The 110,582-nt window shown below is 38.5% G+C and overlaps 11 protein-coding genes and 1 pseudogene across 16 annotated transcripts; 7 read left to right on the top strand and 5 right to left on the bottom strand.

Annotated features, from left to right (window-relative positions):
- Nucleotides 1-3,056: 3,056 nt before the first annotated feature.
- On the top strand, nt 3,057-8,360 carry LOC104415573 (putative protease Do-like 14). Its single transcript, XM_039299345.1, has 11 exons — nt 3,057-3,126; nt 3,298-3,349; nt 4,221-4,312; nt 4,407-4,589; nt 4,707-4,819; nt 5,420-5,637; nt 5,782-5,860; nt 6,331-6,479; nt 6,906-7,026; nt 7,558-7,650; nt 8,054-8,360. Exons 5-11 carry the CDS (start codon nt 4,796-4,798, stop codon nt 8,165-8,167), a joined length of 798 nt encoding a protein of 265 aa, XP_039155279.1. The 5' UTR covers nt 3,057-3,126; nt 3,298-3,349; nt 4,221-4,312; nt 4,407-4,589; nt 4,707-4,795; the 3' UTR covers nt 8,168-8,360.
- A 765-nt stretch (nt 8,361-9,125) lies between these two features.
- LOC104429273 (serine protease HTRA2, mitochondrial-like) lies at nt 9,126-11,174 on the top strand. The gene is made up of 4 exons (XM_039299310.1): nt 9,126-9,191; nt 9,588-9,708; nt 10,353-10,445; nt 10,911-11,174. The coding sequence occupies exons 2-4, from the start codon at nt 9,589-9,591 to the stop codon at nt 11,049-11,051; spliced, it is 354 nt and encodes a 117-aa protein (XP_039155244.1). The 5' UTR covers nt 9,126-9,191; nt 9,588; the 3' UTR covers nt 11,052-11,174.
- A 3,652-nt stretch (nt 11,175-14,826) lies between these two features.
- On the top strand, nt 14,827-18,987 carry LOC104417702 (putative protease Do-like 14). Its single transcript, XM_039300223.1, has 9 exons — nt 14,827-14,913; nt 15,012-15,200; nt 15,349-15,461; nt 16,099-16,307; nt 16,455-16,536; nt 17,003-17,151; nt 17,558-17,681; nt 18,304-18,396; nt 18,847-18,987. The coding sequence occupies exons 3-9, from the start codon at nt 15,363-15,365 to the stop codon at nt 18,985-18,987; spliced, it is 897 nt and encodes a 298-aa protein (XP_039156157.1). The 5' UTR covers nt 14,827-14,913; nt 15,012-15,200; nt 15,349-15,362.
- A 1,357-nt stretch (nt 18,988-20,344) lies between these two features.
- Nucleotides 20,345-27,278, top strand: LOC104415571 (putative protease Do-like 14). Of its 4 annotated transcripts, none has more exons than XM_039299313.1 (11): nt 20,345-20,809; nt 21,432-21,574; nt 21,678-21,770; nt 21,869-22,021; nt 22,103-22,188; nt 22,724-22,941; nt 23,144-23,225; nt 24,189-24,328; nt 25,475-25,583; nt 26,550-26,645; nt 26,973-27,278. In XM_039299313.1, the coding sequence occupies exons 3-11, from the start codon at nt 21,716-21,718 to the stop codon at nt 27,114-27,116; spliced, it is 1,083 nt and encodes a 360-aa protein (XP_039155247.1). In that variant the 5' UTR covers nt 20,345-20,809; nt 21,432-21,574; nt 21,678-21,715; the 3' UTR covers nt 27,117-27,278. The 4 variants fall into 4 exon arrangements, with proteins under 4 accessions (XP_039155247.1, XP_039155246.1, XP_010025204.2 ...); XM_039299312.1 differs by having other exon boundaries at nt 21,233-21,574; nt 21,687-21,770; XM_010026902.3 differs by having other exon boundaries at nt 21,233-21,574.
- A 1,757-nt stretch (nt 27,279-29,035) lies between these two features.
- LOC104415570 (probable histone H2A.5) lies at nt 29,036-29,864 on the top strand. Its single transcript, XM_010026899.3, has 2 exons — nt 29,036-29,346; nt 29,435-29,864. The coding sequence occupies exons 1-2, from the start codon at nt 29,158-29,160 to the stop codon at nt 29,660-29,662; spliced, it is 417 nt and encodes a 138-aa protein (XP_010025201.2). The 5' UTR covers nt 29,036-29,157; the 3' UTR covers nt 29,663-29,864.
- Nucleotides 29,865-30,213: 349 nt separating this feature from the next.
- LOC104415569 (putative protease Do-like 14) lies at nt 30,214-36,417 on the top strand. Its single transcript, XM_010026898.3, has 11 exons — nt 30,214-30,386; nt 30,543-30,645; nt 30,966-31,085; nt 31,200-31,379; nt 31,473-31,600; nt 32,221-32,432; nt 32,645-32,726; nt 33,231-33,373; nt 34,235-34,355; nt 35,165-35,257; nt 35,662-36,417. The coding sequence occupies exons 1-11, from the start codon at nt 30,372-30,374 to the stop codon at nt 35,776-35,778; spliced, it is 1,314 nt and encodes a 437-aa protein (XP_010025200.2). The 5' UTR covers nt 30,214-30,371; the 3' UTR covers nt 35,779-36,417.
- A 3,622-nt stretch (nt 36,418-40,039) lies between these two features.
- Nucleotides 40,040-45,174, bottom strand: LOC104415567. Its single transcript, XM_010026897.3, has 2 exons — nt 43,639-45,174; nt 40,040-42,687 (listed from the first exon to the last, which is right to left on the bottom strand). The coding sequence occupies exons 1-2, from the start codon at nt 44,891-44,893 to the stop codon at nt 40,469-40,471; spliced, it is 3,474 nt and encodes a 1,157-aa protein (XP_010025199.2). The 5' UTR covers nt 44,894-45,174; the 3' UTR covers nt 40,040-40,468.
- Nucleotides 45,175-53,287: 8,113 nt separating this feature from the next.
- Nucleotides 53,288-54,105, top strand: LOC104415566 (nuclear transcription factor Y subunit B-5). The gene has a single exon (XM_010026896.3). It carries the CDS (start codon nt 53,361-53,363, stop codon nt 53,868-53,870), a length of 510 nt encoding a protein of 169 aa, XP_010025198.1. The 5' UTR covers nt 53,288-53,360; the 3' UTR covers nt 53,871-54,105.
- A 3,520-nt stretch (nt 54,106-57,625) lies between these two features.
- LOC104415565 lies at nt 57,626-59,793 on the bottom strand. 2 transcript variants are annotated; one of them, XM_010026895.3, is made up of 3 exons: nt 59,606-59,781; nt 58,815-58,872; nt 57,626-57,967 (listed from the first exon to the last, which is right to left on the bottom strand). In XM_010026895.3, the coding sequence occupies exons 1-3, from the start codon at nt 59,669-59,671 to the stop codon at nt 57,744-57,746; spliced, it is 348 nt and encodes a 115-aa protein (XP_010025197.2). In that variant the 5' UTR covers nt 59,672-59,781; the 3' UTR covers nt 57,626-57,743. The 2 variants fall into 2 exon arrangements, with proteins under 2 accessions (XP_010025197.2, XP_018716516.2); XM_018860971.2 differs by lacking the exon at nt 58,815-58,872 and having other exon boundaries at nt 59,606-59,793.
- A 1,901-nt stretch (nt 59,794-61,694) lies between these two features.
- Nucleotides 61,695-67,475, bottom strand: LOC104415560 (probable linoleate 9S-lipoxygenase 5). 2 transcript variants are annotated; one of them, XM_039299447.1, is made up of 10 exons: nt 67,198-67,475; nt 66,825-67,109; nt 65,267-65,556; nt 64,759-64,999; nt 64,200-64,541; nt 64,011-64,096; nt 63,685-63,777; nt 63,255-63,559; nt 62,897-63,160; nt 61,695-62,685 (listed from the first exon to the last, which is right to left on the bottom strand). In XM_039299447.1, exons 2-10 carry the CDS (start codon nt 67,081-67,083, stop codon nt 61,932-61,934), a joined length of 2,634 nt encoding a protein of 877 aa, XP_039155381.1. In that variant the 5' UTR covers nt 67,084-67,109; nt 67,198-67,475; the 3' UTR covers nt 61,695-61,931. The 2 variants fall into 2 exon arrangements, with proteins under 2 accessions (XP_039155381.1, XP_039155380.1); XM_039299446.1 differs by having other exon boundaries at nt 66,825-67,475.
- Nucleotides 67,476-70,077: 2,602 nt separating this feature from the next.
- LOC104430665 lies at nt 70,078-72,877 on the bottom strand (annotated as a pseudogene).
- Nucleotides 72,878-85,428: 12,551 nt separating this feature from the next.
- LOC104415561 (probable linoleate 9S-lipoxygenase 5) lies at nt 85,429-92,615 on the bottom strand. Its single transcript, XM_010026891.3, has 9 exons — nt 92,238-92,615; nt 88,953-89,242; nt 88,268-88,508; nt 87,805-88,146; nt 87,635-87,720; nt 87,409-87,516; nt 86,991-87,295; nt 86,632-86,895; nt 85,429-86,411 (listed from the first exon to the last, which is right to left on the bottom strand). The coding sequence occupies exons 1-9, from the start codon at nt 92,461-92,463 to the stop codon at nt 85,658-85,660; spliced, it is 2,616 nt and encodes an 871-aa protein (XP_010025193.2). The 5' UTR covers nt 92,464-92,615; the 3' UTR covers nt 85,429-85,657.
- Between the last annotated feature and the right edge of the window lie 17,967 nt (nt 92,616-110,582).

The following is a 110,582-nucleotide window of genomic DNA, read 5'->3' as shown; positions in this document are numbered from 1 at the left end:
ACAAGCTACATCATTCAGTAACTATTTCCCAAGCATGCTATATAGGCCGCTTGATACTTCAATGCCGGCCATAGAGGTCATGTTGTTCAATTACTATTTTGCAAGCCAATCGCATCGACCGCTTGCTCCTTCATATGACTTGGTTATGATTATGCTCCTTACATATTATCATGTGATTATCATATTTAAAATCGACATCTTTGAAATGCTGACGTAGGATTATAAAGATTGTAGTTTGTGAAAAACCTGAGCTGACATATCAACTCTTGTTTCCAACTTGACTTGAAACTTGACTCTTCTGTTCAACATTTCACTCACTTTATAACCATTATCCAGTCCATGAAAAAAAGAAAGAATTTCATTCATGTTCATTAATCGACTTTGAAAGTCACATAGAAGGCAAGCTGGCATTGCGATTGAAGCTTCAACGGCACGGTTTTAGCCTTTTGGAGAGTGGTTTGAGTCTTTCGCCCTTTGCTAATGGATCTTGTCGGATCTTGAGTCTTTCTTCAAGCACATGACAGAGAAAGAACTATACTATTTTGAGGAATAGATGACGACTTGGTAACAACTAATATATTTTAAAGCCAACTAATCATCCCTTTTTTTTGTTGTTTAGTGGTGACTAATCCAATGTGATTATCATAGAGGCTTGTGATATGTGATTTTCTGGTTTAAACCAAAAAAAAAAATTAAAAATATATAAGAACTGTTGAAGAGCACCGCCTTTCTCTCCTCTTTCCCACACATTTTCTAGATTTTTCTAGCAATTGCTGCAAGACTTTAGGCAGTTTGTGATAGCTAGAACTTTGTGGCTATAGATTTGTCCGAACATGAAAAATAGAAGCAAAAAATCCCACTTGTGCCAGAGATCATATGTTAGATAATCGGTGTATAAAGGTTAGAAATAGCCTAGCCTCCTCCACTTGTGTATATGCCCAAAAAACAAAAGCATAGAGGACCTGAGTAGGTCCTTAAACTGCTCCCCCAAACCCGTGCGGGGTTAACCACCGGGTATGGAAGTTTATCCTAGGGATCTTCCCTCAAAACCCAAGGAACAAGCCAGTGTTGTAGTGGGTGGCTTGCGAGCGTAGTAAGTGTCATTGAGTGTTAGCGTGAGTGGTGAGAAGAGTTACAAATAAAATATTGCGAAGTAGGTGTGGAGAGTTTACTTGCTTCTATAATATTATTAATAAAGAAGTGTCTATTTCTCTTGGGCAATCATTCGCTTCTCTACACGTGGTATTAGAGTAGCTATGAAATTCCAAAAAACGGAAGTTGCCAAACAACATGAAATTGCATCTGGTGCGGTGCAATGGCACCATAGTACCCTCTTGCTGCCTCCCTCTCTAGTCTTCATGAAGTGTAATGAATGACAATCTTTAATTTATTGTGAGAATAACAATTTATTTTGCATCACAAAATATTAAATAACAAATAATTATGAATTATTATGGGACTCACTTTTATAAGAATTTGTAATTCGTAATAGAATGTTATCCTTGTAATAGCTTAAAGATTATTATATCACTAAAATCCGTACATTTAAATATATTTTTAAAAGATTAGTATCTTGTAGGAAACACCAAAAAGTGAAACATACTCTCAAAGGGACCTATTGACCTAGTCTTCTTAAATTCCTTAAATTCCGAGAAGGGAATTGATCTGCTGTCCTGCTATTGCTCAGAAATGGTTATCTGCTTCCTGACGGTCACGTGTGCTTCTTATCATTGGTAGGGAAAGAATATAACGTGCACATGCTTGCTCTGTCACTATTTAACCAGTGCGCATCGTCTCATTGCTACATAAATGCAACTTCTTTTCTAAGCAACGGTGAATCACACACTTCGTGGAAACTATCTTCTTCTTTTTTGTAGTTTATGCATGAAAATCCAAGACTCCCAAACGTTGCAAGACCTTGTACGTGCTCTGTCACTAATGGCCTGTTTGTTAATGTTTTTGTTTCTGTTTATGAATGAAATTTCTGTTTTTTTGTTCCAGAAAACAAAAAAATAATAAACGCGTTTGTTTGCGTTTTTATTTCAAATCTATTTTTTTTTGTTCCCAAGAACACATTTGAAATAGAAACAAGAAACAAGAAAAATGTGTTTCTTGTTTTGGAACAATTTTTAAGAACAATTTTTCTCTTTCCTCTCTTTTCTTCTCTTTTTCTTCTCTTTTTTTTTCTTCTTTTCTTTTTCTTTTCTTTGGCCGATCGCCGGCCTCGGCTATGGCCAGCGGCGGCCGTCAAGGGCCGGAGACCTCGCCGGAGCATTATTGGGCGGCGATGCTTGGCCTTGCCTTGGCCGGGCGAGCTCGGGCTCGCCGAATCTAGGCGAGCCCAAGCTCGCCCCGGCCAAGGCGAGGCCGAGCTTCGCCGGCACGGGCAAGGCTGGGCGAGCTCGGGCTCACCGGATCCGGGTGAGCCCGAGCTCGCCCACCAAGGTGAGGCCGAGCCTCGCCTAACCACGACGAGGCTCGGCGGCCGGGGGCCGGCGAGCCTCGCCGTGGTTGGGGGAGGCCGCCGGCCCTTGTCGGCCGGTCGCCGGCCCTCGTCGACCGTCGCCGACCATGGCCGAGGTCGGCGACCGGCCAAAAGAAGAAAAAAAAAAAAGAAAAAGAAAGAAAATAAAATAAAAATATTAAAAATTAAAAGAAACAAAAAAAAGAACACAAATTTACTAAATGTGTTTATGTTCATTTTTATTTCCAGAACAAGTTTACCAAACACGTTTTTTTATTCAAAAATTGTTCCCCAGAACAGAAACACTTTTTTTCTATTTTTATTCCCTGGAATAATTTTTAAACAGAAATGTTACTAAACACGCCATAATTAACCACCAAGCTTCAATTTTTTAGGACAAGCGGGTGGCAGCCGGGCAATTTGATTCGGGAACGCGAAATTCATTTGCAAACGAAACCTGGGAGTTATTTTCTTTATTTACGTACGAAAACCCCCACAAATAACTAGCATTTAATCAAGGACTTTGACTTAGTAGTCAATTAAGTTTTTTTTTTTTTTTTTTTTTGGTAGGATCAGAAGCTGTATTTAGGTGTGAATTCATTCGATGGAGACGCCAACAGAATCTGGGTATCACTTGATCTCTGCTCTGGAGCTTCCTACAGGTAATTTTGCTTCTGCTTCTCCTGTCCGCACATAGCTCTCTTCCCAAGCGTGCCAGCAAAAATTTTTACTGCTGAGGGGAAGCTTAGAGCAATTTTGGATTTCAAGTATCAATAGCAGAGACAATTTTCCGTTCTTTCTTCTTTTTGACTGCGTAAATTTTGATGCTACAGATGGCGGGAACCGCTGTTGCTCGCTCTGGTCTGTTTCATGCAAATGCTAGCAGTAAGTACCTTGGTCTATTTCATGCCAGTGCTTCTGTTATATGTTGGTGAATCTATGCTTAATATGATGCCATTCGGCCTGTTTGCCTAGAAACAGGAAGTGTTCTAATGTTTGCGGTTTAGAGCGTCTTTTGCGTATAGTTGCATTAAGGACAAGCTCAAGAGTTCGTCGGATATGGTGTGCCCTTTAGAGTGCTTGCAGGCCATAGCCGACGAACCCTGAGGTGACTGCTCTAGAGATGTTAGTGTTTCTACATGCATCCGGTGAACATAGGTTGAATAGTTCCATATCCTAAGGCTAGGTGAATCTCACGAGACACCCGTTATATCTAATGGCCGAAACGTATTTTCTTGCCTACATTGGATTCGTAGTAAGGATTTTGGGGTAGGTAGCAGATTGCTAATCAATTGAGCTAATTTCCTAAAATAAATTCAAACTTTAGTTCTTGTTCCAATTCTATCCTCAACTTTTTTTCTTTATCTAAATAATATCACAAACTTTCACTTAATTCAAAATCTGCTCCACGTCAAAATATTGCCATGGATATATTCGAAATTATTAGTATCAAGAGACCACTATTGTTCCATATGAAAATAAGGTTGTTGGTGAAAACATATATTATGATAATGAGCCTCAAACTAGCCTTGATGCCGATAATTTTAAAGAAATTTGTGGAATTTTTGGACATGGGGCAGATTTGAGACTAGAGTGAAATTTTGTAATTTTTTTCAGACAAAAATTTTTTTGGGAGAAAATTGGAGTTTGACCTAAAGTTGGGTTAAGGAATCAAGCCCCGGTAAATTTAAAGTTTTCATATAGTTGTAGTTGAGACCCTTTCTAATTGAACTACCTTGTTTGATTTGAACAACAGAATCAAACCCATTAGCCGCAAATACTGCCCAATTGCGTAAGGAATTCACGCCACCTCCCCGGCATTTATTTCCTTGAATCAGCGGCGACACGGTTTGTCTCCTTTCTAATTTTATCAAAACCAATGTGTAACACCACTATTTTCCTCTGTCGTCATATGTTCGTTTATTATTTTTGCAACCTGCAGAAGTACTTCCGTCCCAGTCTCTTCAAACTAGTTGGATTAGGTGTTACGATACAAGTAAGGCAGCTTCAGCTAAATCTGAAGAAAATGCAAAACTGGCGTATTTTGGCAGAGATACAATTGCCCATGCTGCTGCTAAGACCGCTCCTGCTGTCGCTAGTCTATGTGCTCGAAATCGAGGGCAAAGTACGCCATGTGATCCTTCTCTTATTGAGTTGTCCTGGCTGAAAATCTTTTGTTACTTTTTCTTCTTCTTCTTTTTTGGCACTAGTCTGAGAAGTCTTTTGTTATCTTGCTGGTCAGATGTTGACGGGGAGATAGGTTCTGGAACTGCAATTCATAAGGATGGCTACATTTTAACATGTGCTCATGTTGTCTTCGACAAAACGAACATGGTATATTCAGCCGATGGGCAGGTTGGTGTTTGAGGGTGTACTTTGCTGTCCAAACTCAGTGGCCCAAGTTCAAGCTTTTCACTTTGTTTTTATCTCTACCACATGATCTTATTATAATGATATCATCTTGAACTTGATGACGTCTAACCTGCACATATGGTTAAGGATCGGAAAGAATTTTGTCAGATTAGTTAGCCTTCGACTGTGCTCACTATATTCTCATTCTATTTCTCTGCACACAAGCATGTAACTGAAGGCACGGAACATATTGCTCTGCCAGTATCTGCATGATCGGTGGAGATTTGCATGCCCATATTGCTTCCTCGAATGTAACTCTGAAGTGCCATAATTTTCATTTTCTTTTACCAGTATTATTTCTCAGACCCCTTTCTGTGACTTGGGTTATATTCTGTTTTTTTCTCGAATATAACTATGCTGAAAAATAAAAAAATTAGTTGTGCTAGAAAGTCCAAAACCAGAGGCTTAAACTATTAAATGGACGGTGACTATTTTTATATAAGGCTCCGACAAAGATTGTGAACGCTTCTGTTTTCTAGACAAAACTCGTGGATTTAAACATGAATAGTCATGGGCTCTCGGCTTACAGAAAGAATGTCGCAGGTTCTCGTACGTTTGCAAGAAGCCAAGAAAGATGTTGTAGGCCAAGTTGTTGATGCTTACGTGGATCTTGATATTGCCATTGTAAAGACTGAAAAACCAACTTCTCCCCTTTCAACAGCAAAAGTTGGCTCATCTAGTAAGCTTCGTCCTGGAGACTGGGCAATAGCCATGGGCTGTCCACTTTCCCTTCAACACACTGTAACGCTTGGGATTATCAGGTCATTCAATTTGTACTTATGATGTGACCAAGCAATTAATTTTTGTCGAAATCTTTGTTTTCCTTAGTTGATTGTATTTGCACAACAGCGTGGATGTATAAGTACAAAGTGACAGTTCCTTTTCTCTTCTTTTGCTTGATATAGCTGTGTTCATCGCGCGGGCAATGAGTTGGGACTTGAAGGAATGATGGAGTATCTACAAACAGATTGTGCAATCAATCCAGTAAGATGGAACAATGCCTGTGTTTTTCTGCCTGTCTGAGATTGGTTTTTGTTTCCTTTTGCTGTTGCATTCACATATGCAGCGTTAATAATACTAGACCAGACTCTGTGCATTAACTGCTAGACTGAGATAGAGCTGTGTTACATCAATGTGGGAAGAGCAGGAACTATAAAGGTAATTAGTTATATGGGTAAAGTCTAGCTAACCGAGAGGTGTGATGCTACAGGAGACTTTCTAGAAGCTTGAGAAATGAAAAAGGGGGATTGGATATCTCGTCATTAGTGGGCCACCTATATTTATGATACAGAATTGTAGACCGTACATAGCACAGTCTAATCAAATAGAGGTCTGTGACGGCATTGATGGTAAACTAACGTGCATGCATTTCTCTGTCCAACTTACTCTTTTGGCATAACTATGGTATGCTCCTTAACTTGACACTAGTTGCCACTGTTTCTTCATTCGTGAAGGGAAACTCTGGGGGTCCTCTTTGCAATGTTGATGGAGAAGTAATTGGTGTCAATGTTGAGAATGTGAAACCGGACATAGCATCTGGAGTGAGCTTTGCTGTACCGGTTGATCTTATTTCAGCTATCATAAAGCCCTTCCAGAATTTTCAGTAAGTTCTATTTTTGCTGCCTCAAACCTGCTTGATATGTAAACTATTGTGATTAACTTTTCTATTGGTATAAGAATCAATTGTCTCCTATCCTCCTTTTTTAATAAAACGGGTGATTCATTTTAAAGCAAGTGTTTCATTATATTCTAATGTGCCTTATGTTCTTGAGCAATCAGATTATTCTATTGCTTTCTTTGCGATTACTCCTGGTGTTGGGCGGAAAAGAAATAGTCTGACCTAGTTTAAGCTTACACAGTTACTTTCTTATCATTGATCAGTAACTAAAATGGTCATGTCAAAGTCTTCTACATTATTGTTTCTCCAAACTTATTTCCTTATATGAATTATTTGAGTATGTGTGCAAAGAATTTGTGATATTTCAAGCATATAATCTCGTCCCGGGTAACAGATAGTAACTTGTGGCAGGAGGCTTGTACGGCCGGATTTCGGATGGATTGTGCGGAACATCAGTGGGGAGAACTTCGAAGCACTTAAACAAAGTTACCCCACATTTCCTAATGCTAAAGATGGCGTCTTTCTACAAAAGGTGCATTTGGTTTATTCCTCCGGCAAATCTGGAAATGTTTTCCTTCTCTTCCCTTTTATACACAGCTAAGGTCACTCTTTTGTTTGTTTAGCTCGTCATCCTTACTCTTTTGTCCTCTCTATTTCTCATGAAACGTGCTATTTGAACTTATACACGGAAAAACCTTGTGTGGAGATAAAGTTCCATACAATAAACCAACATCACTTGTCGACTGTGCCATGATGAGTATCATACTGTATATGCGACATTAATGCCATGCCGGTGCCACCAGTTCCTTGTGAAAGTACCCCAAAGAAAGCTTTCTGTACTTATGTTGCATGCTTTCAAGTATCATTGCACTAGTAAAGTGTCGATCCAAAATAATTGATCCGCACCTTTTGTGACAATGAACTTTTATTTTGTGTACACATGGAAATCCGTAGTCTAATGTCACTGTATTTTCGTAATGCTGTTCAAGCTAGCCTTTTTAGACCATGCATTCTCCTTATTTGTCAAAATTGCCGGTTCCTTACATATTCTTATTTTCGTCAGGTATTTAAAGGATCCCCTGCTGATCATGCGGGCATTCGAACCGGTGATGTTATTGTGGGATTTAACGGAAAACAAGTTCGGAACATCAAAGAGGTAAAAGTTTTCTTGATCTAACAAGCATCAATTTTGATTTCGAAGTTGTTTACTAAGAGAAAATCAGCAAATAATAAACGGAACTCTGGAATTTTTATCAAAGATCTTAAGAAGTGCATAGCGCATTCGTTGGAATGAATTGCTTTGAAGGCCTGTCACTCTCTGCATGAACTGGGGTCAACAATAGTTCCAAGATGAGGAATTTTGGATGGTAAATAATGAAAGAAAAGAAGATAAATTACAGATTATCTATAAATGCAGGACAAACAAACAAAGCTGTTCACTATAAACTCAAGCTTTTACAGTTTGCGATGGCAGTTCAACTTCAGCTCTCTGACGTATGCAGTTAGTTATCCTTATCGAAAACGAGAACTAAAGCGCTTGATTCATCAATTTGTTGCAGATGATGGATGCTAGAGGGGAGAGATATGGGGAACCTGTCATAGTAAATGTGAAGAGAGCCAGGGATGCTCCGGTTCCTCTGGCCATAACTTTCAAGGAGAAAGATGTCGCTTAGATGTGTGGGAAATCCGACGCCTCCACTTTGATCAAAGCACAGTTGTTTGCAGTACAATAAAAGTCCAAGTGATCTGTTACCTTGGATCCTTTATTTCATGAGAGGACCGTAATGTGTATATATCATGTCATGAACAACCTCGATCTCCTGGTAGAGTAAAATGTGAATATTTTGTTTGCAAGTGATCCAGCACTATGTCAATGTGTTGTAGCTTTACAATTCAAGCCTCAGCTACAGTGTGCTGAATATGGAACCGACATTCACTCGATAAGAATCTCGTGCAGCTACTTCAAACATGTTCGAACCGCATTCGAAACACATCAACATGAAACCCAAGATGATTCGAAAACTTGTTTTATGCATCGGTCTTGCCAAATGAGACTGAAATCAGTCGAGGTAGCACCGAGGTAAAGGAAATCCTGACTTAAACGCAACATTCACAAAACGAGTCATTTCCAAAATCTTCGATCCTGTATGTTTGCATCTCCCGCCAATTCTACTTTGTGTGTTTTAAGGAGGTTTTAGCATGTTGCTAATAATTAATTTTCCTTCATATGACCTGTTCATGATTTCGTTCCTTACATATTATCATGTGATTATTATAACTAAAATCGGCATCTATGAAATGTTGACTTGGAACTTCGATATTGAACAGAGATTATAGTTCGTGAATCACCTGAGCTGGCATGTCAACTATTACTTCGAACTTGACCTGAAACTGAATGTTTTGCTCAACATTTCACTCATCTAATAACCATTATCTACTACATTCAGTCCCAGTCCACGAAAAAAAAAAAAAAGAATTTCACTCATTTTTTATGTTTTCTTTCACCCAATTTCAGTTTTGTCATATACCTTGTCCAACACTCCAAAAGTCCAAACACCAACGCCATTGCAGCTCACACCTGGAAGCGAGGACACTAGCTTAAGAGGCGAGGAGGACGGTTCCATGAGCATCTGGACTGAGCTTTGCTGTACCGGTTGATCTTTTTTCAGCAATCTTAAGGCCCTTCCAGAGTTGTCAGTACGTTCTATTTTGGTGCCTCATACCTGCTTGATATGTAAACTTTGTCGTGAACTTTTCCATCAGTATAATGATCAATCGTCTCCTATCCTCCTTTATATAATAAAAGAGGTGACTGATTTTAAAGCAAGTTTTTTATTGATATTCTGATGTGCATTGAGCAGTCGTGGTCATTTCTATTGCATTTCTCGGCGAGAACTCCAGGTGTTAAGTGGAAAGAAATAGTTCGATGACCTCTGTAGTTTAAACTTAAACAATTTCTTTCCTTATTGATCAGTTACTATAATGGCCTTGTAGAAGTCTTCTGCAGTATTCAATCTCGGAACTTCCCCAGTACAACTATGATATTTCAAGCATATTATCTTCACCTAGGTAACAGAAGGTAACTTGTCGCAGGATGCCTGTACAACCATATTTTGGATGGGTTATGTGGAACGTCAGCAAGGAGAACTACAAAACACTTAAACAACGTTACCCCACATTCCCTAAAGCTGAAGAAGGTGTCTTTGTACAGAAGGTATGTCTTTCTTATTGTCTTCTTCGGCAAATCTGGAAATGCTCTCATTTTATTCCCTTTTCAATGATGTCATCAGTGTGCAAGAAGAGCGCCCCCAATTCTGTGCATGAATTTGTGGTTTTGGGAGGAGGGCGCTGTATGGTGCATGGCCAAAATTTGCTACTGTTGGATACTATATTGCTAAGGTCCCTCTTAAGTTTGTTTAACTTGTCGTCTTGCTTTTTCTTTTGTCCTCTCTATTTCTCATGAAACATGCTATTTGAAATTATTCATGGAAAAACCTCGCCTGGAGAAAATGTTCCATCAGATAAAACAACATCAGTCGTCAATTGTGCTATGATAAGAATCATACTGTATATGTGACATTGAAGCCCCGCTGGTGCTGCCATTTCTCTGTGAAAGTACCCTGAAGAAAGCTCTCTCCAGGGGACAACTTATGCTGCATGCTTTTTGAGTACAATTGGACTAGTAAATTGTCGATCCACACTTCTTTTGACAATGAAGTTGGAATTTTGGGTAATCATGAAAATCCGGAATCTAATGTTATTATATTCCTGTAATGGCGTCAAGCTAGCCTTTTTAGACGATGCATTCTTCTTACTTGCCAAAATTGCCGGTTCCTTACGTATTCTTATCTTCGCCAGGTAATAATAGGATTCCCTGCATATCGTGCTGGCGTTCAAGATGGTGATGTCATCGTGGATTTTAATGGAAAAAAAGTTCGCCATATGAATGACGTAAGAGTTTTCTTGATCTAACAGGCATCAATTTTGATTCAGAAGTTGTTTACTTGGCGAATTGAGCAAATAATAAATGGAACCCTGGAATCGTTATCAAAGGTCTCAAGAAGTGTATAACGCAATCCATTCATTGGAATGAATTGCTCTCGAATTTGGTCTATCCTTGATGGGAAATGAGAAAGTCTTCAAAGGCCTGTGACTCTCTACATGAACTGGGATCAACAGTAGTTTCAAGATGAGGAATCTTGGATAAAATGTAAAATGATAGAAAGAGGAGATAAAGTACGGATTATAGATGGATGCAGAACGAACGTAGAAGGTTGTTGGCTACAAAGTCGTTCGCTACAAACTTAAGTGTCTACAGTTTGTGATGGCAGCTCAACTTCAGCTCTCTGACTTATTCAGTTCGTTATCGCCATTGAAAACGAGAACTAAAACGCTTGATTTACCAATTTGTTGCAGATGATGAAGGTAATGGGAAAGAAATCCGTGGCAGCTGTTGATGTAATTGTGAAGAGATTCAGGCCTGGCAAGGATCGTGTGGTTCCTCTGACCATAAGTTTCGAGCAGAAAGATGTTGCCGCTCCGAGGTCTCGACTTTGATCTCAACTTTGATCGAAAGGTAGTTATTTGCAGCACGATAAAAGTCCAGGCGATCCGTTACCTTGGATCCTTTATTTCATACGATAACGTGACATGTATCATGTCATGAAAGAACATCGATCTCGCGAGTGAAATAAAATGTGTTTCTTTTTTATGTTGCAAATGTTTTGGTACCATGTCATTGTGTTGGAAGTTTGACAATCCAAGGCTCAGCTACTATCTCCACCGAAAACGGAATCAATATTTGATGTGCGAAAATCTTGTACTGCTACTCATTACCCACTATGGAAGTAAACATATTAGCAATAAAACCTTCTTAAAAAAAAAAAAAAAATTAAAGGGTAAACTACATAATATATATATATAGATTATCTTCTCCAACCAATGTAACGAGTGAAGCGCATTCTAATAACTATATACTTGAAGCCCAAGGTGATTTGCAAACTCATTTTAATCTTCTTATCTAGGCCTTGCCAAATGAGCACGAACCACGAAGTGCATTCTAATAATTGTAAACTTGAAACCCAAGGTTATTTGCAAACTCATTTTACTCTTCTTATATAGGCCTTGCCAAATGAGCACGAAATCACTTGTGATAGTGCTGAAAATGAAAATCCTAACTCAACTCAATCGCAAAATCTGCATACGGGAGTCATTTCTATGTGTATTTATTTGAATGAAAAAAAAATTCGAGAACTAATTTTGCGGATCTTCACACATTTGGTTTACTTAAAATGATCGGTCAATGAATAACCATTTATGGACAAAAAATATGTATGCTTAGAGTTAGGAAAATGAATTTCCCAATCTGAAAAGGGGAAAACTTATCCTGAAAAATGACTTCCCATTAAACATTAAACATTTTCCTTTTTCATTAATTTTTCCCCGAGACAAACACACGTAAATCTTAAAATCCTAAGCTTGTAGGGAAGAACAGCATTTCCTGCCATTTTTTAGTGCGTCGCTATTAATTCATAAAATCCTAAGCTTGTAGGGAAGAACAGCATTTCCTGCCATTTTTTAGTGTGTCGCTAGTAATTCATTTCCCTCGTCCGAATTACTTATGATTTTGTTACTTATCTATAATCCTATCATTATTGTAATTTATTTATCACCAAAATGAGCATTCTTGAAATGCTGCTGTAAAATTTTGTTATTGAGGATATGTTTACTTGAGTGAAAGAATTTTTTTTGCAAATTAATTTTCTGAATTTTCGTGCATTTGCTTGGCTAATAATGATAAGTCAACATAAAAGGTATTTGCGGTCAAAGGAAATCTACATGCTTAAAGTTAGGAAATGATTTAAAAAAAAAAAAATTTCTTTTGTCATGAAATATTTTTAAAAGAAATACGTTCATAAAAAACATAGAAAGAGAGAAGAGTTCCACTCTTTTTTTTTTTTTTTTGGAATAAATGCATAAGAAGTCTTAAAATTTGTTACGAATGTCTAACTGAGTCATAAAACTTGCAAACGTATAATTGAATTCTAAAATTTATTATGAAAGTACAATTGATTCATAAAAATTTAAAAATATGTAATTAAATCTTAAAACGTATCAAATCAGTCTAATCAAATCATTTTATTGATTTCATTTATTCAAAATTTTAATATTTGATTACACTTTTATGACAAGTTATGGAACTTATTATATTTCTTATAAAGTTTTTAAAACTCAATTATATTTTTGCACAAATTTGAAAATTTGATTATATTTTTGAAAGTTTTAAAATTCAATTGCACTTTCTTCATAAATTTCATGATTTCTTGCACTTCCTTTTATTCTTTACACACACACACACACACACACACACACACACATATATATATATATATATATATATATTTTTTTTTTTTTCTTTCACCCAATTTTTTTTTTTTTTTATTACATGACTTGTCCAACACTCCCATTGTCCCCAAGCGCCAACTCCATTGCAGCAAACGGCTGCTTACCTACCAATGGCAACGACGGGACGTGAGGAAGCGAGGCCACTAGATTACTCAGTGACGAAGAAGCTTCCACGGCGGTTCGCGCGGCAGGGATCAAGGAAGAAGATGAGTGGACCTGCAGGTCTTTCCTGTTTGTTCCCTCGTTTTCTTCATTTCCACTGTCCGGGTGATCGAACCTGCCGAGTGACATACTAACCCAGCGTTTACTAATCGACTTCGAAAGTCAATAGATGGCATGCTGGCATGGCCATTGAAAAAGCTTCAATGGTCCGGATTCTAGTCATGCTGGAGTGTGGTTCGAGTCGTTGACCCTTTCCTTATGGACCGTGCCCTAGGTTCCCAGCGACCTTCTGAGCACGTGGTAGAGAAAGGGAAAGAACTACGAGACGACTTGGGTCTTTGTTTATTGAGAATTACTGATATAAGTAAGAAATTTCCATATCTTCAAAAGAAACTGAAGTTGAATGATGGGTGATAATCACCACATTAGAAGAAAACCAAACATGATTAAAACATCTAATTATATTTCCAAAGCATGATTATCTGTAGCTTAAATACTAATTCTTGCTTGCTTAGAAGTTTTTGGCAAGTGGGTTTAGTCTGTCTTCAGGAATTTTTGTTTTCCTGATGGCTGTCGGGCAAGATGTTGAACTAACCTTTACATAATAAATTGAGCCCAATTCACTAGTCCAATTGGGGATGGTCCGTCCACGCACAACTGCATGGGGAGTGATTTCCTTTCCATCTGACTTATGCGGAGCTAAATGCAAGTGTGTTGTAGTGGCTAAAGTTATTACTGAATTGTGATTCATTTCCATTTTATGGTTCTTGTTTGTTACGTGCGAGCTCTGACCCTGCTCTGTTATTTGCTGACGATCTTCTACCATCACCCTACATTATGTTGGGTCACTGAGAGACAGGAGGCATGTGGCATTGGCTTGATCATTGGTGTCATTGCAGTTTCCACTTAAGAGAAGTCCTTTTGTTTCGGAGTGCTTGATTGTCCCACTTAATTTGACTTTCCTCTTGATTTGTTGGATCAGAAAAATCCCCCTTCATGTTCCGTGCAGATTGGATCATCCTTATAGTGCGGTGATGAGGAAAATATAAAAATAACAGTAAGGCGAAGAGATTGACCTTAGCTCCTCGTCTTCACTCGACCATTCCTATATAAGTGGCAGGCAGGTCTCTTGAAGAATTTCAGTGTCACATTATATACCATCCAAAATTCCTCATCTTGGAACTATTGTTGATCACAGATGGCGGGAATTGCTATTGCTGGTTCTTGTCTATTTCATGCATATGCTAGCAGTAAGTACTGTGGACTACGTCATGCAAATGCTTCTGTTATATGTTGGTGCCTCTATGTTTAATATGTTGCAATTTGGTCTGTTTGCCCCAAACACAATGTGCATGTAGTGCACATTTCCAGGATAAAGTTCTCATTTTGCGGTTAAGGTTATCTTTTTGCATATTTTTGCATTAAGTATAAGCACAAGAGTTCGTCGGATATGGTGCACTTTAGAGTGTTTTAAGCAATACCTGGCAACACCCGTGCGACAACCACTCCTTTTTAAGTAGAGATGTTAAAGTTGTTGCGGGCATCTGGTGAATGTAGGCTCATAATTCCAGATCCTAGGGCGAGGTGAATCTCATGAGTGACCCGTTAGATCTAAAGGTCGAATTGTATCGTTTCGCATATGTTGGATGCGTACTAAGGATATGGAGTGGTTAGCAGATCCCCTAGTCAATTTAAAGTTCTTGCGTAGTTGCATTTAAGAGCCTTTTTAATGAACTACCTTCTTTGATTTGAATGCCCGAACCAAGGCTATCAGTCTCGGTTCCTGCCCAATTCCATAAAGAATTCACGCCACCTCTGCCTGCATTTATTTCCTTAAATCAGCAGCGACACGGTTTGTCTCTTTTTAATTTTATCAGAAGCAATGTTTAATACCACTCTGTTCCTTTGTCATCTCATCCTATGTTCATTTTTCATTTTTGCAACCAGCAGAAGTACTTCCCTCCAAGTCTCTTCAAACTAGTTTGATTAGATGTTTTAATACAAATAAGGCAGCTTCTGCTGAATCTGAAGAAAATGAAAAACCAAATAAGGGGTATTTTTCCAGAGATACAATTGCTGATGCTGCAGCTAGGATTGCTCCTGCAGTTGCTAATCTATATGCAAAAAAAGGAGGGAGAGGTATGCCATGTGATCCATCTCTTGGGGAGTCGTCCTAACCAGAAATCTACTGTTACTTCTTCTTCTTCTTCTTCTTCTTCTTCTTCTTCTTCTTCTTCTTCTTCTTTTTGCGTTAATCTGAATAGTCTCTCCTTATCTTGCCGATCAGAGGAAGAAGGGGAGATGGGTTCTGGAACTGTCATTCATGAGGATGGCTACATTTTAACATGTTCTCATCTTTTCTTTGACAAAACTGACGTGACATATGCAGCAGATGGGAAGGTTGGTGTTTGAGGATGTACTTTCCTGTCCAAATTTAGAGGCTCAACATCTAGTTTCTCACTTTGTTTTCTTCTCTACCACTTGAAATTGGAACTAATTATAATATCTTGAACTTATGTAAACTGCATATGCAGTAAAGAATGGAAAAGAATACCAATTTGTCAGATTAGTTAACCTTCGACTCTGCTCAACAGATTGTCAATCCATTTCCATTTCTCTGCACATAAGCATGAGACTGGGGGGCACAAAATACATTGCTCTGCCAGTATCTGCATGATTTGTGCACATGTTGCTACCTCAACCCAATATTGACGAGAATGTAACTCTGAAGTGCCATTTTTTTCATTTTCTTTTACCAGCACTAATTTTCAAGGTCCTTTCTGGGACCTGGGTCATATTGTGTTTTGTTCCTGAATGTAACCGAGCAGAAAAAAACAAATAGTTGTGTTAGAAAGTCCAAAACCCAGAAGTTTAAGTTAATAAATGGAGGGTGACTGCTGGTATAAGAGGCTCAGACAAAGCATTATTACACTTGATTCAGTACTAAAGATTGTGGATGCTTCCGATTTCTTAACAAAACTCACTGATTTAAGCATGGATGGTCCTGGGCTCTTGGCTTACAGAAAGAAAGTTGCAGGTTACTGTACATACTCAAGACGTGGAGAGAGGCCATGTTGTTGATGCTTATGTTGATCTTGACATTGCCATTGTAAAGATTGATACCCCAAGTTCTGCCCTTTCAACAGCAAAAGTTGGCTCAAGTAGTAAGCTTCGTCCTGGAGACTGGGCAATAGCCATAGGCTGTCCACTTTCCCTTCAACACACAGTTACGCTCGGGATTATCAGGTCATTCAGCTCGTACTTACAATTTGACCAAGCACTTGATTTTTGTCTGAGTCTTTGTTTTCCTTAGTTGATTGTATCAGCACAAAAGCGTGGATGTATAAATATTAGTTGAAGTGACAGTTCCTTCCCTCTTCTTGCTTAATATAGCTGTGTTAATCGCAAGAGCAATGAGTTGAAACGTGGAGGAATGGCCATGGAGTATCTACAGACAGACTGTGCAATCAATCCAGTAAGATGTAACGATGCTTGTGTTTGCCTGCCTGCCTGCCTGTGATTGGTTTGTGTTTCCTTTTGCTGTTGGATTCACATATTCAACATTAGAAATACTAGACGAGTCCTGTGCATTGGGTCCTGCATCAGGATACCAGTTCTGGTGAAAGTAAGCCTAAAAAATAGAGAGGTGCGATGCTACTTGAGACTCTTAAGAAGCGTGAGAAATGAAAAAGGGGGAATCTGTATCTCGTCATTATGTGGGCCATCTATCTGTGAAATGCTGGCCACCATCTTTCATCTCCTAGATGTTTTAAATCAGAAATGTAGACCGTAAATAACACGGGCTAATCAATAGAACTCAGTCATGACATTCGTGATAAATTCACACGCCTGCACTTTCTGTCCAACTTAATCTAGGTCTTTTGACATAACTGTGGTAAGCTCCTTGACAATAAGTTTCCGACTTTTTTGTTGTTTTGAAGGGAAATTCTGGTGGTCCACTTTGCAATATTGATGGAGAATTAGTTGGTGTCAATGTTGAGACTATGAAGTTGGATAAAGCATCTGGAGTGAGCTTTGCTGTACCGGTTGACTTTATTTCAGCAATCATAAAGCCCTTCCAGAGTTGTCAGTACGTTCTATTTTGGTGCCTCATACCTGATTGATATGTAGACTATTGTCGGGAACTTTTCTATTGGTATAATGATCAATCGTCTCCTATCCTCCTTTATATAATCAAAGAGGTGATTGATCTTAAAGCAAGTGTTTCATTGATGTTCCGATGTGCCTGTTATTCTTGAGCAGTCAGGTTGTTTCTATTGCATTTCTCTGCGAGAAATCCAGGTGTTGAGTGGAAAGAAATAAGTTCGATGACCTCTGTAGTTTAAACTTAAACAATTCCTTTCATCGTTGATCAGTTACTATAATGGCCTTGTCAAAGTCTTCTCCAGCATTCATTCTCCAAACTTCTCCAGTACAAATTATGATATTTCAAGCGTATCATCTTCCCCTAGGTAACAGATAGTAACTTGTCACAGGATTCCTGCACAACCATATTTCGGGTGGGTTATGCGGAATGCCAGTAAGAAGAACTTCAAAACACTGAAGCAACATTACCCCACATTTCCTAATGCTGCTGTAGAAGGTGTATTTGTACAGAAGGTATGTCTTTCTTAATGCCTTCTTCGGCAAATCTGGAAATGTTCTCATTCTCTTCCCTTTTCAGAAATGTCATCAGTTTGCAAGAAAAGTGCCCCCAATTCTATGCACGAATTTGTGGTTTTGCGAGGCGCTGCTGTATGGTGCATGGCCAAATTTGCTACTGTTGGATACTATATTGCTAAGGTCCCTCTTAAGTTTGTTTAGCTCATCTTTTTGCTTTTTCTTTTGTCCTTTCTATTTGAAATAATTCATGGAAAAACCTCGTCTGGAGAAAATGTTCCATCAGATAAACCAACATAACTTGTTGACTGTGCTATGATAAGAATCATACTGTATATGCGACGTTGAAACCACGCTGGTGCTGCCATTTCTCTGTGAAAGTACCCTAAAGAAAGCTCTCTCTTCAGGGGACGACTTATGCTGCATGTTAAGTATCATTGGACTAGTAAAGTGTCGACCCTCACTTCTTTTGACAATGAACTTAAAATCTTGTGTGTTCATGGAAATCTGTAATCTAATGTCATTATATTCTCGTATCGGTGCTCGAGCTAGCCTTTTTAGATGATGCATTCTTCTTTTTTGTCAACACTGCCGATTCCTTATGTATTCATATCTTCGTCAGGTAATAAAAGGATCCCCTGCTGATCGTGCTGGCGTTCAAGCTGGTGATGTCATCGTGGATTTTAATGGAGAAAAAGTTCGCCATATGAATGAGGTAAGAGTTTTCTTGATCTAACAGGCATCAATTTTGATTCAGAAGCTGTTTGCTTGGCGCATTGAGCAAATATTAAATGGAACACTGGAATCGTTATCAAATATCTCTAAAAGTGCCTGATGCAATTCATTTATCGGAATGAATTGCTCTTGACGTTGGTCTATCCTTGATGGGAAATAAGAAGGGCTTCAAAGGCCTGTGACTCTCTACATGAACTGTGATCAACAGTAGTTTCAAGATGAGGAATCTTGGATGGAATGTAAAATGATAGAAAGAGAAGATGCATTACAGATTACCGATGGATGCAGAATGAACGAACAAAGTATTTCACCATAAACTAAGTGTCTACAGTTTGTGATGGCAGCTCAACTTCAGCTTCCTGACTTAATTCGATTCATTATCGCCATTGAAAATGATAACTAAAACGCTTAATTCACCAATTTGTTGCAGATGTTGGACGTTATGGGGAAGAAATCGGGGGCAACCGTCAATGTAATTGTGAGGAGAGTCAAGTTTGGCAAGGATCGTGTGGTTCCTCTGACCATAACTTTCGAGCAGAAAGATGTCGCCACTCCGAGGCCTCGACTTTGATCTCGACTTTGATCGAATGGTAGTTATTTGCAGTACAATAAAAGTGCAAGTGATCTGTTACCTCAGATCCTTGATTTTTCATGATCGGACAGTAATGTGATATGTATCATGTCATGACAGAACATCGATCTCGCGAGTGGAATAAAATGTGATTCTTTTTATTGCTGCAAAATTTTTTGGTACTGTGTCATTGTGTTGAACTTTGACAATCCAAGGTTTAAAGGGTAAGCTACATAACATATTCATTGATTTTCTTTTTCCAGCCGGCATTATGAGCGAAGCGCATTCTGATGATTGTCAACTTGAATCCCAAGGTGATTTGCAAACTCATTTACTCTTCCTAAGTAGGCCCTGCCAAATGAGTGCAAAATCATCCGAGATAGCACCGAAAATGAAAATCCTAACTTAACTCAACCATAAAATCCGCATAATATGGGTGTTTGTTTGAATTAAAAGAATTTTCCACAAATCAATTTGGTAGATTTTCACGCGTTTATTTTGTTGAAGATGATTGGTCAACGGAAAATCATATGCTTAAAATTAGGGAAATGAATTCTTCAACCTTAAAAGGGGACCTTTTCCTTAAAAAAATGATATCCAAAATGTATTTCCCTTTATCATTCTGTTATCCTTGAAACAAACACAATAAATCTTAAAATCATACGTTTGTATGGAAGAAGAGTTTGCATTTCCTAGTATTTTTTAGCGTGTCACAAGTAATTCATTTCCTTCGCTAGACTTAGTTATGATTTCGTTCCTTACATATAATCTTGTCGTTATCGTAATTTATGTATCCCCAAAATGAGCATCCTTGAAATGTTGACATAAAAATTCGATAATGAAGATGCTTTTACTTGAAATAATTTTTTGCGAATTAATTTTTGAACTTTCATATGTTTGCTTTGCTAATAATGATCAACTAATGAGAAAGGTACTTACAGTCAAAAGAAATATGTATTCTTAAAGTTAGGAAAATAATTTTCCTCTGTCATTAAATTTTTTTCTAAAACAAATACACCTTAAATAATTTTCACTTCTTTAAAAACATAGAAATGAAAAGGAGTTCTACAGCATCAAAAATCCTAAAATTTATCAGAAAAACATAATTAAATTTTAAAACTTTCAAAATATGCAATTAAGTCTTAAAGTCTTTTGTTAATTGCATTTTTTTTTCATATTTTAGGACTTGATTGCATTTTTACACAAATTTTAAAATTTAATTGTATTTTTTAAAAGGTTTAGAATTTATTTGCATTATCGTGATTAGTTTTAAGATTTTCATTACACTCCAATGTCTTCTACTTCTATGTATTATCCTTCACCTAATTTTAGTTTTATTATATGCCCTGTCCAACACTCGCATAGTCCACAGGCACCGACTCCATTGCAGCAAACGCCAGCTTACCCACCAATGGCAACGACGGGACGTGAGGAAGCGAGGCCACTAGATTACTCAGCGACGAAGAAGCTTCCACGGCGGTTCGCGCGGCAGGGATCAAGGAGGAAGATGAGTGCATCTGCAGTTCTTTTCTGTTTCTTCCCTCGCTTTCTTAATTTGTCCGGGTGATCGAACCTGCCGAGTGACATACTAACCCAGCTTTTACTAATCGACTTCGAAAGTCAATAGATGGCAAACTGGCATTGCCATTGAAAAAGCTTCAATGGTACAGCTTTTAGTCATGCTGGAGTGTGGTTCGAGTCGTTGACCCTTTCCTTATGGATCGTGTCCTAGGTTCCCAGCGACCTTCTGAGCACGTGGTAGAGAAAGGGAAAGAACTACGAGACGACTTGGGTCTTTGTTTATTGAGAATAACTGATATAGGTAAGAAATTTCTTATCTTCAAAAGAAACTGAAGTTGAATGATGGGTGATAATCACCACATTAGAAGAAAGTAAACATGAGTAAGCCACCTAATTATATTTCCAAAGCATGATTATCTGTAGCTTAAATATTAATGCTTGCTTGCTTAGAAGTTCTTGGCAAGTGGGTTTAGTCTGTCTTTAGGAACTTTTGTTTTCCTGATGGCTTTTGGGCAAGATGTTGTAAATTGAGCCCAATTCACAAGTCCAATCGGGGATGATCCGTCCGCACACAACTGCACGGGGAGTGATTTCCTTTCCATCTAACTTATGCGGTGCTAAATTCATTCGTGTTGTAGTGGCTAAAGTTCTTACCATCGGGATTGTTTGCATTGGTGATTACTGAATTGTGATTCGTTTCCATTTTACGGTTCTTGTTTGTTAGGTGCGAACTCTGACTCTGATCTGTTATTTGCTGACGATCTTCTACCATCACCCTACTTTATGTTGGGTCACTCAGAGACAGGAGGCATGTGGGATTGGCTTGATCATTGGTGTCATTGCAGTTTCCATTTGAGAGAAGTCCTTTTGTTTCGGAGTGCTTGATTGTCCCACTTAATTTGACTTTCTTCTTTATTTGTTAGATCAGAAAAGTCCCCCGTCATGTTCCTTGCAGATTGGATCATCCTTATAGTGCGGTGATGAGGAAAATACAAAAATAACAGCAAGGGAAAAAGATTGACTTTGGCTCCTTGTCTACACACAACCATTTCTATATAAGTGGCAGGCAGGTCTCTTGCAGAATTTCAGTGTCACATAACTTGTGTAGTTGAATAGTCTATCAACCAAAATTTTCCTTTCCTTGTACATTTTGGCGACTCCAATGGCAGAAATTACAGGACCAGTCTCAAATCTTCTGCGAGTGCATATGCAACATACACTGTCCTTTCCAGCAGTGCCTTCCTCAGACAATCAGAAATGCGGTTTGTTCCTTGTTCTGATTAGACATTTTTTGTTGAAGGCTTCCAAGGGTTTTGATTTTTCACAATTATGTGTTCACTTTGAGGTTAACGAATGGCAGGGAAGCTTCATCTGCCTACTCTCTCGGCTAATCCATGTTATGAAACTCAAGAAAGCTCAAAAGTTTATCGCGAGAGTCTTGGCAGAGACACCATTGCCGATGTTGCTAAAGAGGCTGCTTCTGCAGTTGTTACCATACATGTTTTTGACCAGGGTATAGCATGCTTTGTAGCTGCCTTTTTTACTGTAAATGACTTTGCTTGGTTATTCACTGACTACGTTTCCCTACTTACAGAGTCAGAGGGAATGTGTTCTGGTATCATTATTCGGGAGGATGGCCTCATTTTAACATGTGCTCATGAAATCTCTCAAGGTGGCCAGGTAAGTTTACCTGATGGGAAGTTTGGGGATTTGCTTTCTTGTCCAGTTTATTTATTTGGGCGATGGCCTTTAACTTTCTATGAACTTAAAAATGCTGCTGGATGTATGCACATATACAATTATTCAGTGTGGATGGTAAACAAATGTTGGCATATATGAGATCGCCATTCTATCATAGTTATGCTGCATCTCGATAAATGCATTTTCTTACTGCTCAAAGCATTTACATAAGACATGTTTAGAATATCCCTCCATCAGTCTTGTCTTTTTTAGCTATTTATATTTGGAGTTGCCATGCAGAATATAAACAACGCTTCATTGAACAAATAAAATGTAAAAATGTTGTGTTTATATTGTATGTTGTAGTTCTTTGCCAGTGTTGTCGCAAAAAGCATGTAGTTGAAATATGTAATACAGGAATTCAATGTTGATGAGATGAATTGAGTTGAGCAATCATCTTGCTCTTGATTGAGTCTAAACACTGGGTACTTTCTGGATTTGTGGCTCTTGGCTTACATAATGTGAAATGTCACAGATTTTTGTATATTTACGGGATGGCGAACGATACAAGAGCAGATTGGTTGTTGCTTATTTGGATCTTGACATTGCCCTATTGAAGATTAGTTCTCCAACTAGGAATGGATTTTCGAAGGCAAAAATTGGCTCCGCAAGCAAGCTTCGCCCTGGGCACTTGGTGATTGCCATTGGCTGCCCGCTTTCCCTAACATATACTGTTACTTTGGGTATCATAAGGTACTTAAGAACTGGAATAGGTTTAGGATCTGTTAAGGCCGTACACATGTCTGTCAGTGAATACCAAAAAAAGATTTATCTTGATTACTTATTGTACTGGTATTGGAATGAAATATCTTCCCTTTCCTTTTCCCCCTCTACCACTGTTTTGCTAAATACTAATTGTGAGTGATGCTCATGCCTTTTTTCGTGCTTGATCCAGCTCTGAGTGCCGCCCAAGCAGCAAGCTGCACGAAAAAGGAGTGGAAAGAGATTTTATGCAGTTGGATTGTTCAATCGCTCAAGTAAGATGAGCCTCCACCTGTGGAAAAAGTGCCCAAACATGCGTTTGCTTTTATACTTTCAGTTCTACGTTGGCAGTTGTATATGCATATAGGATAAGCAATATCGCCTCTAGCTAAGTTTGAAAACCAGCCATATGTAGCTCAAGCCTCGCTTACTTTGGAAACTCTCCAGGGAAACAAATTCTTTTTTTTTCTGCACAGCAGCCAGCCATTGGACGTTAGGGCGACACCCCCCCAACCCCATTTGAGTCTCTTAGTTGCTTCTTCTCTTACTTGAGAGACGGACTGGGACGAACATATGTCCTGCTCTCTCGATAGAGCTAAATTTGACCTATCTACTGATCGTGGAAATGAGGTAGGACCCACTCCAAAAATTACTACCAGGCCTTGAAGAAGGAGACGTCATTGTCTGCGCCGGTAGCAGTAGGTCCAATGCATGTGATTCCTAAGGGTCCACATGATCCAGTGGATTATGTACCTTGGGTCTATATGTATTGGCTGCAACCAAAGATTTTCCTGGAAGAAGAGCTTGCCAAATTTGTTCTAAAATCAGAAGGACCAAGAATGTCTTGTGTGAAAGAAAATAACTTATCTGACAGACTGGAAAGTGAACCTCAGATCTCGTCCTAATAAAGTAGGCAGGCTCAAGAGGACACTTAGGGATGCGCCACTACGCCTAAAAGGGGGATGAAGGTTCCTATCTTTCTTGGGCCTATCTTGGGAAAGGTGACCCGCCGGTGAGGCAAAGGCTAACATTGACTTGGCATGCTTTGTGAATAGAACTTCCTTCCTTGATTAAGGCTGCAATGTGAATTTAAAGAAAGAGAGCTTATTTTCTGATTTAGTTGGTTTTATTTATGCGCACATCTTTCTGCAATATCAGTTTGCTCTTTTACCTGATGATAGCACTTCTTTAGTACGAAAGTATTTCCAACAATAACTTGTTTCTATTTTCTGGTAAAGGGAAATTCAGGGGGTCCTCTTTTCAACATTGACAAAGAACTTGTTGGAATTAATGTTTTCTGTTCAAAAACTGCACCTGGGATGAGCTTCGCTATACCAATAGATAACATCTTGGAACTCCTAGGCCCAAAGCGCGAACGGTAAATATCATGCCCTTAAATTCACTTCAAAAGATATGACGTAGCTTTCCCTTATACTGTTGCATGGCAAACAGTTTTTCGTAGTCCATACTGGGTTCATCATGTATTAGCTTGAACATGGAGACCTGGCCCGCTCCTGTTTCACTGCTTAGACACATTTTTTCTGAGCTCATTTACCTGTGCAAGAGTTTTATTTTCTGAAAGAGGAGAAAAGCTTAACTGAATGTACATTTTCCATAGAGTATCTGTAACCCATGAAATTGTTGGCGCAAGAGCACTTGATCATTGACCTATAATGCACTCTTTCAAATGCACTCTTTCAAGGGTGGCCCTATCTATGCAAACTGTCTCTATATCCCTTCCTCCTTTTATCATTGAGCGTGTATTTAGGGGTCTTAGAGTGTGACTGAAGCTGTTTCCTCTTGTTGATGAAGCTTATCCTTCATTGTCTCGCTTGCAACCTTGACTTTCTTTGGAGGTTATATGTAATATTTAGAATATGCCTTGATTTGGTACCTCTCTCGTGGTTTGCACCGAAATAGTTTTAACCTAGAACATGAAACCTGTAAGCTCCTAAGTAGTGAGAGGAGACTACTAAGGCTTTGACTTGCCTATTAAAGGATGAGCCAACGACTCATAGGTAGTGACTTGGTTAAGGGAACCCCTTGTAGCCTGTAACAATAGCAAGCTTCTATAAAGATTGGCAAGTTCATAAAACTTCTTATCTAGATGGGAGTAATAAGAAAGAGAATTGGAAGTTAGAATTATTCAAAGAAGATAAACTAATATTATGGTTTGAAACCCACAAGTCCAAGTAAGATAGGAGCAGAGTGCTCGTTGTCTCTAACTCTGTAATGGGCCAAGCATTCTTCATTCTTCTTATAGCTAGATTCAATCTCCTAGTCCCTTCGAAAAGGAAAATATATTTTCTATTCAAATGTCGTCTGATGCTTTAGTAAAACAATGACATAGATGGGCCTACTAAACAAGATTTGGACAATCTTCTAATTGGGAAATAATTCTGAGATAGTAAATTTCAGTGGATTATGTATTGTATAAACACAAATAACTGTAGTTGCTTAATTATTTCAGTAGAGATTAAGGATTTTTTTCAGCGTGTTTATCTGTGATAGTATTATGTGGCAGGAATGCTGTTCAACCTGAAAGTGGATGGATTATATATGACTTCTATGGGATGATGATTAACCAGAGAGACCCTTCATTTCCTGATCAACAAGGAGTTCGTGTACTCAAGGTATGTATTAAAGTTTGGATACGTACACTGAGCAAACAAGGAATTCTCTCCGAGGATGTTCCCTTCGCTTGAGGGCTTGAAAGGTGTCTTAGGGTCTGTTTGTTTTTGTTCGAGTACTTTGTTTTTCTATTCTTTTGTTCTTGAAAAAAAAAAAAAGAACATAAATTTGTTTGATACCATTAACTAATTTTTCTATTTCCTGGAACAGAAAAGTGGCTGGTAAATAAATTTGAATATAAATAAGAAGTAGAAAAAGTAATTTCTTATTCTCAAAAACAATTTTTAGAAATAAGTTTTTTTCTTCTTTTTTTTTCTTTTCTTCTTATTTCTCGCGGGCCCCTCACCCCCACCATCCGTTGTCGCTGGCTGCCGGCCTGCTGCTAGAAAATCTACAAAAATTATTTAAATTTTTTTAAAAAAAAAAAAAAAAATTTGTGGTCATATCAAACGCATTCTTTTATTTATTTATTCCAAGAATAGAAATATTACATAGTTACTAAATGCATTATTTTACTTAAAAATTATTTCAGGGAATAGAAAATAAAAAAATTATTTCTGAAAAGAAATTTTTTTTCGAAATAAAAATATTACCAAACACATTCTTAGTTAACGTGTATGAGAGGAAGCCACATCAACCCTCGAGAAAGAGATAGTATTGACTCATCAACTGAGGATGTAAAATGATAGCAGAAGACTCTCAATTTTTCAGACTCTAGCGCAGAAGCTTTGTCCCTTTCCCGTTTCATATTTCCCCGACTGGTCCCAAAACTTTTAGGTAATATTATCCATGGATATCCAAATTGCCCACTGGACGGAATCATCCATTACTAAAGCGAAGCTGTAGCTGATTAAGCTTGAATGTTGGCGTCGGCCTAGGCATATGGAAAGATTTTTAGTGACCCGGCCAGGGCTGTAAGACTTGAGAGAAATTCATTAAGCCACACTGTTATTCCCTTTCTTTTACAGGTGAGAGGAGGCTCCTCAGCTGAACGTGCTGGTATCAAACAAGGTGATTGGATTCTAAAGTTCAATGGCATACCAATCCATGGAGACATTCGAGAGGTCAAATCAACTCATATCATCACTTTAATTTATTTAACATAGCACGTTGTTGAATGGATACTGGAATATCAAAACTTGAGCTACAATTAGACCGATTTAGTAATTTGTATTTTGATTCGTATTTCATTCACTGGCAAAAGGGCATAACTATGTTCGGCACTGTTTTCTAATAGTTTAAGCTAGTAGAGAAGGTGGTCGCATACTCTCAACTTTAAATAGATATATCAATCTTGTTGCTTTGGTCGGAAGATGACAGCTACAGGCTTTTGACGTAATTGTTCTCCATTGAATATCAAAACTGTGTGCTGACTGGTGAGCCTGTAACAGATCATGCATGTTTTGAAGGGCAAGTACGGGCAAATGATCTACGTTACTCTAAAGGGACGAGAAGGTGCTGCCACCCGCGTAGATCCCGATCCAGAAAATCATCACGCTCCAAGAATTTCGAATCTTCCGAGATCCAAAATGTGATTTACCTTATCTGCATTTGTGGCATAAACCGAATTGCCTCGTCTTATTTCTGGGTTCTCATTGTTAGGAGATGATGATTTCAAAGCCATGGAATCATATCCAGTGGCAAAATAAGAATGTGACGTAGTTCTGTAATAACAAAGCTTAATGCTTGTTCTTTTCCATGATTCTATGCCCTCTGTTTCCAGTCTTCTGCTTCAGAGTTCTGTGAATGAGTATGCACTGTTTGGCCCGAGAATGTTGAGGTCTTCCTTGTATTCATTGATACTCTATAAGCTCAATGAAGATGGCCGAATGGGATACCCAAAAGAATCTGATAGATCTCTTTCAAAGCAGGAAATTGGTCTGCAACTACATGCAATTGCATAGATATGGACGGAATTTCTTGTTTGGAGCCGGACCATAAATTAATCAGAATCATAATTGTTGATGATATTGAGAGCAGCATTGGTCGTACAGGATTGAATCGAGCGCGACTTCTAGTATGTCACTGAGGATCATCGAGTGAAGCCATTTGTCTCATTGTTATAAAGGATTCCGAGAACATGTGACTATGGATTAATGCATAACAAATCATATAATTTTCATAAAAATAATTAGGAATTACGCAAAACCTTTTGATTTCTCAAAAGGTACAAAAGGGCTTTTCTAAAAATTAAAGGGATAAGTTCATTGGAAATCCTAAAAACTTGTTATTAAAGTATAATTGAGTTATAAAACTTTCAAAAAGTGTAATTAAATCCTAAAATTAATCACGAACTACAATTGAATTTTAAAATTTTCAAAAAATAAAATAAAGTTCTAGCACTTGTCAAATTGGTTCAATTAAGTTATTTAATTAATTGCACTTTTGAAAATTTTAGAACTTGATTGCATTTTCTTGATGAGTTTTATGATTGATTATATATATATATATTTTAAAATTTTAGAACTCGATTACACTCTTGTAATAAGTTTAAGGATTTGATTGCATTTTTTTAAAGTTTTATAACACAATTATACTTTTAGAACTTTTAGTACACTTATTCCAAAATTTTAAGTTAGTGAGATATCATTTACTACCTTAATGCAGACTAGATAAGTGGTTGTTCCTCCTCGAAGGGGTGTTTTTCTTGGTGCCCTCTCCTACGATATTTGGTTTTTTGGATATTTTTTATTTTTATAGCAATATGCTCAATATAATAAATATTGATGAGGCAAACCAAATCAAAATTATATGCGTATTTTTACCTTGAGGATCAATATGAATAAAAAAAAGAAGAAGCTATAATTTAGGGTTGGATTAGTGACAAAAATTTTGCTAATCTGATTGAACATCTATAATTTAAAGGAAAATGATATAAATGATTCATAATCTATGATTCAATGCGCAATATTACTCACAAACTTTTGATTTATTCAATATGATTCTTGAAATTCGAATATACGTTAAATTTAATCTGTCAACTATATAAAAATTTTAATATTATTCGTGAACTTGAATTGATGAAATGTTAAAATTTGATATGTTATATAAATTTAGGGATTGGATTAAATATTTATAAAAAAAAATTAGAAATCACATTAAATAAATAAAAAGTTCATGGACCATATTATACATGGAGCTAAGATATAAGATTATATAGAGTAAATTAATATTTTAAGGATGATATTATAGATCGAGTAAAACTTCGAGAATTATTTATGCCATTTTTGTCATTGGCTATTGATGGCTTTTTATGGTTTTCCTTTTCGGCTTTCCCGTCAGACGATGCTTAAAATTAATGGCAAACCGATTAAATTCCCGGTCAAATCTCGGATGATCGAGTCTCCCGGATCGCCAGCGTGGCGCATTTCTAACCGTTCGATCGACGCCCCAATTCCAAAAACCAAAACACCTGCGCGGATCGCCATCTACCGAAACGTCGCCATCCGATCCGCCACTCCTATAAATACTCCGGTCGCCGTCGTCGTCGCCGTCGCTTTCGCACGGTGTCCAAACTCGAAACCCGGAAAAGAATCTTCGCCGTCGGATTGCACCGCCCGTCGTCGGAACCCGGAAATGGAAGCCAGAGGCGCCGGAGGGAGGAGGGGAGAGAGGAAGAAGTCGGTCTCCAAGTCGGTCAAGGCCGGCCTCCAGTTCCCCGTCGGCCGCGTCGCCCGTTTCCTCAAGAAGGGCCGCTACGCCCGTCGCACCGGCACCGGAGCTCCGGTATACCTCGCCGCCGTCCTCGAGTACTTGGCCGCCGAGGTAAGTTTTCCTGCTTTTAGTGTTCTTTCTTTCGGCATTCGGTGGCGACGGTGACGAGAAGTGACGCGATTGCGTTCGTTACCCGCAGGTGCTGGAGCTGGCGGGGAATGCGGCGCGGGACAACAAGAAGAACAGGATCAACCCGCGCCACGTGCTGCTGGCGGTGAGGAACGACGAGGAGCTGGGGAAGCTGCTGCAGGGGGTGACCATCGCGAGCGGCGGCGTGCTGCCCAACATCAACCCCGTCTTGCTGCCCAAGAAGGCCTCCTCCGACGCCCCCAAGGCGTCCCAGCCCAAGTCGCCGGCCAAGGCCTGAGGCGAAAGTCTTTGTACGGGGTTCCGGCGAGGGGGGTTTTTTGGTAAATGGCCAGTTTTTTGGGTGGGCATTTTGGGTATCAGATCGTTCATGTGCATATGGATTAGGCCTTTTTTTTTGGGTGTTTGGTTGGTCTTTTTTTGGATGATGTAATGCCCCATCATCTGATGAATTCAATGCATATATTTTGATGGGTCTACAACTAGAATCCGTTCTCTTTCTTCTTCTTTTCCTTTTTGTGGGGTTTTCTCTTTCAAACCTGGAGAAAATTAGTGGTCTGTATATATACTTGTGCCAAATTAAGCATTCCCTCGCTAATGAAATGATGTCGGGCTAAAATGGGCTTTTTGTCTTGAATGAATTTCGGTTTTCTGTCGAATTTAGATGCCCACATCTCGCGGTACACTGTTCCCGAACGTGAGGTTTTAAGATCGATGAAATTATGGGTCGAGGGTATTTTCCTTCTGAAATATCTAGAACATGGAAAAACTAAGAAAAGCCACAATTTTTAAGGTTAATCAATTTGCACCGCCTTTTATATATACGCCCGCTATCTTCTTTGCCCTTGGCAGAGAGAGAGAGAGAGGGGTCAAAGGAGGGCTTTTCAAAATACCAGCGAGCACTGCAAGTCTACCTTCGCGAGCTGCACAGCTGCAGTGCCCGGGCTCGTGATTTTCCGAATCGCGAGCTGGGACGAGATCGTAAGCTCATGAGACTCGCGCTGGTAATTCGTTTCGCAGATCCCAATTCACCCTTTTCGCCTAATCGTCGCGCGTTGCTTGCATTTATGCGAACTGCAATCGATGGTTTCGGGTCATGGTCTTCCCTTGTCGCTTCGATTCGTCTGAACTGCTCCTTGCATTTTCTCCTCTGTTTTCAGAGGAACGTCGTGCGCGATTCCAAGAGAATTTCTCTGCTCCGGATCGCTGCCGTCGCCGTCGCCGGTTCTGGGGTTGCATTCGCGAACGCCAATGCCGATACCAGTGAGTCTGCCGTTCGTTATCCGCTTGCTGTCTTTCATTATTATTATTTTTTATATAAGTCCCTTGTCGTGCTTTATTGGTGTGGAATTGGAGGTGAAGCATGTGGTAGTTTCTGTTATCAGCTGAAAACTGTCGTTTAGGAAAGTGTCGGATCGCGGCTTCACAATGTCGGGCTCGCTAGCTTCGTCTTATTATTGTATTGCCATGCCAATTTTCTTTTGCCCGTACTACGTCCCTGCGAAATCTCTGTATCTCGTCCTTTTCCTGGTCTAGTCCATGTTAGTGAATGTCGAAGGCTTACGATTGGAATTTACATCTAGAGCCGGAGTTATCGATTGGGATTTCTGCACCTTTGCGTAAACAACTGGAGCGACCATGGCACATTGGCCAGATAACAGACTCTCGACCAGCTTTTCTATCCTGGGATCAATTTCAATCTGGTTGGTTCCTGGTCTGTTGTTCAATCGACTTGACTGATTGGTTTTCTTCTTGACAATCTTTTGTATTGAATGTACTCTTTCGCGCTCTTTTCGTCTTCATTTGAAAAATTGTAGGTATTCTTCCGACATTCTCATTTAGAGCCATTCCTGCCTCACCTGATGACGTAAAGAAAGAATTGCCTGCTGATGCCAGCGAAAGTCCGAAACCGTGTCCTCATTGTTTGGGGAGGGACACCATTGCAAATGCAGCTGCTAGGGTTGGTCCTGCAGTTGTAAATTTATCTGTTCCGCAGGGTATGCTCTCTCCTGTGAATTTTTTGTTACTTGCCTCGTCTTTCACCATCATAATGTGTACTCTATTACTTTCTGCCTTTCTCTATTTGTAAGGTTTCCATGGCATTACCACTGGAAAGAGTATAGGATCTGGAACTATTATCAACAAGGACGGCATGATTTTAACATGTGCTCATGTTGTGGTTGATTTCCAAGGTCTTCACTCTTCATCTAAAGGCAAGGTTCGTTTCTTTTCATTTAGCCTGTCTTTCCATAATATATTAGTTTCCAGCAGCAAAATACTATTCATCTCATTTATGGCTCTGTTGATACTCATTACATGTTGTTTTTGTACTACATTGCATTGGAAGTTTTAGCAAATGTCTTCCATTACTCATAATTTCTCTGTTGAATCGCCATTGCTTTGCTGACTGTGTAAATGTACTTTATTACCAGTGCTTCTGAAGTTAGAATTTGGATATTGTAATTTCTGCAGCTAGTTGATCTCAAATGCTTAATTATAGTAATAAAACCTGTCATGGAACTTGCTAAACCATGAAGAGAAAAGTGCTCTGCAAGAGGTGGTTTTCTTACATGTCACTTAAAAGTAGTGTTACTATGACTGCTGGCATGTCTTGACTCCTATTTTTAATCTTCTTCCCCATTATTCTCCAAGGCTATATGCTGGAGCACCAATGTGTGAGTTATCACAACCTTTAGCTATATAAGAGATTGATTTTCATGATCAATTATCTAGCCTCTGAATAATTTGGAGTATGTCAGATACTATGTTTTCATACGAGAGCTTATAGAAATTGTGATACAGTTGTTCCCTTAGGTTGATGTTTGTGATAATTCACAGGTTGCGGTAACTTTGCAAGATGGTCGAACATTTGAGGGTACTGTTGTCAATGCGGATATGCATTCTGACATTGCCATCGTAAAAATCAACTCGAAGGCTCCTCTTCCAACAGCAGAACTTGGCTCTTCAGGCAAACTTCGACCTGGAGACTGGGTGGTAGCAATGGGCTGTCCTCTTTCCCTTCAAAATACTGTTACTGCTGGCATTGTCAGGTACTTCTATCTTTTGTTTTCTCTCTTTTTGTTTTTTGTTTTTTGTTTTTTTTTTTTTGGTTGAGAAATTTAAGTACAGAATTCTTGTTTACCTGATAATCCCTGAAACCGTGAGATCTTATATTTTCCTTTCTTCTTTTTGTATATGTGAGTAAATGATTTATAGCATACTTACTGCTATTTGTTTTTGCATTTTTTTCACCTGCATCTAGTTGCGTGGACCGCAAAAGCAGTGATCTGGGTCTTGGAGGAATGCGAAGAGAGTATTTACAGACTGATTGCGCAATCAATGCTGTAAGATGGTCCATTTACTTTTCCTGCATAGCATGCATGAGTGGGAGAGAGCTTGTGGGACGTTTTGTAAACACGGGCCTGCAAATGGTGCTGGTTATGCACTTTGTTTGAGGACTTCGTATATAACAGTAATATCTATCATCGCCTATTTTTGTGTTTCTTCATAATAGACATCAGAAATAGTGAAATTAGTCTAATAAAGTTTTGTGGTTAGCTTGTTAGTGTCCATATTGTGGGAAGTGATTTTTATCAAATGTACCCTAAAATAGCGCATCTGCATTTAGAATTCTCAGCTAGTAGTCCATCAATGTAAATGGCTGAAAAATGTGAAAATTCTGTTTATTTATATGACCTGTCTTCCTCTTTTTGGCTTTTCAGACTTATGCTTGCTATTACGGTTCTGATGCTTGTGTTGATTTCACGTGCATGACTCACTAATATAATAATTTTCTATGACATGAGACAGTGATGTGCTTTGTAATGAAAAATTCAATTAATGTACAGGGAAATTCTGGAGGTCCTCTTGTTAATATTGATGGAGAAGTTGTTGGCGTTAATATAATGAAAGTATTAGGTGCGGATGGATTGAGCTTTGCTGTACCAATCGATTCGGTTTCAAAAATAATAGAACACTTCAAGAAAAGTGGGTATGTTCTTGTACATCTTAAATATGCCTTGATCTCTCCCATCTCTCATATTGTTATTTCACCAATATCTGAAGTTTTGAGATGCAATATTCTTCCGGTTGCAGTATTCTCTCTTCTAAGCCATCTATGCTGCATATGAGTACTGGATTTGCTTCTATTATTTATCCTATATTTTCACCTCTCCCATGAGGAATCTATATTTGAAGTGCCCCAAACGTTTAGAACCTGCTATATGGATTCCTAGCCAAGGCTGCATTTTTGCTTTGTTTTCATCAGTTGATAACATATAGGATTTGTAGAACTGATTTTTTGGTGTCACATTAACTGTCATGATGGTAATCTGATCTTACTATTCTAGATCAAAATATGTCAATTTACAATAGATGTAGTTATTGACTTTATAGGTTCCTTATTTAAGTTCTCTGTGAGAGAGTTGTCAGAGACTTAACTTTTTTTTGGGTCTTGTTAGTAATTAGCACTCTTCCCTCTAGTTTTGCAATTTGCAGGATTGGACTCCTGCCCTCCCACTCAATGCCCCCACCCCTCCCCTTCCCACGGCCACTGGGCCGAGTGCCCAGTGGTGTCAGAAACCCTGTAAATTTTGTTTTTGATTATATTCTTGGTCAGTGAAAACCTGTCTATTTTGATGATATTGAATACATATTTTAAATGTTTTTTGTGTATAGAAGCATTCTAACCTCTTGGTATTCTTTACTAGGATATAGTGGCTTTCTTCTACTTTCATAGAGCTGTTCCTACTTCTGTTTCCCTTGAATTGATGGGTTGATATGGCAGTGTCATTTTTGTGGCTAATAGAAGCATTCATTTTGGAAGTCCCTTTGATTGATTTTATATCTCCAGGAGAGTTATTCGACCTTGGTTGGGATTGAAAATGGTCGATCTCAATGAGATGATCATCGCTCAGCTCAAGGAAAGAGATCCTGCATTCCCCGATGTCAAGAGAGGTGTTCTTGTACCGACGGTGGGTTCTTCTAAGTAAATAATGTCCATTAGTTATTGTGTGATACAAGTGATGTGGGTTTCACCTTGTTCTTAATACTTTATTGTATTAGCTTTGTTAATGTGCTGGTGCAACTGATTTGGTGAAACGTGACGATACTTGCACCATATGAAGAGTGAAAAACTTTGTAGAACTTGTTTTGGTCAAGCTTGTACCTTGAATATTTCTGTGCTTAAAACTTTAGGGAGGAAACTGAAACTGTTTTGATGTACTGACAATGCATCTCAATAGGACTTCCTGTTTGTTGACTGTAATATGTTTGAGCTTGATGGGATTAATATTCACAATGCTTCATTTACACCTCGTGCCATTTTCTTTAGTAATTGCCACATGTTCCTCTTATATATGTCCTGTCATGTTCACCATCCATGGTATCAGACTCATGAGGAGTGGAATTACCTATTGGTTTCATTACTTTCTAGTGCATTTAAGCACAAGAGATGCTGGGAGTCTGATAAAATTTTCTTTAAAGGACAAAGCACTTACCTACTTACCTTTCTTCTTCCTTACCACTTAGTTCTATGTAAATGTGCTTTGCATGTGTGTGTAATAGATCAAGAGGTATTCCAAACTGTGACCTCCAGATCTTGCATAAATATGAAATTAAGAAAAGAAAATAAAAATCTTTGTTAGTACTATGGGTGTGAGTTTCTCTGTCTCAAGGTGGACACTACTATACAATTTGCTTTCAGCAGAAGAAGTTAATGTCAGAGGAGCTGTAGAGTTGCATGTTCCTCATCTCTGTTATCATTTTCAATTTTCTTCACCAGGTAACTCCAGGATCCCCAGCCGATCGTGCTGGCTTCCAACCAGGTGACGTAGTCATCGAGTTTGATGGGAAGCCTGTTGGCAGAATCACTGAGGTTAACCCCCCCTTTTCTTCTCTCCCCCCTGGTTTTGTTTTCTTTTCCTTTTTTATAAATCAGTGTAGTATCACTCTTGTGGTTCAGTGAAGTGTCTGCTTTTCGGAAAAAAATGGAAGGAAATTCGTCCCTCTTGTTGCAACTTGTAGTTAGAAAAGTGATGATAACAACAATAGTGACAGCTACCTACAGCACCATCGCCTACACTACATAGATTAAATAAATTATTTTTCCGTATTATGCAGTTACATTTTGCTATATTTGAGCTAGAAATTAGAGATTGCACAAAAATTCACTGGGTAGGCTGCCAGGCATGAACTTACTTCCTTAGTATTTTGTTACTAAGTTATGGCTGACTGTTGAGTTGTGATGACCAGATTTGTTGACTGATGTATTTATGGCAGATAATTGAAATCATGGGAGACAAAATTGGGATCCCAATTAAGGTTGTTGTAAGAAGAGCAAAGGACAGTCGTGTCACTTTGACTGTAGTTCCGGAGGAGACCAACTTAGATTTCTGAAAGAAAGGAGAAACTTCAATTGATATGGCATTGAACAATGTATGGTTTACTTGATTCTTCTCTATATTGAAGTTATACAAGGGACCGGATGGTCTCACACATCAAGAGAAAAAGAAACAGTATGACCGCCAGATAGAAGTAAATCTTGGAAGAGTCCTGCATAAATTCAACATTCTTTTATCTTTAAAGAACCAACCAACATTCCTTTTTTGGTCAATCCGGTAATTTCTTGAACAGAAATCAGTGAAGCTACTCGTCGATGGCAGCTAGCAAAGGGCAGGTTGCTGTGGTTCAATATGCATTTCAGATGTTGCTGGGCCAAAGAAAGTTAGATCTTGTGGTTACTGAGCAACTTCAACTGAGATTCCAGGGTAGAGCGGGCTAAAGTTTCTATTGGTCTGAAGAAATCGGGCTGCTCCTTGTAAACTTATTGGTGGGTCTTGGAGCCCTAATTTTGAGTGTGTTCCCACTCTGAAGTTTGACATTTTGAACTCCTATGGAGTTTCTTGGTCCTATAAGGCAAGCTTCGGGATGATAATTCGGGCAATGCCAAACTCTTGGTCTTATTCTGGACAGGATTCAGGGAGCTAAAAGACAGTATTATATATGCATCTTTAATGACGCTTTTGCTATGACAAAGAGTGAGTGACCCAGAGCCACCTTTTTTTTATTTTTTTTTGGTCCATTTGCTGGAAGGGGGAATAGAATGTGGGGCGACTTAAGCTAGTCTGCGTTTTTTCTAACTTAGCGAATTGAAACATCTGAGTAGCTTTGACCCGCGAGTGGAATTAGCTGCTTTTTTTTTTTTTTCTTTTCTTTCATTTGAGAATATCTGGCCTTTCTCGGGGCAAGAATCCAGCGGGTGATTCTTTCCCAAATGGAAATCGCATGGATGTAGATTTAGGGCGTAATGATTTTTTTTTTGGGAACAATTTCTAATTATAAATGATTTTTTTATTTTGTTTTCGGGAATAATTTTTAAGCATTTTAAGCCGTTTGGTAATTATTCAAAATTTCTTATTCTGAAATAAAATTGCGTTTTGATATTGTATTCAATACTTCTATTCCAAATCTTTTTTTTTTAATTTTTTTATTTTTTTTACTTTTTTTTTTTTTTTTTTTTTTCATTCTCTACTATTCTTCTTCTTCAAGTGGCCGGTCCTCGTTGGTTGAGCCTCGCCGGTGGCCAGGCGGGCTTTGTCGGTGGCAGGGCTCGCCTCCGGCTAGCTCGCCAAATCGGTTGTCAGCAACCGACGGCGGTGGGTGGTGGATGGCGGTGAATGGCAATCGCAGCGGTAGCGGTAGGTGAAGAAGAAAAAGAAGAAAATGTTTGATTCTTAAATTTGTTCTCGGGAATAATAATCAATATTTTTTTTTTTATTTTAATTTTGTTTCAAATCTACTTTCGGGAACAAAAAATTAGAAATTTACATCCGGAAACAAAATTTTACCAAACACGATTTTGTTCCAAAACTATTCTTAGGAACAAATAATCATAATATGGCACTGTTGGGATGATTACTAAACAAGCCTTATTCGTTTTCTTCAATTCATCGCGTTTGGTATAGATCTTTGGAACACAATTAATGCATCGCCAGCTATGAGACGTGCGCTTCTTATTCTAACCTATCTCCACATGCCATGAAGTCTGTTGGCATGGAAGACTAATGGATGCTGTGGGTTCCAACATTGCAATCGTAAAGCGGTCACACTTCTCTTTTTAGTTCTTTGGCCAATCACTTCCAAAGTAAACAACTTTCAAATCACGTTTGGTACAGATCTTTAGAACGCAACTGAGCACCACCCGGCTACGAGGCATGCAATTATTATTCTAACCCATCTCCACTGCCATAATGTCCGTTTGTACGGAAGACTAATGGACCATAGGGTTCTAACATTGCTTTCTTAAAGGAGTCACTCTTCTGTTTTGTTCTCAAGCCAATCACTCCCAAAGCAAACAACTTTAAAATTGCGTTTGGTATAGATCTTTGGAACGCAACTAATGCATCACCCAGCTCTGAGGCATGCGCTCTCGCACTCCTTATTCTAACCTTTCTCCACATGCCATATGGGTTCCAACATTGCACTCCTAAAGCAGTCACCCTTCTCTTTTCTGTTCTCTGGCCAGCCACTCCCAAAGCAAACAGCTTTAAAATCAGGTTTGGTATAGATCTTTAATATGCAACCGATGCATCACCTAGCCATGAGGCATGGGCTTCCTATTCTAACCTATCTCCACATGCCATATTTGTCCATTCAGATGGAACACTAATGAACTATGACCCATTTGGTTCAACTTTGGAAGAATGTCTTTGAAAAAATGCAAGTAATTTTGGGTTAAATGGATTTTTTTGAAATAGCAAATAATATTTGGTGAATTATAATTTTAAAGTGTATTGGGAAACAACTTTTGCTTAAATTTTGTTTGATAAAATTTGCATTTGTAAAGAAATTTCACTAAATGAAAACAAGCTTTTTGCTTCTTTTTTTTTTAGTACAACCATTGGTGGCCTGGATCCGTTAGACAACCTCGCCTGAGGTCATCCATATCAGCGAAGCAACTTGAGGTCATGCGACCTCAAGTGTCGTTGTGACCCAACCATCAATGCCTAGGTCGTGTGACCTCAAGCAACCATCGCCTTAGTTGTGTGATTTAGGCCAACAATCATGTAGGTAGCACAACCCAAGCATCACTTGAGGTTTGGCAGCGATGGCCGAGATCGGGTGACCCCTGGGGCGGCGATTGTTGACCTGCGCAACCCCTTGGTTGACGGTCGTCACCTTGATTGACTTTTCCACATGGTGGTTTGGAGAAGATGAATAGTAATCGACGGCCAAAACTTACATTTCGAAAATGCAACTTCCTAAAGGACCTCCGGACTTGCTTGGGCTAGAGGCCCTTAGGGCTCATTTGGTTTAGTTTTGAGGAAATGGCTTTGAGAAAATGTAAATATCTTTGAGATAAAAAGATTTTTTGAAATACTACACCATTTGATAAATTGTTAACTTTGAGTAACATTAGAATATAGCTTTAATATAAATGTCATTTAGTAAAACCCACATTTATAAGGGGGCTTTGCTATAATTTTTTTTTGTCTAAAAATTAAATCCAATGTAGGTTGGTCGTTGAGATGGCAACCACATTTAGCCACCAAAAATGACTAGATCTAGTGGCCTAAGGTCACACAAACCCAGGCGACACCGGACAACTAAATCTAGTTGTCGAATGGCCAAATCTAGCTACTTGAGGTTACTCAAACCTCAGGTGACATCACCACTTGAATCGTGGGTCACACCACCCTAGGCGGTGGTCGCCGGGGACGTATGACCCTTAGGTGACGATGGCAATTGTTGGAGAAGTCGACTCTTAGGTCGCAAATTTGGGAAGACAAACAGTCATGATGAATGGAGAAGAAGATGAATAGTGGACTTACATTTTCAAAAATACTAAAAGCTCAAAATAGGTCAGAAAGCTCAAAATAGGTTTAGATCTACATTGGCTTTTTGCATTCTCATGTTGAAATTTGGTTAATGAACTTTCCAAAATGCTCCAAACGCTTAATATTTTTCCTAAAGGATTTTGGGGCCTTTAGGAAAGTTAAACCAAACAGAATCTTAGAGCCATTTGGAAATATAATTCAACATGAATAAAACACATTTGCATTTGGTTAAAGGACTTTAGAGTCCCAAGGCCCATTATAAATGCTAAATTAAATGGGGCCTATATAGGTTCCAACATTGCACTCCTAAAGTAGTAATTCCTCTCTTTTTGGTTCTATGGCCAATCTCTCCCAAAGCAAACAGCTTTAAAATCAATGGAGTTAGGATAGATTATAGTTTATTTATCAAAAAATAAATGATTAGGAAAATATTCTTCTAAAAATGGTGACTTGTATCTTTTAAAAATTAGCCAAAGAAAACTTTTTCTTTATCAATAACAATTCATATCTAAACATTTTCATGAATCATGAAAATATTTATATTTCAGTCATTTTTATAAGTAATATAGGTAATCATTTTAAAGATAATACTCTACAAATCATTTATTTTTCACCAAATAGATAAAACTTATATATATATCGTTTAGGCTATAGGCTAACAGTCAAGAACTTGAACATGGACCGATGATCATGTCTCCTCTAACATCATTTGTTCAACATGAGTGAAAGCCGATCCTAATCCCTTTTCTCTTTTACTTCGCTCGTATTTGCACGCTCTCTCCGTTCATCAGCCTCTCTAAAAACAGCGTGGACAATCCTTCTTACTCTATCCAAGTCCCATTGCCCTTACGAAAATGTGTCTTCGTCTATCAAGCATAGTACAAAAGCTAAAGCAGGGAAAAAAAAAAAGACGATGTTTCATACAATAATAATATTAAAAAAAAAAAACTGTGAAAGAAAAAGGAGCAATAAGATTGCACTATTGACTACACATGACGAACATGATTTTGGTCCAAGTCACTAGCTCAACCGGTTCAATTGAGGCCCCTTTTCCAGTAGCTCTCCTCAGCCCGAAGGAGAAATCCATTCCCTTCCAGAAGTCCACCGCGATTTGGGCTTTTTGAATTGGTGCATCGCCGTGCTCCCATGCAACTCCATGCGAATACTGGAGATCAAACTGTGTCCATCTTCATGGTCCATAGGAGATTAATCGCTCGTTTGGGTCGGGCTTCTCACTTAATTCCCCGTCGTCAAAGAGGATGGTAGGGGACATAACCTAGCAAGCCCGACAAGTTGTTCACTACATCATTGCACCGAGTCAAGAGGGTTATCATCTGGTGTGAGATGTCCACGGTAACGTTAAAATTGGGTGCACTTCTTGGAGGGGGTGATATTTCGGTGGGCAGTGATGCATTGTTGTTTAGCAGTTGTGGCTTTGCAAGTGGAGGAAGTGGAAGAAGGGGCGGAAGGGGAGAGGAAGAGACAGCAGCCCTTTGAAAGTTCTTACTATTATAAACCATTGCAAGAGAGGAAGAAGAAGATGATGATGCGCCACCATCTGCAAAACTACCATTGTTGTTCTTGTCGTTGAAGTTGTTTGCATTATCAACCATCTTTTGCTCTTGCCTACTAGTTTCTTCCCCACCCAACAAAAATTTTACACGGGCTGCTGCCCGACCTCCGTTACCTGTTGTGGGCCCTACACCGGGATCATCTCCAGACGATTTCTTCAAGCATGATTTGAGCTGGACCGTGGATGCAGGTCCTGATCTTTCAGTCGAAGGATCCTTGAGGCGTGGAGTGTCATGTACAGAATCATTGCCCCTGCCTTTTCCAGACTCCGAAGCCTCGGATGCAGGAACTTCTGCATCCCGGAGAGAATATCTCACGCCAGCATTGCCAAATAAGTTGTTGTTCCCAGCAGCATACTTGTAAGCCGCCTCCGCGTCAAGTTTGCGGTGGAAGACAACCCGGCATGTTGATGACTTCCAGAAGACACGGATGCCTGAGTAATCCAATGGCCCAAATCGAGCAAACCTTGCCTTGAGCTCGGTGACAGATGGTAGCGACGTTCCAGGAGGAAACTTCATGACTAATATGGTGGGGTCCGAGGCTCTTGCCGGATGAGACTCCACTTTCTTGACGGGAAATGGTTTTGCTTGTTTTGGGGTTGCAGAAACAGTTTCTCTTCCCTCTCCCCGTGGTGCATCCTGGGTCTTCTGAATTGCCCTCTTTTCAGCGGCCAACGATTTGATATTGTGGATTTTCTTCAACCTCTTTGCTTCAATTTCTTCCTGACGGTCAGATGGAGGACGTTTGCGGCCACTCTTTGCTGGGTCATCAAATCTTCCAGTCGGTTTTGTTGATTTCGAAGATGATAGTTTTCTTACACTTTCACCAGTAGATTGATCAGCAGCTCCAACACCAGCAGGAGATTTTGCAGGGCGAATTTCAACAGTATCAGTCTCAGATGGTGGAGCCAGAATCAAGCTCTTCTGATACACAAGGGATCGAAATCGAAGAAAAGCCTGCTTTGTAACTGCAGGATTGCTCCTTTCAATGCCATAAAAAGGATCAAGAGCAAGGGCTTGCAAACCATTCAAGAGTTGTCGCAAATCAAGCTCAGCATTTCCAGACCAAGTAGGCACCATCCCAACGTCATCAGGATGTGTCCTGCTTGCTTCACCTTTCTTCTGTTTGTCTGCATAGGATTCCTCTCTCGAGGCTGAATCAACTTGAGTAAGTTTACCAGCAACTTTTGCCACTGATACTCCAACTTTGCTAGTTAGCAGCCGCTTTCGGGGATGATCAGAACCTGTCTCAAGGCCAATTTCTTTCCTTTTCTTCTTTTTCTTCTCTCTCATAACAACATTCTGCGAGCTTGGCTCACCCACAGGATGTCCAAGAACCTTTTTCTTCTTCTTCCTCATAGCTCCATCAGCACTAACAACATCAGTTGACAGAGGAGAAACATAACCACTATCCTGTACTGTATAAGATTCCTGGCCTCTTTGCTGTGAACCATCTTGAGAATTGATAATTTTTGCATCCTCGCCTTTCCCAATCACATTGGGGCCACCTAAACCAGATGGACTCTGAATTTTGATTGCAGAGCTACTTTCTGGAACTTGATGCAGGGCTGAAATCCCAGGACCACCCTGACTTGAAATTGCATCTGCAGTTACTTGGGTCTGCTCAAGTTTCACTGGAATCTGAGAGTTGACAGGAATAGATGAAGCTCTCTTCTGCAAGATATAACCTCCTCCTGCTGCTACAAGTGAACCATCAACATAAGCGGCAGGAACCGAAGAATTGGCCTGTACTGGGCTAGCTTGCTGTGTACCAGATTCATCCCGTCGCTTAAAAAGATATTTGTCCTTTTTGGAGGGATCCTTCACTTTCATGGGTTTAGTGGAGGCCCTTTTGCTGCCAAGAGCCTCAGCAATCACCAGCGGACCACTCAAAAGAGCTGAAGAAGATAACAAGCATATGAGATCAGAAGGAAGGTACCAACTATTAACCAATATATCTTATAGCCAGAACACCTTTACTGATAAACTATGAATGGCACGTCCATGTCCAGTAACAATACCAGAAAGGACCTAATTAGCAAGTGTAGGCTACCATAAGAGCAAGATGGACTGCAGAAAAAGGAAAAAATTTCAACTTCAGACAGAGCTCATGTGTTTAGTGAGTGAACCATAAAGTAATACAATCAAAAGAGAAAATGAGAGCATGCACTCCACATCAATGATAAGGGGCTGGAAAAATTTCAAGCTCCTTCACATAAATCTTGGATTTTCTTTGCTATCCCCTTACCATTGCATTTTCTCCTGACTATTAGCCAGGACAAATTTGATCCTCACAATTAGTATGGAAACAAAAAGTTGACAGTATGTTTCCTTACCATGCAAGTTGAATAAGTGCAAGGGATGTCATGTTGATTGTTTCTTTTTCTGAGAAAAATGCTATGAAACCAAGCTGCTCAAATATGAACTATCGCCTTTTCCTTAGAGCAGTTAGATGTACTTCAGTATCCACTTGATTAATGTATTGCATGACTGTAAAAAGCAGGACCAACATCGAAAAGAAATACAGTGCAAAGATATGACTTTTTCAGAACCCCTTTCTTTAAAGAATGTGTTTGCACTTCTCTTTGATAGCTCCATACATGATTACAGAAAGAAAGGGGTAGCGAGTTTGAAACTATTTAACCATGTCTACTGAACATCTGAGAGTTAAAACATGAATAGGTAAAACTTTAAACTCATGGAAAGTGAACCAATATAAGCATAAGTCATGCAAACAAAGGCAGCAACCTGCCAATATAATCCCCCCCAAAAAAAAAAAAGAAAAGAAAAAGGAAAGGAGGAACCACTACAGAAAAAATGTCCAAAGCAATACACCATCCAATAAGTACCTCGAGGTGGCACTTTCGCTGGCTGAGCTGTTGGATCAACTGGATCATGAGAAGGGCGCACTGCCTGCACCCCGAATGCCTGAGCATAGGTCTCATCATACTCCTCAAATACTGCCTTGCGATAAGCAAAAACAATAGCCTTATTCTTGACAAACTCGAGGCTCTTCTCATCACTTCCTTGTGGCATTAATGCAAGCTGTTCTATAAATGCAAGAGTTTCCCGAGGCTGGAAACTGTCTCGTGCTTTGCTTATCTGAATAGTCGAATACAGCCCTCCTTGTTCATAATCAGGCACATCAACTGAGAAGTACCCTTGAACATGTGTCGGTCTAAAACTGAAAGCATTTCTACACCTGCAAGCCAAACCAAGACCACTTCTCCTACTTGCTTCATCCATGGCCTCCTCGACTGCCTTAGCGAAGTTCCTTGAAATCGTCTGGCTCGATTTTTCAATGAAATTCTCATCAAAAGGAATAAGCTCTGCCGGGTCAAACCACCCATAACTACTATCACCGAAGAAAGCCACCAGCACATAACCATCCCTCCTTGAGCGTCGCACTGAAGAAGTCGCAAAAACTTCATTAAAGATTTGCCCTGGCCACCAGGGATGCGATTTCACTTTGCCCCACACCATATCCCCCACTTCAAATCCATAACTCAAAGCCCTCGACATGCCGCTTTCACTGGAGCTATTTTTCTCATTCGCTACATATTCATCAAACTCAGACAACAAAGAATCATACTGCCGTTCCAAAGATTTCCTCTCAGCCGTGCCGCCAGAGTTTATTGACTCCGAGCCATCCCCATCGACCTCCAGGCGACCTTGTGAACCAAATTCACGATCACAGGCATCGGACAGGTCATCTTCCGCTCGAATCCCACCTTTCACATCGTCGAGCCAATACTCACCGGACTTCTCGCTTTTAAACTCGAAACCTCCAGGTTTCACTTCCTCATCCGCCCCACCGGGACTCCCCCCATCGGCTGAGGAGCAAACCCTAACTCCATCCTCTTCAGATCTCCCATTTCCCGAACCTACGCCGCTAACCGAAGCCCTAAATTCGCCCCCTAAAGCCACCGAATCGGCACCCGCCGAACCACCCGCACCGTCGTCCGCCACAACCCCCGAACCCGCGCCCTCCTCTTCCCGAGGCGCTTCGCCGACATCCTCAGAAACCCTACCTGCCTCCCCTCGATTCTCCTCCGACCCGTCCGATTTGGCACCCGAACCGTCCTCATTCGCCGCGGATATCATCGGAACAACTCCTAGGCCCGACGCCCGAAATTCCTAACGGCCGAAAATGGAGCTCCGGCTCCGGAACGTCCCCGACGGAAAGAAAAAACCGTACCTTCCGCGAGCTCGCGGCGGCGGCGGCGGCGGCGGCGGCGATTCCTCCGGCGACGGCGCGGATACGGCCGAGGAACCGGAAATCCCGGCGATTAAACGGAGACGAGCCGCCGGCGACGACGACGACGACGCAGAGCGAGGCCGAGAAGAGGGAGGCGAGGCGTGCTGGAAATGAGGAGAAATGCGCAGGGGCGACTGTGTAGTGATTGTTATATACGTGGGTTTCTCGAGTTCCATTTTTCATTTTCATCTTGATTTCCTGGCCTTTTTTTATTTATTTATTCATTTCTTCTTTTTTTCATTTCCATTTTAATAAATTATCATCTCGTCCGTTAGAAAGAAAAGTCCCCACATGTTCGCTGTTGTAACTATTTTTAAACCGATCTCTTTCAATGTTGACGTTTCAAAGAGGACTGAATAGCTCATATTTTGTACCAGTGATTACCCGATAAAAAAAATTCATTTTTTAAATCGCGTTTATTACATACATTTATTTATAGTTCATAATTATCTTTCAAGAAATGAGAATAATCGAATTCTGATTATAAATTCATGAAGTGTAACATACGATGGTATGAGAATTTATGAGATTAGGAAAAGGATAATTATAAAAATATTAATGAAATTGTTCATATTGGGGTGAAATTCACAAAGAAAATAAAAAAATATGGGTTGCAAAATCACAAAAAGAAATTTAGAAAGATCTTATTTTTCAGTTAATTTTGGGGTCTTTTTTTTTTGTCAATTTCTTTTTTTGGGCCTTTCTACTGTTAAGTTTGCTACAAACCACTGAGATTCAGTCAAAAAAGTTAGTATTTGGCAAATGGGTAATCAGCTTATGTTTAAGGAAAATATTGTTTGTGGCCAAGAAAAAATTCAAAATATTGTTTTGTGGCCAAAAAAAAAAAAACAAACTGAACGTATTGTCTTAAGAGTAATAGGGGTCATTGGCTTCAGGCTTGCGTAAAAAAGCCCAATCTTCCATATATGGGCCAAGCCCAGTCAGATATATTATCAGCACATTTGTTTTAGATATATCATGAGATCTTGGGCAGTAAAGAAGCCCAATCTTCCATATGTGGGCCGTGCTTGGTATCGATGTCGCTTTTGTCACTTTTACCCTAATCTTTATCTATTTCTTCTAATTATAGATGCACGATCCTAGTGGAATTGCAAAACGGGGGGGACTTGAAATGGAAGGAGATTTATTCCATTACCTCTTCATGTCTGCATCTACCATTTTTTAATTGGATCAGCGGGGACTATTGGTCTTGGTTTCATTTTGAGAAACATGGTAAGTTTCAAATGTTGTTTGCAGCAAAAAAAAAAAAAAAAAAAAAAAAAAAAAAAAAAAAAAAACGAAAAAGAAAACGAAAACAATAACAAAAAAAAAAGTTCAACCCACGAATTGCTTTGTCCGGTAAATTGTGGGTAAGTCTTGAACTATCGTACTAAATTACCATCTTATTGCTTAGAAGTTACCAACAGCTCTAGTAAATTACTAACTCTTATGCGTATGATATATCAACATGTTGGAGTTAAGATCTCTTATGTGAAATTACCAATTTAAATATGAACTAATTACCAACTCCTTTTCGATTAGGTTACCCACTTCTATATAAGCCGCCTACCAACATTTACAGATATCCATTTTGACACACCAACTTTTATAATAAGTTGCCAATTTTTATATCAAATCAAAAACTCTATTTGAGTTAATTGCCAATTTTTTTCCTAAGTTACCAACTCTTATGAAAACGACCCATCGAACTCTTACAACAAATCATCTATTTTACTTAAATTACTCATGAACTTTTTCTCGACGAAGTTACCCCTATTTTTAGGTTGCCTAAGTAACTCGATTAATGTCTGTTTACTGAAATTAGAGTCGGTTACTTACGAAAGTTGGTAAATTATTGCAAAAACGTCGATAAATGGCTCAAAAGTAAAGTATTTTTCGCTCTTAATAAGAACTGGCCCCTTGATTTTGACTTCTTGTAAAACTTATGCTCTTCCTTTGGTAAATTATTCATGGAAAGCAAAGGTCATTAGCTGGAATGTACTTTTTGGTATAAATCATCTCGTGCACTTCGGCGGAAAGAGTTCAAGAACCAATTCACAAATTTTACGATCTAATTTCAAAACCCTACATTTTGTACTCAACACTCCCAAATAACTCATTATTTCCATTTCCCACCCCGGAATTCACCAAAAAAAAAAATTATTATTTGAAGGAAACTATTTTTGGAAAGATTATTTTTTTCTTTCGGTTACTTGGATGACAGAAAAATAATTTAGATTGGATGAAAATGATTTTCCCTTTTTGGCAACAAGAACATCACTTTTCCTAAGGGCCCGTTTGTTTGTGTTCTTTTTTTGTTCCCCGGAATACAATTTATGTTCTTTTGTTCCGAGAAACAAAAAAAAAGAACATAAACACATTTGTTTTCACTTTTGTTTAAAATCTATTTTTTGTTCCCAGGAACAGAAAAAACTTATTTCTTGTTCCGGGAACATTTTTGAAGAAACAAAAGAACAAAAACACAAAACTTATTTTTTTTTTCCTTTTTCTTCTTCTTTTTTTCTTTGGCCGGCGATCTCGTCAGAGCGTCGCTAGGCCACCTCTAGGATATTGTCGCCTGGCGGTGACCCGACGAGGCTAAGCCTCGCATGGCCACAGCGAGGCTCGGCCTCCCCAGCTAGTGCGAAGCCGAGCCTCGCCAGGCCAAGGCGAGGCCGACCTTGCACCGCTTGGGCGAGGCTCGACCTTCCTAGCTGGCGCGAGGTAGGGCCTCGCCAAGCCAAGGCAAGGCCCGGTGAGCTCGCCAGACATCGCCTAGCCGGTTGCCGGCCAAAGAGAAAAAGAAAAAGAAAAAAGGAAAAATAAAAAAATGAAAAATGAAAAGAAAAAAAAAAAATTATACAAGTTTACCAAACGTGTTTCTATTCTTTTTCTATTCCAGGAACATAAATTTTGTGCAATTATCAAACATGTTCTTCTATTAAAAAATTGTTCCCCGGAATATAAATAGTTTTTAAACAGAAACGTTACCAAACGCATCCTAAATCGTCAAATAGATGAAAACTAATTATTTTCCATACAAATGATTTAATATGTTTTTTTTCTTAATCATGAAGTTTTCAATAAAATAAACATACCTTATGAAAAGGATGTTACAAAAGTCATAGACCATGCGCAATTTTGTGTGAAGTTATGTATAGTTCAAATGCTTCATGTATACAAAGCGTAGGATCTTGGAAATTCAAAGGCGTAAAGCGTAATTATGCATTGTCTTTCAAGTCCAAACACATAACATAGATGCATACTTCATGCATCCACAAGCGCTTTACGAAAGAGTGACGAGACAAATAGTGATGTTGTTTTAAAACTTCATGCATAGAGTTATTTTTCACTTAACTCGACACGATATTACCATATGTTACGTATGTAGTTGCATGTGACGTGGAGCGTGTCTTGGACTACGATAGGCACGTGACCGGCTTGATCGTGAGTTAAGGACCACTAATGGACCAGGATGACGAACTAGGTGACGAATATGGTAGGTGTTCATACATATGGTGAGATGGTTACTCTAATTAAATCCAGGGTTAGCCCTTTCGAGGTTTTTTAGGTAGGAAAGCCACAAAGATGTCCTCCACGTTGCTGTCCTACTTCTCGCTTTCCTACGAGCCTTTGTTGAATCATTAGAAACAAAGTTAAGCAACAGAAAATTGCAGTAGGTCCGATGTTGTCAGACTAATCCTCGGAACATTTTCTTCCAATTTGGTGATATTTTATATATTTTGGTGCCCATACCTTTTCTCTTTTTCTTTAATTTTTTTAAATTTTTTTTTTACATTTAGTTCTTAAATTCACTAAGGTGGAAACCTACTTAGTATGGTGCGATGGATGAAAGGAACTCTAAAATGTCTTTACATCTATGAAAAGAAACATACTTTCTCCATAAGGTTCGAAATACATAGAGACATCATTAGGGAAACCCTATTCTGTGATGGGTTCAGCTTCTCAAATAAGAAAATAAACAAAGTATAACAATTTTTGAGTTGCCGTAAGAATAATTGTGAGTCATAAATTTTTAAATGAATAAGCCTTACAATAATTTTTAATTATTTGTTATTTTATTTTTTGTGATTCAAAATAGATTGTTGTTCTCACGTTAATATAAAAATTGTCACCTAATCATTTCTCTTTCACATAAGCAAACGGATTGAAGGAGGCTAGGGTTCATGCCCGAGTAATGCTCAGAAATAAAGTTTGACCAATTCCTGATCTCGGGCATTATTAATCGTTTCACAAAAATAGCGATTAATGACTCTTGGATTCAATACATATGAGGGGAAATTACCAAAAATATCCTAAGACTATTACAATTGTTAAATTAATGTCTTAAATACAAATGAGGGGCATATTATATATTTTATTATCTATTTATTTTTAAGGAAGTATAAAATGGAAAAGGGAATCAGACCGTGGGGCCTAGAGTCAAAATTGTTGACTCTGGGCACACAGGTATAATAATGTCTTCTTTCCGAAAGTGCCGCCGAAGCTCTAAAAAAACAGAAAAAGCCGCCGAAGCCCTACGTGTCGTAGAAGAAAGAGCTGCACAGTTTGAGCGTCCAAAAGAGCGCCGCACGATCAAGCAAAGATGAACACGAATCTGTACGTACGCGAACTAAAAGACAAACACTGGAGTTATTGATTTTGGCGTACGTAGAGCGTTTTGTTTAAAGCTTGAACGCGTGGTAATTTTGTACCATGAATATATGTTTAAGTGAGATAAACACTTTGAGTTTAAGGTTAAATCTAAGTGTGGGAAACACTCGAGCTTGTGAGCGATTGTAAACTATGATTCTCCAATTATAGTGGATTGTTTGCTGCTGACTCTTTCCGTGAACGTAGATACTGATATTTGGATCAAATCACGTAAATATCTAGTGTTCTTATTATTTCTCATTTATTTTTATAGTTATTTTGAATTGACGTAAATTGTAAGGTCCTATTATTTCCACGTATTTTATTCCAATAACAATCATGCCGGTTTAATTTTAAAAGTTTTAATTTGACCAATTTAATCCTTTAACGATTTGTCAATCTAGTTCTTTCGATGAATTTTTTTCTTTCTATTTTTTTTTTCTTTCTAAACCTGAGAGGCTTGTGGCCCTTGCCCATGTTGCCTACAAGTGAGCCCAATGCCTGTCTGGGCAAATGATGCGAATCTTGCCCGTGACCAACAAGGGCTTCACTGCCCTCACTCTATGGCCAGCGACTCTTGTTGGACTTCGTAGAAAATAAAAGGAAAGTAAAGAAAGAAAAATAAAACGATGATTTAATTTAAAAACTCAAAAACTTCAAAAAGATTTAAAAAATTATAAAAATTGTCTATATCTTTACAAGTCGTTTTACATGAAACTGTTGGCATCTACATCGGCAATTTCCTGCCAAAACTAGTCAAAATAACTAAATTAGCAAATTATCAAAAGTTTTAGGATTAAATTGACCAAATTGAAATATTTAGGACTAAATAGACACAAACGCAATAGGTCTAAGAGGTAATTTTGCCACGCATTCGATGCGTTAGCAGGACTCTTCAAAGGGCTTTTTCAGACCAAGCAGAAGACAAATCAGTCTCATTGCTCAAAGATGACTCACCTACAATAAAGGTTCAATAGCGAAACCGTATCGCGATTGGTTGCGTTCTAATAAACTAACACAAGATAGCACAAATCTTCATTTTCTTCTCGTGACAATCACATGCCCGTCCACCACGTTTGTAGCGACCTCGGACCATGTTTTCACTTATCGCCTTCCGCACATCTCCGTGACTGTTGCTTTACAGCAATTTCCTTTAAGCACAGTTTGGAGAGAGAAAAGAGTTCTTCGATGCTACATCTGATTATATGACATATATACTGAGGCTAAGATTGAGCGCTGAACCAACTTGTCTGGAGAGGAAAGAAGCACTTATCAAGAAAGCGAAGCCAGGGTTTTGAAGGACATTTTACTAGATTTACTTTGCTAAATGATGTTTCTAATTAGTCTGTTATATAAGCGAGACCCTCTCCATTCAAAGTGGTTCACATGATCAGGAATTAATCCACCATCTTCAATATAGTACAAATAGTTTGATGTATGATTAGCAATAATGTGAAAGAACCTGATGCTATTTCCATGAATTAGGTAATATTTTACTAATTATTGATAATATAGTGAGAATTTGGGGGAGATGGGATCAAGCGTTCGCCATTCACACATGCTCTTCAAAAAGAGGGAGAATGAAGCAATCGAAGATGCTTAAAATAAAATTCGTGAAGCTTCCAACTAGTCAAACCTGGAAAGGCAGCACAGGTGTTAAGACAAAAGAAAGGGACGCGTCCGCTCTCATTAGCCTCGTTTACAACGAGACATGAGTAGATGCATTGCAAAAGTTGCAGGGACATCTTTAGTTTATAATGCAAATAAAGCTTAGTGGAAACATTCTTTCTATCTCAAGGACGGGGCTATGTACGTCAGAAGAACATAATTCAAAAAGCTAATGAAGAAAGGCAGGAATGTGCATTAATTTGTATAAAGTAATCGCATTAAGAAAGTGTTGTCACATAAACTACAGTTCAAAGAACATAATCAATTCCTTAACCGGCCTCTTATTAATTTATTTGGTTAAATCACAATCAATGAGTATCTTATTCTCTAGTTTGGCCATTCAATGAATTGTACTTGTTACCACTTTTCTCAATGGATGCAACAATCATAGGTCGAGCCGACATCGAATTCTTAGTTGCCAAATTCAGTTTGTGCACGATGAGGGCTTTTCTTCTTCAAGTTATAAATGGCTTTCAAGTTGGTTTGATATGTAGCTTTAATTCATTGGCACGTACCATTTCAAAAGTACACATGTTCCACAGGAATTTGACCAAACCCTTACTATAATTAACTCATAAAGGATTCCGACCAAAAAAAAAAAACTCATAAAGGAGATTCTTTGTTGCCCTATTAAGTGACAAAAGCTTTTGCAAAACCCAGGCTTGTGAGTACACAACCCTAGCACATCCACAACTTGTTCCTATGAAGAAATTCTTGTTTAGTTTCTTTCCATTACGTGCACAAATGTTGGCCACAAGCTAGCTCAAATGATAAGGGGCATAACATATAGTTTATTGACTTAATGAAGGGCTATCATGAGCATTATCTGTGTAGGATGCTAACCATAATAGAAAAAGAGAAAACAAAAGAAGTGATTGGGTTTGGGGTGCGGGCTACAAAGACCACCTGTTTGGACAGTATTGCAACTTTATCTTTCTTGTCGTCATTTTCATCAAGAAAAGGACATTTTCTCTGGTATCAGAGATTTGACGCGAGAATAAGTCGCAATTATATTAATTTCATGTTGAGTTTGCTACGATACAAAACCGTTTACTCTAGAACCTCTTTAATTACCTTTTCATCTCAACGCGAGATCCGGCTTGGAGCTAAGGACATTGCTTCAGAAGTTGGGCCATGTTGCATGTGAAGGACATGACCTTATGTTCAAACGAAAGGGCATGATTGATTGTTGTCCTGTCGATTATCTCATCATCGATCATACAGGAACTTACTTATGTGCTTAAATCATAAGCATTGAGAGGGTTGGGGCATGATTAGGGTTTTGTATAAAGAAAATGCTTTAAGAAGGCCTTTTCTCTTTTATTTTCTAGCTTTTGGCTTAATTCATTAATGAGAGTCACTCAAAAGTCAATACGTAAAATTCTTTAATGAGCATATTTCTATCCTATAGTTTTGTTAATTAATAAATGGATAACACGTAAAAGTGAAAGATTTGAAACTTATGATGTCCACGCAAGTGAAGTTATTGTCAAAGAACTACAATCGAAAGTTAAAGCTACTTAAATGCATATTGAGCCCCCCATAAAAAAAAAAAAAAACTTTCAAATAGCAGCCTCTAAATGATCCTCAACATTATGGATGATGAGCTTGATATGACAACATGTTTGGTAAAGCACATTGTTAAAGTCCTTGAATGATTATAATATTATGGCAACATGTGTTTGATAAATAAACTGTAAATACGTATAAGTAGTTTTCTTTCACATCCTAAATTTTTAGTCAAAATCATAGTGGATTACGCACTGCTCACAATGTTATCGGTGCCATCCATAATGATTATGGCACATCCAAATAAGGTCGCCTCTCATGTGCCATGCACATTGTGCACATGAATTAGTGCGTGTATATGCACACATACATATGTACGGACTAGAAGTGGGGTTTACCCATTTAAGTAAGAGCGACGAGATCTGCATTTTGCGAGATCGATCATTCATTTCTCCATTACTTTGGGCGGAGAGAGAGAGAGAGATGGTTGATGAGCAAGAGAAGTTGCTTCCAATCGCAAACGTGGGTCGGATCATGAAGCTAATCCTTCCACCAAGTGCAAAGATCTCCAAGGAAGCCAAACAAACCATCCAAGAGTGTGCCAGTGAGTTCATAAGCTTTGTGACAGGTGAGGCGTCCGACAAGTGTCACAAGGAGAACCGCAAGACCGTGAATGGGGACGACATCTGTTGGGCTCTGAGTTCTTTAGGGTTTGATGACTATGCTGAGGCAATTGTTAGGTACTTGCACAAGTACAGGGAGCATGAAAGTGAGAGAGCCAACTGTAAGCAGCAAACTAGTAAAGCCAGAAATGTTACTGGTCGGCATGATCATGAAGATAAAGTAGAAGGTGAGGACGACGACGACGACGATGATGAAGGATCGTGCCACACAGATAGTCAAAGAGGAAAGGGTATTACTTCAACTTGTCACAGGCATCCTGCTCCGTTAGAGTTCAGAATCATTGACAGGAATGAGACCTCTCCATCTTAATCAATCAATGTTTCCTAAAGGGAAAAAGCATCATGTGTGTAAGATCTCACATCTCATTTCTTTATTTTGGGGACGACGCGATGAAGTGGATCGAGAATGAATCGATAAGTGCGTTGTGTAATCACATGTAAATGATCAGCTGTTTATGTTGCATACTGTCTGAACTTGGTGTGCTCCATGGGTAATAACCAGCTTGTATCTCTTGCTTCTTAAACTGATGATCTCTCTCTCTCTCTCTCTCTCTCTCTCTCTCTCTCTCTCTCTCTCTCTCTCTCCATTTCCTACTCATCATCTCCACCAGAAAATGCGTATGAGGTGAAGAAAAGGCTGTCGCTTGTTCTTAGCCTTTGGTTTGTACTTGAGATTTATCAGATGGAATGGTGATTAATAAGTTTTTCTTGGGAAATTTGATCGTATCATGGACATGATTATAGCCTGACATAATAACCAGGCCATATAATCTTGATCTCCCTCAATTTTTTTAAGGATCTTTCCCCTCTTATTATACATTGAGATCCATATTGTATCTTCTTTTCCACATCAAGATGGTTATCAACATGTTAAAACTCTGCAAGCAGAAGCACGGGGACTAGTGAAATGATAGGAAGAGAAATTATAAAATCACTAACAAGCTCTAAATAGCTTGGTTGGCTTGGCAAATCTTCTGATTGACAATTCAGCTCGCTTAATTACAATTGTCTCTAATTTCTTGCATCATTAGGCCTTGCAAAAATTCGAAAAGGATATATTGCCGGGATTGGTTTAACTTACAAAAATACTGGGATATTAGACAGTTTCGCACCATATGCATTGTTGACTCTTAATGAGTGAATCCAACATATACAAGTTGCCATCTCTTACTTCTAATAAAGACTAAGTTCGTCTGGTTTCCACATATTTGCCCTGTTGTTTTCATTTACTTTACCATTTATCCACCAATTTTCATCTTCTGTTAATCACTCATGTTACTCCCATGATCCTATCAGTTTTATTAATTTCTATTGTCGATTTATATTCCTATACAATTGAAACATCTACAAAATTTTAATATCCCTAATTATATATGGTTCATCAATCCTCACAATAGAGAAACAAAGCACCAAGATTTGTCAAATAGCACATGGACTTTGGGCTTTAAACTCTATCAAGTTGTGAACCTGAGCAAGTCCTTAAAACCTCAAGAAAGAATTAGGGGTAAGAACCCCCGAAGGGTGGGAGTCAAAATCACCTTGTGGAACTAACACACTATCTAGTCCATACCCCTTTTCAGTTCTTTCTAAAATTAAAAGGATAAAGCAGTGAAAGATCCAATCCCTCTTTAGTTCTTTCTTTTTTCTCCTTTTATCTGGTCCATACCCCTTTTTCACTTGGAAGGAAGAATGCTATTGGAAGATTGTGCAACCCAACTATATCTGATTACCCAATTAAGAAACAGTTAAAAATTGCTAAAGAATGCATACATTGATGTGTTAGGTTTAGGGTTTTCCTCAAACCTAGGACAAGGGACCACAAATCTTTTGTGGCTTTACATACACCATGAATTACCGTGAAGATCCAATCAAATCTGAGGCATGCTCTTATTTTACTATGAGCAAATTGGATTATGAAGGACCTCTTTGCTTAAAGAGACGGCTAAAAACACTCTGATAATATAGTTGTATTGGAGAACTTCTGTCAGAGTTAGGGTTTCTATATGTAACCCAGGGTTCCATAAGCTTTATGGTTTGGGACCACTTCTTCCTAGCAAAAAGAAGGGTAGCAAGAACAGTAAAAAGTAGCTCTGAAATGCGCTCAATTCAAAGGAGCGTACTCCATTAATTCTTGATTAACCTGAGGGTAAGAGAAACTGAAGTGTGCACAGATTAATTATCCCATTATTGAATGTACATTGTACCATGTGAGTCCGTAACTCACAAAGCTGAGATCCAGAAACCAGGTTGTCGTGTACGATTATCTTCCTGTATTTGATAGAATGATTTCGCATTATACTGTTTCTGTGAGCACCGACCATAAAATTCCGGCATCGAGCTTTGCGTAACTGATTAAACATCAAGTGTTGTTTGACGAGGTTGCCATGTGCGGCACTTTGAAAGTGATTTAACCTAAAATCAGTTAAAGTAACAACAAGTTGCACCAGATTTTTGGCGCATTGGTTATTTTCTAGGAAAAAGGGAAGCTCCTTATCGTCATCACGTTAGTGGCAGTCGCAAATACCACAGTACCTTGAAGCACATTTCAACAGATGCAAATGATTCTTCTTCTAGCTATCTTCACACTTCACAGCTTCACCAATGACATTTTTCTGAGATTGTGTAGCCATCCTAAGTCCATACTCAGCTTAGGTTAATTGTAAATAATGAATGCGCATTTGGACTGCATAACTATTCTTGTTATCAGCAGGTGTGTAATGTCATATGCCAGTAGATGATATGGAAATGCAAATCAAACTTTTATGGATAAGTTCACATAGAATAACTGGCATAAGCTTCGGCAAATTATTTTGTGAAGAATATCACATAGTTTATACAATAATCATTTTCTTAATATGTCATTTATCAGCAGATAGTGTTATATAGACTGCTTTTGCAGTAGATAATTAATGGAGCAAAGGAACAATTGACCACATATATAATCTAGTCTCTGGGAGGAATTTAGCTTGATTTATTTCCAGCTTTTAATCCTCATTAAGTTGGCAACCATTTGGAATTGTCATAGATAACAAAAACTACTTTGGTTGCATCTCTAGCTGTTTCATCTAGCAAGCTAGCTGGGCTAATAAGGAAGTACCTCAATTTCTTCTCTCTTGCATTAGTCTTCATTAGTGATAATTAAGTTTTAAAAAAAAAAAACCATATACATCTCACTGAAGTTTGAAGTAGACTCATTAGTATTTTGCAGATAAAAGAGATTATATTTGTATGCTATTTCGATGCAGATAATCCTACAATAGGCTTTGGAATTTTAATTAGTTTTCATACTGTTGCTAGCTAGTTGTATCTACTTAGAAAGATGTTAAGATGAGCTCTCTCTCTCTCTCTCTCTCGCGCACACGCGCGCACATGCACACGCACACTAAAACACAATAAGTAAGGTACACGCCTCCTGAAGAGTTGACCGCTGCATGAAGACGGTACAGAGCAAATGCTTTTTCCCCTTGAAAGAAAAATGGGGCACGTCATTTTCCGCCTTCACCAAATTACATCAGATAGTTTCTGCAAAGCTCTTATATGGAATCAGTTTTTGAAAGCGAAAGAATTCATTCCATTCAAATTGAAGAACTGAGGAAAGAAGAACTCCAAGAAATTCTGACCGTCACATTACAAAGGTCAACCTTTCCGCAATGTTTTCTCATGAGGCTAAGCCATTCTCACCGGCACAGGCGGTAACATTTTTGAACAAGATGGGGAAACAAATAAGAAGAGTAGCTTTCCCCACAGCAAAAGTCTCATTATCTTGTAGCATAGCGTTCACAAATTAACCTTGCGAACAGTTTGCACATCACTTAGATATGGGTTTAGACTTACCTTATACATACATGTTCCCCCATTCAAAATATAATTCGAATAGTTAGTACATTTTTTTTCTCTCACATAAAACAAAGCATTTACATTACACGTATTGTGTTCAGACCAAAGCATTTACATTACATGTTTTGTGTTTGGACCAGCATATTGTTTTTCAAGCCATGTCGCAAAATAAATCAACTATTTTCAGCACCTTTATACTGCACATGCTCCTTTCATCACCAGAGGACCTTATTAACCTGCTGCTGAATTAGTATTAGATGCACGTGATAGAGTTATCAACATCATTGTTGAATAAGGCAGTGAGATCAAATGATGAAAAACAAAGAGAACCATAATCGAACCACTATCACAATGTTTGAGTGATAAAAGCTTCCACATATCCCCAACCATCATCGACATCAGGACCCACCCAAAAACCAGCTATCACCCTATCAGTACAAGAATCAACACCAAAGCAACAGCAAAAGGCATCACCAAGATTTCTTGATGGTATAGCTGAATAATCTCTATGCCAGTGATTAACAGAAGGCACGCCTCTTGATGAGCTGAGAGACATTAGAAGCTCTGGCACTGCAAGGTTATTCACAGCATTATCAGGTAACCACATAAGATGAAATCTTGTAACACAGTAAAGGGACTATCTTGTCAATTTAGCACCAAAGTCTATCATGCTAAAATCCATCAACCATATTTAGGATAAAAATAAGGATCATAGGGTACACAGCAAGCATATTTATCTATCAATTAATCATCAAATGACCTTTCAATGATGTCCATCCAAGTGAACCATCACTTTTTCTCATTAGCAAACGCAACTTCTAATAACTCTAGTGTTAGGCTGAGAAGATCCTTCCGATGCAGAAGCTCTGAGTTTGAAACTTCAATAATGGGGCTGATCACCTTGGTGCCATCCATAACACCAGCTAGATGGTGGTCTGGCTGGTAACTGCTCAGGTACAGGTAATTGACGTATAACCGAGGGAACTGACCATGTATTCTAAGTAGCCCCAAATTTTCAATAGGGTACTTCATGGGCAAAGCTCGAGACACAGAGAGAACTTGTAAGAACTAATCCAGTTTTGGTGAACAACATTTCGCTGGTGCTGTCCAACCCAGTTGACACTCATGAAACAAGAGCTGTAGACTCTGTGCCCTCAGTAACATTGACTGCACTTCTGAAAACCTAGTTGATCCGTAAGAGGGTGTTCTATTCTTGGTCATCTGATCTCAGTCTCAACCCAACTTAGCATGATCAAATCAAACTGCAAGGGTCATTCATACCTAGATTCACTAAAGCACAGACCAATCTGTGACACTGACAATCTCCATATGCTTTTCTTAAAGAGCCAATGATTCGAAATCTTGTCAAGGAGTAATACCAATACAACTACAGCACATAAGAATTGCAAAGATAAACCTTTCGGAAAAGTAGCATGACTTGAAAGTCTCCCCGTATTTGATGTGCTGCACATCTCCTATAGAAAATTATCAAACAAAAAATTAGCAGAAGACCTCCCTCAAGTTTTGCAACTAAATAAGAATGTAACCAGCTAAGCAACATTCCATCCTCAGGCAGAAAACCATGCACAATCCCTTCAAGACAAAAATGCGGTTCACTTTAGCACACGTCAACATATCATGAGAAAGAAGCTCCTTGCAGAAGGGAAAGGTGGATGCCAGTCAAATTCACCAACAACAGAATAAAGCAAGAGTGAATGAAGCTTAGCTCGAACAAAATGGCTTTTCAGGCTTTTTGGGTTGGACAAAAAATATCATTAGCCAAACAGAGAAAAGGCACAAGTGGGTATTGCAACTGATCCCACGAACGGATAAAAAAAAGTGTCATTTGCAACGCTGAATCACTCAGCTGATTCGCAACACCATTTTCTACGTCCCCAGTCTTAATTGCAGAGAAGCTGTTCGATGGAATGGCGCAAAGAGACACTTCCAAAACGCCGAGCTGTTTCTACACGTCCCTTCTCTGTCACAGCATTTCGCTCTTCAGCGACCACATCAAAAGCACCATCGACAAGAAACGAAACCAGATGCGAGCTCTAGATCATCACCATCAACGACTAAAGACACCGTACTGCGACGAGCTTATGAGCCCAAAGGAACCATTTTTGAAGCAAAAAAAAAAGACGCCCTTTTTGAAGGTAAAAAGAATACTTTCTCGTCAGGGACAGCGAATTGAAAAGCCATCATCACCTGGGTCGAAGCTGTCGGAGCATAGAGAGGCGTCGAAAAGAAGCCAATGGAGACGAAGCTGGCCATCGATAAGTGTTAATGTCTCCACCGGCCAAAAACTGCAAGCTTTGGTTTTTATTGGAGCTGGTCTGTATTTTTGCAATTTCTTCGGAAGCCTCGGCATTGACTGCAGTGATTAATCGCGTGAATAATTTATTATATGTTAGGGTAAAGGACATTTATTATAGGGGTGTGCAAATGGACCGTCCAAATCAAGAATGTCCGGATTGGACCAAACTAGCCAATTAGGTCTGATTCTTAGGAGTGTCGGTTGAGTTCTTAATTCCTAAAAAGAACCAATATCCGTACAATCTGGTTTCCGATTCCAATGGGAAATCGGGCCAGCTTGACTATCTATGCTTTTTATTATTATTTGTATTTCTTCTTAAAAATTGGTGGATTTAGTTTATTATTTTCGAGGAAATAGGAGCCTATGATTGGACAATTAGATATCTAGATTGAAGCATAGAGTTTGTTTCGAGCTTTGAATTTGTTTCTGGTCATATTTTGACAGAAAGATATCCTAGTGATCAATTTCATTAGACCGGACTGGAAACCAATGATTCCTAATTTATTATCAATAACACTATAATTTGTGGTACACCATACCACATTCATCAACAAGAAAAATGAACCTTGTATTTTCAAGATTTATTTATTTATTTTTTTTTTGGTAAAGAAGATTTATTTTCTTTTTTGAAGGAACAATTTCAAAAACTAAGATTTTGTTCGTTTTCGCGAAACATGTGACCTTTTTGGAAAATGTTTTCAAAAGTCATTTTTTGGGAAAATGACAATATTTTAAATTAAAAATATTTTTTACCATTTAGTAAGAAAAATCTTTTCTCCCATGCACACTTTTTCAATAATTTTTTATTATTTAATTTTTCAAAATCGATTTTTAATTATTATTATTATTATTATTCTTTTCCTTCATTTTCTTTCTTTCTTCTTCTTTTTTTCTTAGTCGGTCATCAATCACGGCGACAACTGACAATTGACCATAGGCAAGCTTGAGCCCGTCGAATCAGGCAAGGCCCAAGCTCACCTGAGATCATCAAGTGAGCTTAGGCTTTGCCAGAACGGCGAGGCTCTAGCAACCTTAAGCAAGGCCCAAGCCTTGCCCAACTTACTAGCTTGAGCTTGTCTGTGACCGAAGATTGGCCAAGGAAAAAGAAAAAGAAAAAGTAACAAATAATTAAAAACTCGATTAAAAAATAAAATTAAAAGAAAAAAGACAAGGTGTTTGGTGAAAGAAAGTGGGGGTAAAAGAAAATACGCAATATGTTTTTTTCTACTCGAAAAGTTGAAAATATTTTCCAATATTTTAGAATTTTTTTTTCCAATGATGGAAAATGTTTTTCCTAATTCATTCATTTTCTATGAACGGAATGCTAGAAAAAGTTTTCTCAAAAGTTATTTTCTGTGAGACCAACGGAACCTATTGTAGTAAATTTTTTCATTTTTAATAAAATATAGCCTCAAACTCTTTATCAATAAATTAGAGTCATCACTTGTAATTAGATCTATCAAATGAGTGGATTAGGTCGAGTTGGGATTGGGTTGAAAATGGTCCGTCCAAATTGATCCATTTAACTTATTTTTGACCAATTTACTTGCAATATAAATCTCGTAACTCATATTCGACCTAACTCATATCCAAATCTGGCCAAAATTGCTAAAACACTTTCACATTTAACTCAATTTAGAAAAGCTCATATTTAAACTTAGCGAGAGCACCGAATGAGCAACGCGAGTAAAGATGAGAGAGAGTGAAAAGAGGATCATAAATGTGAGTTAAGTCTAAATAAATTGTGAACTCATTTAACATTCATATCATATCCATTCATGACTCATAGAATTATGTTTAAACTCATTTATAACTCATTTACTAAATATAATTAACTCATAACAATACAGCCCATCAAATATTGGTTAAAAAATGGATCTATGACCCATTTGCAAATACAACTTGCATTCGTTGCAAAACAAATCACGGCTGCAAGAGTCAAAGTCAGGATTCAAAGTAATGACTTGTTCAAAAACCATGTAAGACAACAGGGAGATGCTTATAATTCAAATTGGAGACGAAGATGATCACTAAAACATAAAGCGAAGCAAAGAAAGGAAAAGGAAAAAGACTAAGAAACCTCGTGGAAATTTATTTATGGCCCTGCATTACAAAATACAAGAGCTCTAGAGTATCCTTCTGCTAGATAACTAGGAACTGCCAATGAAACGAAAACTCCTCTGCTGTAGCTTAAGACATTACATATAGGAAGCAGCTTCATATGGATATGCTATTTGGGATCCCTTTGCCAGTAAGTCCAACCTCACTGCTGGGATACAGCAGAGTGTAAGGCATCCTTACCAGCCCGGCCCTGTTCCTCAATCTCTCATCGCTGTTCATGTCCGTGATCCTCTGCTCGATCTCTTCCAACCTCTTTCCGAATTTCTCGAATGCTTGAAGCGGAGCTTCATCGCTGGTCCACTCGGCCGTATCTCTCTGCCCGAGGTAAACCTCATCCGGAGAGTGCTTCGACAGAATCTCCACCAGGGAAATCCCTAACAAGGATAGAATCTGGGGAGTTATCGTTTTCAGGAGAGCCTTCTCGCGGTTTGTCTGGAGCTCTTCGTACTCGGGAGTTCCTTCTTCAGGAATTAATCTCCGGCTCATCGCGGGCCGGTTTGGAGGATACCCTCCGAAGGGGTATTGCCCGAAATTGATGGCTGCATGGAGAGCCGAAGCGACCCAAATGATTATAGTGCAAGTTTGGATCAGTTCGTCCAGGGACTGCATTTTAGGCCACCAAGGTTTGTCTTTAAGGTCACCGTGACCTACTTCTCTGAGTTCTTTCCACCAGGACTGAAGTTCGGTGTCCTCTTGCACCATCTCATCATTCTTGTAGTAGAAGCTGCAGTAGTCCCGGACCCACGTTTCAATGGCGGACCATATCTCGAGCCCATCAACGGCAAACGGGTAGTCCTCTATAACTAGGCGCAGCCCGTGTCTTGAATTAGCATCCTCTACTGCCATGCCTCTAATGAAGCAAAAAATTTGGCCCCTCGTCACTTTCAGTAATCAGAATATGCAAACTCATCAAATGCATCACCAAAATTATCTATCTAATGAGGCTGCTCGATTGCTCGTTGTGTCACATCCCCAATCCTATGGAGACACTCTTTCCAACTTAAACCAGCAGAATCGACTCTAGCTCCAATAAAAATAGTATTTGAAAGAAGTAGATTTACCTCTTGATGAGATCAGCAGGGAGTGCTTGTTCGGGAAAGACCCAATCCTTGTAAGCAGCACATGACATTTCCAATGAAAACTTCGCGGGGAAAACCGTCATCTCGAGCGCTCCACCTGCACTGATCAGGATCTGCCTTGCAAACCCATTGATACTCATGGTGTCGCGAAAATGAGGATGCAGAAGTTTATGAATCGGATGAAGAACACTAAGCTGCCGATTGGTGGCAATTATGAATGGCTCGATGATAGCATGAGTCTTCAACCTGCAAGTGAGCATAAATGTTCAATACACGTCCAAAAAGAAGGGGGGAAAATGGCTTTCTAACTCGTCAATCGAGAAGCTATCATGACTTCTACCAGTGGCTGATGAGTTGATGATAGCCTGAGTCATTGACAGAAACATAGGCTTTGGCTAGGTCCCAAAGTGTACCCTCAATACCATCCTTGGCTGGTTTGTAAACCTCGCTTATTTCACCAAATTCATCCCCATCAGGATGGGGCAGGATCAGTTCAATTGCCAATGGCTTCAAAGTTCCGTCTTCTTTCAAGCATAGAAGTGTCCTCGTGGCATAGGTCTTTGTCGAAGTTGTGTTTATTCCTCGAAGGAATGGCATCAGAGTATCGTAATGATCTAAAATGAACAATTTCTTCTCCTTGATAGCCTGGTGAAGCAGAAAATAGGATTCATGTCTATGGCACACCATCATGTTCAGTACAATAAATCCAACAGATCAGAGATATTCCACCGAAGAAGACTTCGTCAAAAAATTGAATAAAGAAGAATTACCTCATCCAGGGTGCGCCCACTCAAGTTTTCCTCTATATATACTCTCATGTCTGGATTATTTTCAGGGTTGAGCTTGCTTTTACAAGGAAATTCCTGCAATGAATCAAGAAGGTATGAGGGACAAAATTGAAAAGTTATTTTCTGCTTTACACTGGCATCTACCAAAATCCTGCACTGATTTATCACACAATCATTTTAACACCAGTAGCTAAGAATAATGATGTTAATGCAAAAAACGTGAAATGCCACATTTTGTTCGGACATTGCAGCATGGCAGCCGATTATGGGGGTACTTGACAAAGCAAGGCACAGAAGTGTGGGCAAACCTGGAGACAACAGATGAGAACGGGGTCCACGCCAGCCAGCATCTCTCTTGCAAATTCCTCATCTGTACTCCACGCTGATTTATCTTCTGCTTGACCAATGAACAGTACAGTAAGAAAAGCAAAATTTCATGGTGATGAACGAAAACTTGCAGTCCGTTGCTGTCATCATAAGGCTGATAATAAATTTACCCTTAATGACTTGAGGCGTCGGAAATTTGAGGAAACCGTCGCTGTCTGTACGAAGAAGTTCCCTGAGCATCTCCGAAGGGACACTTTCCATGATGCTTTCAATGAACTGGTTCTTCTGCAGCTTGATACCTCCTTCATAAACCTTTAGAATTTCTTGGAAGTTATCAAATTCACGTGGGGTTCTATCAAATTGTCCTTCAGCTGCGGGTATAAGGAAATGGGCAACAGATTTCACAGCAAAAGCCAGCAAGTCCGAAAACTTTATGTGGCTGAATCGCTCATCCCTGGGGACATAGATGCTCAAGCTCAGCAGGATTGGTAACCTGCTTTCAACATCTGGATCTGGATGACAATTCACAAAAACCACAAGGCTGTCAACAACTGCCAAGATTACTAGTAAATTATACTACTCGCAATTCACATGTGCAGGCTCTATCTTCACAGTTCCTTAGTGGATCATCTAGGGTTTCCCAACAATATCAGCTCTGATACTATTTAAGCATTGCGAATTAGATGCATTTATTTGATCAAACACAACAAAAAAATACGGAAGTCTGACCTTCCTTAGTTGGTGGTCGGCCTGTTCTTCCCCTGCGGGGATAAGGATGGTCAGTAGACCCTCCAAGAATTGGACGGACATAGTTTGGACCCTTCTGGGGTTCAGACAAATCATTGTAGTAGGCATAGTCATAGACCCTCTCCCATTCTTTTCGCTCGCCTGTTCCATCTCCTCTCAGGTTCTCCAATTCTTCTTCTCTGTACTTGTTTAGTGGTGCTGGTGTTTCGCTTGGAAGATATGTCTGCAATGATGAAATAACTTCATCAGGAAAGGAAATCATAGCGCCTTTTCAGATCTCTATTTTATATGTTTGTTCAGTATATACTCGCAGTACTATATCTGCAGGCAAATGAGCGAGATAATGAAGTGCACGAGAACATTTAAGGGTTAAAAGTCCAGAAGGTCCACTTTGCTCGACCAAACATGCATTTTTGAGACAACATTTGAGAAGTCATTGCCTTACATTATGCCTTACTCATCATTATCTACTTCCTCTTAGCATGCATACCTTATTGGCAAAAAAGATCCTGTCCTTTGCATAGCAGTGAGCAGGATAAACCCAGGAGTTACAAACAAAGTGGATCTGACCATGACCGGGGACGTCTTCAAGAGTGACTGTCTTGAGGAAGAACTCACTGTGATGATTATTTCTTATCAGGAATGCTCCGGGAACTCCTATCTCCCGGTCCAAATGATGTGTCAAACTGAATGCCAATTCACCCGGTGTTGAACAGGCGCTGGTTTTCACCGGATCCTCCAGGTGCACTGGATTTCCAAGTTTGCCTTGCAACTCATTCCCTACACAGGAGAAACTTTCCAATGAAATTCAGCAATTGAGGATGCTATTTTTGCGAATGCAACCCAAGTTGAAGGATGATACGATTCACAGACATTAGATTATCCGAAGCCAGATGGACCAAACTTACTTTTAGGCTTTGTTTGTTTCACTGGAAATGATTTTCAACATTCTTTTTGCAGGATATATTAGAGGCAAACGACAATTGTCAACAGCCAAACACAGAGGATCCTAATAAAGTGTATGTTCTCTCTTTATCCTCATCCTATGTAATTTAAGCATTCCAGGAATGATTTGGCTATTGAGAATTTACTGGAAGATGTCGACTTTCACTACATGCTTGAACTGGGCTCAGTCTGAATTAACACTATAAGTTGATAGCAGGACACTACAATCCCGGGAGAAGAATTCCAAAAGCCCTGAAGACAACTTGATTTGTTCAAGGAAATCGAACATAACCCATGTTATCAATCTAAGTGCCCCTGACAACCTGGCCACAAGGTAAGTCAAAAACTGATTAACGCTTTGATTTTCAACTGAGCATCGACATCCATACATTAGGTGGATCCCCAAGACCTTCGAGAGGTTTTTGCCCAGAAGAGAAATGAACCTTGCATATGTTCCAGACTCTAATTTGATGAGTTTGCCATTTATCCAACGACCCTTTTAGAAGCAGTCCTTCAAATAACACTTCCAAGTGCATATGTTCTGCATATTATCAAACACTTAGAAATGAAAGTAACGAGATAACGTTCCCTCATATGAATAGGCCAACTTGAATCCAGATGGATAGGTGGCCGAATCATGGAATTATTTACACTCCATGAATTGTGGAATGGAGCATGCACCGTGCGCTGAATCTAAACTACACTCACGTGTCTGCTCGAGATCTTTTCTTTTGGGGATCATAATTCCAGATCAATCAATCAAAAACATTGCACCAACCAACCGTTGACTTGGATTTTTTGTCATTGACCTGGAATTTTTTTTCATTGACTCGTAGTTGAGACTTCACTCTCACGGTTTACCCAGACCCTATTCGGACTAAAATTCTGTGGGCTTCCAGGGTTCCACCTCTACCCTCACTAAAACCATCTCTGCAACTGGAAAACCATCTGCTAACCCCACAATACTAATTAACGAAGAGAAAACCCGGAAAAAAAAAAAAAAAAAAACAAGAACCAGTTCTCTCAAAATTTCTGAACACAAACCCACTTCACAGGATTTCGCAGAAACTTAGAAGAAGAAAAGGATAACAAGAGAAACCCACCATGATCTGCGTTGACCGCGCTGATGAACTGCACGGACACGTCCTTCCCCCCCAACTCATGACCCGTCACCTTGTCCACCAGGCCGCGGCCCACCTCCACGATCGTCGAGGCGAAGCTCGTGAAGTCCGTGGCCTTCTTCTTCCTCAGCACCACCTGCCCTCTGATCCGCCCGCCCTCGAGCTCCTCCGCCTCGCACCTCATCTTCTTGTTCCCATTCTCGTTGCTTGCCACGCTCTTGGTCGTGGTCGCATCGGCCATTCTCTCTCTCTCTCTCTCTCTCTCTCAAGATCAAGAACCGAGGAGTGAAGGAGCCAAGAAAAGCAAGAAAAGCAAGAAAAGCCTGTCGATGGCCGGCAGTTCTCTCTCTCTCTCTCTCAAGATCAAGAACGGAGGAGTGACGGACCCAAGAAAAAGCAAGAAAAGCCTGTCGATGGCTGGTGGTGGGTCTGAGGGAGATAGCGAGGGGGGAGAAGGTGGCTTTATAGGCGGAGGAATCAAATCAAACTACCAGTAATCCATGGCCATGTGGGTCTCCTCTACTGCGAAGCTTACCGGGTCTTCTGAGGAAGCTGCTCTGCTATTGCATAGATATGGAAGAAGACTTGTAGAATTAACTGTTGACTTTTCTGTGCTTTATTTATTTTTGTTCATCATTGAGTGGCTGCGCGGCCCCCCTCGAATTATATATATTTTGCAACTGGACGTCACATTTTTATAGTGGGAGGAAAGCGATGGTTGGTACGCAGAAATAATATAAGCACGCTAGATAATTTAAGTATAATTACAACCAAATCTGCCTCAGGTACGATTTGGTCCTGACTTATCATATTCTTTAGTCATGGGTTAATCAATGAATTTGACATTTTTTTTTTATGGGGAATAAAGAGCAAATATAGTATCTCACCTACGTTGCATTGTGCATTACCCATTTCTTTCGAGCTTGCGAGAATGCCGAGCAAGGATCGATGCTTATGGGTGAGGTGGACATGGTGCGATGACACGATATCATCGCTCATCGAATCGCGAATTTTACTTTTTACAGGGCAAAAAAAGGCAGTGGAGCACAAATTCTGAAGCGGGGGACATCAGAAAGTATCCAGACAATTAATTAATGCGGGAGAATCATTCCTCTGCGTAGGTAAAATATGAAAGCATCATTAATTAACGTGGTCAAAGTACGAGGCGAGAATGGGAAAAGACGGAGTGCATGGGAATGCATCTGTTCCTTTTCACATTGATAAGGATGATAAAGACATTCTTCATGTTTCCCACTATAGCATTCAAGTCTCTTGCCCTTGAAGTCGCTGAGTCAAGGGTCACGAGCTTCGACTCGAATTTATTGACTCAGTCAGAAATTTGAAAAAAAAAAAAGAAAAAAAAAAGGAGGAGGAGGAGGAGGTAATAATTGTTCCTATTTTCTTTTTCTTTTCTTGAAATATATATGTATGTGGGATTCTTGATTAGCGGTTGTCTCGTCCAAGGGGAAGTCAACCTTGGATCATGAGTTTTACCAAACTTTTTAATGCACCTTCCGCTTGTCAGGAAGTGCTGACGGTAAATGATGGATTTTGCTGTTTAGGGCACTTGTTTATAGCCATTCTTTAATAAAGATTAATGTTACAAAAAAATCCAAATTAATAATACGCTTATCATTAAATTTATCATAAATTAATTTTTTAACGATCAAAAAATCCAAATTAATATATATGTAACAAATTTACTTTCATTTAGTTTCGTTAAATTTTACTGTAAAATTATTAAGTTTGATGTTATATGACAATTGAATTTGAAGTTTTACCTGTCATTTATCATAAGTACTGGTTTATGATTGTTCATAATAAATTTATCATAAATGTATTCGTTTTGAGTTTTTGTAATTAAAAAATTAATTGATCTAAACTTATTATAAATGTATTAATTTAAAGTTTTTTTTTATATTAATTTTTTAATCAATTGGTTTTAGCTTATTACAAATTCGGATGGGATCTTGATGAGATGGGTCGATCATTCAAGGGTCTGTCGCTTCTCTCACTGGCCAAAACATAGGATATTTAATGTTTTTTTGGGAAGCTTATGTGGCTTTTTTTAATGATGGGAAACAAGCACAGAAGGAATTGGACAACTGAGATAATGAAAGACAGCTAGCAAGAGACCCGCTTTATGAACAGTGGCAGTCCTTTTTCACCCATAATGTGGTTGTTGTTTCTTTCCTTCTTTTTTTTTTTGCCTTCACCAGGGTTAACACGAGGCGTTGCAATCCGAACCCTTGCTTGTTAATTTCTTCACTTATGTTAGCTTAAAGTGGAGGATTTGAGATGTCATAAAACTTACTCGGCCTCGTCAAGGCCAATGCTTATCTTATGTTACCCACCTAAAGGTTTGCTTTGAAGAATAGAAAAATAAGCCAAATTAGAGGATAAGTATAATGATGGCCGCCTTGATCATTGATCCTGCAGAATCAAAGCATCAGATTGAGTAGATAATGTCTGGATGGGTAGGTTATGCGATGGACACGGAACAGAAAATTAAATATAAAATGGTTTACAGTTCACAAACTCGTGGAAGAAAAAAAATAATCATGTTGACGATTAAACTATTAGGATTCGCAGCACAATTACCCAAAAGAAAAAAAAAACAGAGAATAAAAACGAAAAAAGAATTTGAAATGCAATGTTTTATCCATGTTTACTTTTAAATTAGGGATATGCCCAATATGATTCCATTACAATTAGTACCTCATACATATTTAATACATCCATCAATTATAAGAAAAAGATAATATATATTTAGTAGTTATCATAGGCTCAATTTTAAATTACTAATAAAATATGAGTTCGAATTATAAAAGCCCTTAGACCCCACCCTCTCATCTAGGTGCTCGGTACCATCTTCTCTATTAGGATGCACGTATAAGTGAGTTATATTATATTAATTCCACATCAGAAAATCATTGTGGTATGGAGTAGTTGATATATCTTAGTTGGGCCATAACTCATTGGCTTAAACTTTTGAGTGAAGATGGATTCAACTGGATATATTGACGGGCTCGTATTTAAGCTTATTTTTAGTGATCTCTCCAAAAGAATGTATCGGACTTCTGCTAATATAAACCTAACTTTCTAGCTGAATCTCATAACTAGAGTCCCAACATTATCTATGGGAGTATGAACCACACTTTTCCAGTCCCTAAACAATCAACTGTGCATGTGAAGGTTGGAACTGGTAGATAATGTCTTCTTCTTGTACGAGCAGTTAGCCTGGCAATTGGTAGACTTGAGTACCAGAATTGGACAAACATTTGTCATGCTTCACTTGTTTTGTGGATAATCGTATTTCATACTTAACACTAACTTTCATCCTTGCGAACAAAAGGTAGTTCACAAGAAAAAGAAAGAACAGGTATGCGTGCGAAAGTTCAGATCGAGACGCCTCGACCTGCCTGACCGGGTTCCTCCTTCTCTTGTCCACATTCATCCTCATAATAATCCTTCCCTCGACTTCTTCCAGCTTCTTCCCGAACCTCTTGAATGCCTCCAGCGGCTCAGCGTCAGCCGTCCACTCGGGAGTGTCTCTCTGCCCGAGGTACACCTCGCCGCTAGAATGTTTCGACAGGATCTCCATAATTGAAATTCATGTAAGTGTCTAAAGCAGGGCATTCATAGTTTCAGGAAAGCCTTATGGGGATTTTACTTGAGCTCTTCATATTCAGAAGTACCTTCCTCAGTAATGGTATTGCTCAAAGTTGGCGGCCGTGTGGATGCAAATGGTGATCGTTCATGTATATGTCAGGTCCTTGAGAGTCTGCATTTTAGGCCACCAAGGCTCACCCTTCTCGTCACTGCGTCCATCCTCCACAAGTTCCTTCCACCAGGATTGGAGTTCCTTTGCTTCTGGAAGGAAACTTATTCCTAACTTATCAAATGTCGAACTATCTACGAGCAATCAAGGAAACGGGTTCCATATTAATACACGAGAGACATGTTCAAGAAAAACCTGAATCACGAATCAAATGGGTGTGTTACGCTTTGGAACATACTTTAATTTTTCACAAATTAAATGCTCTGATTGTAGGCTTGAGAGTTCCATAGCAAATCGTGTGTTAAAGATGGAGGGTTCAGGAAGAAGGAGCGTTGTTCCTCACTGGATATTTAATAAAGAGAATAACGCCCGTTTTTCTCTATCTCTTTTCTTGAAGGTAACACACAATTATATATCTCTCTATATTTCAAATAACGGTAAGAGCAGTTAATTTTTATCCACAAGTAACCACCTCATTCACAAGTAACTGTGTCCGGGTCATGGGCTGGGCTGGGCTGGGTTGGGCTAGCCCAACATGGGCGGTCCAACCCATGAGAACATAATCCATCACTTCTGAACCATCTCGTCACTCTCGTAATAGAAGCAGCGGTAGTCCTCAACGCGCGTCCTGATCGCAGACTAGATCTCGAGCCCGTCTACCGCCTAGGGTAGTCCTCAATAGGCGGAGGCCACGAGGGGAATTTGCGTCTTCCACAGTGACTCCCCTGGAGACAAGAAAAAGGTGTATTTTCCACTCCAGAGCCAGCTATCAAATTGATTCAAGCAAAACAAACTGTAGCCATATTGATACACGCCCCAGCCCGAGCCTTGGCTATTTTAAGTACATTTTTGCAGCCTACGGTCAGGTCAGCCTTGATTTTTCTCACTTTTTGGAGGAATTTTTAATGGAAGTCTTATATTTTAGAGTATTACTTATATACCGTGCGATGAGGTCAGCGGGAAGTGCTGGCGAGGGGTAAGCCCAGTGTGTGTAGAAGGCAGAAGACAATTCCATGCAATACTTTGCCGGGTAAACATTTGAGTCGAAGATTTCACCGGCATTGATCAGAATCTGCTTAGCCAAGGCGTTTATGTTCATCGTGTTGCGCAAATACAAAAGCTTGTAGATTGGGTGAAGCACGCTCAGTTGTCTATTTGTCGCAATCACAGATGGTTCGATCACTGCAAAAGTATTCAACCTGCAGCAAGAATTGAGGAAATAATCAATAAGCAGGAAATAGATCTTGACTTATTTTCCCCAGTCTTTATATTGTTGAGTGCACCATAGGAATCTTTACCAGTGGCTGATGAGTTGATGATGGCCTGAGTCGTTAACTGCCACATGAGCTTTAGCCAGTTACGAGAGGGAACCTTCGGCACCTTGATTAGCCGGTGTGTACACCTTGCATATTGCGCCGAACTCATCTCCCTCAGGAGGTTGCAAGCTAAGTTTTATTGCCAGCGGCTTCAGGGTACTGTCACCCTTCAAGAAGAGGAGTGTTTGTAACCCATACATTTTGCTGGTATGCGCCTCAGAAGAGGCCAGAGCACGTGTATGTACAGTTTGTTCATCTCAATAGCCTGCATTTGGTCATTGTCATTTTAATTCAGAGATATGAACTTAAATGAACTTCTCACCATTTTTTAAACAAGTTTGAGCATATGGACACTCTTAGAGACGTGGAATGCCACAATGAGAGATGCGATGACGGTACCTGTTCGACAGTCAATCGATTTAATTGCTTTTGAATGAGCTCTTCCCTTATTGAACTGCTCCGGTTGTCATATATTTTAGGGTCTAGCTTGCTTGCTGGTGGATTTCCGTTCTGCTTCGTGTTAATATTAAGTGAAATAGTATGAGGTGAAAGATGAATGATATTTTTGTTCACCTTGAGATGGTGAATCAAGAAAGGGTTGACTCTGGCAAGCGTTTCTCTACAGAATTCATCATCTGTCCCCCAGGCAGACTTATCCTCTGCACAAGATGATTGCTCAAAGTTAGGAAAACTATTAAGTGTTTTGCCTGAGAACTAATCAGATAGAAAGAAGGCTTTATAGAGATATATCCATTACTTTTGATCACTTGAGGCATGGGGTACTCGAGAAGCCCTTCCCCATTGGTCCGGACAATTGCCTTGAGCATCTCCAGGGGAGTGTTCTCCTTCAGACTCTCGAGCAAAGGGCTGTCAGGAAGCTTGATACCGTCTTCGTAGAGCTCGAGCACTTCTTGGAAGGATTTGAACTCGTTGGACATGCTGTTGCATATAAATCGATTGGCAGTTTCTAAAGAAGAAGGGGCGTGTTGACTCCTCCTCATCATCGAGGTTCAACCAAAATGGCCATAAATTCGAGTTTGAGATTCAACTCCTCACAAAAAATTGAAATGCTTACCACCATTATTTATTATGTTTTAATCTTTAAAGCAGTTCCTGTTATGGGAGACTCGTCATTTGATGGGTCGCTTATCGAACTATCTTTTGAACTCATCTTGTGCAATCGACTGATTTTAGGCCACAGATTTTCTATTCACGATCGCTTTCGAGTATGATGGCAACAAGAGCGTGTGCGGGTGCGTAGCCCACGCATTTCTTTTTGCAATATATGGAAATCGAAATCGCATCGTTTGGATGAAAAAGCTTGGGTCATCTTGACATGGTTACGTTGCTTCTCGGTTGGCTATTGAAAGCACACCAAAACGAAAACCATGGAAAATTCCATTAAGTAATTAACCTAGATTAGTCTGTACAGGGCGGGACCTGGACTTATATTTATTGTTGGTCTTCAATTTCCCACTCACATTGTAGTGGGACAGGGATGACGGGCTCACCCATTGGACAAGAGTTTGCTGGCAAAGTCTACAACCTTAAATTAAACATTATCTTATGGGTGATCCATAGTTTGCCAACGCTAGTCACCCTTTTATGGTGTGGAGAGTGAACTTGTTATAAACGAGTGATTAACAAATTAGGATGCAGGAAACATGTATAATGTTTTTTTTTTTTTTTTTTATGTAATTTAATATTTACTCTTATTTGTTTCTAATTTCCTAATGACATGATATCTCTTCTATCGTGAAAAAGATTCGTGACGGTTGCGGATGGTGACTTTTCATTAAATAGTTTAGTCCCCTTTTTCACATGCATAGTTTGTGCCTATATGGTAATAGGTACTAGTACTAGGTTTTTATCTCTCGTTTCCTACGGCTTAAATCTTTTGAAAAAGAAAAACTGTCTAGCCTCAATATCATTGCTTGAAACCGATAGTTTAAATCCTAACACTAACACTAACACAGATTTTTCTTCATGCTGCTTCGATTATTTGCTTAATATTCAAGCCCACATTTGTCTAGGCTTGAGCGGTTCTGGGTTCCTTACAAGTTTCGCCTAGAACCTGGAACCTACCATCGGATATAGGTTTCTCATTTTTTGGAACTTGGAACCCACCCGTCGAAACCAAGAACCTAGAACTTATCTTATCACAGGTTCCAGGGTCGGTTCCGAGTTCCCACGATTTTTATTTTTATTTTTTTATTTAGTTTAAAAAAACAGAAATGAACGTAATAATAATAAACAAGCTTGTCATTCATCAAAGAGAATACAAAATGAAGAAAACTATCAACAGAGGAAAAACAATTCTTGACAAGGAATTCAACTAGATAAAAGATAATACTAGCATCGATTGGTTATCTTTCTTGACCCGAAAAAGAAGAATTATGATATGACGAAACAAAGAATCAATCAATGCATTTAAAGTTTCAGTGGACCCATGCTTTTTGGCTGTAAGGATGCAGGACAAAGTCACAGAGCCACAGCCATTCCAATTATTTGCCTCTTTCTTCTACACTGCAACATTAGAATTCAAAAATAATCAAGCAGCAATAGACCAAGCCTTTAACACTTTGTCTAGCATGACATGTACAGATTCACAACTATTCTCATCTATGTACATAATTCTCTTCCCCAAAAGTATCATTAGCTCATTTTCGATGATTCGTTCGAGCTTCATGATTGCTAATTTGTTGACAAGACGAATTAGACACAGATCTGAAGCTATGTAGCTCTCAAGTCAATTGACTTGCATTTGCCTTAATCATTTTCATGAAGCATGCCATCTAGAGACAGCAGGCGTTGGAGAGCAATGAAAAACCAAGCTTGACATCATCACATGAATAAGCCGAGTCCCAATAAGGACACATTCCACACACAAAAATTCAGTCTCCAAGCAAGTGACTAATGCTGGAAAAAGAAGCCAACGGCAAAGAATTTAGCCATACCCATTGAAATCCAACAAGTGCACACCAGCAACCTGGCAAGCCATACCCTTTACTATTCAAGAGCTACAAGAAAGGATAACGAGCAATGTTAGGGCAATCAGATAACCAAAACCTTTTAAGACATCATGCAATTTGATGGTAGGAATGTAAGCTCTACCAAGAGCAACAAAGCACCCAATGAAAAGCATCCACTCATTGACAAATTTATGAATTTGAGATCTCATCCGGCCTACATTGTGCAAACAAGCGCAGATCTGTTAGGAGCTCAATCTGTGAAGAAATTAGCTCCTTTGATGACAAATAGAGCAATTCAGCATTTAATTGGATATGAGAACTACTTAGTTTCCTTTTCTTTCTCTATCTTTCAATCCTATTGTTTTTTCCTCAAACTCTTAGCAATTTGGCATGATATGATATTAATGCACATAGTTTCAGGAGTTTACTAACGTCTGGAAGTAGATGTACAGACAACTAATGCAAAACTGGAGCTGCAAGTGCAACTGCTAATGATACTAATCCATTTTATATTGTGAGTTATTCAAAAGTATCAACTCAAAGATGGATTTGCCAAGAGTAAGGGGCGACAGAATGTGAAATTAGTAAGTTGGGGCTGAAATGAATTTTTAGAAAAGTGAGATATTGTACTTATTTCCCTTTATTTGAGGGAGAAGGACAAACTACAAACGTATATAAATGCATAACTGAATATATGCATCTGCATCGAAAAAATCTCTATGATTCGCTGGTGTTCCCATAGAGCCCATCTGAAAAAAACAAAGAATAAAAGTGGTTGGACAATGATAAAAGAAGTTTGGATCACTCATAGGTCAAACGTATTATGCTAATAGAACTCACATTAGTTACTGCTTGTAGAGGGTTGAGAGAAAATTATTTCCATAATAATGAGCAAAACGACGACCTGCAATTAGATCATAATGAGCAATTGCACTTTCTCATTTGTTTGGGTTACTGCTCAGCACATTGCCATTAGACCAGCCAAATAATGCAAGATAAATGTTCGTAAACTCACTAGGACAGAGTTGTATCTCGGTTCACATGCAAGGACATAAGGTTTCCTGTCAAAATTCACAAATACAAGTAAGTTATTGTTATAAGTAAAGGGAACAAAATCAGTAACTATGCCAGAGAGAGAGAGAGGGAGGGAGGAACCTTTTGTTTAGGATGCCAGAACCTCTGCAAGTCTTCTGTATAGTCTTGATTCTACTTAATGTTTTTGTAGCATTAGGATCATTCTTGTCAACCTACAGGAGGCAAACTTGATCTAATAAGCAATGTCTCGGACTTGTATATTTAAAGAATCATACGTGAAAGGCAAGGAGATGGATAAAGTGGGTTACAAATGAAAGCATCGACAACTATTGCAGTCAAAAGTGATAATAACTTATCATCAAGCAAGCTTTGCCTTGCGTTGGAAGAGCAGAAAGGGAAAAATTCCGCAACATTTCATGTTCTCACAACATACCTACTGCCAGTCCCAAAGTTCATGTTTTACTTGCCTAGAGCTAAATAGGGGGATTAATTTCCTCAGTAACAAGTATCTAGAGATACAACAGGGGATCTAATAACTCTAAGGCATTGGGAAGATTCGCCTGTTTGGTCGCTAGCCATGTCCTGGGCAGGCCAACTACAAAGTTACACAAACACATACAAAGTGGGAACATCGGCAGTTTCTTTCCAGTAGATCAAGTCTCACGCAGGTTATACAGTTTAGTACATTTTCAAGAAATAATAACTAAAAATAAATATGATAAGAGAATGTGTGTCCACGAGAATAGAATGCAATACATGCATTATAGTCTTTGACTTTCATACCTTGGACTTCAGGATATAAGAAAAATCATAGAAAACACCATAAACATCAGCCATAGTTCTTGTGCGATCAAAAACTTTAACAACAGGACCTACAATGTATAGGTAGACAAATGGAATCACGGAACGACCATTATGGGAGTACCAAATCACTTCAGTGTTTGCACTGGCATCAACAACACCAACGGACTTCACAAGAGCACATTTTCTCATCTGCAAATCACAACAAGCACTGTAACTGTTTGGTACCAATTTGGCAGCAAATTTTATATCTTCGGATTGGATTTATCAAGCAAGTTTGATTACTCTTACCAAAACGTTCAATCTATTAAGAGAAGCAATTTATATAATGCAACAACATAAACATGGGCAAGTATGTTGATTATGCTTTTTACCGGAAGAGGCATCTTTTAATTCTGATCAAGTAAAAAATCCTTAAAGTACTACAGAAACATAAGGGACGCGTGAGAACAACAAAAGAAGAAAGCAGAAGGCTTGCATATACCTTGGAACATCCTCAAAGATTATAACACCTAAAATCACAAAGAAATCAACATTATAGAGACTTGACAATACTTAAAGATTACCCTTTTTTTCGTGATTTTTTTGTGCAGCAAAAATTATTTTTTAATATATAAACATAAAGAACTTGACGAGACAAGCAAAATCATGGGTGGTGCACCACTGTGGAAGGCCGCATGTGCCCCCATGCACGGCTACACACCACTGGGGTGTTGAGCACGAGCCCCACACGCCGTCACACACCTTCACGCACGCTCATGCACGGGCGTGGCTTACGTGTGCATTGCACACACTAGGGCTGACATTATCTGACGTTAGTAGCCCGGTGACCTACAAGACCATACCCAATTCGGTGACTCGACCCATTGACCTGATGCTCAACCCGAGATCCGACCTATTTACCTACTTGAATCGAATACCACTGACCGGATAGGTCAACCAATCAAACTGTACAATCGAACTAAGAACCAATCAAGCCGGATTGCAGGCTTGAGGTTGCCCGCGTGTGTGCTCCATGCACCGCAAACTTAGGTGGCGCATGCGGACGTGTAGAGCCTCCAATTGACATGTGGTTGGTGGCTACATGCTCATGCAATGATGCTCTACATAGTGGTGTTTTATTTTGCATATTTGATATTTTATGGATGTGAAAATAAATATAGAACCTTGAATATGTGTATTTTTTTAGTGTATTTTCATGTATTTCCTTGTATTTTTCTATGATTTTAGAAATATAGATGCTAGTTTATAGGTATGTCATCACATAGATATTGTGTGGAGTTGATATATATAAATTTTAACTTGTATCAATGAATAAAGTAGTGTAATTATCATGATATATGATTTTAGTGATACATTGCCCTTGTCACTAAAGTTTCAATCACATGTATATGATGTATATGAGTAGTAAAGTTTATATCTCAAATATAATAGAGTTTCAAGAATTCAATTAAGTTGTAACAACCAAAGTGACACACTTGATTGAATTTGAGAAAAATCGATCTCGTATAATGATGGGATATCTCTTGCTCTAATGCGTGGTCATACTCCTAAAAGAGGTGATTGTATATTAGCTTATGGAGGGATATATGAAGGTACGGTGGAGAAGTGACTGATTATCGTGGTTCATCCACTCAAAGATGATGAATTCACGAAAGTTAGAATATATTCTCATGGCCACTGTCATATAGGAGTATATAATTACATATCATGTATTACACCAAAAGTAATTATGTGGTTACATGTAGCTCTCTGGATGTATACTTATGCATTTTAAGATATGCATTATTTATATGATGCTAATTATATGCATTGCTGGTTTTTTAGTTATCTTTTCTATAAATGATAACTCTGTCACTATTGAAGTTCTTGATGATTTAAATTTTAAGAGAAAGAGAGAAGGTTTCTTCTGGTATGGAGGTGGCAAATGTCCGTATGACTCTTACTATCAATAAACTGATAAATCTTATTATCGAGAGTACAAAAGTTCATAAAGCACAATTTATTGCTTGGGAAAAGAGCAATCACATTTGCTTACTATCCATGAAGTATTTCATTCAAGAACACTTGAAAAGTGGTTTGCCTGCAAACTATAGTGTTAGACAGATGATGGAAGTTTTAGTGGCTAAAAATCGTGTATTGTCTAATGCTAAGATAGGGATACACCTACAAACACTTTTTAATATGAAGTAGATGGTTCTTGTAGAGTTAGGATTATGGTCTAAAGATAGTAAATTTGCAAACGAAACTTCAAGCTCTTAATGTTGTTATTCCTATTACTTGCATTGTGCATCAAGTTTTAAATACTCTTCCTCTTGATTTTGGGATTATCAGGACCAATTATAATTCTCAAAATGAGACCTGATCAATTAATGACCCGATTGCAAGGGTGGTTTTAGGGGAAGAGAAATTGAAGAAAGATAAAGGGCGCATTGCCATTTATGCTTCTAGTTTTAGTAGTGACAATGGTAAGAGGTTCAAAACTTATACTCGTAAGGGAAATACCGAAGCCGCTAATCCTTCTAACAATAAAGGAAATTCTGAAACCGCTGGTCCTTCTAACGGTCTAGGTCTTAAGATAGCACCCTTCAAGAGGGATGGTGTTCTTTGCTATTTTTGTGGGAAAAAAAAAACATGTAAAGAAACACTGCAATAAATATAAAGGTTGATTGTCCTAGAGAACCAAGAGTGAGCCAAAAGGGATTCATAAACCGAATGACGTCAAGTTAGGATGAATCAAAGCTCACTGTGGGAAACAACATTAAAGTTGACGTCGAGTTCATGGGAGATGTTATTTTGATTTTAGATTTTGATTTTACGATGATGTTAAGAAACACTTTTTACGTATCTTCCTTTACGGAACTTGGTTTCTATATCTTATTTGGACATGTGTGTATACTCTTTTGAAATAAAGAGTAATAATATCTCTATGTTTTTTTTTTAACTCAAACAAGATGGGTTGCTGCAATTTGTCCAATGCATTATAATGATTGTGTTTATCTCCCAATGATATGTACATCGCTTATTCGACTAAAAATATTGTTTTCAAAAGACCTCTACCTAAGGAACAATCTTATACTTTGTAGCATAAACATCTTAATCACATTTCTAGAGAAAGAGTAGAAAGGCTGATAAAAGCCGATATCTTGCCTACTCTTAAAAGTGATTTAGAGACTTGTGTAAACTATTGTAGAAGTAAGATGACTAAAATAAAAAGAAAATCGCAGTTTGAAGTTCTAACCTGTTGGAGATTATTTACATTGATATTAGTCAACCACATATGGCAATTTGTGCAGAAAATTTTACTTCATCGCATTTATTAATGACTATTGCCGATATGGATATGTATACTTGATTAAAGAAAAGTCTAAGTCTCTTAACAAATTCAAGTTTTTCTAAATGAAGTAAAGAAACGGTTGGGAAAAGTCATAAAGATCATTAGATCTAATCATGATGGTGAGTATTTTGGCAGACATGATGATGTCAAACAATTAAAAGGTAGTTTCCTAAATACTTGGAGGATTCTGGGATAGTAGCTCAATTTACTATGCTTGGGAGTCTTGAACAAATTAGTGTGGTTGAAAGGTGCAATTGCATTCTTATGGATATGATGAGGAGTATGATTCATAGAACAAATTTACCCGCTTTTCTATGTGGTGAAGCTTTGAAAATGTCGCTTTACATTCTAAATCATGTTCCTACCAAAACGGTTCCATGAACTTCTTTTGAGTTGTGGGTTGGACATAAACCTAGCTTGAATCATCTTAAAGTTTGAGAGTGTCCTGTAAAGTGAAATTATATAATCCAACATTGAATAAGTTAGATTCTAAAACTACTTAGTGTTATTTTATATTGTACCCAGATTATTCAAAGGAGTATCGATTTTATATAACTCTAATGGAGATACAATAATTGTGAAATTGTAGAAAACAAAATTTCTAGAATTTGATATAGCTTAAAAGGGTAATTGCTCACAAACTATTGAAGATGATAGTATGGTGGAAATTACCAAATCCCCGTCTCTTTCTATGTAGATGATTATAGAGCCTCCTACGCCACAAACTGAGCCTATTGTGGCCTAGGATCCTATTCTTGAGGTAGTTCATAATGAAAATTTTCAAACCCTTCATGTTTAGAATGAGGTTGTGATAGCTCCATTCAGGAGATCGACTAGGGAAAGACGTTCAGCTATACCACAAGATTAGTATTAGGAGACTATAATTATGATATTGGCTATGTTGTTGATCCAATAACTTATACATATGTTGTTTCTTCTCCTCAATTAGATTTGTGGCTAGACACAATGAAAGATGAAATGCAATCCATGAAACACAATAATATTTGGGAGCTTGTTGAATTGCCTAAAAATTATAAGCCTATTGGCTATGAATGGATATACAAGACTAAAATGGATTCCAAAGAAAAGATTGAAAAGTTTAAAGCTAAACTGATAGTTAAAGGTTTCACTCAAAGAGAATGAATAGATTATGAAGCAACGTTTGTCTAATTTCTTCTAAAGATTCTTTTAGAATGATTTTGGTATTAGTAACTCATTTTGATTTTGATATAGAGTTACACTAGATGGATGTTAAAACTGTTTTTCTAAATAGAGACCTTAATGAGAATGTCTATATGGTGTAACCTGAAGGTTTTGCTATAGACGATTCAAGTAAGATTGTATGTAGATTGAAAAAAAAAGATCTATTTATGGTCTCAAACAAGCTTCTAGGTAATAGTACTTAAAGTTTCATAGTGTTATCATTTCATTTGAATTTATTAAGAATAAAGTAGATTAATGTATATATTGCATGATCAATAGAAGGAAATATATTTTTCCCATGCTTTATGTAGATGATATCTTACTTGCAAGTAATGATGTTGGATTACTGTATGAAACAAAACGGATGTTATCGAATTTTTTGACATGAAAGACTTTGGTGAAGTGTCTTTTGTTTTTGGCATTGAGGTCCATAAGGATTGTTCTCGCCGTTTATTGGGTTTATCTCAGAGGGCATATATTGATCATATTTCAAAAAGATTCAATATACATCATTGTAAGCTATGAATTGCCCTGTTATTAAGGGTGATAAATTTAGTCTCTCATAATATCCTAATTAGATTTTGAGAAAGTCCAAATGAATTATGTACTTTATACTAATGTGCTTGAAAGTATCATGTATGCTCAAGTTTACACTAGAGTAGACATTACTTTTACAACACGATTTCTAAGTAGATATTAGCCAAATCTATAACATGATTACTAGATTGCTGCCAAGAAGATTTTAAGGTGCTTAAAGAGGACAAGTAACTATATATTGATTTATAGACATGTTCTTGACTTATAGCTAGTAGGGTATTCGAATTCAGACTTTGCTGGCTATTAGGATAATATGAAGTCGACAACATGATATATATTTATATTGGCAGGAGTTATAGTATCATCAAAGAACGAGAAACAAAAATCTATATGTTCTTCTACCATGCAAGTGGAGTTTGTAGCATGCTTTTCAACTACCACTTATGCTATTTAGTTCCGGAACCTCATTAAGAAGTTAACCATTTTTTATTTTGTCAATAGGCCCATATAATTGTATTATGACAATAACTATGCAATATTGTTTATTAATAATAATAGAGGTCTCAAGGGGTCTAAGCATATGGCGGTCAAGTTTTTTACCATAAAGGAATCAGTACATAATGGTGACATTGCAATAGATTATATTTTTACAGATGATATGGTTGTAGATCCACTAATTAAAGATTTACGCATTTGTGTGTTTGAGTGACATGTCATTAACATGAGCTTAGTATCTTGGGATGCTATTATTTAGTGGGAGCTATTTTTATATTTTCTCTAATAAAGTTTACATGTATGTTTGTTATATTTAATAACGTTTTGATAATTCAGTAAAATATTTAGGGTTAATACCCTGAAAAACCCCAAACGGTACACTTGTGACAAATTTACCCCAAACTATTTTTTTGACCACCAAAAACCCCAAACTTGTATACTTTTGACAAATTTACCCCAAATTGGTACACTTGTGACAAATTTACCATATGTTAGTTTTTGTTAAATTTTATTGTCAAATTACTAAGTTAAATAACACGTAACAGTTGACCGGAATACCAATTTAGGATTTTACACTTCGTTTGTCATAGTTTACAATTTTTGTGATTTTTTTGTGGTATTAATTCAATTTAACGGAAGGTATATTTATCACAAATTTACCAGTTTGGAATTTTTTGCGGTCGAATAAATTAGTTTGGGGTGAAATTGTCATAAATGTACCAGTTTAGGTTTTTTTTATGATCGGTTGGGGTAAATTTGTCACATGTGTATCAGTTTGGGGTTTTTCGTGGTCAAAAAAATAATTTGGAGTAAATTTGTCATAGGTGTATCAATTTAGGGTTTTTCAGGGTATTAACCCAAATATTTATGAATATATTGTTACTATGTTGAACACATATGGGGTAAGTACACTATCAGTGCCAAAATTTGTGTACGACGCTCACTTTGGTGCCAAAAGTTTATGTTGGATCACTTAAGTGCCAAATCGGAGGAAAAATGATCACTTTGGTGCCACTACAAGAGATTCCGGCCAAAATGATTACGTGGTTTTTTATATTTTAGAAAAAAAAAATTGACAAGACTTTTAAACGACGCCATTTTCTATTCTCCTTAAGAAAACGATGTTGTTTTGCAGTCCTAAGTGGATGGCCTCACAAAAACGATGCCACACAACTCATTTGGGGATTTTTTTTTTATTTTTTTATTTGGGGATTGAAATTAGAGTTTTTTTGTCCGATTCTTGCCCAACGCCGACCTAGCTTGCTCAACCGCCATCACTCGGCCGCAGCTTTAGGCACATGAGGTTCCTGCACTTGAGCGAGATCAACACAAGCGCATCATCGCCAATGCTCAACGACTTGCGATCGCACTTGAGCGCGAGCTTCGTGACCAAGTCGAACCTGCAAAGCCGGGACTGCATCCAGCAGCTCCAAGTGGGTGTGGAGGGCGAGCCTTTGGCAGCTTTGGCCTTCAATCGCAAGCCAGCGGCGACACATGAGGGAGCACCGGCCCCGGTCACCGAAGCCTAGATACTGGAAGACACAGGCCAGACACTCATCAGGGAGATTGGAGATGGAGAGGGAGAGATCGAGGGCGGCGCACTTGTCGGCAGCCTCCCCGAGCATCGGTCAGATCACGGCCTTCGACTTGGCTGCCGAGTGGCCGTCATCAAGGTCAGGGTCGGGGTTGAAGTAGCAGCCACGAGCGCGGGGGCCGTCGAGGACGGCAACTAGCCCATAGTCGGCAAAGGTAGAGGTGAGGGATGTGGGGATTTAGAGTTTTGAATTGGGCGAGAGACACCAAACGGCGTTGTTTTGTTGTTTAAATGCTGACTGTACTCTAGGACGAGCTACATCAGCTTCAAAAATTAATAAAAAAGTGTCACATCAGATTTCCGGCCAACTAGATCAGAGTTGGCATTAAAATAATCGTTTTTCAAACTTTTTGGTACTTAAATGATCCAAAATTAACTTTTGGCATTAAAGTGAGCGCCATACACAACTTTTGGCACTGATAATGTACTTACCCTAACACATTGATAACAAGGTATTATATAAACTTTAAGTGAAGGCTATGAGCATTCGGTTATTAGCCTTGAGCATATGTCTTGTTACATATAAAAAAATGTTAACCATAATAATAAGACATATGTAAGTTCATTGGAACTATAAAGATATTCTCTAATGGCACATGTTTTTATGATATTTAAGGTAAGAGAATGATCACTGACAAATGGGATCTCTCTATGAGACATGTTATCCATTTGCCATACCAACATATTAAATTCATATAAATAAAGTTAAAAGCACTCATAATCATGGAAGGTTTTGTGTGTATAAATACAATTACTACCATGATTCGGTGTTTGAGTTTTATGGAATAGGATTTACTATTAAGAATTATCTCTAAACAAAAGTGCGCACATACAGTATAATTTCAATTAATTTAGTCCAAGTGAAAGAATATAAGAGTTTTACTAATGTGGGCTACATTAATTGATATTATAATTTACAATTTTACTAAAATAACTTTACCAAATTTTTTTTTTACTAAAATAATATATAATGTTTCTTAATTAATCTAATATGGGGCCTAGTTAAGCTCAGCCTGTAATGAGAGAGCTTGGCTAGAAACTCTATAAATAGTCAAGTCTTTCCTTTAATCCTAATTCTCAAAATTATCATCACAAAGGAACGTTTACCTAACACTACGGGGTGAGGGGCCGTCTCATTGAGCTAGTCCTATAGAGGGCAATAGTGAAGAAGGACTTGTGCTTGGAACGTTGATTTTCTACTTTCGCATAAAAAATTATGGATTCCAAAACAGGTAAATTATCTTTTTACTCAATTATACATATTCTTGTTCTAGCTATGAAGATCGTGGAATTGCACATTTTAGCGTCTAACAAAAACATGTTAAGCCAAATTGTTTAAATGGCTCACTTACTAAAAAAAGTTACGTCATCTCCATTTAGGTGTAAGTGATGTGTGTGAGATGAGTATCACAATCATCGCCTAAATTGTTACGCCTGTAGAATCAAATCATCAGAAAAAGGAAGATAAAACCAATTTATAACTCATGAACTTGCAATGGAAGAACAAAGGGAACATGTTGAAGGCTGAACCTGGGGTTTCATTCTGAATTTTACAGCCTGACCTTTTTCCAATCCTTAGACAATCAATTTTACATGTAAAGTTTGAAACTCGTACATAACTTGACAGACACTTGATGCTCTATTTGTTTTGTGGTTATTCATATTTCACACTTACACTAGCTTTCGTACTAGAACAGAACAGTTAACGAACAAACAAGAAAAGTACACGTGTGAGTGCACAAGTTTAGATCGAGACGCTGTTGGGAATTCCCTTGGCAGTCGCTCCGCCTTCGCTGGTCGGGTAAAGCAGCATATAAGGCACCTCAACTGGCCCGACGCGGTTCCTCCACCTCTTGTCCCCATTCATCCTCATAATCCTTTCCTCGACTTCTCCCAACTTCTTCCCGAACCTCTCGAACGCCTCCAACGGCTCAGCATCTGCTGTCCACTCCGGAGTGTCTCTCTGCCCAAGGTACACCTCATCGGTAGAATGCATCGACAGGATCTCCATAAGCGAAATTACTAAAAGTGTCTGAAACTGGGCTGTTATAGTTTTCAGGAAGGCCTTGTCAGGATTTTGCTTGAGCTCCTCGAATTCAGGAGTACCTTCCTCGGGCATATAACGACGGCTGAGGGTGGGGCGGTTCGGGAGGTACCCTGCATAAGGGTATTGCCCGAAGTTCACAGCCGCATGGAGAGCAGACGCGATCCAGATGGTGATCGTACATATCTCTGTTAGGTCTTTCACAGTCTGCATTTTAGGCCACCAGGGCTCACCTTTCTTGTCACCGTGTCCCTCCTCCACGAGTTCCCTCCACCAGGATTGGAGTTCCTCATCCTTCTGTACCGTCTGGTCGCTCTTGTAATAAAAGGAGCAGTAGTCCTCAACCCACGTCTTGATCGCGGACCAGATCTCGAGCCCATCTACCGCATAGGGGTAGTCCTCGATCAATAGGCGGAGGCCATGTAGGGAGTTTGCATCTTCTACAGCGACTCCCCTGAAGAGAGAAAAAGGTAGAACATTTTTGTCACGCTCATTCTACCAGAATAATTCAAGTAAAACAAACGATAGCTATGTTGATATGTATCTCAGCATGAGCCTCGGCTATTCCAAGTACATTTGCGCTATCTTCCTCGGCCTTGATTTTTCTTTCTTTTTGAAGCAATTTTAAATAGAAGTCCTATGGATGATTTATATGTATAGAACAGTGAATTTACCGTTTGATGAGGTCAGCAGGAAGCGCTTGCTCGGGGAAAATCCAGTTCTTGTAGATGGCGGAAGACATCTCCATGGAATACTTTGCCGGGAATACAGTCGTCTCCAGGATTCCACCCGCATTGATCACGATCTGCCTGGCGTTTGCATTTATGTTCATCGTGTCGTGGAAATGGGGATGCAAAAGCTTGTGGATCGGGTGAAGCACACTCAGTTGTCTATTTGTTGCAATCACAAATGGTTCAATCACCGCGTGAGTATTCAACCTGCAGTAAGAATCACGAAAATTATCAATATGCAGGAAATAAATAGACTTTCTTCCCCTTTTGTATATAGTTGAATGCTCCTCAGAAATCTTTACCAGTGGCTGATGAGTTGATGATAGCCTGAGTCGTTAACTGCCACATAAGCTTTAGCCAGCTGCCAAATGGAACCTTCGACACCTTGATCGGCTGGCGTGTACACCTTGCTTATTGCGCCAAATTCATCTCCCTCGGGATGAGGCAAGCTCAGCTCTATTGCCAGCGGCTTCAGGGTACCGTCATTCTTCAAGAAGAGGAGTGTTCGAGTGGCATACGTTTTAGTGGTAGTTGTGTTTATCCGCCTTAGATATGGCATGATCGCATCATGGTGATCCAGTATGAACAATTTGTTCATCTTGATAGCCTGCATTTGTTATGCATCGTTTCAATTTGGATATTATAACTTAAATGAGCTCGCCATCATCTGTTAAGCAAGTATATGGACGCTCTTAGTGATGTGAGATGCGATGAAGGTACCTGTTCGGCAGTTAATCCATTCAATTGCTTCTGAATGAGCTCTTCCCTTATTGAACTGCTCTGGTTGCCATATATCTTAGGGTCTAGCTTGCTTGCTGGAGGGAATTCCTGAAATCAACAAAAAAATGTTTAATCAACTAGACAACCGGTGGAACTCCATTCCGCACTTCATTTTAATATTAACTGAATTTGTCTGAGCTGTAACATCAAAGATATTGTTATTTACCTGGAGACAGCGAATCATGACAGGGTTGACTCCAGCAAGCATTTCTCTACCGAATTCTACATCGCTTCTCCAGGCAGTCTTATTCTCTGCACAGGATGATTGCTAAACGTTAGGAAAACAGCCTCGAACTAATCAGATAAAAAAGGTCCCATAGATATATGTACCATTACCTTTGATCACTTGAGGCATGGGGTACTCGAGAAGCCCTTCCCCATCAGTTCGGACGAGTATCTTAAGCATCTCCAGGGGAATGTTCTCCTTCAGACTCTCCAGCAAAGGGCTGTCAGGAAGCTTAATACCACCCTCGTAGAGATTGAGCACATCCTGGAAGGAGTCAAACTCATTGGGCATGCTGTCGCATATACTCTCTAGCTCGGGCTTCAGAAATTGACCCACAGCTTTTAGAGTGTAAGCGACGAAGTCAGACATCTTCAAGTGGCCGAGCCGTTCATCCCTTGGAACGTATACGTTTAGGCTCATGAGCAGAGGCAGCCTGCTCTCGGTAGTCGGATCTATCAATAACATCGTGAAAATTCATTAAAATATACTTACAAATAAGCATCTTTGTCAAAAAAAATGAAACCATGATAATCTCACTTCGAGTTGGAGATTCATGATATGAGTGCATTTAACCTGTCTCAGTCGGCGGTCGACTGGTCCTTCCTCTGCGAGGATAGGGATATTCAGCAGATCCTCCTAGAACAGGGCGGGCATACTTCGGGTCCTTGTCTGGATCGCCCAAATCGTTGTAGTAAGCATAGTCGTACACCCTGTCCCACTCCTGAAGCTCTGCCGTACCGTCTCCTCTCAAGTTAACTAACTCTTCCTCTCGGTACTTCACTAGAGGCGCTGGAGTTTGGCTTGGAAGATACGTCTGCAAAAACGTGCTATCTTATTAGAGACAACCTAAGGAACCCGGTCCATTCATATTGCTATTTCATATGACAGAATAGAACAGAGTCTGAAACTAAAATGCCTTCAGCCAATATAAAGTGCAATTCCCAAGCGAAATGCCCCACTTCAATGAAATTGAAAAGCTTACAAAATGCTGAAACTGGCTAAAAGTAGAGTGCAACCTGGAGAATTCCTAGAAGTGAGATTCTACTACACAAATTATGTTTTCGGGAAGCTAGGGCCGTTTGAAAAGCCACTCCTTTCTGGCCAATCAGCTAATTCTTTAGACCTACTCTATGTAAAACAAGATTTAGGTCTTCATATCGGAGGCAATGTCTTTTGTTTTGTCCTATTGAGACTCTGGAAGCAAATCATAAATTGCGGCTACAGCTTAGCTTCATCAATCAAATTATTGTGATCGAACCTTGTTAGAGAAGAAGACCCGGTCCTTCTTGTACTGGTTGGCAGGGTAGACCCACGAGTTGCAGACGAAGTGGACTCGACCCTCACCGGGCACATCTTCGAGTGTGATCGTCTTGAGGTAAAACTGACTGTGATGGTTGTTTTGTACGATGATCGCCCCAGGAACTCCCACCTCCTCATCCCAATCGAAAGTGACCTTGAACGCCGAGTCCCCTGCCGTTAAGGGAGTGATGGTAGTGATCCATTCTTCCAGATATGCAGGCTTTCCCAATTTCCCCCGCAAACCTTTTTCTGCAAAGCGCGAAAAAGAAATAAGAAGTTTCAAAGCTTTCGAACTTTTTGTCCCAGCGAATGAGAATGACGTTCATCATTAACATGGCAAAGGGTCTGAATCTGATAATGATCCGCGCAAAATCATTTGCATTTTGTTTCCAATTTTTAGTTCATTCCCACTAATATTATGTTCTCCATAATCTTCTCTCTTCGCAAGAATGGATCCGTTTGGACAAACAAGACCTGATCTTGTTCTGAAAACCAAAAGGAAAGAACTAGGACCCGAACTTGTGCTCAATGAAGTGATTTAGAAAGCACAACCTTGCGGTATGCGGCACAAATTTCCAATCAAAAGCGACAAATGACAGCTTATATAATTATATTATTGGCCAATAACCAGAAATTAACTACAATAATTGCTAATGCCGTGCACCATTGGTTAATTGGGTGGTGTGGTCCCAGGACACGACGTGAGGAAAATCACCTCGTGTTTAAAGATGATGTCTTTTCCCGTTGCGGTGCACGCTAGGCGAAGAGCCATTCTATGGATTACATGGACGATCTGAAAGAGAACTCTTTCAACTAATTCTCTTTTCTGTATTAACAGTATCTGAGCACTCGTGCGTCGTCCTTGATGGCAATGGCCCATCATATTCAATTCATGCTTGATGCAATGCAAACCTCACCTCTCGATCAAAACCCTCATTCAACCATCCATAAATGAATGCCAGCTTTACCCACGGCGAGGTTGTAGCTCCGTTACGTAGTCAAGAAACATAGCCAGGCAGGAAAAAAAAAACACTTTAAATTCAAGAAATGTGTCCGGTCAATAATGGGAAATCCGTTTGGTCAAAAACGATTAAAAAGAAAAAAGAAGATAGAGAACTTGAGATTTGGATGATATCCTCACCCAATCTAGATCTACGGGTTTAATAAATATGCATTTGGGGATCAAATGTTCCTCTGCTTTGTTTGTGTACAGGTTCTTTGCCTTCAGCCTTAATGATGTACACATAAGTTTTCCTTTCTCATTGAATTACGAAGATTTGCTCCTTCACATGTTATACCTGTGTTTGTTTAACCTATTATAGTTGTTTCTGTACGATGATGGTGTAAAGGAAGCCAAACCTAGGTGCACACCTCTAATTAGCAACGTCGTAATTAATTGAGAATAAATTTGTAGCATGTGCTCATTACTAATAAAAACACAAGTTGATTGGCCACCAATTTGTTTGACAAATCCATTTTTGTGAAACAAGTTTGTGCTTGACTTTTGCTAGTGTTTCGTTGGTCCTCCTTGTTTTTCTAGATTTGGCTTTGTTTTTAGTATTCAACTATGTTTCACTTTACTTTATAATGAAAGCTATGTACTTCTGTATCATTTTGAGTAATAAATACAATTTTCTTTCAACAAAATAAAAAAAGAATAGAGAAAGAACTTGAGATCGGGCTATTGACTAGAGGAAACCGTTGATTGTTTCAAAGACCCCATTTGTTTTGAGAAAAATGTAACATTTCTAAAAAATATTTTCCAGGAAATCATTTTCTTGAAAAATGACAATATATTTCAATATTTAACTAAAATCTGAAAATGAGCTGAAAAATATTTTCCTTCATTTGGTATAAAATTTATGATTTAATTTTCCTAAATAAATATATATTATTTGAGCACTGGTAACTTGTCTATGGATAGATAGGGAACCGAGTACGAGCTCCAGAGTCCTGGTCCAGCTTGAATGGACCTCGACCTGAGCACCAAGGATCGATGCATAGGTAGGAGCACCTTGGTCTTGGGCCCAAACTTGAAGGATTGAGATGCAAGCGCTCGCATACCAATTCTAGCCTCAATGGACCCAAGCACGAGCACCAAGGTCTTGGAGCTCAACCTCAATAAAACTAGGCCCGGGCACTGGAAACCTAGTCCCATATTCCATGGACCTAAGAATGAGCATTGGGGTTTCATGCTCTAACACAAAGTTTTAGGTCCAAACGCCAAAACCTAGTCATATATTTGGAAAATGATTTTGATTTTTGAAAATAAAATCATTTTCCTGAATTTTAGCATAAGTTTTCCATTAATCAGGAAAACAATTTTCGTTAACTCATTTTCTTAAGTAAACCAAAAGCTGAAAATGAGGAAAATATATTCCTGAAAAAAAAAATTGCTAAATAAAAGGAGCCTAAACGATAAAGGCTAAATATATGGCTATGGGATGGGATATCGATCGGCGGAAGAAAACCGGAAATTGATTTAAGCTTTTTCTTAATTAAAAAAGTAAATTTAAATAGAATAAAATAAAGCGTGAGTGGAAGATTCAAAACGTTCCAAAACAAATAGGAAGATTTTACTTTTGTATATTTTAAAATTTGGACTGAATTGAGGAAAACAATTTGTGATTCTAGAAAATCTTTTTCAAGAAAACACTTTCCTCATTTTGCTACATACAATTTGCTTAAGAAAATGAGTTAGCGAAAAATGTTTTCCTGATCAATGAAAAACTAGGCTTAAATTTCAAAAAAATAATTTCCTTTTAGAAAAAAGTTGGAAAATATTTTCCAAAATATGATTAGGTATTGGCGCTTGAACCCAAAACTTTACATTTAAACATGGAAACTCCAATGCTAGTTCCCAAGTCTCCAATACCTAGGCTAGGTCCATCAAACTTGTGTCCATCGAGGCTAGGACCAGGTCTCTAATGCTTGAGCACGAGTCCATTGAGACCGGACCAAGGTCTATCAAGGCTAGGCTCGAGACCTCATTCCATATGTTACACTTTCTTGAAATATAAGCAAAAAGTTGAGATATGCAAGTTATGTGAAATACTTACTATTTCCTATTCTTTGTGGGGAAGAAGATCGCTTGTCATGATGACAAACAGTTTAATTTGTTGCCATTCATCAGATTTTGTCAACAGAAATGTACAGCACAGTCTAGTACCAAGAAAAGCCATTAAAAGAACTTGTTCCACAAATGAACGACAAGAAGATAGCGAGGAAGAGGGTCATGACTCACCAGGATCACCGTGGACGGCGCTCACGAGCCGCAGAGAGACCTTCTTACCCAACAGCTCGTGGATGTCGTCGAGGACCGACGCGTTGAAGTCATTGAAGTCCAAGACGTACTTCTTCATCAGCACCACGGTCCCCTTGACCTTCTTGGACCTGCCCGCCTTGCGCCGGCGGCCCGCTTTGTCACCACAGTCGAAGGCATGCAGCATCCCATGAAACAGCTTATCCATTCGGGAGGATTGATTGAAACCTTTGTTGCGAAGCTGATCGGGTGAAAGGAAAAGAAGGATGGGTATGTGAAAAGAGTGAAGAAGCGTATGCGTTGCGATGGAGGGTATTTATAAGGAAAAGTCCGACGCTACGGCGTCACCGAGAAGCTTCCCTTCTTTATGGGAGACCTGGAATTTCTTTCCTTTCTCCTCTTTTCCCTTTCTCTCGATCTCAAGGACGTATTGTCATGTATACTCAACAGGAAATATTTGATCTGTAGAGCAAAAGAAGTTAGCCAACATTTGGTAGTTGGGATAGGATATATCATATCCAGTATTTAGCTCTTACCCAAGATAAGATAAAATCATACATAAAGTAGATACAGCCTTCACAAAGATACCTATGGAAGAAATATGATAAATGTGGTTAGAATTTCTTATATTCATGGCATAAAAGTTATTTTTGTCGAATAACAAACTTTAGATTAAAAAAATTAAAATATGAATAATATTTGGATTCTAATATAAAAAGAAAATCAAAAAAAAAAGAAAATAATGGACAATTTTGTTATTTATTCCTATTTATGTATATTTGAATTTCTTTATATTCTATAATATATATTCTATATATATTTATAATTCATGTTGGAATTTCACAAAAGTGGCAAGAGAATCAAAATACTATACTTTTCCAAATCACGAAAATGAATAATCATGTTTTCTCTCCTTTATTAGATTTGACTTTTCTAGTTGATCTACCTAGTCGATGTTGTTGTAGTCCATTTACATTTCTTGTCATTGTCAAACATGTGGCTTTAGAATGCTGCAATGAGCTCTTTTCTTTGTTTAATATGTAAATCATAATGTAGATGATACAGTAATTATGAATTGATTGATAAAGGTCATCTCCGTTTTTGCACTTGTGATTTCTTTAGTAGTGACTCATGAGAAATTCTTACTATTTTCGTTTGTACATTTTCAAATTCATTTATATTGATATCTTGCTCATATCAAACAATGGATAAAATAGGATATAAAAATATCTGGATTTATTACTACAATTCACTAAAGGGTAAATAAAATTTAGCAAAATTTCTAAATTATATCGTATTCTATCCACTCCTATTCTAATAAGATTCTTAGATGACCACACGTAGCCTTATAATCTTCAAAACCTAAGTTTTCTCATCTAATTGAATGATTAGTATCTTAGGCACTCGTTAAATAATACCTTTTTTTTTATTTATAGATTTTTTCCCTTCTTCTTTTCTTAAATGAGGAGAGAAATTGAGTTGGTTTTGCTTGAATTGATAGACCAAATCTTGTGGAGATGGCGCGTTCATCCACGCGCTGATTCAACGATGGTTACCCAAGACCCATTTAGGGAAGACGACCCGCGAAGATTTGGTGATGATTAAGGGATTAGTGAAGTGATTAGCACGCGGCTTGCTTTGAATCTTGGTGGCGTTGCCTTAATCCTCGGGTTATCTTGCGTCAATTATATTCGTTCTTGACACGTTGAGATTATCCGAAATGACAAAAAGCTTGACAAATGATACCAATGCTCACCTTTGGTAAAAGGTCATCTTATCTTCCGTCTCGAGTTGGCTCTTCTGTCCAGATGTATCCATTTGAACGAGAGCCGATTAGACACTTCGTTGATCACATAACATGATATTATACATCCAGCGACCTCTCGCGAAATTCTTACATTTAACTTTCTTTTTCAGGAAGAGGGATAGAATGCCAAATCGTCTATTCCATGTGTTCCTCTCGTCTATGTAATAATTTCATTTTTTTTCTTTTCCTAAATACATGCATGCACACAATCTCTAGCACATGCACAGCCAATCTCATGTATGTAATGGATCCATTATGATTCCTTTTTCTTTTTTCCTTTTTTTGTAAGATTTAGATATTATACGATGCCTTGATCAAATGGTTAGATTGGGATTTGACCAGGGTTGAAGGGCGAGAAAATATAATTGTAAGGTAAAGAAAGATTTCATGCTCTAACATCATAATGAGCTTTTCAACAAATCAAAGTTTCAATGGAAAATCTCAAAAAGGGACCGAAGTGCTTTCATTTTCTTAAATAAGTGCCCGAAATGGACCTTGTTTCAAATAAAGACATGAAGTATCATCACTTTTTCAAATAAGGACTTGAAATGGATCTTGTACTAAATGAGGACTTAAAGTGATTATGTCTATTTCAAATAAGGACCTGAAGTAACTATATCCGTTTCAAATAAGGACTTGAATTTTTGGCGATGAGGAGCATTTTCATCATTTGTTATTTTCCTTTTTTTCTTTAGTTTTTTTATCTTTTCTTTCCTTTTAAATTTTTGTTCTTCTTCACCCACTTTGCCGCACAGAGGGCTGGGCGAGGGCGACGGCTGGGCGAGGGTCGCCCTCGCTGGCAAGGACAACCCACACCGGCCACAGGCGAGGGATGGCCTCCCTTGGGCAAGGCGACCCTTGCCCTAGGGCCATCCGCGAGGTCGGCTCTCATTGGCCCCAAGCGAGGCCAACCCTCTCCAAATCTGGCGAAGGTGGCCTTGCCCATGGCAGGCGAGGGTGGTCAAACCCTTGCCTAGGCCAAGCGAGGGCTAGATGACCTCATCAGTCATCGCCTACTGGCGAGGGTGGTCGAGCCCTCGCCTAGGGCAGGTGAGGTCAACCCTCACCAGAGCAACTAGCAAGGGCTTGCAAGTCCTCGTTAGCCGCTGGTCTAGAAAGGATTGGCCTCGCTCGCCCCAAGTAAGGGCTTGCAGATCCTTGTCGGCCTTTACCAGCGGTTGACGAAGTCACCCAACCCTCGCTGACCACAGGTGAGGCCACCCTCACAGACTGGCAAGGGTCGGCCTCGCTTGGGGCGCCGAGGGCTGACCTCGCAGATGGCCCCAGGGCGAGGGTCGCCTTGCCCAAGCAAAGCTGTCCCTTGTCTGTGGCCAATGTGGGTGGCCTTTGTCGGTGAGGGCAACCTTCACCCAACCCTTTGTGGGCATCATTGATGGCTGGCCGACTGCTAGTGAAGAGGAAGAAAAAGAACCAAAAGAAAAAAAAAAGAAAAAAAAAAATGACAAAATTACCTTTCACCGTTCGGAAAATTTAGTTGGTCGACAACCAGCAAGATGAGGCCCTTATTTGAAACAACTAAAGTCATTCCGGTCACTTATTTGAAACAACCAATGTCATTTCAAATCCTTATGTGAAAGAATGTCCACTTCGAGTTTTTATTTGAGAAAATAATGGCACTTTTGGTCTTTTTTTGGAAATTTTTCCAAAGTTTCAATGCAAGAGTTATATCTCTCGTCTTGTCTTTCTTATCCACATACACAAGTATATATGTATATATATGAGGAAAAAAAATCGAATCAAATCTATAAAAGAAAGATAAAACATCACAGCTAAATCCATTATAAAATTTAAGGGTAGGTATTTTTTTTTTCCTAGAGTCACAATAACAAAAAAAAAAAAAACAATGAATTATGTTTAGTTTATGATTAAACGTGCATAAGTTAGACAAGTCATGTCGAATTACTCCACAAAGAAGGATCAATAAACAAATGCACACGTGCGTGCTCTTTGTTGACCACGTGATTCGTGACCCTCTACCAATTTAGTTCGCACCGCATTCAAATCAATTAACATAGCATGGTACACGAAACAATAAAGAAAGGAATTCCTTGCAAACATTATAATTTAATTTTCGGGCAACAAAACATTTTAACCAATCGAATTAGCCCCATACGTTTTGAATAAACATATTTTATATAACAATTTTGACCAACGAAGGCGCAATTTAGTCGGTAATCGAAATACGTAATACCAAGTACTAGCTATCTCATTAGAACAGCTACAGAACTGTACAATAGATTTTATTTTGTTTTTTTGGGTGGGGCCATTTATGTACTATACCTAAATTAAGTTAAATTAAACATTTTTTTAATCATTTGGACTTTAGGTACCGTGAAAAATTGATGGCGGCAATAATCTAATGCTAAGCCCCAGGATCGATTGCTTCCTTGGCGACTCCCACGAGTAGGCATTGCACCGAAGCATCTTCTTTTGTCAGTGCAGGAAAATCGAACTACCGGATTGACTATGAATACATCCGATTCACCCCGCAATAAAATAATAATAATAATAATAATAATAATAAAAGATAGTCGCAGATCACACGCATGACCTAAGCTTTTGGGGGACTTTTGAGCTAACTAGCATTTTATTTCAAATTCTTTAGAGGTTTCACCAAAATGTGGATTTCATAACCTCCACACAAAGTGGGTCGAACTCGAGACTGCATCGACACGTGCAACGACTTGGTCTAGGGTGTCGGTTCTAATTTTATTAGCAAAAGAAATAAAATCACTGTCAAATATTTTAAAATTATTTTATTATTCTGTTAAATTATGTTTCGAGTTTGAGCGTTTACAAAATGCAATTTGCTGAACTTCTTCAAACTGCACAAAAGAGGATGTGATTTACCACTACAAGATAAAAGGGGCACACTTTATTTTATATTTCGATTTATCTTTAAGAGAAAAAGATGACTTCGTTGGAAGAGATAAAAAGGAAGCAAAATTCCATATAGGCGTTGGTTTGTTATGTGGTGTGCCCAAGGTCAAATTTGACCTTGGACACACACACATGACGTCTACGCCGAAGAAAGAAGCAATAAGTGGGCCCAGTCAAATACTTTTCTCCTTGGGCGCACGTATAAAGTGCTGAAATCTCAAGGAGGGTTTCCCTTTCATCCTTGCAGTTTTTATGTAGAAGGGAGCCGCGAGAGAAAAAGCCCTACATACAACGATCCGCGAGAAGCTGCACGCCGCCGAGAGAGAGAGGAGCTACACGAGGAAGCTAAAAATCTTTTCTTTTTTGCATACGACATGAACGCACGGTAATTTTGTGTCATGAGTTGTTTATTTATAAACACTTTGAGTTTTTGGTTAAATTTAGGTATGGGAAACACTTGAGCGTTTGAACGTTTGAGCGATTATAAATTCTAATACTCCGATTATAGTGGATTATTTACCCCATTAGCTCTCCCCGTGAACATAGGTACCGATTCTCGGATCGAATCACGTAAATTTCCGGTATCAGAGCTTGAGGTTGGATTTCTTGATTGTGATTTGGAACTTTTGATTTTCTGATTATTATCTGGAAATTATGTTACTGCAATTATGTCTAAAAAGAAATCTAAAATTGAAAAGTTTAACGAGAGTAACAACTTTGTGTTATGGAGCATCAAGATACGAGCATTATTGACAGCACAAGGTTTGGCCAAGGCACTGGATGGTGAAGATGAGTTGCCTATTATAATGAAAGCCTTTGCGAGGATAGAGCTAATGGAAAAAGCAAAGAGTACAATCTTGTTAAATTTGTCGAATGACCTCTTAATAAAGGTTTCTAAGGAGAAGGATGTCACAGCATTATGGGCAAAACTTCAAGCATTTTATGTGAAGAAATGTTTGAACAATCGCTCATATATGTTGAAGAAGATGTTTCAATTTACATATACTGAAGGTACGTCTATCAGAACCCATCTAGATGAATTTAATAAACTTATGTTGGATCTGAAGAACGTCGGTAAAATACTTGATGATGAAGAATATGGTATGATGTTGTTAGCCTCTATACCAGTCATGGGAGCACTTTACTAATTCACTGTTGCAGGAGCGTACTACAATTACCTCAAAAGATGTAAGTCTATCTTACTCTCTAAGGAATGGCAGAAAAAGTTGCGAGATGACAGTCTGGCACAAGGAGTAGCGTAAGCACTCACGATTCGGGTAAAAAACAACATCGATGGCATAGTAGCAGTAGAGGTAAAAGCATATCGAAATCACGCCATAGAAAGTCCAAGGGACGCGTGAAGTGCTTCGAATGTCACGAGGAGGGGCACATTGGGAGAGATTGTCTAAAACGAAGAAATAAAGTTAATAGGCAGAATACCAAAAGCAGTGTGGCAAACATTGTCGAATGGAGCAATAGTCATGCAAAAGTTGTTTTATGTGTAACTGCTACTTCGTCAGGAGACAAATGGGTACTGAATTCAGTGTGTTCTTATCATATAACACCTCATAAGGACTGGTTTACTACTTACCAAGCTGCAGATGGTGGTAGAGTTCTTTTAGAAAATAATGCAATTTGTAAAACTGTGGGGATAGGGATAATTCGGATTTGGATGTATGATGGGGGTGGTGTGCACATTGACAAATGTTAGGCATATACCAAAGCTCAAAAAGAACATTATTTCTCTGGGGACACTCGATGACATCGGGTGTAGATCTCTCGAGATGCCATGATAGTAATAAAGAGAAAGAAAGTGGATACTCTCTATTATCTATTGGGAGAGACTGTGACCGGAACCGCTGCAGTTTCATCAGGTGAGTCAAACTCTAACTTGACTCAGTTATGGCATATGCGTTTGGGGCACGTGAGGTATGTAAGTATGATGATACTGAGTGAAAGAGGATTGTTGAAGGGTCAAAAGATAGGAAAGCTGGACTTATGTGAGCACTGCATCTATGGGAAGCAGCACCGAGTTAAGTTTATTACAGCTATTCATTCGACCAAACAACTAGTTGAATATATTCATTTAGACGTCTGGGGCCCGAATTCGGTTCCTTCGAAAGGAGATGCCCGATATGTGCCGACTTTTATCGACGACTATTCGAGGAATATGTGGGTTTATTTTCTAAAGCACAAATATGATGTTTTTGATCGGTTCAAGAAATTTAAGCAATTGATTGAAAAACAGTTAGATAAACAAATCAAGTGCATGAGAACTGATAATGGCATAGAGTTCTGTGGTAAATATTTTACCGAGTTCTACGAGAAATAATGTATTATAAAACACTGCACTACTTGGGACACCATAGCAGAATGACGTAGCAGAACGGAAAAACAGAACTTTATTTGAGCGAGCTTGGTGCATGCTTTCACATGCAGGACTTGGCAAGAAATTTTGGGCCGAAGCAGTGAACATGGCATGTTACCTAGTTAATCGATCCCCATCATCTGCTATCGAGTGGAAGACTCTTGAGGAAGTATGGTCGAGGAAACCTGTTGATTATTTCGGATTATGTATATTCGGATGTCTCGTGTATGCTCATGCGAGTGATGGTAAGCTTGAGCCGAGGGCAAAGAAGAGCATATTTCTTGATTATGCACATGGGGTGAAAGGCTACCGGCTGTGGTGCACTGATCCTAGATCACCCGGTTTTCTAATCAGCAGAGATATGATCTTTGACGAGACTGCAATCCTTCAACAGAGGAGTTTGAGACACAACCAACAGAGAAGACAGATCATGGTGTCATTAGTGAGGTGGAGCATTAGGTGGAGGCTCTAGAGACCTCAAAGGTAATAGAAATTGAGACTTTAGAAGAGACCATAGTTTCTGAAGTTGGTGATAGTGAACAACCAGTAAAACCGTAGCACACTATAACCATAGATAGACAGAGAAGGCAAACTAAATTTTCGATACATTATGGTTATACAGATATTGCTTATGCATAGAATGTAGGTGATAAGGTGGAGACAGATGAGCCTTCGTCTTACTCTAAAGCAATGGCTAGTTCGAAGTCGTCGCAGTGGTTATCGGCTATGAGTGAAGAGATGGAATCGCTTCATCGAAATTAGACATGGGAGCTGGTCAAAGTACCTAAGAGCCAAAAGATTGTCAGAAGTAAATGGGTCTTCAAAAAATAGGGCATTCCCGGTGTCGAGGCAGCAAGGTATAAGGTGAAACTTGTGGCGAAGGGATATACACAGCGTGAGGGCATTAACTACAATAAGGTGTTCTCTCATGTGATAAGATATACTTCTATTTGTGTTTTACTTGCCTTAGTTGCTTCGCAGGATCTCGAGTTAAAGCAATTAGATGTAAAAACTGTGTTTCTTCACGGTGAGTTGGAAGAGTAGATTTACATGAGACAACAAAAGGATTTGCTATTCCAGGTAAGGAAGATTATGTTTGCTTGTTAAAGAAATCTTTGTATAGGCTGAAACAGTCTTCTTGGCAGTGATATAAACATTTTAATGCTTTCATAACTAGTCAAGACTATACAAAAAGTCAGATGGATAGCTGTGTTTATTATAGGAGATTAGAAAATGGTTTTTTTATTTATCTACTCTTATATATTGATGATATGCTGATAGCAACTAAGAATGTGTCTGATATTGATGTGTTGAAGAGGGAATTAAATGTTGAATTTGAGATGAAAGATTTAGGTGCTACAAAGAAAATATTGGGTATGGAGATTTTGCGTGGCAGGGCTGTAGGAGTTTTACGTCTATCTCATAAGAAATATATTAAGAAAATCGTAACACGTTTTAATATGCAGTCGGCAAAATCTGTAAGTACACCTTTAGCAAATCACTTTAAACTTTCAGATAAATTATCACCATAGACTCGTGTTCCTTATTCTAGTGACGTGGGTAGTATTATGTATGATATGGTGTGCACTAGGCCTAATATTTCACAAGCTATGAGCGTGGTTAGTCGCTATATGAAGCGTCTTGGTAAAGCTCATTGGGAAGCTGTGAAGTGGATCCTTAAATATTTGAAGAGGACAATAGACATGGGTATAGTGTATCAAAGGGATAGTAATGGCAATGATACCACTGGTTTTGTGGATTCGAATCACGCCGATGATTTGGATGATTGCAGATTTTAGTAGGATACGTATTTACACTAGCGGGTGGTGTAGTTAGTTGGAAAACATCCTTATAGGATCACATTATCTTGTCTTCGACTGAGGTAGAGTACATGGCACTAACCTTTGTGGCGAATGAGGCGATATAGTTATAAAGTTTGCTTTCGGACTTTAGGTTAGAACATAAAAGTGCCAAGGTGCGATATATTTAGCATATAATTCAGTTTATCACGAGTAAACGAAGTATATCAACATTAGGTACTACTTCATCCAAGATGTCTTAACTAAAGGTATTGTTATTGTCAAAAAAATTGTTACAGCAAATAACCCGGCAGACATGATGACTAAATATATTCATTTGGCGAAACTCAAGCTTTGCTTGAGCTCTATTGACATCTGTGGAGAATGAGCACTCGTCGGGATATTGGGAGAGCAGCATGGATGAGGGTCATCAAGCCAAGGTAGAGAATTGTTAAATTATATCTCGAGTTTGAGCGTTTACAAAACGCGATTCACTGGACTTCTTAAAGCTGCACAAATGAGGATGTGATTTACCACTACAAGACAAAAGGGGCACACTTTATTTTATATTTCTATTTATCTTTAAGGGAAAAAGATGACTTCGTTGGAAGAGATAAAAAGGAAGCAAAATTCCTTGTAGGCGTTGGTTTGTTACGTGGTGGGGCCCAAAGTCAAACTTTTGACCTTGGGCACACACACACACATGACGTCTATGCCTAAGAAAGAAGCAATAAGTGGGCCCAATCAAATACATTTCTCCTTGGGTGCACTTATAAAGTGCCGAAATCTCGAGGAGGGTTTCCCCTTTCGTTGTTGCGGCTTTTACGTAGAAGGGAGCCGCGAGAGAAAAAGCCCTACGTACAACGATTCGTGAGAAGCCGCACGCTGCCGAGAGAGAGGAGCTGCACGAGGAAGTTGAAGATCTTTTTTTTTTCTGCGTACGACTTGAAAGCACGGTAATTTTGTGCCGTGAGTTGTTTATTTATAAATACTTTGAGTTTTTGGTTAAATCTAAGTGTGAGAAATACTTGGGAGTTTGAGCGATTGTAAACTCTGATACTCCAATTATAGTGGATTATTTGTTGCTGGTTCTCCCCATGAATGTAGGTACCACTACTCGGACCGAATCACGTAAATTTCTGGTGTCCTTATTTTTCTTATTTATTTCTCTAGCGATTTCACGTTGACATAAACTGCAAGATCATGTCGTTTCCACGTATTATATCCCAACAGTTTTAGCTAACTAACATTTTATTTTAGATTCTTTAGAGGTTTTGCCAAATGGTGGATTTTGTGACCTCAACACGAGGCAGGTCGAACTCGAGACTGCATCCACACGTGCAACAACTTGGTTTGAGGTGTCAATTCTAATTTCATTGGCAAAAGAAATAAAATCAGTGCCAAATATTTTTAAAATATTCTATCGCTTCCCCTCACGCTTAATCTAGTCTTTTAAATTAGTGTTAATGTAGTGCACAGATTTAACCGGGGGAATGAGACATAAAAAGATTTGAACTCAGGACCTCTTATCTTGTGAGATCATTGACAATTATTCTAAAAACTAACTATTAGATAAATGCATTGTTTATCATTCAAATATTCTAATACTTTCTATTAGTATAATTAAATATTAAACTATGGTTTCATCTAAAAGTTTAAACTTTTAAAATAATCAGTAGTGATCTCACTAAATTTAACATAGTAACAGAGTAGGAAGTCCCGATTTTAATCTTTCCAAATTCCTATTTACAAAATTAAATCATGGTTTCATCTAAAAGTTTAAAGGGAAAATTCCAAATAAGAACTCGAAGTGGATCAGTTTTCTCAAATAGTGATCCGAAATGAACTTTGTATCAAATAAAGACTTAAAATAGACCCATTGTCTTAAATAAGGACCCGAAGTGGTTGAATCAATTCAAAATAAGGACCTAAGCCTGCTGGCCAGCCAAATATTCACCAGCTATTAAGTATGCAGCATTTTCGACGACCAGAGTTTGGGCAATTTTGTCCCCAAAAAAAAATCTAGGGAAAATTAACAAATCTTAAAATAGAAACAAAAAACCCTAGGTTTTCTACGGTCTTCCCATTCCTTGTACCCATCCCCCACAAAGTCGAAGACCCAAATTCTCTGCTGGTTGAGGCACGAATTCAAAAAAAAGAAGAAAACCATATGCTTCTTTATTTGTTTGTGGAGACCCAAATTCTCCACTAGTCAAGTAAGGCAAGGGGCAACGAGAATCGAGTCACGACGATGACGGGGTAGCGATTTGGTTGAGGAGCAGCAGAGGAGAAGAAAGAAGAAAACGTAAACATCTAAATGAATAACCTAAACTTAATTAATTTAGAATTTTCCTTTTTTCCAATCACAAATTTCTGACAAAATTGCCCCTATTTTAATCACCGGAAAATGTCTACCAGCGAGCTAAGGTCTTCAATAGAGATTAACTTGATCACTTAAGGTTCTTATTTGACACAAAATTCACTTTGGGTCCTTATTTGAAACAATGGGTCCATTTCGAGTATTTATTTGATACAAAGTTCACTTTGAGTTCTTATTTGAGAAAATAGATTCACTTCAAGTTCTTATTTGGAATTTTCTCAAGTTTAAATTTTTAAAACAGTTGACAATTCCACAAAAATCTCACGTTTTTGAATCTGGAAAACATATTGTATAAGAATAAAATGTATGGAGATGGATGGAGACCGTCTATTTTTTTGAAATAAAACGTATTTCGGGTGGCTTTTGGTTCGCTAACTTTTATACAAAAATCTATCATTTTTTGAAATAAAATGTATGGAGATGGATGGAGACCGTCTATAAAATGTATTGTATAAGAATAAAACGTATTTTTGAAATCAAGTCTATTTTTTTCGGGTGGCTTTTGGTTCAAAATCCCTATCTTATCACGCGACCGTCCTATCATTGATCTCCCCAAGCTCGTCGGGTCCGGACATGGATTGAGACCACGTCTGTCGCGTCTCTCTGATTTTCTCAACATGACCAAGCTTTTGCTACATCCTCTGGATGCCGGCTGGTCCTTTTTATGAAGGACTTTTTATTCGTTGCTTGGTCTGGAGTTCTTGGAATATCAGTACACTCGGCGTTAAATTAGAATGCGTTTGGTAATATTTCTGTTCAAAAAGGAGAAAAAAAAATTGTATTTCTAGGAATTGTTCTAGGAATAAGAAACAATTTTTTTCAATTTCTTGTTTTTGTTCTAAATTTGTTCTCAGGAACAAAAAGATAGATTTTTTCCTGGGAATAAAAGTGTAAACAAACACGTTTTTGTTCTTTTTTCCTTCCCTGGAACAAAAATTTGTGATCTGGGGAGCAAAAACAAATTTAAACAAACAGGGCCTTAGTTCCGTTGACTTGACTTTCAAAGTTATGAATCTAGACAACCCCTTAAAAAGTTTCATTTGATTTCTCATCTAGATTTCAAGAACACCTAGATGCAATACATTTAGAGGATATTGCTGAATATAGAGTAAGAAAAACATATTATACCAATTAGGGACACGGGACATATGGATACAAACACGTTAAAATAAGAAATACATCCTTGAAGTCTGTCATCCTTGTAAATCAAACCAACAGACTACAAAGGCTCCTGTGAAAGTAAGGGTTACCCGACTGGCTTCGTTGAGACAGGATCTTACCGTGACCCCCTTCTCTTCTCTCCCATCCTAGCGCAGTCTCAACCGTTAGATTTTAATCGATTATGTTCCGTGACCTTTTAAACTGATGAAAAACACAACCTACATGCTATCATCAAAGTATACACATTTTTATGTACCATGACGGTGATGAATCTTTACCAAATTTTTGGAAGAAGAGAAAGTGAGAACCTTATTTCCTAGAATGTGGAATTCGCATAATTAAGTACAATTATTATAATTATTTTTTTTAGAAGTAATGGTACCAAAGCATCTGAATTTTTGCTTGTTTTACAATTGAGTATCAATTTATTTATTTTTTGGTTCAATCAAGTACCTCAACTTCTCAAGTTTGGGTCAGCGTGAGACATCGGTTAAAATCGTAACAAGAAGAAAAAAGAAGCAAATTGGATATAATACCAGTAGACTAGTTTTAACAACATACATGATATGATTTTGTGAAATGATGTCACATCAATAGAGATACGTTGGACGGCTAAAGTCGTTCAAGTAACATTCTACTAAAGCCGTTCAAGTAACATTCTACTAAAGCCGTTCAAGTAACATTCTACTAAAGTCATTCAAGTAACATTCTATATCTCTATTTCCTCGTCAACTCATATCTAAATGGAGATGACATAATTTTGATCAAGTAAGCGAGTTATGTAAGCTAAATCACATGACATGACAATTTTTTTTTTTTCTGGAGACCTTATATTTAGCCAAATTTAAATAATTAAGGTACTTGATTAAACAAAGAAAAAGTTTAGATACTTGATGGTAAGATGGACAAAAGTTCGGATATTGGTTGAGTCATTATCCCTTTTATCGATTTGTTTTAGAGTAAAAAGGGTCGGAAAGGCAACCAAAGAAACTTCCCCTGTGGACATTACTTAGAGGTCCCAAGAGCATGTATGGAAGAGAGAGATATAGCTATGAGGTTTCAAAATCTTTTAAGGAAATATGAATCCTAGCGTAAGGGCAAATGAATCGTGGACTTTGAAGAAGTCTAGTCAGACTGCTATCCCATGATGACTAGGGCGATTAAACTGGAAAGAAACAGCAATAGCACCAACCGACACTTATACAAGTTTCATTTATTTCATAGAAAATGAATGATTTAAAAACAAGTTCCTAAAATTAATTGCTTGAAATAAATTTTATTATTTTTATTATCGACAAAATTTTATATTTATATTTGTGTGAACAATGAAAATATCTTTCTTTCATTCATTTATTTTTGTATGTATAAGTGATTATTTTAAATATATATATTCTAAATTATTCTTTTTCATGAAACAAGGCACTAGCAGTTACGCATCAATTTCTACCAAACAAGTCAAGGTGCATTTGGTTTGGTAATCTCAAAAGGCTTTTAGCCTCCAAAGTCCTTTAGGGAAATACTGAACTATTTGACAACCATTTTGAATGAGCTTTCAAGTGAAAACTAACTTGAGGAAAGCTAAAAGCCTAATGCTAGTGGGGACTAACAGATCGCATGCTTGAGCACGAGCCTAACCGTGATGACGGTGTGCAATTTCCTATTTTGACAGTTTGGGCACCTCTGGACTTTGATCGCTGTTACTAATCCCAACTTGCTGCTTATCATGTGTTCGTTGAAATGACCAAACCAAGTTAGCATATATGGATGGCAAGGATGAGGAGAGGGATGCGGTGGGGGGAAGAATTTAAGGAAAATGTTGTTAACCGTCGAGGGAAAGGAGGGGTTGTTGGGGGCAAGGAACCGTGAAACCGCCAAACCTTTGACATAACAACTTCATGAGTCGCAACAAGAAAAGCGTTTGTTTCAGGTTTCTGTTCTTATTGCCCCTACCCCAATTGATTGCGTCATCGTCATCATCTTCTTCTCCTTTGCACGAGAGAGAGATGGGAGTTGGGATCTAGGCCCACTTAAGTAACGGCTAATGTAGGCAAATTACACATCACATGTTCCATGTCTCTTCGTTGGGTTTTTATGAACTTGAGGAAAATATCAACCATAATTACGTGATTCCTAATCTTAGAAGATTGAACATCCTAACATTAGAAACAGAGGACACATATGTGAGTCTCAACCATAATTCTTTTAATAGCTACTACGGATGCTCACTAAAGGTCACGATTGTTTGTCAACGATTCAAATGTCTTTCTTGGTCGCCCTTATGGTAAAATCAAGTCCGTTCCCCCTCATCATGATAATCTTAACATTAATTAATTTAAGTATGGAAGTATAGGGTAATATGTTCAATTATTTGGCGTTCTATATTTGTACGTGGATCTTGTGTTTTGAACTCTCTGGCCACTTCATGTTCTTGTTTTAGTTATAATTGAAGTCCCTTGTCGGGTTCATTAATCTTCCAATTCTACGGGAAAGGAAAACAAAGGCACCTTCAATACTCTCTACTCTTTTTCCCATTTGTTGCAAACAGAACGAGAACAGACAAAGACAGAGCACAAAAGTTGAAAGAGAGGGGTGATCGCGAAGTGAGGTGGAGGGATCCGAGTTGATATGTCCATTGAACAAGGAAAGAGATTCAGGGCTTGTGGAGGTATATTCCGGCAAGCAAAGCAGCTTCCGTGACAAGAGAGAGGATGTCGATGACATCCTCAACTTAGCTCTTACTTCCTTCAAACATTCGCCCTCCGGAGTTCTTGAAGTTGGCCATGCAGCTCAGTAAGTTTTGGCTGCACTCGACTTAAGAGAGTTGTCCGCACGAACCCCTCGGGACTCAATGTTACAACTCCCATATGTTTATGTGGGCGATATGACCTTTTCTATAAATGAAAGTTCAAATTAAACCATCCAACAATATGATTTCTTCATCATTGATGTCGATTGTTACATTTGACAAGCCAAAATATTTGTGATGTTATTGTCCTAGAACGGTCAATGAGAGAGATAATCTAGATATGCACTTTCTGTTATAAAAGCAAATGTTGATATTATAGCTAACATGAGTCATTTGATCCCGCACAATCTCCTCCCCCGAAACCTCGAGCAAATTACAGTTGGCTTGTGAATGAAGAGATGGTGTAGTGAAATTGAGAAACACTATAGCCTTTGCAGGCACAATAATTTTACTCAGATGTTTTCACCACATTTGGTGTCTATTCTTTCTTTTGACATGTTGGTCCCTTAACGCCATTTTTACTTCATCTATAGACGTGTAAAGCTACCGTTCACCGGTGAAAGCTATCCCGCATTCATCCTCATAAAATGTCCATGCGGATGTGGGGGCCAACGACTAGTCATCAAGTGATTTGATGAAGAACAAGCTGGATATATTGATGTCGAAACTCGTTGCTTTGGCTTGAACCCAAAGCGTCATGCTTCGTGCGGCAAGCATCGAGGCCGTTGTCAGTCTTTCTCCCGAAAAGAAAAATTATCCAATCAATCAGTCTTAAAGATTCCAATTTAGTTTTAAGCTTTTCATTTTTGTCAATTTTTAGTCTTGAACTTTTGTGCGAAATTGGAATGTAGTTTTTTTGATCAATTTTCACTTGAAATTACTAATGTGGTAATATCATGCTGTATATAAAGGCTGATGATGACTAGACTATCTCGTCATCAATTTCCATGAAAATTTGTTAGATGAACTATACTAGAATGTTACGCAAAGGTTTAAGACTAAAATAGTAAAATTGAACAGTTTAAAACTGATTAAGTAATTTTTCCCACTTGCACATTCACCGTAGAGGAGACCACGATATTTTTCGTACCTCAAAAATAGAGGCACTGTATAATTTTCAATAATGATCTTTTTTATGTTCAATAGTAATTAATCAACCATAAAAAAAAAAAAGGAAATGCAAATGAATCGAGAATCCTTCATCACATTTTTATTAAAAAAAAAAAAAAAGTGAAATTTTTCTAGAGTAGATAAAGCATTACTAGATACCTCAACCGAACTTGGATTCGCATTTTCCACTGCATTCTTTGCTCTGCAAGATTATTCATTCTTGCAAGTAACAAATGTTGCTACTGGCAATTATATACGAAGAAATGCCATGAATGATACACATTTTACTAGAGTAGATTTGGATCCCAATTTATATACAACGGATCATAATGATGTAAATGGGGAGGGTAATGCGGCAAATGATGATGTAGCATCTGATATGGCACGTTTACGTGATCAAATAACTATGAATTTATAAAGTAATTAAGGATATTTGTAATTTTTAAGGATAATCAAAGCATATGTTATCATGGTTTTATTGTAATGAAGTATTCTTATTGTAATTGAGAAAGAGAGCACGTAAATTTTTTCCATTTAATATTATTTAGCAAAAAAAAAAAAGAATTTTAATTTTAATAAAATTGTTTACACATATTTAACATTGTTGTCAAATATAAATTAAAAGTCGTAAACATTTTTTTTTTAAATTTTAAACAAATAAAAATAAAAATATTTATATTATTCACCAAATGAGCTTTTCAAATGTGTTTTCTACCAAACAGCATTTTCTCAAAGTTGTTTTTCAAAGCAAAATTTACCAAACAGTCTTTACATTTTATTCAAAGCCCTTTAGGCCAACCTGCTTTGCATTTTCCCAATGAGCTTTCTAAATGCCGAACCAAACGCACCATAACATTGGGCTTTTCCATTTGACCAAATGTTGAAACTTATTTTTCTTCCAAAACTACCTTCCATAAAAACCAATGAAGCCTTATTTTGCTTAAAGTTACATGGTCGAGGATTTGAGATGTTGCATAACTTATTTGGCCTCGCTAAGCCAAAACTCAAATTACATGGGAAAATTACCCATGCCAATTTAGTATTAAAAATTTAATTATATCAATTGAGTCCACTTTAACAAATTCCAATCAAAATTGATTGGATAGACTCAATTGGCAAAATATGAAAATGTTTAGCACTCAATTGACACAATTAAAAGATTTAGAACTCAATTAATTAAAGTGCAATAAATTTATGAGTTTTCTCGTAATTTTTCCCATATTACACACAGCAAGGAAGGCTTTTCATTCACCATAATGTTCCAAAACATGAAGGTCTGCTTCGAAGATTGGAAACATAGGCCGAATTTGACAATTTAAGGGTTCTAGGAGAGTGAGATGACTATAACAATCATCACCTAAATTGTTGTGCCTGCAAAATCAAACCATCCGATTGAGCATGTAGCCTAGATGGTTAACTTATGCGATCGATATAGATCAGAAAAAGAAGAAGATGAAACTCATTTATAGCTCATGAACTTGCTATGGAAGAAAAAAAAAGAACATGTTGGAGGTTGAACCTAAGGTTCCATACTGAATTTTACAACCTGACATTTTTCCAATCCTTAAAACAATCGATTGTACATGTAAAGTTTGAAACTCATACATAACTCAACAAACACTTCATGCTATATTTGTTTTGTGGTTATTCATATTTCACACTTACACTAGCTTTCATACCAGAATAGAGGAATAGTTAACAACTAACAAACAAGAAAAGAACAGGCATGCGTGCACAAGTTCATGTCGCGACCTAAATTTTCAGGGCAATCCTAAAGTTTAGGTTAATGGATTACTAAGTCCGAAGACTTGGCTCGGACCCTCCCAAGTCTTACCAATCGCGACTTGATATTAAGAAATTAACTTATTTAAACATGTAATTATATTCAATTTGGAGCCGCCACTAACTAATTAGGGTTGGTTAGAAACCCAAGTAAAGTATGTGAGAATACTTTATTTTTGCGAACTAGAGATTCAGTAGGTCCGGGGACATGATTACGCTAGATTAGTCTAATGCCCTTTCGGTACCTTTTATTTTAATTTTAAAAATATTTTG

The sequence above is a fragment of the Eucalyptus grandis genome, chromosome 8 (genome assembly GCF_016545825.1).
Source record: "Eucalyptus grandis isolate ANBG69807.140 chromosome 8, ASM1654582v1, whole genome shotgun sequence".
NCBI classification, from domain to species: Eukaryota; Viridiplantae; Streptophyta; class Magnoliopsida; order Myrtales; family Myrtaceae; genus Eucalyptus; species Eucalyptus grandis.
This window is presented reverse-complemented; position numbering and strand designations above follow the sequence as displayed.

Coding starts and splice junctions, on each gene's coding strand:
- LOC104415566 (XM_010026896.3), top strand. CDS start 53,361: ATGGTTGATGAGCAAGAGAAGTTGCTTCCAATCGCAAACGTGGGTCGG.
- LOC104415569 (XM_010026898.3), top strand. Junction 30,646..30,965: donor GAACGCCAATGCCGATACCA/GTGAGTCTGCCG, acceptor ATTTACATCTAG/AGCCGGAGTTATCGATTGGG. Junction 32,727..33,230: donor CTGATTGCGCAATCAATGCT/GTAAGATGGTCC, acceptor ATTAATGTACAG/GGAAATTCTGGAGGTCCTCT.
- LOC104429273 (XM_039299310.1), top strand. CDS start 9,589: ATGCCTGTACAACCATATTTTGGATGGGTTATGTGGAACGTCAGCAAG. Junction 9,709..10,352: donor AAGGTGTCTTTGTACAGAAG/GTATGTCTTTCT, acceptor TATCTTCGCCAG/GTAATAATAGGATTCCCTGC. Junction 10,446..10,910: donor AAGTTCGCCATATGAATGAC/GTAAGAGTTTTC, acceptor AATTTGTTGCAG/ATGATGAAGGTAATGGGAAA.
- LOC104415560 (XM_039299446.1), bottom strand. CDS start 67,083: ATGGCCGATGCGACCACGACCAAGAGCGTGGCAAGCAACGAGAATGGG. Junction 65,557..66,824: donor CGCGGTCAACGCAGATCATG/GTGGGTTTCTCT, acceptor TCTCCTGTGTAG/GGAATGAGTTGCAAGGCAAA. Junction 63,560..63,684: donor GTGGGCGCACCCTGGATGAG/GTAATTCTTCTT, acceptor CTGCTTCACCAG/GCTATCAAGGAGAAGAAATT.
- LOC104415571 (XM_039299311.1), top strand. CDS start 21,671: ATGGCAGAAATTACAGGACCAGTCTCAAATCTTCTGCGAGTGCATATG. Junction 22,022..22,102: donor CATACATGTTTTTGACCAGG/GTATAGCATGCT, acceptor CCCTACTTACAG/AGTCAGAGGGAATGTGTTCT. Junction 25,584..26,549: donor AAGGAGTTCGTGTACTCAAG/GTATGTATTAAA, acceptor TTTCTTTTACAG/GTGAGAGGAGGCTCCTCAGC.
- LOC104417702 (XM_039300223.1), top strand. CDS start 15,363: ATGGGTTCTGGAACTGTCATTCATGAGGATGGCTACATTTTAACATGT. Junction 15,462..16,098: donor CATATGCAGCAGATGGGAAG/GTTGGTGTTTGA, acceptor AGAAAGTTGCAG/GTTACTGTACATACTCAAGA. Junction 16,537..17,002: donor CAGACTGTGCAATCAATCCA/GTAAGATGTAAC, acceptor GTTGTTTTGAAG/GGAAATTCTGGTGGTCCACT.
- LOC104415561 (XM_010026891.3), bottom strand. CDS start 92,463: ATGGATAAGCTGTTTCATGGGATGCTGCATGCCTTCGACTGTGGTGAC. Junction 88,509..88,952: donor GGGTCTTCTTCTCTAACAAG/GTTCGATCACAA, acceptor ACGTTTTTGCAG/ACGTATCTTCCAAGCCAAAC. Junction 88,147..88,267: donor TCGACCGCCGACTGAGACAG/GTTAAATGCACT, acceptor TGTTATTGATAG/ATCCGACTACCGAGAGCAGG.
- LOC104415570 (XM_010026899.3), top strand. CDS start 29,158: ATGGAAGCCAGAGGCGCCGGAGGGAGGAGGGGAGAGAGGAAGAAGTCG. Junction 29,347..29,434: donor TCGAGTACTTGGCCGCCGAG/GTAAGTTTTCCT, acceptor CGTTACCCGCAG/GTGCTGGAGCTGGCGGGGAA.
- LOC104415567 (XM_010026897.3), bottom strand. CDS start 44,893: ATGATATCCGCGGCGAATGAGGACGGTTCGGGTGCCAAATCGGACGGG. Junction 42,688..43,638: donor AGCGAAAGTGCCACCTCGAG/GTACTTATTGGA, acceptor TATCTTCTTCAG/CTCTTTTGAGTGGTCCGCTG.
- LOC104415565 (XM_018860971.2), bottom strand. CDS start 59,768: ATGCCGAGGCTTCCGAAGAAATTGCAAAAATACAGACCAGCTCCAATA. Junction 57,968..59,605: donor CTCCGACAGCTTCGACCCAG/GTGATGATGGCT, acceptor ATAACCTTGCAG/TGCCAGAGCTTCTAATGTCT.
- LOC104415573 (XM_039299345.1), top strand. CDS start 4,796: ATGGTATATTCAGCCGATGGGCAG. Junction 4,820..5,419: donor TATATTCAGCCGATGGGCAG/GTTGGTGTTTGA, acceptor AGAATGTCGCAG/GTTCTCGTACGTTTGCAAGA. Junction 6,480..6,905: donor AAGCCCTTCCAGAATTTTCA/GTAAGTTCTATT, acceptor AACTTGTGGCAG/GAGGCTTGTACGGCCGGATT.